This window comes from Lathyrus oleraceus, chromosome 1 (genome assembly GCF_024323335.1).
Source record: "Lathyrus oleraceus cultivar Zhongwan6 chromosome 1, CAAS_Psat_ZW6_1.0, whole genome shotgun sequence".
NCBI lineage: Eukaryota > Viridiplantae > Streptophyta > Magnoliopsida > Fabales > Fabaceae > Lathyrus > Lathyrus oleraceus.
This window is the reverse complement of record NC_066579.1, coordinates 246,835,763-246,979,941: the sequence shown is the minus strand read 5'-3', so window position 1 is coordinate 246,979,941 and position 144,179 is coordinate 246,835,763.

The following is a 144,179-nucleotide window of genomic DNA, read 5'->3' as shown; positions in this document are numbered from 1 at the left end:
ATTTTCAAAACAGTTTATTAATGAAATCATCATTTTGCATTCAAATTGTGTTCCTTGTTTTCCACTTATAAAAAATAAAAGCATGAATCATGAATCATGTAGATTTGCCTCGGTTTCCATTGATAATAATAATACTATGGTCCCCTATGACTTTGACAATCCCATCTATCATGCCAACAAAGACTATGAAGAAGATTGTGAACTCCCCGAGGAGTTAGCTAGATTATTATGGTAGGAATTGAAAGTCATCCAACCATACTAGGAATCAGTAGAAGTTATCAACCTTGGGATAGAGGAGGACGCAAAAGAAGTCAGAATAGGCACTGCCCTAGAAGTCAGAATATCCTCTAGTGCAGCAAAAGCTGAGAAGGACTCGACCAGACATGGCGATGAAAATCAAGGAGGAGGTTAAAAAGCAGCTTGATGTGGGCTTTTTTACAGTAGCATACTACCCCCAATGGATTGTAAACATTGTGCCGGTACCCAAGAAGTATAGAAAGGTGTGAATGTGCCTCGATTATAGATATTTGAATAGAGCGAACCCAAAGGACGATTTCCCACTATCTCACATTGACGTGTTAGTGGATAATACGACTCAGTTCTCTGTATTCTCTTTCATGGACGGATTCTTCGGCTACAACTAGATCAAAATGGCTCCAGGAGGCATGGAAAAGACTACCTTTATCATGTTGTGGCAAACCTTTTGCTACAAGGTGATGCCTTTTGAGTTAAAGAATGCTGGTGCAACGTATCAACGTGCAATGGTAATGCTCTTTCATGGTTTGATCTATAAAGAGATTGAAGTATTTGTTGATGATATGATTGCAAAATCCCAAATCAAAGAGGAACATCTAATTAATCTGCAAAAACATTTTGTACGGATAACGAATTTCAGATTAAGTTTAAACCCCAGCAAATGCACTTTTGGGGTAAGATCCAGCATTGCTAGGATTTATTGTCAACCAGCGAGGAATTAAAGTCGATCCTGAGAAGGTCAAAGCCATACAAGCTATGTTAGCACTAAAAATTGAAAAGGAGGTATGTGGATTCCTAGGGAGGTTAAACTACATTTCTAGATTCATATCACACCTTACATCCACATGCGGTCCAATATTCAAGCTTATCTGCAAATATCAGGCGATCGTGTGAAATGAAAATTTCAAAAAGGCATTTGAAAAGATCAAAGAATATTTTCAAGAACCACTGATCCTGATGCTTCTTGTTCCAGGCAGACCTCTTATTATGTACCTAACAGTTCTTGAAGGATCAACGGGATATGTTCTCGGATAGCATGATGAAATAGTTAAAAAAAGAGCATGAGATCTATTACCTAATCAAGAAGTTCGTCGACTGTGAACAAAGGTATTCAATGCTCGAGAAGACATGTTGCGCACTTGCTTGGGCTGCTAAATTCTTAAGGCTGTATATGTTGACACATATAACTCTTTTGAACTCCAGGATGGATCCTGTCAAATATATCTTTGAGAAGCCTACTCTCATAGGAAGAGTTTCCCATTGGTAGAGGGCCCTGACTAAATATGACATCCAACATGTCATACAAAAGGTTATCAAAGGAAGTGTATTGTCCGATTATCTTGCCAATCAACCTTTAGAAGATTATCAATCGATGCGCTTTGACTTCATCGACGAGGATATTATGTTTATCAGGGATTGAAACATTCTTGACCCTGAGGAAGGATCTGAACCAGGATCGCGGTAGACGCTTGTGTTTGATGGTGCTTCCAATGCTCAAGGTAATGTAATTGGAACATATATCACCTCTGCAACTGGTTTTCATCTACCATTCACTGTAAGGTTATGTTTCACCTCCACTAACAACATGGCGGAGTATGAAGCATGCATATTAAGCATTGAAGCAGCCATCGATCTGAGGATCAAGATCCTTGAAGTCTATGGAGACTCAACTCTAGTAATCAATCAGGTTAAAGGAGATTAGGAGGCTCGTGATCACAAGTTGATCCCATATAAAGAGCATGTCTTGAAGTTAGTCCCATATTTTGATGAGATCATATTCCACCATATTCCTCAAACGGAAAATCAATTAGAAGATTCTTTGTCTACCTTATCCTCCATGTTCAAAGTCAAGTGGGCCAATGAAGCGCCATTTATCTGTATTAACTACTTGGGTGAACCAACATACTATTTGGCAGCTGAAGAAGAATCTGATGGCCATCCATGGTTTTATGATATCAAGATGTACCTGGAGAAACAAGAATATCCAGAGAATGCATCCGTCACGGACAAGAAGTACATTCAAAATCTCTCAGTCAAGTTCTTCTTGAGTGGAGGTGTATTATATAAGAGAAGTTATGACTCAGTCTTGCTCAGGTGCATAGATAGACACGAAGTGAACCAGATTACAACAGAACTCCATGAAGACTCCTTTGGGACGCATGCTAGTGGGAACACAATGGTCAAAAAGATATTGAGGGATGGTTACTACTGAATGACAATGGAAATTAACTGTTATCGCCATGTGCAACCACAAATGCCAGATCTATGCAGATAAAATACATGTGCCACTAGTTCCTTTGATTGTCTTGACATCACCTTGGACATTCGCCATGTAGGACATAAATGTGATTGGACGCATTAAGCCTACTACTTCCAACAGAAACCGTTTTATCTTGGCAGCCATTGACTATTTCACCAAATGGATAGAGCTCGTCTCCTATGCAAATGTCTCCAAGCAATGGTTGCTCGTTTTCTGAAGAAAGAAATCATTTGTCATTAAGGGAGCCCTAACAATATCATTACTGATAATTGTTCGAATCTCAATAACAAAATGATGAAAGAACTATGCAAAAACTTCAAGGTTGAGCACCACAATTGATCTTCGTATCGTCAGAAGATGAATGACGTTGTTGAGGTAGTAAATAAGAATATCAAGAAGATCGTCCCAAACACGGTGGAAACATACAAAGATTGGCATGAGATGTTACCATTTTCTTTGCATGGCTATTATACTTCAGTACGTACTTCCATTTGGGCAACCCCGTTCTCTCTTGTATATGGCATGGATGCAATTCTGCTTGTTGAAGTAGAGATTTCCTCCTTGAGGATATTGACCGATGTTAAGCTTGACGAAGCTGAATGGGTACAAGCAAGGGTTGATCAACTTAATCTCATTGATTAGAAGCGCTTGGCAGCCATATGACAAGAAGGTTCATGCTCAGAATCTCAAGGCAGGAGACCTGGTGTTAAAAAATATTATGCCAATTCATACCGATCCAAGGGGAAAATGGACGCCTAACTACAAAGGCTCATACATTGTGAGAAAGGTTTTATCTGGAGGAGCCTTGGTACTCTCAAATATGGATGGTGAAGATCTTCCATCCCCCGTGAACGCAAACACATTCAAAAAATACTACGCTTAAGAATAAAAAAGAAAACCCGATAAGTTGAAAACCCCAAGGGACGTCTTAGGCAAAAAAGGTATCCTAGTAGGCTGAAAACCCGAAAGGGCGGTCTAGGAAAAAATTATGGATTTATAAAGCGAGAGGATGCAGTCTGTAAATAATCTTTGAATCCATCGTAAAAATTCCGAATGGAGAATCAATCCAATCACTTTCTTCAGAAGTAGGATTCAAAGACCTTCAAAAACATAGGGATTATAATAGAAATTGGAACTCAGTTGAAATCTGAGTTTTTCTTATTGCCATTATTGTTTTTCCATTTTCCTTTTGCAATCACCTCTTTTAGGAATTACTTCCTCGTGTAATTTTCCCATTTACGAGTTTATCTTTTATCAATGATATATTTTTCATCAAATGTGCTCAATCGTTTTATTTTTTTTTCTTTGTTTGTGAAATTTGAATTTACTTTAATAAATATTGCATGGGAAATTTTGGGGATAATAATAAAAAGTTTCGGAGAAAAAACAAAAGGTTACTCTCCTTTTAAAGTGTCTAAAGGATAACCATGGCCCAACAAGCTTGGTATACAAAGACACCGCAAGGCCACAAAGTCCCTTAGACTTGACCAGATCAAGGAATCCTCCTCAGGATGGTCAGCAACCAGCTATAGATAGACCAAATGTGGTTTGAGCGTCCTAGAAGATCTAGATTATAATGCGGGAAGTCAGTATGCTCTCCCAAAACAAACCTAAAGCCCAACCTTATTTTGCATTCCTCCAAAGCCCAATCGTTATTGGCACCTCAAACAATAAATCTTTATCTCACTAACCATAAGGCCCAACCATACTTTGGACAATCATCAAACCTCGCATTTTCATATCCCGAGCATATATCGGCATCTTGCATACATAACATTGTGTAGCAACCTGAAAAATACAGTGCGCGAAAAAACAACCTGGTGAAAGAAAATGACAGAAGAGTCGCCATCGTGCGTTATTCATCCCAAATGAGGGAAAGGAAACGCTCGAAGTAAACCTGAAAAAGGAAAGGACAAGACGGGGTCTCGCAACCAAATCTTGGGTTCGGGAGTCGGTTATGCGAAGGGAAGGTATTAGCACCCCTACGCATCCGTAGTACTCTACGGAATCCACTATTGTAGTTCTTGTCTAAAGGGTGTGAGTTTATCTTGTGTTGTTTACCAAAAAAAAAAGGGTTAAATGAAAATGACTCGCGCGGATGTCACATCCACTGCATATGTATCTCATCTGAATATGAGAATCAGAGTCTTCGTAGCTCGGCTGACCTATGGGTTAGGGGGATGTGTGCTCGCTAAGACATCGCGTCTTATGCCTACGTATCTCATCTGGCCTGAGAATCAGAGCAAAACGTAGTTCGGCTAACTACGGGGTTATGGATTGGGTTTTGGACGAACGACGTCACTACGCAATCTACCGGATGCTCGACCTTTGGAGACTTACTCGCCTGTAGTAGAAGGAGTTAACGTGTTGCTTTGGGTTTTAGGGTTTGGGATGCTCAAGGGCAAAAAGGCAGTGCTTGACGAAGGAACCGCGCTACCTGCAGGGATACGAACACATACAAAACAAACATGTATAAAGTAAATGTGCCAACAAGGGGCTCAGAAGTAAATAAACAAAAGAAAACAAATGCCTCCTATCGAGGTCTTTCAGCTAAGAAAGCGATAAAATGCGGAAAAGAGGTAAAAGTACCACACGGATGAAGATCCGAAGTAACAGCAATTAAAGGAGTAAGAAACCCAGGGATCTCCCAAGCTAATGCCATCAAAGAAAGGTGAGTCAGTACAGGTAATCGGAATGAACCTCCAGGGGGTACCCCACAAATAAAGTGGGAAAACCACGCAAAACATCTCTGCAAGAGTCTGTGAGCCCCCATAAAAAAACTCAACAAAAGGGTTAGTGAAACACGATAAGCATTTTTTTCATGGATAACAGCATGGTTTCAGAAACCTTAAACCCTGTGGCATACATTTCAGAAATCATGTGATTAAACATTCAAGGCATAGGTTTCACTCATTCATGCATAATTAAACCTGTGGGCAAAAACATAATGAAATTCATCCATCATACCTCATACATTCAGATGATCCAAATTAAGAGCATAAAATCATGGGAATGAGGCAAACCTGATGGGAGAGACCGGTTGAAATCAAATGGCACGGCTGGGTTTGCAAAGCAATGTTAGGGTTTGCGTGAGATGAAAGTGTGTGAGTCAGATTGAATTTTTTCAGAGCTGCCTGGGGGTTGCTCTGAGTTCTCTGTCAGGTTTCTCTCCAGGTTTTGTCAAGGGTTTTGTTTCAAGGAAACCTCAGAGTATTTTGCTTCCCTTCCTTTTTCTGTCTGATCTCCCTCTTTTATAACCTGATTTTCATGGCTTTGTGGGCTCAAATGAGAGAGGTCCAAGTCCAACTTTTTTCTATTATATTTTATTTATTTTTTTATTATTATTTTTATTTATTTATTTATTTATTTATTTATATATTTATTTTCGTTTTTTTTTTCGTTTTATTTTTTATTATTTTTTTTTCTTTGATCTAATTCTGATTGACATGAATGAAATGCAATATGAAATGCTAAATGAATGCATGAATCTGAATCAGTCTTCTGGCTTAATCTGGAGTTTCGATCCTCTGGCTGAACCTATACTCAATTTAGTCCTCTGGTTGGATATTAATTTTGATCCTCGGGCTGGATACGATTTTGATCTTTTGGCTAGATCTTCTTCGATCTTCTGGATAGATCTCCTTCTGGCTGAATCTATTTCCTTTGATTCTCTGGCTGAATCTACTTCGATCTTCTGGCTATATCTGAATTGTTGCGATTTTCGATCTTCTGGCTAGATCTTCTTTGTTTCGATTCTCTGGCTGAATCTACTTCGATCTTCTGGCTAGATCTAGATTGTTTTGATGATAAATTCCCATCATTAGGATCCCGCATCTAAGGCATGCGCTGGTTGACCCTCTTTTGACATCTACACCCAACCTTCATATTAGATATGCAGCTTCGAGAATATTCCACTTTTGGGCTTCGTACATATTCTTCGGGCTAGAACATGTTGTAACGACTCGTCAATTAGACTTGGGCTTGCTGGGGAAATAAAGCTTGTAGGCGACTTCACTGGGGAATCTTCAAATTGAGCCTTAGGCTGGCTTACTGGAACACGATTCTCAGGCTGAATCTTCGAAATGACCCTCAGGCTGGATCACTGGAACACGATTCTCAAGCTGAATCTTCGAAATGACCCTCAGGATGGATCACTAGAACACGATTCTCAGGTTGAATCTTCAAAATGAACCTCAGGTCGGATCACTGGAAAACGATTCTCAGGCTGAATCTTCGAAATGACCCTCAGGCTGGATCACTGGAAAACGATTCTCAGGCTGAATCTTCAAAACGAACCTCAGGCTGGATCACTCACGCTTGATCCTCTGGCTGGATCTTATGACCTTGGTTGTAAAGTAATTCTTCAGTCTGCTTGGAAGAACCTGTTTATCAGCTTATGTGTATGCTTGATATGATATGCATGCAAATGCAAATGTTATGCATGGAGTAAAAAGAAATCTGCTTGGGGAAGCAAACTCCGGTAGGGAACAGATCGCTGTATCAATCCTTGAATGCTCTGTGGGGAATGATCCGTCTGCCGGGACCAATGAGCCACCAAAAATAAATTGGCTGCTTGAAAAGTTGACCTTGCGGGGGGAGTATCAACTATGGAAACTTTGTTCGGCGAGGCTCTGTGAGGAGAGTCTGTGGGGAAAACACTTCCTGGGGAAATGTCGTAGGAAACGACCTTTGCTGGGGATATGAACTTGCTAATCGCCCTCAAGCTGGGGATTAACAAATCTGTTAAAAATAATCTGCTGGGGAATAAGATGAACACTGGGAACACCACCCTCTCATCTGTTGGTTATGCAACCACTCCGCTGTTGCTAGGAAAATACAGTCTGACACTGTCAACTCCGCTGGGGATATATAGTCTGGATACTGTCAACTCTGCTGGGGAACATGCTCTACTGAGGAGAGACTTTGTCAACCGCTTGGGGATGAGGATTCATGACTTGGCATCCGGTTCCTGTGACCTGCAACCAAAAATACACGTATGCCTCGGGGGAATTACTCGGTTTGAATTCACCGTCCGGGATTAAGCACATTCAAAGCAATTTTAAATGTTTTCCTATGCAAATCATCTGCAAAAGCCACCATTATGTTCATATGCAATATGTTTTATCAAAAATTCAGACATTTTTGCAAACAAACTGATAAATGAAAAATAAAGAGGCTCTTTAACTGAATTATTCGACTCTTACTGGGGAGAAAATTAGTGCCAGGAATAGGCGAGGGTATCAGGAAGCTGATCCATGAAAAGAAATAATCACTATAAAAAGAGAACTATCCTAATGGCAATGGGGATACGGGGTCCCACCGAGTTTCGACTCTGCTATGGCTCGTATGTCCTCAAGACGCTCTGCTCATCTTGCTTTCTGAAGTGGATGATTAGTCGATCTTTAACCTTCAAAGATTGTCGGATTGAATGAAACGGTGATATAACACTGATGAACTCAGATCACAGTCATTCGCTTATTCCCTAACTTTTTCCTGGATCACCCCCTTTTCGGGTTTTCAATCCACCGGGATACCCATTTTTGCCTGAGCCGCCCTTTTGGGTTTTCGACTCACCGGGTGTACTCCTTTTTTATATCCCTAATTTTTGCCCGAACCTCTTTATTCTTTTTTTTTGTTCGTCGGGATGCCCTTTTTTTGCCTGGACTATTCTTTTTAACTGCGTCTGAGTTAATAGGGGACGGGAATCCTTCGCCATCCATGGTTGTTAGCATCAAAGCTCCGCCATAGAAAATCCTTTTAACCACGTACGGACCCTCATAGTTCGGCGTCCATTTGCCCCTGTGATCTGTGTTGGGAGGAAGAAATCTTTTCAGTACCAATTCACCGACTTGATACCTCCGAGGGCGCACTTTCTGACCAAATGCTTTCTTCATTCGTCTTTGACCGAGATACGTCAATTCCGGGTACGTAGTTCCAGCATAGCACCTTAATCATCGAAGACAAGGTAAACAAAGCATCAACAAATTGGTTTTCTTCAAAAGAAAATCAACAATCTTCTTGTGTAGTCTCTGTAAGGAGCCAGATGAGGCTGAGGTGTATACCATTTCCCGTTGGTTTGATTGATGACCAAAGCTGAATCCCCGTATACATCCAGGGTTTTAATCTGTATATTGACGGCTTCCTCAAGTCTTAGGATACAAGCTTCGTATTCGGCTTAATTGTTGGTGCAGGGAAAAGTTATTCTGGCACCGAATGGCATATGAACCCCCTTCCGGTGTAATCAACACTACACCAACTCCGCGACCATTGACGTGGACCGCCCCATCAAACATCATAACCCATTTGGATTCAGGGTCAGGCCCCTCCTCTGGGAGTGGTTCCTCTCAATCTTTCGATTTGAGAAACATGATGTCCTCATCAGGAAAGTCAAACCTCATAGGTTGATAATCATCAATCGGTTGCTCTGCAAGATAGTCTGACAAGACACTTCCTTTGATGGCTTTTTATGAAGGGTATTGGATGTCATACTTTGTCAGCATCATTTGCCACCTAGCAACCCTTCCGGTAAACGCTGGCTTTTCAAAAATATACTTGACTTGATCCATCTTTGATATCAATAGAGTCGTGTGAGTCAACATATACTGTCTTAGTCGGCGAGTAGCCCATGCCAAAGCGCGGCAAGTTTTCTCGAGCAATGAGAATCTTTGTTCACAGTCGGTAAACTTTTGCTAAGGTAGTATATTGCATGCTCTTTTCGACCTGACTCGTCATGCGGACCGAGCACACAACCCATTGACCTTTCTAACACAGTCAAGTACATGATCAACGGTCTTTCCTCTCGGCCTGTAGACTTGCTCCGATCTTGATCTCTTTCTTGTCGTCTGCGGTACCGATGTTGACGGTCTCAATCACCTCTTGATAAGGTGTAATAGCTCGGTCCTCCTGTTTCAACAATCTGGCTAACCCTTCAGGAAATTCACAATCTTCCTCAACCCCTTCTTCGGCTTAATAGATAGGATTGTCGAAGTCATACTTTTCCATAGCAGTGTCGTTAGTAGTGAGATCCGGGTGGTCCGCTCTGCATGATGGAGGATCATGCTTTACCTTAGAATGAGAGATTTTTTTTTTGGAAAGAAAGAAAAAACGAAAAAAGAAACATTGCCATTTTTTTTTGTAAAAGTAAAAAAAACTGAAAGAAAGAGAACACAAAATTGTTTGCAAAAGCCGTCCTTTATTGATGATAAAAATAATTGCGAAATGTAACTAAATGGATGGCCCTACAAATGAGCCGTTACACCTTGGGCAAAGTGTAAGACTTTATTATGCATGTAATAAAGGAAAACAATAAAAATCACTCTTTCAGTAGAGTAACCCGGACGGTTTTTTCAGACGACCAATTGTCGAGCTTTTCTCCTGGGACACACAGGTGAATCCAGCTACCTAAGTCACAGTCGCTGTCAGCCTTGTCTTCATCTGCAACATTGACGATGTGGGGAGAAACCAAACCCCCGCTGGAGAGAGTATCGGTTTCATTCTTCTGAGATCCCGGAGCATACCCCGATCCAAACTTGTCTTCTTTGATGACTGGCTCCACAAATTTTCCCCAGCCTTGGGCATTACCACCTTTAACCACTTCGACAGCTTGCTTGTATGAAGAGATAGAAGTCCCGACCTTCTCAAACTCAGGTGAAAAGACATCTTCGGGCGCGACCTCATTGATGTTTATGGCTTCGAAGCCCTGACACAGCATCTCGTGCATCTCGCCGTCCATCTCTACATACTTAAATGTAGACAGGTGGCTAACAAAAATATCCTCTTCACCACAGACAGTGACGACCTGACCTTCTAGTTCATATTTGAGCTTCTGGTGGAGGGTAGAAGTAACAGCACCGACAACATGAATCCAAGGCCGACCTAGCAGACAGCTGTAGGCAGGCTGGATATCCATCACATAAAAGGTGCTCTCGAACACCTGCGGTCCAATCTTAACTGGCAACTCAACTTCGCCAAAGACAGCTCTCTTAGAGTCATCAAAAGCCCTCACAACTAAGTTACTTGGCCTCAGGATGGTGTCATCGCAATCCAACTTCATTAAGGCTTTCTTTGGAAGAACATTTAGAGAAGAGCCTGTATCAACCAAAACATGGGAAAGCATCACCCTTTTGCACTCCATTGTGATATGCAAGGCTTTGTTGTGATTCCTGCCCTCAGATGTCAGGTCATTATCGGTGAAACCTAGCCCCCGGCTAGCGTTTACATTGGAAACTACCGACTCCATCTGGTTAACAATTATCTCCGGGGGAACATAAGCCATATTCAGTACTTTCAACAAGGCTGCTCTGTGCGCCTTAGAGCACAGCAATAGTGAGAGAATGGAGATCTTTGAGGGTGTCTGATTTAGCTGGTCGACTACCTTGTAGTTACTTTTCTTGATAATCCTCATAAACTCATCCACTTCCTTCTCGAATGCGGTCTTAGGAGGATCTTCCTCAGTAGTAACCTATTCGGCGGCCATCTGTTTCCCTTTAGCCTTGGCAGCTGCCTCGGCTTCAGTATTCGCGCGTAATGTTGATGGTGCAAATAGGCGTCCACTGCGAGTGAAGCCACCATCCCCTCCGACATTGTCTACAACAGAGCTACCAATGTCAATGTCTTCTTCGTTAACTCTCTGCCCCTGGCAGTAGATATCAGCCCCATAGTGCCATGGGATAGCACTGTCTTTCTCATACGGAACGGGTCCTGGTATTGTGATGGTGATCGGACCAACCAAAGTCGGTTGAGGGCTATCAGAGTAAATTGCAACTGGTGCTGAACTTTCGATGTTCACCGCTGCTGGTTCTGTACTTTCTGGGAAATATATTGTTGTCGGAGCGAGTCTCTCGGGAACATATATTTCTTCAGGAGTGAAATAAAACGTCACCGTCGATACATCATTCTTCACTGGACGGGCCTGATCGAACTGAAGACAACCTTCATCTATCAGTTGCTGAATACCCCTTCTCAAACTGTCACATCCGTTTTCGGCAGCTTGACAATTTCTGCATTCTTCCCCACAACCCAGGAAAATCTGTCCTTTCAGAAGTCGGTCTTTAACCACCGATAGCGAAGTCTTCACCTTAGTCACATTAGAAACCAAATTCAAAGTTTCCCCACTATCAACAACATTAATCCTCTGCCCGCCGTGAGCCGGCATCAGGTTCTGGATAACATTAGGCACCAGATCAAAATTGATAGCCTGGGCATCTCTCAAACCTTGTACCTTTAACTGGAGATCCTTGCAATTATCTTTAGTATGGCCAGGTGCGTTGGAGTGAAAAGCACATCTGGCGTTGACATCATAACCTCTAGGAAAATTATTGGGATCGATTGGTGGGGCCAGAGTTCTCAACGTAACCAGATTCATGTCAATCAGCTTGGGAAGTAATACTGAATAAGGCATTGGGATTAGCTCGATGACCCGGTCCGTCTGCCTTGGACGTTGTTGATAGTGTCTCTGCTGACCCGGATTACCTCCTTGTTGTTGATTGTTGTACCTAGGTTGTTGTTGTGGATGATATTGCGGTTGAGGAACAGGTGTTGGAATAGTGACTGCGGCCACTTGATCTTGATAATAATTAGGGCGTCCTTTACCCCTGCCTCTGCCGGCATACACAACGCTTGCCTCGCCTTCTTTTCTTTGCTGACCGTTACCAGCAAACGGTCTCTTGGGACCTGATGAGTTTGAAGCACTATTGTCTTGAATTCGGCCCATCTTCAACAGACTCTCGATTCTTTCTCCAGCAATTACTATCTCTGCAAAGATGATTGACGGGCAAGCAACCAATCTTTCAATATAATTTCCTTGAAGAGTGTTCATGAACATGTCCGCCATCTCCCTTTCAGACATAGGGGGTTGGACGGACGCAACAATCTGCCTCCAACGCTGAGCATACTCTCTAAAGGTTTCCTTGGCAGTCTGAGACATACCTTGCAACAAGGTCCGATTTGGAGCCATGTCCAAGTTGTATTGATACTGCTTGACAAAAGCCTCTGCCAAGTCTTTCCAACTTTTGATGGTAGTACGAGACAAATGAGAATACCATTCACGAGAAGCTCCAGTTAGACTGTCTTCAAAATAGTACATCCATAGCTTTTCATCTTCCGTGTAAGCTCTCAACCTTCCCAGATAAGATTGGAGATGAGTGCGTGGCCAAGAAGCCCCGTTGTATTTCTCAAAAGTATGGGGTTTGAACTTGTGAGGAATCCTTACTCCTTGAACTAGACCAAGATTTGTGACATCAAAGCCTAAGGAATATTGAGACTCCAAAGATTTGAGCTTCTCAGCAAGCTCATCCATACGGCGAGTGGTCTCGAGGGCCTCGTCGTGCAAAGAAAATTGATCATACTGATAATCTTCAGTAACGGGGTGCCTGTTAATCCGAATTCCTTGATTCACATTGTACCTTCCGCCAATACCATTTCCAACATTCCCTGTGTTGCCAACATTACCCGGGTTTCCATTAGCATTTGCGTTACCCGCGTTACCAGTGTTCACAGGGTTATCAGCGTTCCCAGGGTTACCAGGGTTTCCCTCAGCATTTGGTATCTCCACCTCCGGATCGGGCCTCGGTTGCTCAACCAATTCCCTCAGCTTTTCCTGGCCTTCTGCCATACCAGTCATCAATGTCATGAACTGATCCATCCTTTCACGCATATCAGCCAACTCTTTCTGTACTTGGTCCATCGCTAGTTGTGGACGATTTTCCTTTGTCGGGTACCTGTGGACTCGCTTGGGACCAATAACTGCCTGATACAGGGAACAAACATTAGACACTGCGGTGACACCTGCAAAACAGACAAGGGTTAATATGCATGGTATGCGATGCACTGCTTGTTCAGTTTTAAGGCACCCCCGTTTTGAAAGGGAATACCCTGCAAATGAATAAGCATGAGATGTTGGATGCAAATATGCAGATGATGTTATGCAATGCAAAGGCATGTCAATCAGAATTGATGGATCCGCTTGAACATCTGTCAGGTTGCACTGCCTGGAGAGAAATTCACTGAGGAATATAATATAATACAAGACCAAAACTCTGCTCCAGAAAACCGGGTTGGTTGGAGGTTAAGGTTTCCTGAATTTAGCCCGCCCCTCACTGGTAGGTTCTAAGAACAGAAGTTCGTCAGCTTCAGCCCTTCAGTCGCGAATAATACGTTTACCACTGAAGGTTTGGTATTATTACGGGACAAAAGACCTCCATTGACTCCCCTCAACAGGACATCCTAATAGCAAGTTCCCAGTCTCGGGATCCTCGGATTGAGCAGCGAGAATGCGCCCACCAGAGCTAACATAATCACGTCTCGGAGGAGAGGCCTCGACTGAGTTCTCGAGAAATGGTCACCAGAGTCGACGATTTCTAGAGGAACATCCTGCCGTTACGGAACACCCGTAAGACATAATATATCCAAAAGAAACCTCGTCTGGGTGTGGTTCTTCACGAACGACTTAACGTAGCAACACGCCACGCAAGCCTCATGATTATCCACTCTAAAACCTGTGTGTACACTCAAGCCTGGGTAATGGGCTTATCTCTCATAGAACACCCCATCCCAACAAACAAACAAACAGATCCAACAGATACAACAAATGCATGCAAGCAGGTAAGCAAATAAAGGTACAAAAGCATGAACACCCAATAAACAAGAAATCACACAAGCTAGGAGGGACTCGCTTAGGGAAGATGGACCAGCAAGAGGTCAACTTCTTTCAGTCCCCAGCAGAGTCGCCAGCTGTAGCAACCTGAAAAATACAGTGCGCGAAAAAACAATCGGCGAAAGAAAATGACAGAAGAGTCGCCACCGTGCGTTATTCATCCCAAAGGAGGGAAAGGAAACGCTCGAAGTAAACCTGAAAAAGGAAAGGACAAGACGGGGTCTCGCAACCAAATCTTGGGTTCGAGAGTCGGTTATGCGAAGGGAAGGTATTAGCACCCCTACGCATCCGTAGTACTCTACGGGATCCACTTTTGTAGTTCTTGTCTAAAGGGTGTGAGTTTATCTTGTGCTGTTTACCAAAAAAAAAAAGGGTTAAATGAAAATGACTTGTGCGGATGTCGCATCCACTGCATACGTATCTCATCTGAATATGAGAATCAGAGTCTTCGTAGCTCGGCTGACCTATGGGTTGGGAGGATGTGTGCTCGCTAAGACATCACGTCTTATGCCTACGTATCTCATCTGGCCTGAGAATTAGAGTAAAACGTAGTTCGGCTAACTACGGGGTTATGGATTGGGTTTTGGACGAACGACGTCACTACGCAATCTACCGGATGCTCGACCTTTGGAGACTTACTCTCCTGTAGTAGAAGGAGTTAACGTGTTGCTTTGGGTTTTAGGGTTTGGGATGCTCAAGGGCAAAAAGGCAGTCCTTGACGAAGGAACCGCGCTACCTGCAGGGATACGAACACATACAAAACAAACATGTATAAAGTAAATGTGCCAACAAGGGGCTCAGAAGTAAATAAACAAAAGGAAACAAATGCCTCCTATTGAGGTCTTCCAGCTAAGAAAGCGATAAAATGCGGAAAAGAGGTAAAAGTACCACACGGATGAAGATCCGAAGTAACAGCAATTAAAGGAGTAAGAAACCCAGGGATCTCCCAAGCTAATGCCATCAAAGAAAGGTGAGTCAGTACAGGTAATCGGAATGAACCTCCAGGGGGTACCCCACAAATAAAGTGGGAAAACCACGCAAAACATCTCTGCAAGAGTCTGTGAGCCCCCATAAAAAAACTCAACAAAAGGGTTAGTGAAACACGATAAACATTTTTTTCATGGATAACAGCATGGTTTCAGAAACCTTAAACCCTGTGGCATACATTTCAGAAATCATGTGATTAAACATTCAAGGCATAGGTTTCACTCATTCATGCATAATTAAACCTGTGGGCAAAAACATAATGAAATTCATCCATCATACCTCATACATTCAGATGATCCAAATTAAGAGCATAAAATCATGGGAATGAGGCAAACCTGATGGGAGAGACCGGTTGAAATCAAATGGCACGGCTGGGTTTGCAAAGCAATGTTAGGGTTTGCGTGAGATGAAAGTGTGTGAGTCAGATTGAATTTTTTCAGAGCTGCCTGGGGGTTGCTCTGAGTTCTCTATCAGGTTTCTCTCCAGGTTTTGTCAAGGGTTTTGTTTCAAGGAAACCTCAGAGTATTTTGCTTCCCTTCCTGTTTCTGTCTGATCTCCCTCTTTTATAACCTGATTTTCATTGTTTTGTGGGCTCAAATGAGAGAGGTCCAAGTCCAACTTTTTTCTATTATATTTTATTTATTTTTTTATTATTATTTTTAATTTTTAATTTTTATTTTATTTTATTTTATTTTTTATTTTTTATTTTTTATTTTTTTTTCGTTTTTATTTTTCGTTTTTTTATTTATTTTTTATTTTTTATTTTTTTGGATCTAATTCTGATTGACATGATGAAATGCAATATGAAATGCTAAATGAATGCATGAATGAGGAGGGAAAATTTTGGGGTGTTACACATTGCATCATAGTATACTCATCAGGATGATCAACAACCAGTTGTAGATAGACCAAACGTAGTTTGAGCGTCCTAGAAGATCCAGATTATAATATCGGGAAGTCAGTATGCTCTTCCAAAACAAACCTAAAGCCCAACCTTATTTTTCATTCCTCCAAAGCCCAATCGTTATTGGCACCTCAAACAACAAATCATTATCTCACTAACCATAAGGCCCAACCATACTTTGCACAATCATCGAACCTCATATTTTCATATCCCTAGTATCCCGAGCATACATCGACATTTTGTATATATAACATTGCATCATAGTATACTCTTTAAAATTGGGCATGCACGCTTAGCATAAACCGCATTCATGTCTTTCTCAAAAGCACAAAGTTTCTTATGAATGTCCTCAACAATTCACCTGGTAGGATTCCCTTAGAGTAAATCTTCCCAGCCATTGCTAGGGATTCTCATTACCTTTGGTATTAAGAAATGTCCATCTTTCTTCTTAACCTTTTGTTAAGAAGTTTGTCATTTCCTTTTTCTTGAGAAATTCAAATCTTCCTAACGGTTACTAGATTCTCGTTACCTTTTGTATTGAGAAAATCATTTGTTTGCTTTCTTAACCTTTTAAGAAGTTTCTCATCGCCTTTTGCATGAGAAATTCAAATCTTCCTATCTGTTGCTAGGAATTCTCATTACTTTTTATTGATAGATTGCTCTCTTGTCTTCTTAACCTTTTGTTAACGAGTTCTCATGGCCTTTTGCATGAGAAATTGAAACATTTTCAAACATTGCTAGGGAATCTCATCACCTTTTATATTGAGAGATCGTCCACTTTTCTCCTTGACATTTTGTTAAGGAGTTATCACAATCTTTTACATGAGAAATTTAAGTTTTACCAACCATTGCTAGGGAATCTCATTACCTTTTGTATTGAGAAAATCATTCGTCTGCTTTTTTGACCTTTTGTTAAGAAGTTTCTCACTCCCTTTTGCATGACAAATTCAAACCTTCCCAGTCGTTGCTAGGGATTCTCGTTACCCTTTTTATGGGAAGTTTTCATCTATTGACCTTTTATTAAGGAGTTCTCATTACCTTTTGTATAAGAAGCTTACCCCTAGAGAAGTCGTTATCCCCCCATCACATTTTCTCCTTAACCTTTTGTTATTGAGTTTTCTTGTTGCCTTTTACATGAGAAAATGTTATATCATCCCTTGCCTTTTGCAAGACTCCTCTACCATTTATAATAGGAAATCCCTTCAATCACCATGCAGTTCTCTTTTCTTTGTGCGTGGAGGACCTTGATCCCCGACCAAGTCATTTCGCCTTTTGCAAGATATCTTTCTGCCTTTTGTAGAAGAATTCAAGTTACCACTACACCCTTGTTGATCGCCTTTTGGAAATTCATAAAACTCTGGGATTCTGCAAGGATGTGTAGAGTACCAGTACTGGAAAGGCCCATCATTTGAAGAGATACTCATTGCATATCCTTTCATACTCATTTCATATCATTGTATATCTTTTCATACTCATTGCATATTATTGCCTATCTTTAATAACTGCCCTATTTCATACGACAGAATACCATATTCAATCCTCATCGAATGACTTCATATCAAAGCCCGTTTTCCATCCCAGTAGGGATTTTTTTTATACTTTATATTTAATCCTCTCCTACCTCGAATGTGTGAAAGTCATTGTTATCCATACATTCAGGTTTGAGAAGATTAAATATGGGCAGCTGTCATACCCCAAATTTACCCTACCTTCTATGCAACTTTCATGGCATCAATTCATAGGCATTCATTCCTAATTTGATCACCTTATTTGCATTTGCATTCATAACAAGAAGGCATGCTACATGGACTCAAGGTATGTTGTTCATATCTGAGGATCACTAAGGTCTCTTGATCATGTTGGGATGTGGCTAACCAACCCTAAACCCTATATCTCAGCTTGAAGCACTCATTGATCTTGTAAGACTGCACAAGGCTCCCCATTTACCTTTAAAACCCTAATTAGATGATGGATCTTAATTGGAAGATTTGTTTGTGCATCTGGTCATCCATGGGCCATAAACCTGATTTTGTGATCCTTTGTGGTTTGCTCAAGTCATTAGTTGACTTTGTCCTTTGATCTTGGCTTTGAAGGAAACCCTAATCCCTAACCTTAGGTATGCATTAATCTTATGGATCTACATCATGATACCTCATGCACACATAAACCCTAGTTTGTCTGACTTTAGTCCTTGATTGACCTTTTGACCCAAGAAACTCTAGTTGTGGGTGTTCATCATTAGTGGCTCATCTGATCTTTGCTTAAGGCTTCAAACCCCAGCTTAGAAGGTCCTGCCTTGGGGAATTGCTTGTTGCTTATTGCTTGTGCACCAAACCCTAGTTATTCCCTTGCATTTCGATGCTTTGACCTGTTGATAGAAACCATACTTCATGGAGATTGCACTTGGTCTTTTCATCATGAATCTGCCATCAATCCTCTGCCTAAGGTCCATTGCATATTAGTTTAATCTTGGTCTATACAAGTTTGCTTGTGATCCATAGCTTATGATGCATTTCATTGGTCATTTCATTTTGCTTTGCTTCCTAATCCATTGGTCTATGTGCATTCATCTAAGTTGACTTTGGTCAACCGTTGACTTTTTGGTCAACTTTGACCAAAGTCAACACCCCTTTCTAAAAAGAGCTAAACTTCATTTCATGCACACTTCATACAAATATGACTAAACAAAGTAAAAAATGACTTGAATCTTTAATCATTTGAATTAAAATCTTTTCTTGCATTACAAGCATAAGGATAAGTTCATGAGCATACATGTTTTACATCATAAGTTTTACACCATAAGCCCTAGCCTAAAACCACCTGGAATTACATTGTGCATTTGGATCAAAGTGAGACAAAAACCAAAGTTTCTCACGGCATCCCCATTTTTGCATCCACATTCATCTTTTCATGTCCACACTCAACCATCTACGCAAGCATAAACAACGTCATGCATACAACCTGCATTCAACAAGCATCAATCCATGGTTGTACAACAAACTCACATCCATATCCTTACACCAATCCATAGCTACATCAAATTCAATTCCACTCCAAACCTACACATAACCTGCCACAATTCATCAAACATCAACATCATGAGCAACATCAGTCAACAACAAACACTTCAAACTGCAACCTGCAACTGAGTGCAACCTTGCAATGCATCCATGCCATGACCAATTGCAATCCACCCATTGCATCACATTGCATCAATCCAACAACAGTTATGCAATCATGACCCTAAAACCAGATTTTGCCCTACATCACTTGTAATACACTAAATTATGCATCATTACATTCCAATCCCTACATCCTACCTTCTCACCCTGCAGCAGCTACAATCACTCACCTTAACATCATACACACAACCATGTCAAAATAGTCCTTCACAACAACCTTGGAATTCCTTGCAACACTCCAAACTTCCTGCAGCAGCTGCAACATAACAATCTTGCAACAACCCTGCAATAGTCAATAAAACCAGCCCTGCAATGCCTTGCAGTCAACAAACACATCAAATGAATTGATTCAACATACATAATACCTACAAATTTAGCCTACCAAATTATCATCATGCACCAAGCCTCGCACATGGCCTCACCACTGCATATAAACAATAAACTTTCAGCAGCAACCTTCGTAACAAGCAAGCCTTAACTGTGTCATATCAAACATCAGTCAACAAAAAATAAATGCTAAATCAATTAATAAAAATGACCATAGCAGTTCACCAAATGCCAAAAAAATACATTTCACCTAGTTTTTCTTTTACTCTGGTTAAAAATAAAATAAAATGCATCTATCCAAAATAAAAAGCAAAAGGTGTAATGCTTTTTTAGAGCCAACACACATTGGAGCAAACATTGTTCTGCAATTCCAATTCCACTACCCTCTCTTACTCCTATTGATCAAAAAACAAATAAACCTTAACGCTTCCACTATATAAAGAATTCATTCAGAATAAAAAAAAGGTTGAACAATATCAAAGGTTGAAAACTCTACATACATAAAACTCAGAGGAATAAGAATAGAAAAACCAGAAAAGGAAAGAAGAGAACTAACTTGAACATGCGTTATCGTTGCCCCTCCTCTGGTTGTCTTATCCGGCAAGGTAGAAACCCAAATTCCTCTTGATTTGTGTTCTGCTTGATGAGATAAATAGGTTGAGTTGTTTGTTTCCTGTTTTGAGCTCCCCCACTGTTGGCGAAAAGCTCTGGTGCAGCGGAGCGATTTGAATTTGTATTTGTTTTGAACTTTTGAGCGAGAAGGAAGAAGGTTCTGAGCATTTTTTTGACTCGATTTGGGCTTCTTTTTCATGGGGCCAAGTCTGTTTTCCTTTACACTACTCACTTTTCTCTTTCACATCCCCTGTTACATTGTTGAAAGACATTGGGTTCCATCCTTGGGCCCTGGCGCTTTTTGCTTGGGTGCAGGCCCTGTTTGCTGTCTACACCCCCTCCTTTTGTTTATTTTATTTATTCTTTTTCTTTGCTTATTTCTTTCACTATTTTTATTTTAACCAATTTTTAATCAACTTTTGATTTTATATTCTTTAACTATTTTTTTACTTAATGTAATTATTTTATCATTATTATTTATTTGTTAATATTTGTGACCTTTTCCCCTTTATTTTATTTTATTTTATTGTTTTATGACAATCTTTTGAATAATTGATTATAGATCCTAAGGTTGATTAAACCTTTAATACTTTAAACATGTTGGTGAATGATCAATTGGTTATTCTTGACACTTTGAGGTGTTGATAGGTTGCCCTTGGGTTATCATATTGTTGAATCTCTTGATGATAGATGAGACCTTTTGTTGCTTCAGCTTGCCTTTCCATTTTTGTTGTGTTGCATTGTTTCAAGAGGTTAACTTTGTGTCAGTACTCTAACATGCCTAGCGCATACATTGTTACTGACCGACCTCAGATAAGTGTGGCTTCTACATAAGCCCACTTATGATTGCTTAACGTAGCGTTAAAGTGTCTGACTCGATTAAATCTTTCCTTTATTCATTAACCACTAATATTTTGAATTTGATGTTAAACATTTATCTCATTTGATTTAATTTGTGATTTCTTGGGAAATGAAATCTTCCACGCTTCAAACCATTGATAGATGGACGTTTCAGTCTGTTCAATCTTTTTTGATTCAAACATGTTGATAAATGATCATTGGATCATTTTTTACATTTTGAATCAATGATATGTTATCCCTTAATGCGCCATATTTTGAGTCCTTTAACTTGTGGATAGAGGATCCCTAGGTGATTACCTTTTTTAACTTAACCTTTAACCACTAACTTATATCATTAATCATTGACTTGTTGACCTAATCTTATATTGTCATTTATTTCTTAACAATTTATCTTCTTGTTATTTACTTTCAAGCACTTTATTCCCATTCCTATCATCATTATATCTATTCCATGCATCCTTATCCTATTGTCATTTATTTCTTGTCATTTTTCTTCTTGCATTGCATAATTAAAAAGAATAAAAACATGATAAAATCAAAACACCAAAAAGATACATTCATTTGTGACCCACTGTTGGACTTAGAGGACTCACTAGGACCCTTGCACTTCGACCTTGGATCGTGATTCTTGACCTGTGGCTTTGACTTGGAATTTCATCAGTGACTTGCAATCTTTTATTGTAAGAATGGAATTCATGGCTCTACCGTTGGGAGACATGTTTTTAAGTCCATTATTCCTTTGTTAACTTAGGTCACTTTGCACACACAAGACTTTCTCTTGGGCTACCTTACAATGAGATCCATTTATTTCTCGCATTATTCTCTTGTAAATATCCTTATACATCATCATTTATAAATTAATAAGCAATAAAACCTTGACCCAACATCAAGCGACATTTTCTTAATCAAATTCAATATATAATAAAAATGCGATTAGAATTGTGTGACACGAGTCTTAAGTGGTGGAGAAGGAGTGAGAATGGAGTTTTCCTACCCTCACTCTGAATATTTTGGACACAAGGCGCTTGGCTTGTTTGTCTGAAATATTCATCTCTGCCCATAGTCTTTAGTGCAATTCTAATCAAGAATAATCTTTTTTTAAAAACCCTAAAAACAACATTAACTCCTCAAAACTTATTTTTGCGCCTTAGGGCATCACTCAAAAAATCCTTTTTCAAGGTAAAAAACAACCAACAAATAATCATTTTTCTATTCTGAACTATGGAGCTCTGATTCTTCATTTCACGATGAATGATACATAGACACAAGGACTCAATCCTTTGCGAGCACAATAATAAAAAACCAATCATTTTGCCCTTCTTTTTACGATAACAAATAAGCATTAAGATGATATAAACACCCATTTCACATAGACAACTTAGATGGTTCCCATCGAGTACGATGGATGTGAGGGGTGCTAATACCTTCCCCTTGCATAATTGACTTTTGAACCCTAGTTTTGGTCTCGAGACCAATTTTATTTTTCTTTACATGGTTTTATCAATTATTTTCCCTTTCCTCTTTTTTTAAAATAACTAAAATCCGGTGGCGACTCTGCGTCTATAGTCAATTTTTTTGCATAGTAACAACAGCGAACAAAAATAAAGCTTCTCAACAACAACAATAACAAGATTAATAATAATGGAGAATAATAAGAACAATAGTAATGAACCAAAGCAACAACAAAAACAACAACAACAATAATAACATACCGGAGAATAATGGTGAGAGAGTTTTTTTCGTTTGCTAGGGCTCCTTGGAGAATAAGTGTTCTTTCATTGGCTAGAGAATAAGTGTTTTTCGCTAGGACTCGAGAAGTGAATGAGGTGGACACTGAGGGAATAAAAAATATAAAGATTATTTATCACGGTTATAGTGAAAACCGACGTAACATATCTGACACAAACTCTATAAAAAATAAAGGCGCCTATTTTGTTCCAAATAGAATAAAACATTAGAGAGTATTCATCTTGATTTTAATGAAAACCGAGGTAACATATCCGACATAAAATCTATAAAAATTAAAGGAGAATTTTTGGTTTGATATAAAACACAAAACTGCAAGAGCTGAGAATCGAATCTCAAATCCTGAGCATATATTTATTTTGGCTTTTCATAAAACCGAGGTAACAGGTTGATTTTTTTTTAAAATAAAACAAGGTGGTCCCGTTACATACACCCTTGGTTTTATATTGTTTGTGTGAGAAAATTCTTTACTTTGAATTAATTTTGAATGATAGCAAATTGTGTGATCATCATCCAAATGTTGGCTGTGCATTACATTACATGATACATTTGTGTTTTTATTGTGTTTTTATCCCATTCTATTGTTGCATGACTGTACATAAAGACCTACATTGATACATATCTCAAAATAACTCATAAAATCCATTTTGTGTTAGTATGCATCAACACATAAGCCTATGCATCGATCCATACAGCATGTTGTAAATCACAAAACTTTTTTTGTTCAGTATGCATCGATGCATACGAGTCATGTATCGACACATGAACAGGCAAAATGCTCTATGGATCGATCCATACGAGCCTTGCATCGATCCATGTTTAGTTGAAACACCCTATGTATCAATGCATACGTATCATGCATCGATGCATGTTAGTGGAAATGTCATATGCATCAACACATACGAATTATGCATCGATCCATGCTTAATTCAATTCACCAAAAACTCATTTATCTTACAGTATGCATCGATGCATACCCTCATGTATCAATGCATAAGTCTGTTTTATGTTCTAACAGTTTCTGTTTTTAGCATATATAAGAGATGTTGTGACAGAAGTGCAAGGTACGAATTCTGAGAGGGAAAAACAATTGAACACTAGATCAAAGCAGTGTGTAGCAGCAATTGTTGTTGAGCAGATAGAAACCTGAAAGAGACTTCATCTTCTTCATCTTCTCAATCACTTTTCTTCAAGAACATCAAAACATAATCATTCTTGTTCTTTGGATTAAAGGATCAACGAGATAACGTTCAGTGGTACGATCAAGGATCTAGCTGAGGTTTTTCAGTGGAACGATCGAGGATCTAGCTGAGTTGAAGATTGAAGGGGGTTTCGAGGAAAAACCTACTGGTTTGTCCTTCAAGAACTGGAGTGTTCTTGCGGGTTTGTTAGTCACGTTTGCAGAACAGATTCAGCCGCAGCGTTGCGTTTGGAGATCGGGGGATTTCGCAAGCAGGTCGTGGAACTGGTGAATTGTTTGCAATTTCGTGCAGGAAATTCTTGATCGTGCTCAGATCAAGTGGAGGTTTCATACAAGAAGAAGTTCTTGGAATTTAGAATTCTGTCTTTGTATCATAACCTTGTATCAACGAATTCGGCACAATTGATAATCAAAGTTCTCAATTTCATTTGAAATTGAGAGGGAGACATACCCACACGCGAGGACGACGTGGGGAACTTCCTTACCAAATCTCTGCGTATTGTATTCTTCCCTTACTCCTCTTTACGTTTCCAACAGTTTTGCAAATTCAGTTAGTGTGTTGTGATTGTACCTTTTGCAAGACAGCAGTGGCAAGAAAACCTCTTTAACTAAACTCCACTGTTGTTCATCATTGATTACATACACACCAACTGTTTGACAAAATTGTTAGCTAGGTTTTATTCATTGGAAATAGACTTTAATGATAAGTGCATTCAATTGGCTAAAATTCTGGTGTTAATAGCTTTGTCATTCTTATCCAAATCCAGCATTAAACTCGCGTGTCCGGTTTTCTAGTAGCGGTTCAGAATAGACAGAAGTCGATTCGGGACTGAAATTTTCCGCCAACTTTAAAAACTCTGATAAAACTTTAAATCCGTTTAATTTCAAAGAGGTGATCTATTCACCCCCCCCCCCTCTTGATCACTAGCCACACCGTCTAACAAGTGGTATCAGAGCGCCGGTTCGCTGGTGCTCTGTGGCTGCCTGTAACAGTATGGATTCTGAACCAAAGGGGGCGTATAATAGAGCGCCTATTTTCAACGGTGAAAATTATGGCTACTGGAAAGACTGCATGCTAGTTCATATAAATTCTGTTGATAGGCTAGTATGGGCTGCCATTGAAAATGGTCCTTTTCAAATCACAATGACAAATGCGGCTGGCGCCATAGTTCCTAAACCAGAAGATGATTGGAATGAGAAAGATGAGAAAAAGTGGTCGTGTGATTGGAGAGCTCGAAACATGCTAATTTTAGCACTTGGTGTTGATGAGTATTATCGGGTATCCCATTGCACGACAGCTAAAGAAATGTGGGATGCTTTAGAAGTTGCCCATGAGGGTACTACTGAAGTAAAACAGTCCCGCATTAACACACTCAATCAAGAGTTTGAGCTCTTTCGCATGAAACAAGGAGAATCTATCTCCGACATGCAAAAGAGATTCACTCATCTCACTAATAGGTTGAATGCTCTTGGAAAACCTGTTTCCAATGAAATTGCTACTAATAAAATTCTCAGGTGTCTTAGCAGGGAATGGCAACCTAAAGTAACAGCAATTAAGGAAGCCAACGATCTAACGAGACTTACGATTACAACTCTGTTTGGAAAGCTGGAAGAACATCAGCAAGCATTGGAAAGTCTTGAAAAATACGAGAACAAAAGTAAGAAGGAAAAGGAGAAGAAAAGAGACAAAGAGGGAGAGAAGAAGCCAATAGCTCTTGTGGCCTCTAGCTCTAAGTCCTCACAAAAAGAGCAAAGCGACAATGATTCAAGTAGTGACAAAGATTCGGATGATGAGGAAATGGGACTGTTTGTAAGGAGATATAATAGATTCATTCGAAAGAATGGAGTCAAGCATTCCGACAAAAATCTCATGAAGTTTCGAAGACAATTTACAGATTCGAAACAAGAAGAGAACAAGAAGAGTAGAGGAAGAGGATCTTGTTTTAATTGTGGTAAATCTGGACATTATAAAACGGACTGCCCTATGAAGTATAAGGATCAAATAAAAGCTTCACCAAAAGGGTACAGCAAACAAAGAAGAGGTACATTGCATGGGAAAGTGATAGTGATTCATCAAGCACACAAAGCTCAAGTGATGGTGATGAAGCCGCAAATCTGTGCCTTATGGCTCACACAAAAAATCTGTCCTACCACAAGAAGAAAAACAATGACAAAAAGGTAAAACAAGCCTATTACAATAGTTTCTCTTCTATGTCTTTTTCCGAACTAAAAATAGCTTTTGAAAAACTGCATAACGAAGCTGTAGATGCTTTTAAAAGACTATCTTCCGACAAACAAATTTTTTCATTTTTGGAAGGTAAAGTATACAAAGCTGAAAATGATTTAGAAGCGTTGAAAGCTAGTATTGCAGAAAATTCAAAAGATATTGACATTGATGGATGTAGTAGTGTTAGGTATTGTGACGCTTGTCATATTTGGCAAAAAGAGGTAAACACTCTTAAGGTCAAATTAGAAAAAGCGTTGCAACCTAAGGTCACTTATGTCATTGACTCTAGGTTGTTTAAGAAGTCGTTAAATCCACCATATGCAAAATACTCTTTCATTCCAAAGGATTTAATGAACAAGAATAAACAACCACATCATCATGGTTTATGTCATTATTGTTGTCATGCTGGCCATACCATTGAGAAATGCAAGTTTAGGAGATTTCTTGTTCCTAAAGGTATTTATCAATGGAAGCCAAAAGGCAACCATGTTAGCACTTACCCACTTGGACCCAATGAAAATTGGGTACCAACTTCTCTCTTTTGATATTGTAGGATGAGTGCCTTGCTTTCGCAGATAGAAGGTGGTTTCTTGACAGCGGCTGCTCAAGGCACATGACCGGTGACATATCGCTTTTTATAGACTTCAAGGCAAAGAAGAAGGGATATTTTACTTATGGAGACAATAACAAAGGAGCTATACTCGGCAAAGGTAGTGTAGGTAATCCCTCCACCACTACTATTTCTAATGTCCATCTAGTAGAGGGACTTAAACACAATTTGTTAAGCATAAGTCAATTATGTGACATGGGCTATAAAGTTTCTTTTACAAAAACTTGCTGCATAACTGAACATGCTGAACAGAACGTTGTGTTTAAGGGTGTAAGAGTAAACAACATCTATATGCTTGACCTTTTCGATGTATCTTTAACTAGTACTAAATGTCTAGTTACCTTGAATGATGATTCTTGGCTTTGGCATAGACGTTTAGCACATGTTAATTTCGATTTGCTTAATAAGGTTGTATCTAAGAATCTAGTAGTCGGTCTTCCAAAAATAAAATTTTCAAAAGACCACCTATGTGACGCTTGCCAAATGGGAAAGCAAACGAGAGTCTCTTTTAAATCAAAAAATATAATTTCAACTTCACGACCTCTTAAGCTTCTTCATATGGATCTCTTTGGACCTTCTAGGACAAAGAGCTTAGGTGGAAATTACTATGGTTTTGTAATTGTTGACGACTATTCTAGATTTACTTGGACTATATTCCTTCATAGCAAAGATGAAACTTTTTCTGCTTTTAAGAATTTTACAAATCTGTCCCAAAACAAAATGAACTCCAAAATAGTTACAATCCGTAGCGATCATGGTGGTGAATTTCAAAATTATCACTTTGATAAGTATTGTGACAAGTATGGTATTGAGCATAACTTTTCAGCTCCTCGAACTCCACAACAAAATGGCGTTGTGGAGCGTAAAAATCGTGTTTTAGAGGAGTTGGCAAGAACAATGCTAAATGAGGGTGGATTACCAAAATACTTTTGGGCTGATGCTGTTAGCACAACTTGTTATGTTTTAAACAGGATCTTAATTCGTCCAATTTTAAATAAAACCCCTTATGAGCTTTTAAAAGGAAGAAAGCCAAACTTGTCACATCTTCACGTGTTCGGTTGTAAATGTTTTGTTTTGAATAATGGTAAGGAAAATATTGGGAAGTTTGATGCAAAAGCAGATGAAGGTATCTTTCTTGGATACTCACTATCAAGTAAAGCATATAGAGTGTATAATAAGTGTTTACTTACCATTGAAGAATCTGTCCATGTTTCTTTTGATGAGTCTTATCCGAAAAATGTCGGAAAAGGTATTTCTTTTGATGACGCAGGTGTATCTACAGAAGACATACTCAAAGAAGCTGTTAAGGAAACTGATCAATCCAAAACAGCTACCCATGAGAAGGAGAAAGATACTAGTCATGAAGAAGATGAGGAAGAAAAGACAGCTGAAGTGAATGATCTTCCAACAGCTTGGAAGTCCTCAAAAGACCATCCGATAGACAACATCTTGGGAGACATTTCAAAGGGAGTAATGACCCGTTCTAAGATAAGTAATTTTTGTTCTCACTTCACTTTTGTTTCACAAGTAGAACCTAAAAATGCCAAAGAGGCCTTGATTGATGAATTTTGGCTAATGGCCATGCAAGAAGAGCTTAATCAATTTAAAAGAAATGACGTTTGGGAACTTGTCCCTCGTCCGCGAGATCATCATATCATAGGTACTAAGTGGGTTTTTAGAAATAAGCTTGATGAAAACGGAGTGATTACTAGGAACAAGGCACGTTTAGTAGCACAAGGGTATAACCAAGAGGAGGGCATAGACTATGAGGAAACTTATGCTCCAGTTGCTCACCTTGAAGCTATACGTCTTTTGCTTGCCTATGCGTGTTCTAATGATTTTAAGCTTTACCAAATGGACGTAAAGAGTGCGTTTCTAAATGGTGTCATAAATGAAGAGGTGTATGTCTCACAACCTCCCGGTTTTGAGAATGCTGAAAATCCAGATTATGTTTACAAATTAAAACGAGCTTTGTATGGTCTTAAACAAGCCCCTCGGGTTTGGTATGAAAGGCTTAGCAAATTTCTAATTGATCATGGATATTCAAGAGGTAAAGTGGATAATACTCTCTTTATTAAACACAAAGGGAAGCACATTCTTTTAGTTCAAGTTTATGTAGACGATATAATTTTTGGTTCAACTAACATACACTTGGTCGAAGAATTTTCTAAGGTTATGCAGGGTGAATTTGAGATGAGTCTAATGGGGGAGCTGAATTACTTCCTAGGACTGCAAATAAAGCAACTTGATGAGGGTACATCAGTATGTCAAACAAAATACTGCAGAGAACTACTCGAGCGCTTTGGAATGATGACTCAAAATCAATTGACACCCCAATGCCTACTGTAAGACCCCAATTTTTGCCCTAAGATCCCTCATGGCATCATATCATATCATATCATTGCCTCAAGGATCATTGTGCACCTTGCCTCCCTCCTAGTGGGTGGGTTACCTTGTGAGTGTGGTTCTTGATCACCAAGCATGTATTGCATTTGTATATCATTGCTTTTCATTTGTTTACTAACCAAAAGTACAAAAATATTGTCATCTAACCTTGTTACTTGCAGCTGAAGCAATCAACAGTCAATCAGTCAAGCAAGTCATTGAGCAATAGATGGTGGCCATTCTTGAAGAATTTGGGCACCATGATCATTCATTAAGGGATTCACAAGAGTTGTGGTATCATTTGGTATCAAGATCTCAAGAGAAAGAGGCTTGGAATTCATTAGAACATGGTTCAGTCAACCAAAACCCTAGCAAAGTCAACTGTGGTGAACTGTGCATATAATCAGTGATTTGAAGTTGGGAAATGGTTTGAGAGGTCTCATTCATGTCCATGCAAGCCTCATATAACATGTAAAACATCATCATTGAGGAATTGGAGGTCAGACAAAAAGTTTCCCAAAATAGCAAGTGACCTGTAATTTCCAACTGCCAAAAATGGAAAGTCCTTCTCCTCAACTTTACATCATCAAGCAAGCTTCAAATCAAATTTTGTCCAACATGAAAGTTGAAGATCTTGCTCTCAACTTTCCAAAAAGTCCAAGAACACTCATTTCTCATGTGTGGTTAGCAAGTTATGATCATATCATTTTCAGAAAAAGTTGAACTTCAAGGAGGCATAACTCTTGAACCATTTGGCCAAATTGGGTGATTCTTTTTTGAGCAAATCCCATTTGACATGAACTATCATGATCCATCATTACATTGTATCAAAAATCCTCACATTAAAAGGTCATTTTTCAAGTGAACCAATTAAGTTTTGGTGGGAAAAATAATGAATTTGAAAAGTACATGCAATTTTCATGCCAAATCAATTCAAATGGCTTTCAAACAGAAAATTGGGTTTGCTTAAACATGAAATGCACTGTTCCATTGGTTCAAATTGAAAAAGGGGCATTTTGGCCAAATGACATAACATGAGCATCTCACTAATCTATTTCCAATTTGCTTAATCATGTTTAACAGTGGGATTAGCAGGTACTATAAGAGCCTAATCATAACAGAAATTCGGGATCCACAATCAGAATTTCAGATCCAAATCAAAAATCTCCAAAATTCTCTCAACTTTTCTCACACTTTTTTCACTTTGATTCATCAAATTTCACTGTGCTTCGTGCTTGTTCTTGTAGTGTTTATCATTGGCAGGTATAATTGGACAACTGTTGAAGGAGAATTGCGGAAGAACTTGGCTAAATCGCGATTGTTGGAACCTTGCTCATCCATGGCATTTTGAAGTTTCTTCATCATCAAGCATTGCTGAGCTAAAATTCCACTTGCATTCATCCTCTACAACATCATAGGCCATCTGTTTTTGCAATTGGAGGCTTGATTCGCACGAAAACAAGAGCTGCATCTCCAAGAGGTAGGAATTCAAACCTTCCAAATCTTGAAATTAGCATGTGGTTTAGGTAGATCTTGCAACATAGAACACACTGCAGCTTGAATCGTGCGTTTTCATTAAGTACTGATGAAGAAATCTTGATTTTAAGTTTGGACACCAGAACTTCTTTTGATCGAATCTCTTGCCATGCATAGAATTAGGATAAATCAAGGTTATATTGTTGATCTATGTTGAAAGACGAATCGATCCATGTATGATTTGCCAATTTCTGTGTGAATGTGTTCTTGATGATGATGAATGCTGAAGAACACGATGAGTTCTTCAAAAAAAAATTCCAGATTGTGTTTCGATCCATTTCGCCTTGCCTTGCATGTTGTTCCGCTGTTTTTCCGCCATGCCACCAATAGCCGCGTGACACCTCACTTAATGAAACGCAGCGTTTCATTAAGTGAGCGCTGTAATTACAACAATGCCATCCGTCCACTTATTTCATTTAATTTTCTTAAATGTTTATTTCATTTCATGATGCAATTTCAAAAACTCATAAATAATTCATGGAGCATCCAAATTGGTTGGGAATTTTTGCATTCATCTCCATTTTTCATCTAGTTTTTTATAGGCATGATAACACAAGTTGTGCACGGTTGATTTTTTATTTTGTCTAATGTCTTTGATCATGTATGCTTTTTGCATAGGTTTTGCCATTTCATTCATGAAATCTTGATGCTTGCTCCAAAATGCTTGAAATTTTATATGCCTGATCTAGACTCATTCCTGGTGATTTTGGTATATGGTTTGCTAATTTTGCGTTTCTGGATTGTGAGATATGATGTAATCTTTGAAGGTGTGACCATGTATGTTAAACCATGTCTTGTTCATGTTCCTGATTTTATTTTCCATGCTTATGCTATGCCAATTGCTCCGGATTTTTGCATTCTTATACTTAGGGATGTCTAGTTTGCTTGTGATTTTTCCTGGAATTTTCGAATGCATTTTTCTATTTGTTTGAGAATTTTCCCTCTGTTTGGTCATTTGTGAATGTTTCTTGAGTGTTCAATTTATATGATTTGGGAAATCCTTGTGGTTTATTGGATGACTTTGAAATTTGGCATGTGTATTGTAACATCTTGAGGTTTGCCATGGCTTTGATCTCATTCATTTCTAATGTTTGATCACTGTTTTATGATTGCTTGAATTTGATACATGATTTGTGGTCTTGTATGAGCTTGTATGAATATGCTTTGACTTAGGGATTTTAATTGACTGGCTTCCTTTTATCCAAATGTCATGAAATTTGGTGTGCTGCTAATTGAATGTGTTCTGGTTAAGCATGATTTTTCCTGGAATTTATTGAGCCTTTTTGGTATTGATATGCTTGTGTTCAATCTGTTTACATCAATGAGTCTCTAACTTGCCTAGGTTGACATGATTTGCCTATGAAATGCAATTGATGAATAGTCTTGACATGGGACCAGCTGGAATTTATTCTTATTTGATAAATATTGATTTTGATCAAGTTTCATGTTCTGTTTTAAATATTTTCTCCTCCTTTGACCCTAGGCTTTGGCCTAAGGGTTCACTTCTCACATTTGAGTTTGATTTTCAGGTTAAAGAAGCAATTGCTTTAAGGAGTTTAATTCAAGTTGATATAGTTTGGTTTAGTTGATTGTGATGAACTAACTTGGTTTGTTTTGTAGGATGCTAACTCATTTGCTTTGAGTTTGTGCTTTGCACATGTGATTGATTGTGTTGACTGATTTGACTTTGTGACTTGAATACTGATTATATTTGATTGATTTCAGGTACCATAGTTGCTTTAGTTCCTTGGAGAACTTGCTATTGCTTTGCTTTGCTTAAGCATTGAGGTAGAATCTCTTGTCTCCATGTAGTCTGGAAGACCTGGCTTGTTACTTAGCCAGGCAACTGTCTGAAGTCCTCCTTAAGAGGCAATGTTTGTGATTGTCTAACTTTGTCCCCAAGCAGGAAAAGACCTCATATGAAGCAATTGGTCGACAAAAGAGATATGTAGCCCATCTCCTACTATTTTGTGAGTCACTCACCTTGCTCACACCACATGTGTTGATGCATAGTGAGTAAAAACCCAAGATCTATCGAGTCTTTAACTTGTGGAGAGAGTTCCATCTTTCTGAACTCCCACACCTTCTGATATTCAATGCTCTCCCTGACCAGGGATAAGAGTGATGAGGCACACCACTCATATCCTTTCATCTGCTTCACCTTGGCTCTCAATGTCAAGGTTAAGAGCACCATTTACCCTATTCCAGTTGACTTTTAAGTCTAACCCTTTGATTGAGCCTAATTGTTTGGTTATAGTGTGTGTTAAATGAATTTGTTTGATTTCTTGTTGCATTTGTACATGTTTGCTTGATTGCCTTTGTGAATTTATCATCATTGATTGTTCATTATTGCATGATCATCATTGCATATCTTTGTGATCCATGTTTAGTTTACCCATTGAGGACAACTATAAGTCCATTCATTGGCAGTTGTTCCTATGATTTGGAAGGGATAGAGTGTAAGACCATCTCACTTGGCCACTCATGTCCATTGCTTAAATGCTTGTTTGTTTGTTGTATGCGAGGATGCAAGTGTAAGACCATGTTGTTGGCGTTTGTTATTCCTATGATCATCTGTTGGAGGTTAGAGTAAGCCCAGATAGATTGGCATCTGACATCCACTTTCTTGTTTGTGATTGCTTTGTGAGGATGCAAGTGTAAGACCATGTTGTTGGCGTTTGTTATTCCTATGATCATCTGTTGGAGGTTAGGGTAAGCCCAGATAGATTGGCATCTGACATCCACTTTCTTGTTTGTGATTGCTTTGTGAGGATGCAATTGTAAGACCATGTTGTTGGCATTTGTACTCCTATGATCATCCTTTGGAGGTTGGTATAAGTCCAGATAGATTGGCGTCTGACATCCAAGTTTTGTTTTACCTTAGGAGATTGGTGTAAATCCATTTATTGGTATCCGGTATCCGCTTTTGTTTGTGAGATTGGTATAAGTCCATTGATGGCATCCGGTATCATTGTTTTGTTTTAGGAGATTGGTGTAAATCCATTTATTGGTATCCGGTATCCGCTTTTGTTTGTGAGATTGGTATAAGTCCATTGATGGCATTCGGTATCACCTTGCTTTTATTTGCTTACTTGCTTTGTTGCCTCATTCCTAAGGACACACTTGAATCATCTTCTATATGATTTCAAGAGGTGAACTTCTAGGAAGTTTTACACTCCTTCATCCACACCCTTTTTGTTTCAAAACCCCTTTTCACTTGTTGACTTTTAGAAACTTGTAAATGCATGTTGTGCAAACATTCTCATCCTCTTTTCAAATTAGAAACTTGGACCCTAAGTCCTTGACTTTTCAAACTCCATTTCATAACACTTCTTTGAATCAATCTTAATCATACCTTGACCATATTTTGTGAATAATCATAATCAATTAACTTCACCCATTCAATTGTTTTGGCTTTGTCCATTGTTAATATGTTTTCATACATTAGCCGTAGGTTTCAATTACCATAGTGGTTGATGTAAATCTTACCTTATCCTTAGTGAGTCGATTGTAAGTCTTCCATACTTATTATAGGGTTAACCCCTCACTAGTATGTCGAAGCCGTCCTCGCATGGTGGATTGTTGATTCGGGTTGAGTTTTCTCCCGTTGGTAATGAAAAGCCTTAATGCTTGTGTTTTAAAATGAACTCACTAATTTTTGGAAATCTTTTAGCCGAACTGCGGCGTTTTGATCCTTACCTTTGATGGAAGGTACGTAGGCAACGGGTTCATCCGTTCAAACACAAAAATAACTAACTTGTACATTCTTTTCTCATCATCCCATTCATGTTTGCACAATATGTCAAAAACAAATAAACATTTTTTATACAACAAGTGTGAAAAGGGCTCCCTAGGAGTACCTACGACGTGGTGGGTGCCTAACACCTTCCCATTGCGTAATTTACCCCTTACCTAGATTCTCTGATCTTTTTTTGGTTTTCTACGTGTAAAACTTCTTAGGTTTTTGTTCGCTTTTTAACCATTCCTTAGGATAAATAAAAGTGCAGTGGCGACTCGAATTCTCTGTATACTTTGCTTATGGTTTAATCAATAAATCATATAGCGACGAATACACCGCTACAGAAAAGTGGCGACTCTGCTGGGGACAACATTAGACCTTCCCTGGTGGTATTGCCTACTTTTCACCCTTGTTGTATGATATTTGTTTATGTGTTATTTGACATATTTTTGTACAATTTGGGATAACTGTATTGATTGTAATGTTTGAATTGCTTGATATACAATTGTTGTTTGCTTGGGTGATCTCTGTGAGATGAGTTCTATACCCAAACTCGAGTGCACTCTAGGATAGGAGAATGGCGTAGTCTTGTTGACTGGTGTGGAGTATTCCTTAGCCAGTTGACTTGCGAGTCCATTCACTTGGTGGAGGTCATGTTGGATTAATAATGTCACACAAGTTATTTGTGGTTAGGCATTATTCGTTCAATCATGTGCCTTAGAAGCCAAGGACCTTAGTTTACCAAACCCATCTTGGCCTATTTTTAGGACGTAGTGCGGAGGTCGTTCAGATGTAAGATCTGATGCCATTGTTACGCGATACTACACTCATAAGAGTCTCTCTTGAGAATATTTTTGGAATACGAGTATTCGTTTCTCCGATAATATCCGAGAGATGGGACGATGATTATGGGAACCTCTGGTAGAACATGTCTGGCAGGTTTAAACCCTAGTACACTCCCTTTGGGTGGTTCTTAACCGAGACTCCATGCTCGTGACTCTCAGCAAACCCGTGATTCGTGGTTGAGTCGTTCAAACATCTTTAATATCAATGGAACTTGGGCGTTGATAAGGTGTAAACCATAATCCGCCAAAATGGATGATTGATATTAAGGATGTTAGAGCCGGTTCATGTACCGTTAATATCAATGGAACTTGGGTGTCGATAAGGTGAAAACCTAAATCCACCAAAATGGATGATTGATATTAGGGATACAATGAGCTTTCCCACGACCTTTGTTTGATGTGCCTTGCTTGATCCTTGAGTGTGATTGTTGCATTCATGCATTCATGCATTCATCTGCATTCATGTCATCAAGAAAATTCAGAAAATTTTCAAGGAACTAAAAAGGGTTTATTTGCAAAATTTTCAAACATGGAAAAAACCGGAAAATTTTTTCACCTGATATATCTGATGAGATATTCTCATACATGATCAAAATGTTAATATTTCAAAGTTTGCAAATAAAACCTTCGAGTTCCTTTGAAATAAAAACCAAGCATATGCACAAACACTTCATGCATCATTTGCATAAGCGGGTGTTTTGTTCCGGTCTCCCGTCCTGTGGTCTGACCCTGCGATCTTCATTTATTTTGGAGACGCACTTCGCCGGTACTACACCAGAACCATCTCTGCCAGATTGATGGATCATCTAGAGCAAGAGAACTGTGAGCTCAAGGAGGAATTTGTCAGACAGAGTGCTTTTGATGGATTTATTCCGTGTTAGCCACTTGTCTTCTCTCTCGTATATTGATGCCGAGGATGAAGTTGGAACTCCGTTTCAAGCTTTATCTATTGATGAACCATTTGAGAAGAAGTCTCCTTCATTTTCTTCCTACCGAGATGCGAAACTGGCCATTGAATGTGGTGCAGTCGCTGGTTTAGGAAAAGTGATCGAGCTTGAAGACAATAGATTCCGGGCTGGCATTGGCTATTCGTCTGGGGCATTCAATGAGCAAGGTTTGTTCAAGAGTGGGGGATTCATCCATGACGATCAACCTGAGGAAGAAGCTGCTGTTATCTTGGAAGAGGATGTAGAGGATTTGAACAATTTCGTCATTCCTGGTGGTGTCTGCCACAATTGGGTCGCTGTAGATGTTCCTACAGTCATCCATAGATCAAAGTAATTATTCACTTTGTTTAAAACCCTTCTCCCATGCCAAAAGGAGAAGTGATGACATTGATTGGCAACATTTAATACAATGATGTTTTCATTCAATTAATGCATTGTCAAACATTTGTTTTTCCATTTGTTTTCACTTTTTGCCTTTTTGCATGAAATCAATGATCACAAAAAACCCTGAAAAACAAGAAAACAACTTTTTCATCTGCATAAATGATTTGCTTGTTTAAATACAAAAGCTTTTCATTATCCAGAATCATTATGCAGGGATTTCTAAACCCATTGAACATAATGATCCAACGCCATCTCCCAATTTTGAATTCCTTGTATTCGAGGCAGAGGAAGATGATGTTGAAGGGGATTCCTGACGAGATTACCCGCCTTCTTGAGCACCAAAAGAGGCTCATTCAGCTGTATCATGAGAATCAGCAAAACAATCAAACTGGGGCATTACAAATGTAATGTAAAAAGAAAAAAAAAAAAGAGGGGGAAAAAGATGAAAAAATCAAAAATCAGGAAAAAAAATTCAATATTTTTTCAAAAGAAAAAAGGAAAAAGTATACCCTGAAATCCCAAGTTGACTGATGCTGAATGGATTCAGAGTCGTTACGACCAAGTGAATCTGATCGAAAAGAAGAGATTAACTGCCATGTGTCATGGTCAGTTATATCAGCAGAGAATGAAGAAAGCATTCGATAAGAAGGTCAAGCCTCGTGTGTTCCGAGAAGGTGACCTCGTGCTCAAGAAAGTCTTGTCTTTCGTACCCGATTCCAGGGGCAAGTGGACTCCAAACTACGAGGGTCCATATGTTGTTAAGAGAGCCTTTTCAGGCGGTGCTTTGATGCTTACAACAATGGATGGGGAGGATTTCACTCGTCCTGTGAATTCAGATGCAGTCAAGAAATACTTTGCCTAAAAAAAAAGTATATGCAAATGAAAAATAGAATGGCTCGCTAAGTTGAAAACCCGAAAGGGCGGCTTAGGCAAAAATGAGCGTCTCGGTGGAGAACACGCAAGGGTAATCCAGGCAAAAATTAGAGACTTGAAAAAAGAGTATATTTGTATCCCGCTAGATTAAGTACCCCACCCTGGGGCAATCTAGGCAAAAATTAGGGATTTGGCAAGTAACTGCATCCTGACAAGACTTTCTGCTTCCCAGCCGTCTTTTCGTCAGAGATTCTCGATTCGTTGTCGACTGAAGCTTCGAATACATCGAGATTCAAGTTGGTAGAGATAGGATCATTATGTTCAATGTAGCCCTCTTCCAATATATATCACTGATTTCAAATTTGTACAGATCTATGGAGTCTTGCCATTTGCAGGCTACCATTCCATCAAATCAATTTGAGCTTTTTATCCAATTATTTGCACTCTTATTTGTTTCAATTCGACAAATGTTTTGCATGTTTCAATTGATAAAATGTCATTGTTTTAAACAAAAGAATTTTTCAAATTATTGTTTTAAGTAAAGTGAATATTCATAATGATAAAAGGATACTCAAGAATGTCTCAGTGCTCTCCCGAGGGTGGTATGATTCCCAACAGGTAAGATAGTTGTTCATATTCCTGGCATTTGGTTGTATCCTCTTTCTCCCGCTTTGCTGTTGTGATTGTTCCATAAGCAGCGTTGTTGTTGGGGTTGTTCCCCAAGCAGAGGTGGTTGTTGAAGACTCAGTTTCTTCTCCAGCAGTTATCTCCCCAGCATGGGTGTTCTCCTTGTGGTAGATTCAGTGGTTGGTGGATTGATATCCCGGTACTTTACCGCTTTCCCCAGCATTGTCGCAAGTAGAGCTGTTGGTGGGGTTGTTCCCCAGTATAGTCGCAAGCAGAGATGTTGTTTAAGACTTCGCGTTCTTCTCCAGCAGTAGTCTCTCCCCAGTGCAGTCGCCAGCGGAGTTGTTGTGTCTCTCCTCAGCATGGTTGCTTTCCATTTTTCCCAGCTTAGTCTGCAGAATGGTTGTTGTGGCAGTTTCTGCCTGTTGAAAGCTCTCTCAATCCCCAGTAAGAGTCGGCTGGTGGCTCTAGCATCCCAAAGATTGGAGTGATTTCCTGATTACTTTTGATCCTCGGTAGAGTGACTTATTGCAGAATCTACTTAGGTGATCCGTCGGATGTATGTTCTCCCCGAGTAGTGTGGCTTGTTGCAGAATCTACTTGTGTGGTGCTTTCTCCCGCATTGGTTTGTTCTCCGAAAGGATAGCTGACAACTTTCCCCAGTAGAGTTGCTTGTGCAGTTAGATTCTACTCGGATGATTCTCCTGCAGTGGGTTGGTCCCCGGAGTTGTTTGGAGTTGCTTTTGCAGCAGTTCTTGGTTGAGCCATGAACTCTTGTTTCTCAGTTGATGCTGGGATCCCCTGCAGATATCCTCAGGATTTTCCTGATCCCCTGCAGTACCCGCAGATCTTTGCTTTACAGCATGTGGATCTCTAGCAGATTGGCTTTCCATTTGGTTCCCCTGGAAGTATAGTACCGGGCGTTTGATTCCTGGGCCTGTTTGTGTTAGATATGTCTGTTTTGTCAGCATTCATCAAACACAAATCACGCATATTCACGCATAATCATAAAACATTCAGATATTCATGTTGCATTTTTTGCCTTATATCTCATGCTATGGGTTTAGTAGATCTCTTTATAGATCTTCCCAAGCAGATGTCGGGTGGTTAATCTCTCCATATAGAGTCAGCCCATAAGCAGAAAGTGTCTGTCTTTCCTTCTGCAGTTCCCCACTGAGATATGTCCTCGTGGATGATGGCTTCTTTCGTTTCCTCCCAACACATATATTGGGATGGATTTTTCTATTGAGTTATATCCTCATAGGACGTGTTTTGATTCAGTCTGTCTTTTCGGATCAATCCCGAATCGGCGTTGTGTCAGCTGTTTCTTGTGCTTCCCTGTGGAAGAAATGAATGGTTTGCCCAGTAACCGGCATCAATTCATTTATCCCCAGCGGTGTTCTGTTGGGCCTCTACCCAGTAACCGGTAGTTGTAAGTCCTATGTTCTTGCTTCTTGGTGGAATTTGTGGTTATATACCTTTTATTCCTCAAGCAAGAGTTGTTGGTCTTCTACCTAGTAGTCGGTAGTCGTAAATCCTATTTGCCTGCTCTCCAGCAGTTTGTGGTTTGTTATAAACCCTATTTTGTTTCCCGTGCGGATTTGTGATTCGTTCCATCCCCACGCGGAGTTGTTGGTTTTCTACCCAGTATTCGGTAGATGTAAACCCTAATTTGTGGATATTCCCACCAGATTATGGCTACTATCCCGTATTCGGTAGTCGTAAGTCCTATCTCTTTTCCCCTAGCAGAGGTAACCAATGTGGTTCGTTCTGGTTGTTGGTGGATGTTCTGTTGTTGTGGTTTGATCCCTAATGGAAGTTTGTGTTTCCCTGTGGAAAGAGTTGAATAAGTGCTCAGTATTTGGCCTTCATTCACCCCGTCCCAGTGGAGTCTGCGGTCTTCTACCCCGTATTCGGTAGTTCTAAATCCCATGTTGTGTTTGTTCTCCCCAGCGGAGTTTGTGCCTTATGGTACGAGTGGATAATTGCCGGTTGCTAGCAATTTTATCCCAGCTGAGTTGTTGGTTTCTACCCAGTAGTCGGTAGTGTTAACCTCTTGTTTCCTCAGCCAGATTTTTGGTATTCTACCCCGTATTCGGTAGTTGTAAACCCCAATTTCTCCTTTTGCAGAGTTAACCTTGTTGTTCATCCTAACCGATGACGGTTACTCTTTGTGGTTATCTTCATTCGCTGTTCGATGTTGATATTCCTCTTTGCTTGTGGATAATTGCCGGATGCTAGCAATTTATCCTCAGCAAGTCTTCTGGATCATTGCCATATGCTCGCAATGTTATCCCTTTTGAAGTCGCCAGTGGGTCTTTTCACCGTTTGCTAGTGATTTGTTCCCCGGATCATTGATTGTTTGTCAATGTATCCCCAACCAGTCCCTGTGGATAATTGCCGTATGCTTGCAATTCATTCCCAGCGGATCGCCTTTCATATACCCGTTTGCTCGGTAATGATTGTTGCTCCCTCTGATTGGTCATCATTATATACCTAGTTTGGTACCCCGATGCCTTTCTTTTCGGTCGATTTATCCTTTATTAACCCAGTAACCGGTTGTGGATAATCTTCCATGCGAGTATGTTATCCACGTTCTGACGGTAATGGATAATATATCTCATGCACTCTTCAGTCGAAGCCTTTTGTGTTTCCCTAGTCGAGTAAGATTCGTTATTCCCTTTGCGGAGTCGAATATTTGTTGTTTCGGATGATTGCCGGATGCTTGCAATTTATCCCTTTGAGTTGTCTTTCGTTTACCCGGATGCTTGGTATCGATTGTCTCTCTTTCTGGTTAGTCACCTATTATATACTTCGGTATCTCTGGTGTCTTTTCCTTTTGAGTATATTATTCACGGTCTGCCGGTAATGAATAATATATCTCTTTCACTCTTTGGTTGGAATCCTTTGTTGATCTTCCCCAGTCGAGTAAGATTCGTATTCTTTGTAGAATCGAATATCCATCCTTTAACCAGTTTGTGTTTTGGGTGATGAGTGTTTTGGCATATATACCAATTCACTTTTTCGGTAGATCACCTATTATATACCCAGTAACCGGTATCCTTGGTGTTTCTTACCATGCGAGTGTATTATCTACGGTCCGCCGGTAATAGATGATATATCTCATGCGAGTATTCTATCCACGTTCTGACGGTAATGGATATTGTATCTCATGCACTCTTTGGGTTTGTGTCCCCAGTTGAGTAAGATTCATTTTCCTGTTGTGGATTCGAATGTCCATCCTATAAGTCGATTTGCTTTTTCAAGCCCTCCTTTCGGATGATGAGTGTTTTGGCATATATACCAATTCACGTCTTTGGTAGGTCACCTATTATATACTCCGGTATCTCTGGTGTCTCTTCCTTTTCGAGTATATTATTCACGGTCTGCCGGTAATGAATAATATGTCTCATGCACTCTTGGATCAATCTTTTGATTGTTTTCTCCGCATAGTAAGATTCATATTCCTTATGGAATCGAATATCCATCCTATAAACAAGTCTGCTTTTCTAGCTTCCTTTCGGATGATGAGTGTTTTGGCATATATACCAATTCACGCTTTGGTCGGTCGCCTATTATATACCTCGGTATCCCTGGTGTTCCTCCCTTTCTGCTCCCTATTATGACCTTGGTCCCCTGTGGAGTCAGATTTTCCTGAGTTTATGTACCTTTTTCAGGTCTTTCTCAGATGTTTGGTTGATTGATATCTCTCACCCTCATACAGGTCTTAGATATTCATTCTTCCTGAGTTTGTTACTCACAAACCGGTAACATCTCATCCTTTGGTTACCCCTGGAAAGTCTTTTCTAGATTTCCCCAGCGGAGTTGTGTTCCTATTCGTGGTGCTGTATTGGTGTTATCCCCAGTACTTGCATTTTGTGAGTCAGCTTGAGTCTTTTCAATGGAAATGTTTTCCTTTGGAATTTCTTTCTCTCCCCAGTTCGAGTCCTTTACTTCCCCAGTAAAGTCTCCAGTCCGATGTTTCGTTATCCCCTAACTCAGAGTCGTGACCTGCTCACGCTTTCTTTTTCTTTTTCTTTTCCCCAATAAGAATCCCCATGAGAGTCTTGTTAGAGTCTCTGTGCCTGGTGAGTGTATTACTCCGATGGATCGTCTTTTCTTCTGTGTGAACTATATCCCCACAGAGTTTGTGTCTTTTGCATGCATACATTTGCATCATGAGGTCTCTTAGGGACCAAAAATTTGTCTCATTACTGTTATTTAAGCCCATTCTACCGCGTCGATATGAAGATTCCTAAACTTCACTTCTCCAGGTAGAATGACCTTAAATAGGGGCATCTGTAAGACCCCAATTTTTGCCCTAAGATCCCTCATGGCATCATATCATATCATATCATTGCCTCAAGGATCATTGTGCACCTTGCCTCCTTCCTAGTGGGTGGGTTACCTTGTGAGTGTGGTTCTTGGTCACCAAGCATGTATTGCATTTGTATATCATTGCTTTTCATTTGTTTACTAACCAAAAGTACAAAAATATTGTCATCTAACCTTGTTACTTGCAGCTGAAGCAATCAACAGTCAATCAGTCAAGCAAGTCATTGAGCAATAGATGGTGGCCATTCTTGAAGAATTTGGGCACCATGATCATTCATTAAGAGATTCACAAGAGTTGTGGTATCATTTGGTATCAAGATCTCAAGAGAAAGAGGCTTGGAATTCATCAGAACATGGTTCAGTCAACCAAAACCCTAGCAAAGTCAACTGTGGTGAACTGTGCATATAATCAGTGATTTGAAGTTGGGAAATGGTTTGAGAGGTCTCATTCATGTCCATACAAGCCTCATATAACATGTCAAACATCATCGTTGAGGAATTGGAGGTCAGACAAAAAGTTTCCCAAAATAGCAAGTGACCTGTAATTTCCAACTACCAACAATGGAAAGTCCTTCTCCTCAACTTTACATCATCAAGAAAGCTTCAAATCAAATTTTGTCCAACATGAAAGTTGAAGATCTTGCTCGCACCTTTCTAAAAAGTCCAAGAACACTCATTTCTCATGTGTGGTTGGCAAGTTATGATCAAATCATTTTCAGAAAAAGTTGAACTCCAAGGAGGCATAACTCTTGAACCATTTGGCCAAATTGGGTGATTCTTTTTTGAGCAAATCCCATTTGACATGAACTATCATGATCCATCATTACATTGCATCAAAAATCATCACATAAAAAGGTCATTTTTCAAGTGAACCAATTAAGTTTTGGTGGGAAAAATAATGAATTTGAAAAGTACATGCAATTTTCATGCCAAATCAATTCAAATGGCTTTCAAACAGAAAATTGGGTTTGCTTAAACATGAAATGCACTGTTCCATTGGTTCAAATTGAAAAAGGGGTATTTTGGCCAAATGACATAACATGAGCATCTCACTAATCCATTTCCAATTTGCTTAATCATGTTTAACAGTTGGATTAGCAGGTACTATAAGAGCCTAATCATAGCAGAAATTCGGGATCCACAATCAGAATTTCAGATCCAAATCAAAAATCTCCAAAATTCTCTCAACTTTTCTCACACGTTTTTCACTTTGATTCATCAAATTTCACTGTGCTTCGTGCTTGTTCTTGTAGTGTTTATCATTGGCAGGTATAATTGGACAACTGTTGAAGGAGAATTGCGGAAGAACTTGGCTAAATCGTGACTGTTGGAACCTTGCTCATCCATGGCATTTTGAAGTTTCTTCATCATCAAGCATTGCTGAGCTAAAATTCCACTTGCATTCATCCTCTACAACATCATAGGCCATCTGTTTTTGCAATTGGAGGCTTGATTCGCACGAAAACAAGAGCTGCATCTCCAAGAGGTAGGAATTCAAACCTTCCAAATCTTGAAATTAGCATGTGGTTTAGGTAGATCTTGCAACATAGAACACACTGCAGCTTGAATCGTGCGTTTTCATTAAGTACTGATGAAGAAATCTTGATTTTAAGTTTGGACACCAAAACTTCTTTTGATCGAATCTCTTGCCATGCATAGAATTAGGATAAATCAAGGTTATATTGTTGATCTATGTTGAAAGACGAATCGATCCATGTATGATTTGCCAATTTCTGTGTGAATGTGTTCTTGATGATGATGAATGCTGAAGAACACGATGAGTTCTTCAAAAAAAATTCCAGATTGTGTTTCGATCCATTTCGCCTTGCCTTGCATGTTGTTCCGCTGTTTTTCCGCCATGCCACCAATAGCCGCGTGACACCTCACTTAATGAAACGCAACGTTTCATTAAGTGAGCGCTGTAATTACAACAATGCCATTCGTCCACTTATTTCATTTAATTTTCTTAAATGTTTATTTCATTTCATGATGCAACTTCAAAAAATCATAAATAATTCATGGAGCATCCAAATTGGTTGGGAATTTTTGCATTCATCTCCATTTTTCATCTAGTTTTTTATAGGCATGATAACACAAGTTGTGCACGGTTGATTTTTTATTTTGTCTAATGTCTTTGATCATGTATGCTTTTTATAGGTTTTGCCATTTCATTCATGAAATCTTGATGCTTGCTCCAAAATGCTTGAAATTTTATATGCCTGATCTAGACTCAATCCTGGTGATTTTGGTATATGGTTTGCTAATTTTGCATTTCTGGATTGTGAGATATGATGTAATCTTTGAAGGTGTGACCATGTATGTTAAACCATGTCTTGTTCATGTTCCCGATTTTATTTTCCATGCTTATGCTATGCCAATTGCTCTGGATTTTTGCATGCTAATACTTAGGGATGTCTAGTTTGCTTGTGATTTTTCCTGGAATTTTGGAATGGATTTTTCTATTTGTTTGAGAATTTTCCCTCTGTTTGGTCATTTGTGAACTTTTCTTGAGTGTTCAATTTATATGATTTGGGAAATCCTTGTGGTTTATTGGATGACTTTCAAATTTGGCATGTGTATTGTAGACATCTTGAGGTTTGCCATGGCTTTGATCTCATTCATTTCTCATGTTTGATCACTGTTTTATGATTGCTTGAATTTGATACATGATTTGTGGTCTTGTATGAGCTTGTATGGATATGCTTTGACTTAGGGATTTTAATTGACTGGCTTCCTTTTATCCAAATGTCATGAAATTTGGTGTGCTGCTCATTGAATGTGTTCTGGTTAAGCATGATTTTTCCTGCAATTTATTGAGCCTTTTTGGTATTGATATGCTTGTGTTCATTCTGTTTACATCAATGAGTCTCTAACTTGCCTAGGTTGACATGATTTGCCTATGAAATGCAATTGATGAATGGTCTTGACATGGGACCAGCTGGAATTTATTCTTATTTGATAAATCTTGATTTTGATCAAGTTTCATGTTCTGTTTTAAATATTTTCTCCTCCTTTGACCCTAGGCTTTGGCCTAAGGGTTCACTTCTCACATTTGAGTTTGATTTTCAGGTTAAAGAAGCAATTGCTTTAAGGAGATTAATTCAAGTTGATTGAGTTTGGTTTAATTGATTGTGATGAACTAACTTGGTTTGTTTTGTAGGATGCTAACTCATTTTCTTTGAGTTTGTGCTTTGCACATGTGATTGATTGTGTTGACTGATTTGACTTTGTGACTTGAATACTGATTATATTTGATTGATTTCAAGTACCATAGTTGCTTTAGTTCCTTGGAGAACTTGCTATTGCTTTGCTTTGCTTAAGCATTGAGGTAGAATCTCTTGTCTCCATGTAGTCTGGAAGACCTGGCTTGTTACTTAGCCAGGCAACTGTCTGAAGTCCTCCTTAAGAGGCAATGTTTGTGATTGTTTAACTTTGTCCCCAAGCAGGAAAAAACCTCATATGAGGCAATTGGTAGACAAAAGAGATATGTAGCCTATCTCCTACTATTCTGTGAGTCACTCACCTTGCTCACACCACATGTGTTGATGCATAGTGAGTAAAAACCCAAGATCTATCGAGTCTTTAACTTGTGGAGAGAGTTCCATCTTTCTGAACTCCCACACCTTCTGATATTCAATGCTCTCCCTGACCAGGGATAAGAGTGATGAGGCACACCCCTCATATCCTTTCATCTGCTTCACCTTGGCTCTCAATGTCAAGGTTAAGAGCACCATTTACCCTATTCCAATTGACTTTTAAGTCTAACCCTTTGATTGAGCCTAATTGTTTGGTTATAGTGTGTGTTAAATGACTTTGTTTGATTGCATGTTGCATTTGTACATGTTTGCTTGCTTGCCTTTGTGCACTTATCATCATTGATTGTTCATTATTGCATGATCATCATTGCATATCTTTGTGATCCATGTTTGGTTTACCCATTGAGGACAACTATAAGTCCATTCATTGGCCATTGTTCCTATGATTTGGAAGGGATAGAGTGTAAGACCATCTCACTTGGCCACTCATGTCCATTGCTTAAATGCTTGTTTATTTGTTGTATGTGAGGATGCAAGTGTAAGACCATGTTGTTGGCGTTTGTTATTCCTATGATCATCTGTTGGAGGTTAGAGTAAGCCCAGATAGATTGGCATCTGACATCCACTTTCTTGTTTATGATTGCTTTGTGAGGATGCAAGTGTAAGACCATGTTGTTGGCGTTTGTTATTCCTATGATCATCTGTTGGAGGTTAGGGTAAGCCCAGATAGATTGGCATCTGACATCCACTTTCTTGTTTGTGATTGCTTTGTGAGGATGCAATTGTAAGACCATGTTGTTGGACTTTGTACTCCTATGATCATCCTTTGGAGGTTGGTATAAGTCCAGATAGATTGGTGTCTGACATCCAAGTTTTGTTTTACCTTAGGAGATTGGTGTAAATCCATTTATTGGTATCCGATATCCGCTTTTGTTTGTGAGATTGGTATAAGTCCATTGATGGCATCCAGTATCATTGTTTTGTTTTAGGAGATTGATGTAAATCCATTTCTTGGTATCCGGTATCCGCTTTTGTTTGTGAGATTGGTATAAGTCCATTGATGGCATCCGATATCACCTTGCTTTTATTTGCTTACTTGCTTTGTTGCCTCATTCCTAAGGACACACTTGAATCATCTTCTATATGATTTCAAGAGGTGAACTTCTAGGAAGTTTTACACTCCTTCATCCACACCCTTTTTGTTTCAAAACCCCTTTTCACTTGTTGACTTTTAAAAACTTGTAAATGCATGTTGTGAAAACATTGTCATCCTCTTTTCAAATTAGAAACTTGGACCCTAAGTCCTTGACTTTTCAAACTCCATTTCATAACACTTCTTTGAATCTATCTTAATCATACCTTGACCATATTTTGTGAATAATCATAATCAATTAACTTCACCCATTCAATTGTTTTGGCTTTGTCCATTGTTAATATGTTTTCATACATTAGCCGTAGGTTTCAATTACCATAGTGGTTGATGTAAATCTTACCTTATCCTTAGTGAGTCGATTGTAAGTCTTCCATACTTATTATAGGGTTAACCCCTCACTAGTATGTCAAAGCCGTCCTCGCATGGTGGATTGTTGATTCGGGTTGAGTTTTCTCCCGTTGGTAATGAAAAGCCTTAATGCTTGTGTTTTAAAATGAACTCACTAATTTTTGGAAATCTTTTAGCCGAACTACGGCGTTTTGATCCTTACCTTTGATGGAAGGTACGTAGGCAACGGGTTCATCCGTTCAAACACAAAAATAACTAACTTGTACATTCTTTTCTCATCATCCCATTCATGTTTGCACAATATGTCAAAAACAAATAAACATTTTTTATACAACAAGTGTGAAAAGGGCTCCCTCGGAGTATCTAGGACGTGATGGGTGCCTAACACCTTCCCATTGCGTAATTTACCCATTACCCAGATTCTCTGATCTTTTATTGGTTTTCTACGTGTAAAACTTCTTAGGTTTTTGTTCGCTTTTTAACCATTCCTTAGGATAAATAAAAGTGCGGTGGCGACTCGAATTCTTTGTATACTTTGCTTATGGTTTAATCAATAAATCATATAGCGACGAATAAACCGCTACAGAAAAGTGGCGACTCTGTTGGGGACAACATTAGACCTTCCCTGGTGGTATTGCCTACTTTTCACCCTTGTTGTATGATATTTGTTTATGTGTTGTTTGACATATTTTTGTACAATTTGGGATAACTGTATTGATTATAATGTTTGAATTGCTTGATATACAATTGCTGTTTGCTTTGGTGATCTCTGTGATATGAGTTCTATACCTGAACTCGAGTGCACTCTAGGATAGGAGAATGGCGTAGTCTTGTTGACTGGTGTGGAGTATTCCTTAGCCAGTTGACTTGCGAGTCCATTCACTTGGTGGAGGTCATGTTGGATTAATAATGTCACACAAGTTATTTGTGGTTAGGCATTATTCGTTCAATCATGTGCCTTAGAAGCCAAGGACCTTAGTTTATCAAACCCATCTTGGCCTATTTTTAGGACGTAGTGCGGAGGTCGTTCAGATGTAAGATCTGATGCGATTGTTACGCGATACTACACTCATAAGAGTCTCTCTTGAGAATATTTTTGGAATACGAGTATTCGTTTCTCCGATAATATCCGAGAGATGGGACGATGATTATGGGAACCTCTGGTAGAACATGTCTGGCAGGTTTAAACCCTAGTACACTCCCTTTGGGTGGTTCTTAACCGAGACTCCATGCTCGTGACTCTCAGCAAACCCGTGATTCGTGGTTGAGTCGTTCAAACATCGTTAATATCAATGGAACTTGGGCGTTGATAAGGTGTAAACCATAATCCGCCAAAATGGATGATTGATATTAAGGATGTTAGAGCCGGTTCATGTACCGTTAATATCAATGGAACTTGGGTGTCGATAAGGTGAAAACCTAAATCCACCAAAATGGATGATTGATATTAGGGATACAATGAGCTTTCCCACGACCTTTGTTTGGTGTGCCTTGCTTGATCCTTGAGTGTGATTGTTGCATTCACGCATTCATGCATTCATCTGCATTCATGTCATCAGAAAAATCAGAAAATTTTCAAGGAACTAAAAAGGGTTTATTTGCAAAATTTTCAAAGGAAGTTAGAAGCCAAGGACCTTAGTTTACCAAACCCATCTTGGCCTAAATATGGGCTTTGGTATTCCAAAGGAAGTGATTGTAGTTTAGTAGGGTACTCCGATTCTGATTTTGCTGGCTGCAAATCAGATAGGAAAAGCACAAGTGGTACATGTCACCTGTTTTCAAATTCCTTGGTAAGTTGGCATAGCAAAAAGCAGGTTTCTGTGGCTTTGTCAACTGCAGAGGCAGAATACGTTGCAGCCGGTAGTTGTTGCGCTCAGATTTTATGGCTAAAGCAGCAACTACAAGACTTTAACATTCAACTCAAACGTATTCCTATAAAATGTGACAACACCAGTGCCATAAACCTTACAAAAAACCCTGTTTTACACTCACGCACTAAACACATAGAGATTAGACATCACTTTCTTCGCGACCATGTTGAAAAAGAAGACGTTGTATTTGAGCATGTTGACTCCAAAAATCAGCTTGCTGATATATTCACTAAACCTTTGGCAACGGAACCTTTCTTCAACATTCGTCGTGAATTAGGGATCTTAGATCTTTCTCATTTGATGTCTTAAGCATGTTGGTTCTTAATTATATTATGCCTCACCTTGGTTGATAAGATTCGTTTTAGATGTCATTTATCCATCACAAGATTACACCAACAGAGGTAATATCACTCCTTTCTACAATTCTCGTACTACTAAGTGGTTGTGTATGTTAGAACAAATGTTCTTACTCTCGTTGATATAAATTTGGTTGGATATATTGTTTGCCTATATTGTTTGCACATTAAAAATCTGACTTATGAATCTTTCTTACTCTAAAACCCTAAATCTCTCATCACCATGCCTCCACGCACAATTCCAGCCACAATCCCCATTAACCCATCATCATTTCATTTCACTGCATTTCATCTCATATTGCTCAAGTTTTCTTTGAATTGTTGCACAATATATGGCTTAGCTTATGTAATTCTTAAACTCGCTCTATTACTTAAATGCTTTTTACTTTCTGTTTATCTCTACAGTTATTGCCCGTGTTTGTCATTCTTTGTGAGTGGTTCTTTACTTTGAAGCTTCCTTCTTTGTGACTGCTAGCTTTTTATCAATCCTTTTGCCATATTCTGTTACAACATGTTGCCTTGATAAACCTGGTTCTTCCTCTTTTTGATGTTGACAAAGGGGGAGAAATGAAGATATGCACAAACTCAGGGGGAGTATCACACATCTTGCCAAGAATTTGCCATCATCAAAAAGGGGGAGTTTGTGAGAAAATTCTTTACTTTGAATTAATTCTGAATGATAGCAAATTGTGTGATCATCATCCAAATGTTGGCTGTGCATTACATTACATGATACATTTGTGTTTTTATTGTGTTTTTATCCCATTCTATTGTTGCATGACTGTACATAAAGACCTACATTGATACATATCTCAAAATAACTCATAAAATCCATTTTGTGTCAGTATGCATCAACACATAAGCCTATGCATCGATCCATACAGCATGTTGTAAATCACAAAACTTTTTTTTATTCAGTATGCATCGATGCATACGAGTCATGTATCGACACATGAACAAGCAAAATGCTCTATGGATCGATCCATACGAGCCTTGCATCGGTCCATGTTTAATTGAAACACCCTATGTATCAATGCATACGTATCATGCATCGATGCATGTTAGTGGAAATGTCATATGCATCAAAACATACGAATTATGCATCGATCCATGCTTAATTCAATTCACCAAAAACTCATTTATCTTACAGTATGCATCGATGCATACCCTCATGTATCAATGCATAAGTCTGTTTTATGTTCTAACGGTTTCTGTTTTTAGCATATATAAGAGATGTTGTGACAGAAGTGCAAGGTACGAATTCTGAGAGGGAAAAACAATTGAACACTAGATCAAAGCAGTGTGTAGCAGCAATTGTTGTTGAGCAGATAGAAACCTGAAAGAGACTTCATCTTCTTCATCTTCTCAATCACTTTTCTTGAAGAACATCAAAACATAATCATTCTTGTTCTTTGGATTAAAGGATCAACGAGATAACGTTCAGTGGTACGATCAAGGATCTAGCTGAGGTTTTTCAGTGGAACGATCGAGGATCTAGCTGAGTTGAAGATTGAAGGGGGTTTCGAGGAAAAACCTACTGGTTTGTCCTTCAAGAACTGGAGTGTTCTTGCGGGTTTGTTAGTCACGTTTGCAGAACAGATTCAGCCGCAGCGTTGCGTTTGGAGATCGGGGGATTTCGCAAGCAGGTCGTGGAACCGGTGAATTGTTTGCAATTTCGTGCAGGAAATTCTTGATCGTGCTCAGATCAAGTGGAGGTTTCATACAAGAAGAAGTTCTTGGAATTTAGAATTCTGTCTTTGTATCATAACCTTGTATCAACGAATTCGGCACAATTGATAATCAAAGTTCTCAATTTCATTTGAAATTGAGAGGGAGACGTACCCACACGCGAGGACGACGTGGGGAACTTCCTTACCAAATCTCTGCGTATTGTATTCTTCCCTTACTCCTCTTTACGTTTCCAACAGTTTTGAAAATTCAGTTAGTGTGTTGTGATTGTACCTTTTGCAAGACAGCAGTGGCAAGAAAACCTCTTTAACTAAACTCCACTTTGTTCATCATTGATTACATACACACCAACTGTTTGACAAAATTGTTAGCTAGGTTTTATTCATTGGAAATAGACTTTAATGATAAGTGCATTCAATTGGCTAAAATTCTGGTGTTAATAACTTTGTCATTCTTACCTAAATCCAGCATTAAACTCGCGTGTCCGGTTTTCTAGTAGCGGTTCAGAATAGACGGAAGTCGATTCGGGACTGAAATTTTCCGCCAACTTTAAAAACTCTGATAAAACTTTAAATCCGTTTAATTTCAAAGAGGTGATCTATTCACCCCCCCTCTCGATCACTAGTCACACCGTCTAACAGTTTGTGGTGAAAGCTTCTTCATAAAAAGCGTTATTTGTTGTAGTGCTACTTGTCATTGATTGAGTTCACCTACAACAACAATTTTCATTCTATTATTGGAACGGCACTGTATGAGGAATTATATGGGAGAAGGTGTAGAACTCTTTTGTGTTGTTATGAGTCAGGTGAAAGCGTCATGCTTGGAGCAGAGATTGTTCTACAAACTACTGAGAAGATTAACATGATTCAGAAGAAGATGAAAGATTGGTAGACTCAATAAAAGAGTTATATGTTAGAATAACATTTGGTTCTGCCTATATACCTTGAATTTTGATAATAATAGTGTTGTATTTGTGTGAACAATTTTGTTACCCTAATGGTTTGTTATTCTGTAGTTTTAACAAACAATTTTGATTCTGAGTATATGTCGTGCAACGTCATCAGTTTCTGAACGATGAGTTTCAATTCTAACTTTGCGCCATTCATAAGATGTTCTGAAAGATGTTCAAAGTTGTGCTGCAATGATCTTTCTGGTTCTGTGTTGATTCACTCCTGAGGAGACGCTATGTTGTTGCTGCAACATTCTCTCAGTTCGTGCTTCTGGATGTGACTCTGATCATCAAACTTCTGAATAATGGAAAGTTTCTGAATTTATGTTACTTAGCTGAAAATTTTGAAGATCTTAAGCCAGACGTTGAGGTTATCAAGGTTTCGATTGTAGATTCTGAAGATTATGAAGATCTTGAGCCAAACTACTAACATTGTCAAGGTTCTCACTGAAGATTCTGAATTTTCTAAATCCAGCTTTATGTTTCTTCATTTCACGCTTCATCAAATTTCATCAGAAGCCAATGAACTTAAGGATAAGATCAAATGGGTATGTGATCAAATAATACATAATACATATCAAATATCCTTTCCACTACCTGATTTTGTAGGCAAGGATAGTACTATACATCATACCTATCACTGAATTTATGGGTGAAGGATAGTACGCAATATCACTCCTTTCACCATCCAACAATGGATAGTCGCTCTATGAGATTTCCCCATTTTGTCCTTCAATGGTCTTATTCTTATTCTATATAAGTGAGACTTGGAGACTTGAAGAAAATTTCGATGCTACAACAACTTCACAAGTCTGTTTCTTTGTGAAAAGCTATCAACTTTTGTACATAGTTTTCTTTAAGTATTTGTTTATTATTTGTGTAAAATCTGCTTGTATAAAAGCAACTTGTAACACACAAAATATTATTCAAACTGTTTGTTTGATTCCTTAAGAAGACTAGGGTATAGTCAGATCCTTGAGAAGATAAAGAAGGTTATTCTTTGTGATTATTGTAATCAGTTGATTACAGTGGATTAAGTCCTTGTGTATAAGCAGAAATCACCTTGGCGGGTGGACTGGAGTATCTTTTAGTTTCAAACGAACCAACATAAAAATACCTGTTTTTATCTCCTTGTTATTTGTTTTAAGTGGTGTTGGTTCTAAGTGTTGGCAACAATTTTGGTAAAACAAAGAGAGTTCACAAGAAATTATGTGTGATGTCTTAACATAAGATATCCTGTGTACCTGTTGGAGTTCAAGAACATAATCATGCAGGATTGTTTCAGAATGCCATATGCAATGCCATGGCTTCTGATATTGTGTTCCTGCTGGAGTTGAAATGAAAAACATAATTATGCAGGACTGTATCAGGATGTCATACACGATGTCATGACACCTGATGTCTTCATGTACCTGCTGGAAGCTATAAAAGGAATTATGAAATTATGCAGGATTTTTCCAGGATGTCAGACCCGATGTCATGACATCCTGTACACAGAACATTCAGTGTGAATGTCTGGTGTTTTGTGATTGCACAATTAATGGTAATCTATGGATGATTGAAGATCTGATTAGCTGGCGCATTCAATCATGGATTACAACCTGATTTACTTATTTTCCAAGAAGATCTAACCAGTTGTTATGAAAAGATTTAATTGGAAAATAAGATTTAGGGTTTTCAAGATGTCCAAGCCCAGCTGAAAGCTTCTATAAAAAGGGACTTAGAAAACCTATTTGACAACACAACCAATACTGAGCGAAATATAGAGACAGAGCTAGGGTTTGTGTCTGTTTAGTCGTGAGACTTGTAAGCCATTCAAGTCATCTTTTGATGATTGAATTAGACTGATTTGTGGTTGTAATTTGTCACTCTAAAGCTGTTAAGCAAGAGTGTGTGTCTACTTGATCAAAGCTGTGAAGCAAGACCAAGTGTGTGTCTTCTTGATCAAAGTTATTAAGCAAGATCAAGAGTGTGTCTTCTTGATTGAAACTATGAAGTAAAATCAAGAGTGTGTTATTGAAAAGTATTTTCTTTCTCAAGGGATTGTTGTTTAAGATCACAGGTGTGATTGTAGGGAAGTGAGTGGGTTCTCATATCTAAGAGTGCTTAGGTAGAAATTGCACGGGTAGAGATTAGGTGAGAAAGACTGTAACTTGTTGAAGTGTACAGAGAGTCTTTGAACTAATTCTATTTTAGTGAATTTCCTTCCTGGCTTGGTAGCCCCCAGACGTAGGTGAGTTGCACCGAATTGGGTTAACAATTGCTTGTGTCATTTGCTTTACCGTTCTGTATCTTTATCCTATTTGTGTTAACAAATATTAGTGTCGTGACATTACCTTCGACATCTTATATCTGATACCAGAATTTCAATTGGTATTAGAGTGGGTATCCTACTCTGGTTCTGGGTGAGATCTAGGGACAATACTTTCTGGTACAATGGAGAGAGATGGAGGATTTGTCCACAGACCACCAACTTTGGATGGTTCTAACTATGACTATTGGAAACCTCGAATGGTAGCATTTCTAAAATCTCTTGATAACAAGGCTTGGAAAGTTATGTTAACAGGCTGGGTGCATCCTGTAATTACTAAAGAAGGAGAAGCCACTACTGAGAAGAAGCCTGAAGAACAATGGTCCAAGGAGGAGGATGATCTAGCCCTTGGAAATTCTAAAGAATTGAATGCCATATTTAATGGAGTAGAAAAAAATATTTTCAGGTTGGTAAACAACTGTGAAGTGGCCAAAGATGCTTGGGACATTCTCAAGATCACTCATGAAGGCACCTCTAGGGTTAAGATGTCTAGGCTTCAGCTGCTCACCTCCAAGTTTGAAAACTTAAGGATGAAAGAGGATGAAAACATTCATGAATTTCACATGAGTATCCTTGAAATTGCTAATGCCTCAGGAGCCCTGGGAGAGAAGATGACAGATGAAAAACTGGTAAGGAAAATACTCAGGTCACTCCCTAAGAGATTTGCAATGAAGGTGACTGCCATAGAAGAGTCTCAAGACATTTCCAACATGAGGGTAGATGAGCTAATTGGTTCCCTCCAAACCTTTGAGATGGGATTGAATGATGGTTTTGAAAAGAAAACAAAGAGCATGGCCTTTATGTCAAACACAGAAGAGGAAAAGAGTCAGGAGGTTGATGAAATTTTGGTTAATGAAGTAGCAATTCTTGGAAGACAGTTCAATAAACTGTTGAAAAAGATGGATGTAAGATCTAAGACAAATGTCAAGAACATCTCATCTGACATCAGTAAATCCAACAATGCAGGAAGAAGAGCAAGATCAGATGAGAAGCTCAAAGAAGGAAAAGAGGTACAGTGATATGAATGTGATGGGTATGGACACATCAGGACTGAATGTGGAACCTACCTCAAGAAACAGAAGATGAGTCTTGCTGCCACTTGGTCTGATGAGAGTGAAACAGAGGAGGCTGCAAATCTTGTGACTGCTTTGACAGGAAGATGGGGTTCTGATGAAGACTCAAGTGATGATGAAGTAACCTTTGAAGAATTAGCCTCTACCTACAAAAAGCTGTGTCACAAAAGTGTAGAGCTGTGCAAACAGGTTGAAAACCAGAAGAAGGAAATAACTCAACTTGAGAATGAGAAGGTAGAATACTTGGAAACCATCTCCAATTTACAAAAAGAAGCAGTGGTTATGAATGCCAAGCTAGTTGAAAATCCATAAGCTGAAAGTCAGAAGATAGCATAGATGGAAAGTGAGAAGGCAGACCATGTGAAAACCATCTCTAAGTTGAAAACTGAAGTCATGTTTCTAAATTCTAAACTAGAAGAGATGACCAAGTATGTAAGGATGTTAAGCAATGGATCTGACTTCTTAGACAAGATTCTCCAAACTGGAAAAATAACAGAAGACAAATCTGGCATTGGGTATAATGACTCAAAGCCTGAGAGCAGTTACACTGGTGCCAAATCTCAAGCCAAAACTAAGTGCATCCATAATAAAAGTAAACCTGTGATGTCACATCATATGTCACAACACCAGAGGAGAAAACAGCAGAAAGGGAAACACCAAAGATGGAGATGCCATTACTGTGGGAAATTTGGTCATCTGAAGTCGTTCTGCTATAAACTGTATGGTTATCCTAGGCCTGCTCATCATCAGAATCACTATGAATCCAGACCCAAACAACACAAGTCTATCATTAAGAAGCAATGGATTCCTAATACTAATGTTACAAGTCTGATAGCTCACATTCCCCTCAGAATCTCAGCCAAAGAAGAGTGGTACCTTGATAGTGGATGTTCCAGACACATGACTGGAAACCAAGACCTGCTAACTGATCTGCATCATCATACCATAAGCCATGTAACCTTTGGAGATGGAGCAAAAGGTGAAATCAAGGGAACAAGTAAGCTTGATTGTCTTGGAGTTCCTAAACTTGACAAGTTTCTACTAGTTAAGGTCTTGACTGCAAATCTAATAAGCATCAGTCAACTATGTGATCAAGGTCTGAATGTTAACTTCACCAAAACTGAATGTCTAATTTTTAACAAAGATAGTGAAGTGATTATGAAAGGAGTCAGGACCAAAGACAACTGCTACATGTGGAGCTCTCAAATGGATTATTCCTTAAAGTATTCCTATGTCAAAGAGGAAGTGATAAAGATGAGTATTGATGCTAGAAGAACCCTAAAGAGTGATGAAAAAAAAGTCTGTGAGAAATGTCAGATAAGGATGTCACACCAGAAGCTCAGACCTAACCTCACTTTCATAAGAGAAAAGGTTATGATGGCTCAAACAACTGAGAGGTTAGAACAAATAAGTGGACATGTGACCAGTCAAAGGCAGTTTGAAACTGAAGAGAGCATTGTTGGAACTAGCCACAAGGGACTATGTGTTTACCTCAAAGCAAAAATGCCAAGAACAATGTGGAGAAGATTGGGATGACACCTGCTCCTACACATGTGAAAGGTGAAAATGGTGTTCACAATGAAAGCAGTTGGTCTCAACTGGGTTGGATGAAACTATTGATGATTGTATACAATGTCAAACCCGATGTCATGACATTGTATTGTGGCAGCCTGAATACTGCAACTAGGTCCAAAAATCATATTCAGCACAAGTGGACCAAGTACAGTTTTTGTTATCATCACTCTATTAGAAAATTCGTGGAAGACAAATTCATGGGTCTAAAGTATGATATGGAAATAGCTGACAAGACTGCAAGAAATTTGGGTCATATTCAATTTGAATATGAAAGAGGGAAATTAGGGATTTGGACTCTTGTGAAATTATGGCAATTAAAGTGGAAAAGAAAAGGAAATAAAAATAGTGTCTGCCCACTTAAAAGAAAGAGCCACATTAATGAAAAATCATTCCCTAACATTGAAAATAGTATTTATGCCATTAGCACACGCTACCTAAACTCAACAATTTCCATCTCCATTCAACTTCTTAGAAAAACTCAGCTAGGGCAAAGAAACTTCTCTCAAAAGTTCTACAACATGTCTCAACATCCATCATCATCTGGTTCAAAATCCTCTCACCATGCAAAGACTCCCTCCATGGAGTTTCTAGATGAAGACGTGATGGACGTTACTCCACTTTGCGTGATACCAGGTGATACCCCAGGTCCCTCCTCTATGGCTGGAGATAAGAAACCCCTGGTAAATCTTCTCTTCCAAAAGACATGCATTATGCTGATCGTGCCATTAGGAACCTAGTTACTAGGATTCTTAGTGAAGGGCATGAAGTCAAAGGGGTTTCTACCCCTCTGTCCAGAAGGGACCCCTCACCTGAGGAGGAACCTCATGCTGATAAAGATGATGACTCATCTAGATCAGAAAAGGAAGTTGCTGCTGAAAGGCTATGCTCTTTAGGTAAAACCCTACCTAGCAAGAAACCAGCAAATGTGTCTCAGGAGATTGTTATTGACCTAGAGGAAGAAAGCTCTGAAGAAGAGGATGATTCTTTGGTCCATCTTGCAAAACCTACTGTAGCTGAGAAACTGAGAACTAGGAAAGGGAAAAGTGTGGCTAAAATGAGAACAGCAAGAGTGAAAAAGGCTGCTGGTGTAGGACCCTCAAAATTCTGGAGCAAAGATGAGGTTAGGAAAAGGAAAGAAAGAGAGAGTTCTGACTCTGATGAGGATGTCAAAGACGATGTCCCAGACATCTCCCCTGCAAAAAGGCAGGTTGTTAAGAAGTCTCCTGGCAAAGCTATTGTTGTGCACCTACACAATATCTCCTTTCATTTAGAAGATGGTGCTGCAAAATGGAAATTTGTCATTCAAAGGAGGGTAGCTGTTGAAACAGAGCTTGGAAAAGAGGTTGTTGAGGTAAAGGAAGTAATTGATTTGATCAAAAATGTTGGACTAATTAAGACTGTGGTTGCTCTACCCCAATGTTATGAGGGGTTAGTAAAAGAGTTTATTGTGAATATCCCTGAGGATATTTATGAAAAGAGCAGCAGGGAGTTCTGTAATGTGTTTGTAAGGGGAAAATGTGTGAAATTCTCACCAAGCATTATCAATAAATTCCTAGGAAGAGGAACTGATGGAGGAGTGCATTTTGAGACTACAGACAATGAGGTCTGTAGGATTATTACAGCTGGCCAAGTTAAGGAATGGCCTAGTAGGAATCACCTTTCAGTTGGCAAGCTCACTGTCAAATATGCCATCTTACACAAGATTGGTTCAGCCAACTGGGTGCCTACTAATCATATCTCTACCATCTCCATCGGTCTTGGAAGAATCATTCATGCAATTGGAACCAAGATAAACTATGACTTTGGAAATTTTATATTTGATCAAACCATCAGACATGCCTGTCACAACCTGAAAAAGGAGATGCGAAAAAACAACCGGCGAGAAAGAAATGACAGAAGAGTCGCCACCATGCGTTATTTATCCCAAAGGAGGGAAAGGAAACACTCGAAGTAAACCTGGAAAAGGGAAAGGAAAAGACAAGGTCTCGCAACCAAATCTTGGGTTCGGGAGTCGATTATGCGAAGGGAATGTATTAGCACCCCTATGCATCCGTAGTACTCTACGGGATCCACTCTTGTTGTTCTTGTCTAAAGGGTGTAGGTTTTTCTAATGTACTATTTACTAAAAAGGGGTTTAAAGAAAATGACTCGCACGTATGTCGCATCCACTGCATACGTATCTCATCTGAATATGAGAATCAGAGTCTTCGTAGCTCGGCTACATATGGGTTAAAGAGGAGTGTGCTAGGTAAGACATCTCATCTTATGCCTACGTATCTCATCTTGAATGAGAATCAGAGCAAGACGTAGTTCGGCTAACTACGGGGTAAGGGTTGTGTTTTATAGATGAACGACGTTACTACGCAATCTACCGGATGCTCGACCTTTGGAGACTTACTCGCCTGTAGTAGAAGGAGTTAACGTGTTCTTAGGAGAAGAAAAATCAATGAGTTGTTGGTGTTTTAGGGATGCTCGTGCAAAAAGGCAGTCCTAGACGAAGGAACCACGCTACCTTAATAGACATGCAAACGGGAGACTATCAAACCATACAAAACAAACATGCATAAAGTAAACACGCCAACAAAGGGGCTCAAACATACAGGGGTAGGGCTTTAGTCAAGAGGGGTCATATCAACCTCGACAAACAAGCCATGGAAAGGTAATCAAACGGGCTTTTAACCACTGACATTGACCGTCAGGGTGAGCAGATCAAAAGGGTAATGAGGATAAGACCTTATAGCTCTTAACCCTGGATAGGGTGAGCTCATGACAAGGTGTGGGGGTTCAGAAAGATGGAACCCTCTCCACTGACCGACCGGACAAAAGATCTGGGGTTTTTTGTTCTGAAACATCGACACGTAGTGTGATCTTAAATAACGACGCACTGAATAACGGGGGATTGACTACTAATCCCTTTTATCCGTCAATTGCCTCTTCATGGAGGTCTTCAACACTGGTGCCTCTTCTGGGAGGTCTTTAGGCACAAAAATAAACACACAAACACATTGCCTCCTATCGAGGTCTTCCAGCTAAGAAAACGGTAAAATACGGGAAAAATAAAGGGATTAAGAGATCTACCGCACGGATATAATCCAAAGTAAAAGCAACTAACGACACAAGAAACCCGGAGATCTCTCAAGCTAGCACCATCAAAGAAAGCGCGTCAGTACAGGTAATCGGAATAAACCTCCAGATGGTATCCCAAAAATAAAGTGGAACACCAAGCAAGCTATCCCTGCAAGAGTATGTGAGCCCTCACAAAAAATCAACAAACAGGTTAGAGTAACATGATGGAATCAGGAGAAAGCAATGCCACGACGAACAAAAAACAGATTAGAGCAAACAGGAAAAACAGTTGTTGTTGCGATCGCTGCTGCTTCGCCTAGCTAGGGCTTAGCGAAGCTTCGCTGCAGGCTCGCCTAGCGATGGTGCTAGCGAACGCCTGCGGGTTCTGGATTTCCCATTGATAACAGTACGATTTCAGGGACTCCAAACCCAATGGTATCCCTTCCAGAAATTAAGTGGTCAAACATTCAAGGCATTGTTTTACACATTCATGCATATCTAAACCTGTGGGCGAAAACCTCCCGATAATACCTCATACATTCAGAGTATTCAAATGGAAAGCATAGAGTAATGGGTATAAGGGCAAACCTGATTGGAGAGATCGAATGAAAATAAATTGCACCCTTGGGTTTGCGGAGCAATGTTAGGGTTTGCGTGAGATGGAGGTGAAAAAGTGTGTGAGTCAGAGTGAACTTTTTAGAGTTGTCTGGAGGTTGCTGCAGATTAGATCGTAGGTTTCTGTCTCTGCCTCTTTTTCCTGTATGTCTAGCCTGTCTCTCTTTTGTTCTACTGAAACTCTGGTATTTATAACCTGATTTTCGTGGCTCTGTGGGCTCAAATGAGGGCAACTTAAGCCCATGACTTTCTGTTATATTCTAAAAACGCGTGGGCTTCGCCTAGCGAAGGATCTGCTCGCCTAGCAAGCATGACAGTTCCTTTCGCTAAGCGAACCATTCTGCTCGCCTAGTGAGCATGACAGCTCGGGGACAGATTTTGCTTCTTCAAGATTAGCGCTTTGAGTGATGAATAGACCCCATTTGAACCTGTTGGAAGTAGCTCAAGCTTCTTGGATCTGATTCTGATTGACATGATGAAATGCAATATGGAATGTTAAAGGACCTAAAAATGAATGCATGAATGAGGAGGGCAAATTTTGGGGTGTTACAGCTGCCCCTATTCAATCATCAGTTAACCCGAGCAGGATGAAAGCGAACAACTTATCAGACAAACAGGGTGAGCTGTGATTGAATACCAAAGACAGACCGAAAATTTACGCTCCGAGAACACCACAAAAATGCTGAAATACACCGCGCTGTTTATTTTTCTTCCGATCCTCTGGCTGAATCTGAACCAGTCTTCTGACTTAATCTGGAGTTTCGATCCTCTGGCCGAATCTATACTCAATTTAGTCCTCTGGTTGGATATTAATTTTGATCCTCGGGCTGGATACGATTTTGATCCTCGGGCTGGATACGACTTTGTCTTCTGGTTAGACATGACTTCAATCTTCTGGCTAGATCTACTTCGATCTTCTGGCTAGATCTTCTTTGTTTCGATTCTCTGGCTGAATCTATTTTCGGTCGTTGGGCTAGACCTGACTTCGATCTTCTGGCTAGATCTACTTCGATCTTCTGGCTAGATCTTCTTATTTCGATTCTCTGGTTGAATCTGATTTCGATCTTCTGGCTAGATCTTCTTTCTTTGATTCTCTGGCTGAATCTATTCCGATCTTCTGGCTAGATCTTCTCTCTTTGACTCTCTGGCTGAATCTATTTTCGATCTTCTGGCTAGATCTTCTTTCTTTGATTCTCTGGCCGAATCTATTCTCTTTGATTCTCTGGCTGAATCTATTCTCGGTCTTCGGGCTAGACCTGACTTTGATCTTCTGGCTAGATCTGGATTGATTTGATGATAAATTCCCATTATCAGGATCTCGCATCTGAGGCATGCGCTGGTTGACCCTCTTTCGAAATCTACACCCAATCTTCATGTTAGATATGCGGCTTCGAGAATATTCCATATTTTGGACCTCATACATATTCTTCAGGCTAGAACATGTTGTAACGACTCTTAAATTAGACTTTCGTTTTCTAAATTGCGATCCGCGGGCTGGATCCTCTTGTAGGTTGACTTTCTGTTGAATTGTCAATCTACTCCTCTAGCTGGCTTGCTGGGGAAATAACGCTTGCAGGCGACTCTCTGGCTGAATCTTCAAGTTGAACCTCAGGCTGGCTCTTTGGAAAACAATTCTCAGGCTGAATCTTCGAAATGACCCTCATGCTGGATCACACACTTGATCCTCCGGCTGAATCTCATGACTTTGGTTGGAAAGTAGTTCTTCAGTCTGCTTTGAATAACCTGTTTATCAGCTTATGTGTATGCTTGATATGCATGCAAATGCAAATGTTATGCATGGTGCAAAAAGAAATCTGCTTGGGGAAGCAAACTCCGGTAGGGAACGGATCGTTGTATCAATCCTTGAATTCTCTGTGGGGAATGATCCATCTGCCGGGACCGGAGAGCCGCCGAAAATAAATCGGCTTCTTTCTGGAAAGTTGACCTTGCTAGGGGAGTATCAATTATGGGAACTTTGTTTGGCGAGGCTCTGTGAGGAGAGTCTATGGGGAAAGCACTTCCTGGGGGAAATGTCGTAGGAATCGACCTTTTCTGGGGATATGAACTTGCTAATTATCCTCAGGCTGAGGATCAAAACAAATCTGTTAAAAATAATTTGCTGGGGAATGAGATGAACCCCGGGAATACCACCCTCTTGTCTGTTGGGGATACAAGGTGCAACTCTACTGGGGGACATGCTCTGCTGAAGAGAGACTTTGTCAACCGCTTGGTGATGAGGATTCATGACTTGGCATCCGGTTCCTGTGACCTGCAATCACACACGTATGTCCCGGGGGAATTACTCGGTTTGAATTCACCCTCCGGGATTAAGCACATTCAAAGCAATTTTAAATGTTTTCCTGTGAAAATTATCTGCAAAAGCCACCACTATGTCCAGATGCAATATGTTTAATCAAGAATTTAGACATCTTTTGCAAACAAACTGATAAATGAAAAATAAAGAGGCTCTTTAACTGAATTATTCGACTTTTATTGGTTGAAAAAATTTGTGCTAGGAATAGGCGAGCACATCAAGAAGCTGAACCCTGAAAAGAGGCGATCGCTATAAATTGAACAAAAGAAACTGTCCTAATGGCAATGTGGATACGGGGTCCCACTGAGTTTCGACTCTGCTATGGCTCATATGACCTCAAGACGCTGTGCTCATCTTGCTTTCTGATGTTGATGCTAAGTCGATCTTTAACCTTCGAAGATTGCCGGATTGAATGAAACGGTGATATAACACGGATGAACTTATATCGCAGTCATTCGCTTATTCCCTCTTTTGCGTGGACCGCCCTTTCGGGTTTTCAATCCACCGGGATACCCTTTTTTGCCTGAGCCGCCCTTTCGGGTTTTCGACTCACCGGGTGTACTTTTTTTTTTATCCCTAATTTTTGCCCGAACCCTTTTTTTTTTTTTTGGTTCGTCGGGATGCCCTTTTTTTCCTGGACTCTCTTTTTTCTTTGTCCAGCGGTTCAATTATGCGATGTATTTTTTAACTGCGTCTGAGTTGACATGGGATGGGAAGTCTTCGCCATCCATGGTTGTTAGCATCAAAGCTCCGCCAGAGAAAACTCTCTTAACTACGTATGGACCCTCATAGTTCGGTGTCCACTTGCCCCTGTGATCTATGTTGGGAGGAAGAATTCTTTTGAGTACCAATTCACCGACTTGATACTCCCGAGGGCGCACTTTCTGATCAAATGCTCCCTTCATTCGTCACTGATATAGTTGGCCATGGCATATGGCTGCTAGTCTCTTTTCCTCAACTAGGCTCAACTGATTGTATCGAGAACGGACCCATTCTGCTTCGTCCAGCTTAACATCCATCAGGACTCGTAAAGAAGGAATTTCGACTTCAACCGGAAGAACTGCTTCCATGCCATATACAAGCTGATAAGGTGTTGCCCCGGTGGAGGTTCTAATTGAAGTTCGATACCCATGTAATGCGAATGGTAACATCTCATGCCAGTCCTTGTACGTTACCACCATCTTTTGCACAATCTTCTTAATATTCTTGTTAGTATCATTTTCCACCTAGCAACCCATCCGGTAAGCGCTGGCTTTTCAAAAATATACTTGACTGGATCCATCTTTGATATCAATAGAGTCGTGTGAGTCAACATATACTGTCTTAGTTGGCGAGCATCCCATGCCAAAGCGCAATAAGTTTTCTCGAGCAGCGAGATCTTTGTTCACAGTCGGTAAACTTTTTGCTAAGGTAGTATATTGCATGCTCTTTTCGACCTGACTCGTCATGCTGACCGAGCACATAACCCATTGACCTTTCTAACACAGTCAAGTACCTGATCAACGGTCTTCGATTTTCATTTCCATGTCGGGATGAGTTCGGCGTAACTTCTGCTTCACCGGCGGCATATCTTTATTCAACGGTAACCTGTGCACAACGATGTCTGTATCCAAACCTGGCATATCTTGATAGGACCAAGCAAAGATGTCGACGTACTCATGAAGCAAACTGATCAACTGTTCTTTCACCTCGGCCTGTAGACTGGCCCCGATCTTGATCTCTTTCTTGTCGTCTTCGGTACCAATGTTGACGGTCTCAATCACCTCCTGATAAGGTGTAATAGTCCGGTCCTCCTGTTTCAACAACCTGGCTAACTCTTCAGGCAATTCACAATCTTCCTCAACCCCTTCTTCGGCTTGATAGATAGGATTGTCGAAGTCATACTTGGCCATAGCAGTGTCGTTAGCAGTCAGATCCGGGTGATCATCTCTGCATGATGGAGGATCATGCTTTACCTTAGAACGAGAGATTTTTGGAAGGAAAAACGAAAGAGAAACATTGCCATTTTTTTGTAAAAGTAAAATAATTGAAAGAAAGAGAACACAAAATTGTTTGCAAAAAGTTGTCCTTTATTGATGATGAAAATAATTGTGAAATGCGACTAAATGGATGGCCCTAAAGATGAGTCACTACACCTTGGGCAAAGTGTAAGACTTTATTATGCATGTAATTAAAGGAAAACAATAAAAATTACTCTTTCAGTAGAGTAACCCGGACGACTTTTTCAGACGACCAATTGTTGAGCTTTTCTCCCGGGACACACGGGCAAATCCAGCTATCTAAGTCACAGTCGCTGTCAGCCTTGTCTTCATCCGCAGCATTGATGATGTGGGGAGAAACCAAACCTCCACTGGAGAAAGTACCAGCTTCATTCTTCTGAGACCCCGGAGTATACCCTAATCCAAACTTGTCTTCTTTGATGACTGGCTCCACAAATTTGCCCCAGCCTTGGGCATTACCAACTTGAACCACTTCAACAGCTTGCTTGTATGAAAAGATAGAAGTCTCGACCTTCTTGGAGTTAGGTGAAAATACAGCTTCGGGCGCGACCTCATTGATGTTTATGGCTTCAAAGCCCTGACACAGCATCTTATGCATCTCGCCATCCATCTCCACATACTTAAATGTAGACAGGTGGCTAACAAAAATATCCTCTTCACCACAGACAGTGACGACCTGACCTTCTAGTTCATATTTGAGTTTCTGGTGGAGAGTAGAAGTAACAGCACCGGCAACATTAATCCAGGGCCGACCTAGCAGACAACTATAGGCAGGCTGGATATCCATGACATAAAAGGTGCTCTCGAACACCCGTGGTCCAATCTTAACTGGCAACTCAACTTCGCCAAAGACAGATCTCTTAGAGCCATCAAAAGCCCTCACAACTAAATTACTTGGCTTTAGGATGATCCCATCGCAATCCAACTTCATTAAGGCTTTCTTTGGAAGAACATTCAGAGAAGAGCCTGTATCAACCAAAACGTGGGAAAGCACCGCCTCTTTGCATTCCATTGTGATATGCAAAGCTTTGTTGTGATTCCTGCCCTCAGATGTCAGGTCATAGTCGGTGAAACCAAGCCCATGGCTAGCGTTTACATTTGAAACTACCGACTCCAGCTGGTTAATGGTTATCTCTGGTGGAACATAGGCTATATTCAGTACTTTCAACAAGGCTGCTCTGTGCGCCTCAGAGCACATCAATAGTGAGAGAATGGAGATCTTTGAGGGTGTCTGATTTAGTTGGTCGACTACCTTGTAGTCACTTTTCTTGATAATCCTCATAAACTCATCCACTTTTTTCTCGAAAGCGGTCTTAGGAGGAGCTTCCTCAGTAGTAACCTCTTCGGTGGCTACCTGTTTTCCTTTAGCCCTGGCAGTTGCCTCAGCTTCAGTATTCGTGCGCAGTGTTGATGGTGCAAATAGGCGTCCACTATGAGTGAAGCCACCAACCCCTCCAACATTGTCTACAGCGGAGCTACCAATGTCACTGTCTTTTTCATTAACTTTCCGCCCCTAGAAGTAGATATCAGCCCCATAGTGCCACGGGATAACACTGTCTTTCTCATACGTAACAGGTCCTGGTACCGTGATGATGACCGGACTAACCAAAGTCGGTTGAGGGTTGTCAGAGTAAATTGTAACTGGTGTTGGACTTTCTGGGAAATATATTGTCGTTAGAGCGGGTCTCTTGAGAACATATATTTTCTCAGGAGTGAAATAAATCGTCAATGTCGACACATCATTCTTCACTAGACGGGTCTGATCGAACTGAAGACAACCTTCATCTATCAGTTGCTGAATACCCCTTCTCAAACTATCACATCCGTTCTCGGCAGCTTGACAATTTCTGCACTCTTCCCCATAGCCCGGGAAAATCTGTCCTTTCAAGAGTCGGGACAATTTCTGCACTCTTCCCCTTAGTCACATCAAAAACCAAATTCAAAGTTTCCCCACTATGAACAACATTAATCCTCTGCCCGCCAATGGCTGGCATCAGGTTTTGGATAACATTAGGCACCGAGGGAAAATTGATAGCTTGGGCATCTCTCAAATCTTGTACCTTTAGTTGGAGAGCCTTGCAATTATCTGTAGTATTGCCAGGTGCGTTGGAGTGAAAAACACATCTGGCATTGACATCATAACCTCTAGGCAAATTATTGGGATCGATTGGTGGGGCCAGAGTTCTTAACGTAACCAGGTTCAGGTCAATCAGCTTGGGAAGTAATACAGAATAAGGCATTGGGATTGGCTCAATGACTCGGTCCGTCTGCCTTGGACGTTGTTGATAGTGTCTCTGCTGACCCGGATTACCTCCTTATTGTTGATTTTTGTACCTGGGTTGCTGTTGCGGATGATATTGCGGTTGTTGTTGCTGTTGAGGAGTAGGTGTAGGAATAGTGATTGCGGCCACTTGATCTTGATAATAATTAGGGTGTCCTCTGCCCCTGCCTCCGCCGGCATACACAACGTTTGTCTCGCCTTCTCTTCTTCGCTGACCGTTACCAGCAAACGGTTTCTTGGGACCTGATGAGCTGGAAGCACCATTGTCTTGAATTCGGCCCATCTTCAACAGACCCTCGATTCTTTCTCCAGCAATTACTATCTCTGCAAAGCTGATTGACGGGCAAGCAGCCAACCTCTCAATATAATTGCCTTGAAGAGTGTTCATGAACATGTCCGCCATCTCCCTTTCAGACATAGGGGGTTGGACGGACGCAGCAATCTGTCTCCAACGCTGAGCATATTCTCTAAAGGTTTCCTTGGCAGTCTAAGACATTCCTTGCAACAAGGTCCGATTTGGAGCCATGTTCAAGTTGTATTGATATTGCTTGACAAAAGCCTCCGCCAAGTCTTTCCAGCTCTTGATGGTTGTACGAGACAAATGAGAATACCATTCACGAGAAGCTCCAGTTAGACTGTCTTCAAAATAGTACATCCACAGCTTTTCATCTTCCGTGTGAGCTCCCAACCTTCCCAAATAAGATTGGAGATGAGTGCGTGGGTGTCGCAACCTGAAAAATACAGTGGTGCGAAAAAACAACCGGCGAAGAAAATGATGACAGAAGAGTCGCCACCGTGCGTTATTTATCCCAAAGGAGGGAAAGGAAACGCTCGAAGTAAACCTGAAGAGAGGAAAGGAAAAGACAAGGTCTCGCAACCAAATCTTGGGTTCGGGAGTCGATTATGCGAAGGGAAGGTATTAGCACCCCTACGCATCCGTAGTACTCTACGAGATCCACTCTTGTTGTTCTTGTCTAAAGGGTGTGTGTTTATCTAATGTACTATTTACTAAAAGAAAGGGTCAAAGAAAATGACTCGCACGGATGTCGCATCCATTGCATACGTATCTCATCTGGAATGAGAATCAGAGTCTTCGTAGCTCGGCTACCTATGGGTGAAAGAGATGTGTGCTCGCTAAGACATCGCGTCTTATGCCTACATATCTCATCGGGAATGAGAATTATAGCATAATTTTGTTCGGCTAACTAACGGGAACAAAGGTCTCGATTGCAACTAGGGCAAGAGAAAGGGAAAGGTCTCGATCGCAACGAGGGCGAGAGAAAGGATCGCAACAAGGGAGAGAGCAAACAAGGATTAGTTGTTAGTCGTTAGTCAAACTCGGCAAGACATCGCATCTTGTGCCTACGTATCTCATCTGAACATGAGAATCAGAGTTGCCGTAGTTCGGCTACATAGGGCTTGCCATCTGAATATGGACTTACAAAGGAGGACACCAGTTGTGTCAAAGGAGAGTGGGCGATGTGTTCACGTCCTAGCAGTAGGTGTCGCAGCTCGCTGAATCGAGTCTTAGGCAGTTACCTCTTTGCAATAGAACGGACTACATGCCACAAGATCGGAGACGCTCGGAAAGGTCTAGAAGTGGGGAAGCTCTGCCCTAGAGTTGTCATGCAATATGTACTTAAGTGTTTAGGATTTACAAATGGGAATATCTACCTAACGTTATCATACAAAAGAAAATGGGAATCCTACCTATGTTATCATACAAAAGGATATGGGAATCTTACCTATGTTATCATACAAAAGGATATGGGAATCTTACCTATGTTATCATACAAAGTGTTCTATCTAATGTGTGCTACCTAATCGAAACAAGAGTTGACGAGTGGAGCAAGGAGAAGTGTTAGGGATAAGGGTAGATGGCGATGCATGAAGCAATCGACTTACAAGGTTGATGGCGATGCATAAAGCAATCGACTTACAAGGTTGATGGCGATGCATAAAGCAATCGACTTACAAGGTTGACGGCGATGCATAAAGCAATCGACTTACAAAAGGGTGGATGAATACGTGTTGGTTCTGTTAGGTTTTGAAAGATGATTACTCGACATTGGATCGAGGTTTTGATCTTGCTTTGAAATGGTTATCGAATGTTCATTTTAATTCTTGTATTAACAGATGAATAAAGAATGAAAGAATAAATATTATACATTTCATGGGAGAGGGATACATTTGTTATGAATGGGGGTTCAAAGTATTGGAATAATTAAATCGGGTCCAAACAATAAATAATGCAATGTATGAGTGTAAGTGCAAAGGAACCGGCTCATTGTAAGAAAGCCCAAGAGTAAGCTATGTGAGGTTGATGGCGATGCTTAAAAAGCAATCGACTTACCAGGGTGTGAAAATGGGCTCGATATTAAATCGAGAAAAATATGATTTTTATAAGTTTAAAAATGGTTTTGAATGAATGGTGAAATTAAGAGAAAACAAATTTGCATTATTAACAAATGAAACTATGAGCATAATAAAGGCATAAACATAAAAATAAATGAAAATGCTAAAAGAAAATAAAATAGCTAAAAGAAATAAAATGCCAAAAAAAATGCTATACATGAGTATTGAACCCACCCCACTCAAGACTATGATACTACCCTTCTCCACCAGACCACTCATGGTTAGTTATTATTTACGATGCTAATTTAGATATATAAACTAAGATAGAATAAACATTAGAATAAAAACTAAAATAAAAAAAGACTGTTGGACTACCAGTGGTTAAACCCAGCCGCCTGGCTGTTGGGGTTTTCAATGGGGAATAAGTTGAAAACATAAACACAATTATTAACTAAACCTAGGAATTCTAAGCAAAACCTTTAATGTTTTTTTAAAACTTATTCTGTATAAAAAAATAAATTAAAGAAAAAAAAATAAGGAAACCAAAACAGAAGACACTTCCGTCTCCGTCTCTCACAATCTCACGAATTCTCCATCAAACTCAAAACTCTCTCAGGAGAAACCTCTCTCTGCTCTCAGAATCGTTATCCCTCAACCTTACCCAATCGTCTCTCAAACGCGTCCAACCCTCTCTCTCTCAAACTCGCTCAAACAAAATCTCCCTCTGCTCTCAAAATCGCTCGCATCTATCTCTCAAACCTCTCTCTCGCGTACTTTCTACCTCAAAGTCGCTCATCAACGAACCCTCTCACGCTCTCAAACTCAAAGAATCACTCTCTCTCAACTCTCACGATATCTCCATTAACAAGCAAGTGAAAAGGATAAAAGGAAAAAGGAGAAGTTCCTACAAAGTGTCACGGCGGTGGTGAAAGGCGTGAAGAAGCTGGCCTCCCAATCCAGGTAATCGATTTTGGGATTTTAGGGTTTTTGTTTGAGATTTTCCGCCTCCAAGTTTTTCTGTTGTTAAATTCCGATTCTCTTCTCCTTTTATATTTCTGCAGCTAGGGTTTCAAATTGGTGCCCTTGTGTTCAAAAGCGTATCTCTGTAAAATCCTCTTTGATGTTCTCAGTTTGGATGGGCTTGTTTAATGCTAAAACCGGAAACGGTATTCCGAACCCACTCTTTCTTCTTCATTTTTGTCTCTATGCCAAATTGGGATATTTCTGAAATTTGAATTTTACTGTTGGCTAATTAACTTGTGTTTTTTTTTTGTTTTACCGCAGTGAAAAAAAATGGAGCATTCTTGGACATAGGAAATTGGCTGTTCAGCAATGCTGGCTGCTTCAACACATGCATCTTGGACATTCTAGGCCAGTTGCAGTAGACTTGTGGTATGCTGTCATCTAAAACTTGGAATGCATTTGTCTGTTTGTGCGCCATAGCTGAACCAAGGTAGAGTTTCTATTGCTCAAGGTTGATGTTGGCTTGAAACAGGGCAATGGTATTTAGTAGGTTTTGGGTAAAACTATTGTGGCTTCCATTCATGTTTCCTGTCTGCTGCAAGGCCAATGGTGGGTTTGTCATGGTCTTTTGTTGGTTCAAGCATAGAGCCTTAGCCTTGTAGTGTGGTGCACTGTGAGCAAGGAATGAGCATACTCTTGTGGTGGTGCTGCAGTTGATGTTAGGTTAGTTGATTGGGAGTTGGTTTCATATTGTAGTGACACCTTGTGTTTTGTCATGGCTTTTGATGTAGCAGCAGGAACTTTGTGGACTTGCTTGAGCTTGTATTGTTGTGGATATTGATGACCATTGTTGTTATGCATTACAGCAGGTTTGGATTGGTTGCAAAGTTGTAGTCTCAATTGACTGTGGTGCTTCTGTTATTGGCCTGACGTGCTTCAAGTTTGCAGATAGGTCCATATGCATGATGGTTCCAGCTGGCATGTTGAACTATTTGGTCCAGTTTCATTGTTCAATAGCAAATTGGATGGTTTGTGGCAAGGTTGGCTGGCAGGTTCATATGGCATTGGTTCAGTTTTGTGGACATGTCTTAATTTTGAGGTGCATTATGTAGCCATACTAACTTTGAACTTATGCATTGTTTTGGCATGGTTTCACAATCATCACTGGTTTAGGTTTGCGCATGAGAATACTGCAAGCACTTCCTTTTTGGACAAGTTGAGTCCAAGGAATAACTTTTGGATCTCCTCATGGTTAAAGACAAGATCTTTTTTTAGATTTTTGAACTTCATTTGTTTGAGCAAGTTGGTGGGAAACTGGTACAGTCTGGCGTTGAAGACATTCATCTTGAGATTGTTTGTGTGATAAAATAGGGTTATTTGCATCTTGAGAGGCAACCTTTTGCATCTGTTCCACGACAGGTCCTTCTTGCTTCAGCTCCATTTCAGATGAAGGTTGCTCTTGAGCGATTTTAGACTTCTAAATTTGACAGTCAGTCTGGTTGTCATGGCTAGAAGTTGGCCACGTTGGTAATGATTGACTGAATGAATTATTGCTTCAGAGCCAGTTGGATCTAGTTGAGATATAGAGCTTGTTGCGAGCAAGCTAGCAGATGTTGTAGGTATATGCTCATGGTGATCGTTTTATTATCCATTTTCTTTAAATTATCATGCACGCAGGATTTTAGAAGTTGAGTGATTCTGTTAAGGATTGTTGCAGGGCCTGCTATCACTACTGTTATGACGTTTTGGGCTTGACAAGGCATAGCTCCGGTTCAAGGATGTTAAGTTTTGCACCTGAGAATGGTATTCTTAAGCTTTACACAGGGTTCTGAATTGAGATCATGGATAAATGATTCAATGCCCAAATCTGCCATTTGAGGCGCTCACACTAGTATCCTTTGAAGTGCAATAGCCGGCACAGAATTGTTTAACCTTAGACTCTTGATGTTAGGTGATCTTGCCACAAGTCCCTCAAGTGTTTCCAAGTTAATCTCTCCTTTAAGGCAAGCAGAATTTAGAGCGACGAGTGAGAATAAAACAGGTATAAGAAATGCAGGTGCAACCCGATTTATCATCTTCACCCCTCCAAATATCATAAAGCATAACACAATAGTCACAAATATCCCATAAATTTCCAGGTCATGTGAGCTTGGACTCTGTACCGCAAGTGTGGTACCATTCCAGCAGAAGGAATTGTTTTCAAAATGTTTCTACAGGCTGTGAATAAGCATGTTTAGGTTGCTGCTGCTGATAGCTGTTATAGTAGCCTGATTATCCCGTACTGCTGCCATAGCCATATGGATTAGAAGAGTTTGCATATGATGTGTATGCATTGTAATCTTGTGGTGTATTAGTTGTTCCCAAATTTGATGTGTTACCAGCAGCTAAGAACCTATTCTTAGTGGTATCAAATTGCACAACACCTACAAATCTTTTCCCAAGACCATGGTATGTACGCTTCACAGCTCCTTCACTTTCATTCCATTCAACTAGAAATGACTCCCCTTCTTTATTTGAGCCACACGAAAACAATCTTGTTCCATCAGCGCTATATGACATTGTGGTAGATGAATGGCTTTACTTTATGGCTTGGATTTTATGTTGGTCATGACTTTGGTCTGTGCAGGTTAGGCGTCGCAGCAGGTTGGTATAGCAGGGCAAATGCAGCATGATGGAAGTTAATTGGCAAAGCAAGATTCCAAAGGTTTAAGGTGTGACCATGTTGACATTAAAGTGAAGAAGCCAAGCACAAGTAGTTAAACCAAAGATAACAGGGACATGGATAATGTCATGAGAGTTAGGACTAGTCATTTAGTGATTAGGGATGACCAATGGCATAGGGTTGACTTTGGTCAAAGTTGACCAAAAAGTCAACTGTTGACCAAAGTCAACAAATGGTTAAAATTCAATTTTATTTGCATTTTTCTTGTAAATGGACAAATGATTGATGATTGTGGTGAAAATCTAGAGTTTTTTTGGATTTTGGGTGACTTTGGTCAATGTTGACCCAAAAGTCAACTGTTGACCAAAGTCAACAATTGGTCAAAAATTGTCAAGACTTGTATTTTCTTGTGTAGAATCAAATGTAATGGTTTACAATGACATGAAATAGATTGAAATGGATTAACAAATGGTTTGAAGTTGGCTTCCAAATTGTTTTATCTTATGACTTGAATGTTTGACTTTTGAAAAATAACTTGACTGATAATGTACATGAAAAAAACCATGAAATGAGACCATAAGGTTAGGGTTTTGACATAGTATCCATGAACCAATAACATGACTAGCAAGTGGCTTGAAACACAAGAAGCTTGGTTGTTCAGATGACCCAGACCATAGATGTATCCACAATCACATGAACAACACCATGACTTTGGACCAAGACCAATCCTCATATAAGACCAAAGTAAGGTTAGGCCAAGCATGCTAAATAAAATAAAATAAAATAAAAATATTTAGGACCAAAATCGGGGTATGACAGTTGCCCCTATTTAAGCGTCTTCAACTAGAGAATATGAAGCAGGACGTTCTTCATATGATCATAGTGGGAGATGGTTCAATATTAAGAAGACCCGGATTTTGATCCTGAATCCCTATGAAATAATTAACAATGCCTGTCAGAATTGGCAAAGAAGCAATCTCAAAAGAAGAATCCGTCTGATACGGTGAAAATCGGCCTGAGTACCGAAACAGAAAGTTGACCTGGATACCAAAATAAATGGTAACACAGGAATACCCATGGCCTGAACGCTGCACATTAGTCTGAACATTAAGCATCGGAATATGAGAGTATCAATGTTGGTCTGATCACCGAAAATCTGGTCTGAACACCACTTCGATCTGGAACTCGAAAAACTGGCCTGAATGCCACAAGTTGCATCGACCTGAATGTCGGAAACTTCTTCGATCTGAAAATCGAAAAACTGGCCTGAATGCCACTTCGGTCTGGATACCGGAAACTGGCCTGAATGCCACAAGTTGCATCGACCTGAATGTCAGAAACTTCTTCGATCTGAAAATCGAAAAACTGGCCTGAATGCCACTTCGGTTTGGATACTGGAAACTGGCCTGAATGCCACAAGTTTCATCGACCTGAATGTCGGAAACTTCTTCGATCTGAAAATCGGAAACTGGCCTGAATGCCACAAGTACTTCGACCTGATCGTCGGGAACTTCTTCGATCTGGATATCGGAAAAACTGGCCTGAATGCCACTTCGGTCTGAATACCGGAAAATTGGCCTGAATGCCACTTCGGTCTGAATACCGGAAAAACTGGCCTGAATGCCACTTCGGTCTGGATACCGGAAAAACTTCATGCCTGTCAGCATCGGCAGAAATAGGGAACAAATAATAATTGAGGCGGCACGTGGGCCAACGACCCATGCTGGGGATAATAAGTCATGAACAACCTTTCAGTCTGAGCACTGGAAACAAACTTCTGGCTTATCACTTGGGATACCGAGAATGTTTTATGCTTACATGCGTATGTTTGAATTTTGCGATGGCGTAATGCTCCATGAAAATGGAAATGCTACGCGATTTGGGAGGATGCAATGCAATATGATTCTACATGCAGGGATGCGAAATGCTGGGGAAAATGCCAAGCCGAAGCAAGGAATCCTGTTGGGGAAATGACCGGCCGCGCGGTGTTCTGGCAATGGCGAGATACCGAGATTCTGACTGGGGAGAGAACGGCGCTGCAAACCTGTTGTTGTGGGAAGCGATTGTGGTTCTGGCAACCATAATCTACGAGAGGTGACTCAGCAGGGGGGGCAACCACCGATACGGTACCGAGGTTATACTTCCAGGAAAGAGATCATCGATCTGGGGTCGAAATCCTCGACCTGGCATCGAACTCTGAGGAGCAGCTGCTTCTGCTGGGAAGATACAGTCTGGTACTGTCAACTCCGTTGGGGAGTGTATAGTCTGACACACATGCTTAGGAAATGCCCCAAGGGTATCTGTTCTGAATAGATGATCCAAAGCACTTAAAAATCACAGCAATTTTAAATGTTTATCAAGCATGTACCTGTAAAGCCCTTATATGTCATGATGCAATGTTTTATCAAAAATTCGGACGTCATTTTTGCAAACAAAACAGTAAAATGAAAATGAAAACAGAGATATACTGAATAACATGATTTTATTGATTGAATGGCCTCTGAATAGGCATTTACATCAGGAAGCAATCCCTGGAAAGAGGTAATTGCACAAAAGATAAAATATAAATTAATCTAGTGGCAATGTGAAATGGATTTCTATTGGGTTCCAATTCTGCTATGACCCGCTCGTCTTCACGATCCTCCAGATGATCAGCTTTCTGAGAAAGGGTGATTGGACTGTTTCTAGTTATCGACATGAGATGAGATTCAGAACTACTCAGAACACAGTCATTCGCTTAATCCCTAACTTTTGCCTGGATCGCCCTTTCGGGGTTTCAATCCACCGGGATACCCATTCTTGCCTAAGTTGCCTTTTCAGGTTTTCAACTTACCGGGTGTATGATCTTTTCATTTTTAAATCCCTAATTTTTGCCCGAACCTTTTCATTTTCTTGGTTCGTCGGGATGCCCATTTTTGCCTGGACTGTTCTTTTTACCGTCCAGCGGGTCTATTTTATGCGAAGTATTTTTTAACTGCGTCTGAGTTTACCGGGGAAGTGAAGTTTTCACCATCCATCGTTGCAAGCATTAAGGCCCCACCATCGAAAACCTTGGTGACGATATACGGTCCATCATAGTTAGGAGTCCACTTGCCCCTGTGATCTGTCTGAGGAGGAAGGATCCTTTTCAACACCAAATCTCCGACTTGGAAACATCGAGGGCGCACTTTCTAGTCAAAGGCTCTCTTCATCCGACTCTGATACAACTTCCCATGACAAATGGCTGCCATTCGCTTCTCTTCGATAAGACTCAACTCATTGAACCTTGTCCGAATCCATTCAGCTTCATCTAGCTTGACATCCAACAGGACTCTTAGAGAAGGAATCTCCACTTCAACAGGTAGGACTGCTTCCATACCATACACAAGGGAGTAAGGGGTTGCCCCGGTTGATATACGTACTGAAGTACGGTACCCATGCAAGGCGAAGGGTAGCATCTCATGCCAATCTCTGTACGTAACGACCATCTTCTGCACAATCTTCTTTATGTTCTTATTTGCTGCCTCAACAGCACCGTTCATCTTAGGACGATAAGGGGAAGAATTGTGATGCTGAATGCTGAAGTTCTGACACAACTCCTTCATCATTTTGTTATTGAGATTGGAACCATTATCAGTAATGATTCTTTCGGGAATCCCATAGCGACAGATGATTTCCTTCTTAATGAAACGGGCAACCACATGTCTGGTGACATTCGCGAATGACGCTGCTTCGACCCACTTGGTGAAATAGTCGATGGCAACAAGGATGAAGCGATGCCCATTGGAAGCAGTCGGCTCAATCCTTCCAATCATGTCAATGCCCCACATAGCAAACGGCCACGGCGAAGACATCACATTCAGAGGATTCGGCGGTACATGCACCTTATCAGCATAAATCTGGCATTTATGACACTTCCGAGCATACTTGAAACAGTCTGATTCCATGGTCATCCAATAATAACCCGCCCTCAACAATTTCTTAGCCATTGCATGTCCGCCGGCATGAGTACCGAAGGAACCTTCATGAACTTCCTGCATTAACATGTCTGCCTCGTGTTTGTCCACGCATCTGAGCAAAACCATGTCGAAGTTCCTCTTATACAGCACATCGTCTTTGTTCAAGAAGAAACTGCCTGCCAATCTTCTCAAAGTATTTCTATCATTGTTGGATGCCCCTGCAGGGTACTCTTGATTCTTCAGAAAGCATTTAATATCGTGATACCAGGGCTTGTCATCAACCAATAGTTCAGCGGCAAACACATACGCGGCCCTATCAAGGCGCATAACATCGATCCTAGGAGCATGATTCCACCGAACCACCTTGATCATGGAGGATAGAGTAGCAAGAGCATCTGCCATCTGGTTCTCATCGCGAGGTATATGATACAACTTTACTGTTGTGAAGAAAGTCAACAGTCTTCTCGTGTAGTCTCTGTACGGGACCAGGGTAGGTTGGAGAGTGTTCCAATCACCATTTACTTGATTGATCACCAGAGCTGAATCTCCGAAGATGTCTAGAGTCTTGATTCTCAAATCAATGGCTTGCTCAATACCCAAGATACAAGCCTCGTACTCAGCTTCATTATTGGTGCACTCGAAGGTCAGACGAGCGGTGAAAGGCATGTGGGCACCTTTCGGAGTGGTAATGACAACACCAATTCCACTTCCTCTGGCATTGACGGCCCCATCAAACGTTAAAATCCACTTTTCATCTGGATCAGGTCCCTCCCCAACAACTGGCTCTTCACAGTCTTTCATCTTGAGGAACATGATGTCTTCATCTGGAAAATCAAACTTCATCGGCTCATAGTCTTCAATCGGTTATTGAGCAAGATAATCTGACAGAATACTCCCCTTGATGGCTTTCTGGGATGTATACTGGATATCATACTCTGTCAGTACCATTTGCCAACGAGCAACCCTTCCGGTGAGAGCTGGCTTCTCGAATATATACTTGACTGGATCCATCTTGGAGATCAGTAAGGTTGTGTGAGTCAGCATGTATTGTCTCAATCGCTTAGCAGCCCATGCAAGTGCACAACATGTCTTTTCAAGCATTGAGTATCTCGACTCGCAGTCTGTGAATTTTTTACTCAGGTAGTAGATGGCATGCTCTTTTCTACCTGTCTCGTCGTGTTGACCGAGAACACAACCCATGGAATTGTCGAGTACTGTCAAGTACATAATCAGCGGTCTCCCTGGGATTTGAGGCATGAGGATAGGGGGATTCTGCAAATACTCTTTTATCTTTTCAAAAGCCCTTTGACAACCGTCATTCCAACTGATAGCCTGATCTTTCCTCAACAATTTGAAAATTGGCTCACACGTGGCTGTTAGGTGAGAGATGAACCTTGCAATGTAGTTCAACCTCCCTAAGAAACCACGGACTTGCTTCTCCGTTCTTGGCTCAGGCATTTCCTGTATTGCTTTCACTTTGTCAGGATCCACCTCAATCCCTTTTCCGCTAACAATAAAACCCAGCAATTTTCCAGATCTCACCCCAAAAGTACACTTGTTCGGATTAAGCCTCAGCTTGAATTTCCTTAAACGCTCAAACAGCTTCTGCAGATTCACCAGATGTTCTTCTTCTGTCTGAGATTTGGCAATCATATCGTCCACATAAACCTCGATTTCATGATGAATCATATCATGGAATAGAGTCACCATAGCTCGTTGATATGTTGCCCCAGCGTTTTTCAGACCAAACGGCATCACCTTGTAGCAGAAGGTGCCCCATGGGGTTATGAAAGTTGTCTTCTCCATGTCTTCTGGTGCCATCTTGATTTGGTTATAGCCAGAAAAGCCATCCATGAAGGAGAATACCGAGAACTGAGCTGTGTTATCCACCAAAACGTCGATGTGAGGTAATGGGATATCATCTTTAGGGCTAGCTCTATTCAGATCCCGGTAGTCGACACACATCCGTACCTTTCCATCCTTCTTAGGTACTGGAACGATGTTTGCGACCCATGGCGGATAATTGGTAACCGCTAGAAACCCTGCATCCAACTGTTTTTGCACTTCTTCTTTTATCTTGACAGCCATCTCTGGTCTTGTTCTTCTGAGCTTCTGCTTGACCGGAGGACAACCCTCTTTGAGAGGTAAACGGTGTACCATAATGTCTATGTCAAGCCCTGGCATATCCTGATAAGACCAAGCGAAGACGTCAACATACTCTTGCAACAGTTCAATCAACCCCTTCTTCACATCGTCTTCCAAAGCAGCCCCTATCTTGATTTCTTTCTTGACGTCCTCGGTGCCAAGATTAATCACTTCAGTAGACTCTTGATGTGGTTGAATGACCCTTTCCTCTTGCTTTAACAGCCTGGCAAGTTCTTCAGGGAGTTCACAGTCTTCATCACCCTCTTCTTCAGCTTGGAAGATTGGGTTTTCGAAGTCGAAGCGAGCCATAGCAGAATCGTTATCAATAGGATTCGGTGATGTGCATCTGCATGATTGATGGTATGTGCTTATGAGTGTGAACAGTGAGTGAAAACTAAACAAAACATTGCCAAATATTTTCATTCTTTTGAAATTTTGAAAACTGTAAAAATAGAAAAACAGTGAACAAGATTTTGAATGCAAAAGACGTCCTTCATTTATGATAAACAATGCAGGTATTCACATAGATGAGCCCTACAATGAGTCATTACGCCCTGGGAGGAACGTAAGACTTGGACATGCATGAATAAACAAAGAAAAATTACTCCTCTAGAAGAGTGACTTGGACAATTTCCTCGGACGACCAATTGTTGATGACTTCACCAGGGATCCTCGGACGCACCCAGTTGTCGATGTCGCAATCACTATCTCCATTTCCATCGTTGATCGCAGAGATCTGGCCATATTGGATGACGCCAGCACTAGAGAAAGTAATCGGCCCCTGACGAGTCTGAAGTGCTGAAGTTGTAGAAGTCAGCGCTGGTTGGTACCCAATCCCGAACTTGTCGTCTTTCATTGGTAATTCCAACAGACGTCCCCAACCGGGAGCAACACCTGAATCCACCAAGGCTTGCGCCTGCTTGAAAGATGAGATAGGGGCTCCTGCTTTAATCCCTTCCACCGGAGCTGCATCCTTGATCTGAACTGACTCAAAGGCCTGACTGAGAGTCTCATGAATTTCACCTTCCACCTCTACATACTTGAATGTAGACAGGTTACTGACCAGGATGTCCTCCTCACCACAGACAGTGATAATTCTTCCATTGACCGGGAACTTAATCTTCTGGTGTAGAGTTGAAGAGACTGCCCCAGCATTGTGGATCCAAGGACGACCCAGAAGGCAACTGTACGAGGGACTGATATCCATCACATAGAATACGGTGTTGAAGGTTTGTGATCCAATCTGAATTGGCAATTCTACCTCTCCAAACACAGACCTCTTAGAACCATCGAAGGCTCTCACCATGAGATCGGAAGGTTTCAAGATCAAACCTTCTACTTCTAACCTTGACAGGGCTCTCTTGGGTAGCACATTGAGAGAGGAACTTGTATCCACCAGAACATGAGATAACACGGTGTCTTTGCATTCCATTGAGATATGCAAAGCTTTGTTATGGTTGCGTCCAGCTGGTGTTAAGTCAGAATCCGTAAAACCCAACCCGTTGCTTGCATGAACATTTGCAATGATCCCTTCTAGCTGGTTTACTGAGATCTCCTGAGGCACATATGCAGCATTAAGGATCTTCAGAAGTGCCTCCCTGTGTGCCTCTGAACACAACAGGAGTGAGAGAATGGATATCTTAGACGGCGTCTGAATCAACTGATCGACTACTTTGTAGTCGCTTTTCTTTATAATTCTTAAGAGCTCGTCCACATCCTTCGAGAAAGTAGGCTCTGAGCCAGTCTAGGGTGCAGAAGTGCCCTCATTTACAACTTGTTTGCCTTTGGCCTTAGCCGCGGCATCAACACTATTATTTTGAGTAACGGGTGGCGAGAATAGTCTGCCACTCCTGGTGAATCGGGTAAAAGATGGTGATAGTAGCGACATCATAGTCATACTCGGGAATTTCATTCATTGAAACAAAAACATCCGGAGCACCGGAATCAAGTTCAGTTACATCAAAATCAGACACATTGTTTGGTATATCAGCAACAACATTTGAAAAATTAAATACATCAATGGGAAATACACAATCAGCAGGAACAACATCTGTGAATTCTTCAACAACATCTTCAAACACCCCTTCAACTACCTCTTCAGCAAACTCTTTGACAGACAGGTCTTCAACTTGGAGGGTACCATTGTCAAGCAAGACCTGGATACCCTGCTGCAGCTTCAAGCAATCCTTACCCTGTGTAGCGCAGTCCAAACAACCTTTCCCACAACCGGGGAAAGCATCAGCCTTCAGCAAGCATTCCTTAATTTCCAACAAAGGAGTCTTCAACTTCAACACATCCTTAACAGACTTGGCTTCTCCCTCCAGCATATTAACGTTTGCACCACCATGCTGTGGCATGGGATTGTTGACGACATTAGGAACCGGTGCAAGGCTGATAGCCTTTGAATCTATGAGGTCCTGAACTACGTGCTTAAAAGCTTTGCAGTTCTCAATATTGTGGCCAGGTGCCCCAGAGTGGAAACTACACCTAGCATTGGCATCGTAACCCGCCAGAAGTCTACCAACAGGAGGAGCCAGAGTGCGTAACTGCACAAGTTGTAGTTGTTGAAGGCTAGAAAGCAACTGAGCGTACGACATTGGAAGAGTGTCGAAACGCCGGTCCATCATTCTTTGCCTCTGTTGATAGGCGGGTCTGTTTCCCGGTTGTTGTTGTTGGTATTGATTCTGTAGACGCTGTGGTTGTTGTTGTTGGTATTGATTCTGTTGATGTTGTGGTTGTTGTTGTTGTTGTAGTGGTGCTGCAGCCGGAATGGTCACAGCCGCGACATACGGTTGTTGATGGTAAGTCTGAAAATTATTCCTCCGAACACCTCTGCTCTGATATGAAGTCAAAGAATTCACTCCCCCCTCTCTCTGCTTATGCCCTCCAATGAACGGCTTCTTTACCCCAGATGAAGATCCACCTCCATTTTGGATCTTGCAGGTCTTCAGGTAATTCTCCACCCTCTCTCCGGTAGAGACCACATCAGCAAAGTTGGAGGCATTGCACCCCACCAGACGCTCCAGGTAAGGTCCATGAAGCGTATTCATGAACATGTTGGCCATTTCCTTTTCCAACATAGGAGGCTGAACACGGGAAGCTGTCTCCCTCCAGCGTTGAGCGTATTCCCTGAAGCACTCATTGCTTTTAAGAGACAGATTCTGAAGTTGAGTTCTGTCTGGAGCCATGTCTGCATTATACTGGTACTGCTTCACGAAAGCCTCCGCCAAATCCCTCCAGCAACGGATGTGGGCTCTATCCAGCCTCATGTACCATTCCAAGGATGCCCCAGCTAGGCTGTCCTGGAAGAAGTACATAAGTAGCTTCTTGTCATCGGAGTATGCAACCATTTTTCGGAAGTAAGCTTGCACATGGGTCTTCGGGCAAGAGCTACCATTGTACTTGTCGAAGATTGGGACTTTGAACTTTGGTGGGACCCTCACGCCTGGGACCAATCCCAAGTCAGAAACATCTACCCCCAGAGGGTTTTGTCCTTCCACCGCCTTCAGCCTCTCCTCTAATCTCCTGAACATGGGATCCATGCCATGGCCCAAACCAAAGTCTTCTGGCAGCAAGAACTGATCATCTTGATCATCGTGAATGGGTTGTTGATCGTGGTTGTTATGTGGGATCGGGACAGGCCCCGGTCCATTAACCTCTGCAATTGGAGGATCAGTCACAACCTCTGGTTGAGTAGTTGCGGGATTCCTTTGTATCATTTGTCTAATCTCTTGTTGTCCTTGCGCTACTCCCTGAACCACGTCCATGAACTGGTTCATGCGGACCCTCATCTCAGCAAGTTCTGCTTGTAGACTTTCCATTGCTTTCTGCTGGTTTCTGCGGGTACCGTACCGGTGGATTCCTGAATCAGCTATCCTGCTAGTGGAACACCAAATAATATGAGAACACCGCAGCGACACCTGTTATGCAAGAATATGCAAATGAATATGTTAATGCAATGACATTATTATCACTTCCAAAAAGGTATTCTACCCCCTTGATTCCGGTCTCACGAGAAGATCGAGCCATAGATAAACTTCGGAGATCAAGATGCAATAGAGAGAAGGTCTTCATACAAATGAGTTCAAGGAAAGGGGCCTTAGCCGAAAATACATCAAAAGAGGATCTCCACAACAAGCCTGTGGATCATCACTACACAACAACAAAGCAATAAGTAAAGGGAGGAGAAAAAATCAGGACTCAGCCTCCTGTGTATAAACCATAAGGACTGCTCCTCACTTCAGCCAGTAATGCTATCGTGTCGGGATGATCTGGAGATTCTGTCAAACGCCGGATAAGCAGATTCCTTTGGTGAATAACTCCATCCAGCTCGTTGATGTGCTCTCTGTAGTAATTCCCGTCATCTTCTCTGAATACCTCTTCAAGTCTGGATTTCTTCAAACCTGCCAACACCTTAAGTTCTTCAATCTGTCCCCGAGCCTCATTGAGTTGATCGGTGATGTAACCATTGGTAGAACGGGCGCACAAAAGCTCATTGTTCTTCTCCTTTAGCGAAGTCTTCAACTTCTCCATCTGACCAGTCAGTTCGATCACCATCTCCTCCTCCTTTTCCTTCCGTGAAGTTGAAAATGCATCCCGTCGCTCTTGCCACCCTGCCAATTTACCATGAGCATCCATTAATTATTGCTTGACTCGCTTCAACTCAGAACTGGATGATCCTAAGGCCTTGTCTGTCTTCCTGAAGAAGTCCATCTCCACAGCTAATTTCCTTTCTGCTTCCCCTTGCAATCCGACGGCCTCCCTCTTCTGATATTCTGCCTCATGGAATTGATGCATATAGTCTTGCAACTTCACACTTAACTCTGAGTTTTCAATTTGAAGCTCCTCCATGGCTCTCTTCAATTTGTCATACTCCTCTCGGCTCACCATTGTTGACTGCGCAGGAGTAGGTGGATACAAAGGTTCTTCTATAGGAAACGGCAGACCCAACTCTTCGACTCTTCCTTGAAGCCACTCTCCATACTGATGGTAAGTTCTACAATCTCCTTTTCCAAGCACATTTCTTCCTCTCTTGATCACCTTGAGCCAGGCCTCAGCTGCCTTACGGGATACAGTCAAATCAAGCGAAGAATGGAAAAATAGAGATTCTTCCACATCCTTTTCCAGAGGCGGAGTTCTTAAAGCATATCCAAACTGTCTGACTTTTAGAGAAGGATTATAGTTGATTCCTCCTCTTCTTCCTACCAACGGTATATTTGGGAAGTTCCCACAACTGTGAATAATATTCGCCCAAAGCAAGCTCCGGTCAGACCACCAAGAAATATCTTCAGCTCTCAACCCCATCAACCTCTTCGACCAACTCAACGAGTCCTCGACATCAACGAACGCTCCTGATTTGGGTAGGTGAGAACCGAACCACTTATAAAACAAAGGCGCACAACAATTCACCAATCCTCCTCTTCTATTCTCATTCCTGTGGTGCACCGAATGAAAGAAATCTCCTAGCAAGGTAGGCACTGGATTTCCCAACACGAAGAGGCGTATTGCGTCCATGTCCACAAATTTGGCAACATTAGGGAACAGGACAATCCCATACACACAAAGAGCCAACACAGCACTGAAATGAAAACCAGTAAGAAACTCAAATGAAAACCACTGACTCCTCCCTTCTGACACATGTTAGCCTTCAAGACTGATTTCCCCAAATATGTGGCCGAAGCAACCATGCTGAGATCGGGCAGAAACCCAGAACTATAGAACAACAACTGTGACTTGATAGGAACTCTGAGAAAACTGGCATTCTCCTCCAAAGTAGGGACCAAAATATAATCCGGGAATGTGAAACACCTCAATGGAGGGTCATAGAACTGCAGCAGTGTAAATAGAGCATCATGTTGATCCTTAGAAAGAACCGTGACGAAACTTAGAATCAAACCGTACTCCTTCCGGAATCCTTCTAGAGAATCAGGATCCATTAACTTCATCAACTGTTGAATAGGCTCCAGACAGACCACCGGAAACTTGTAGGCGACATGTCTCTTTCTGCCAATATCCATCTCTAGAGAACCAGAAAAACTCGACCAGAATCAAGAAGAAGATGTAAACCCCTGGGAATAGATAAACATGTATGAAGTGATATGAATGCAAAATGATGTGATGCAATGCAGTGACATGGAAATCAGGACTGCTGTATCTGCTTGAACATATGTCGGGTTGCACTGTTTGAAGAGAAAACCCACTGAAGAATATAATATAAGATCAAAACTCTGCTCCAGAAAACCGGGTTGGTTGGAGGTTAAGGTTTCCTGAATTTAGCCCGCCCCTCACTGGTAGGTTCTAAGAACAGAAGTTTGTCAGCTTCAGCCCTTCAGTCGAGAATAATACGTTTACCACTGAAGGTTTGGCATTATTACGGGATAAAAGACCTCTGCTGACTCCCCTCAACAGGACATCCTAAAGCAAGTTCCCAGTCTCGGGGTCCTCGGATTGAGCAGCGCGAATGCGCCCACCAGAGCTAACATAATCACGTCTCGGAGGAGAGGCCTCGACTGAGTTCTCGGGAAATGGTCACCAGAGTCAACGATTTCTAAAGGAATATCTGTCGTTATGGAACACCCATAGGACAAAATATATCCAATAGAAACCTCGTCTGGAATGTGGGTCTCATGAACGACTTAACGTAGCAACATACCACGCAAGCCTCATGACTATCCACTCTAACACCTATGTGTACACTCAAGCCTGGGTAGTGGGCTTATCTCTCATAGAACAATCCCAACCCAACAAACAAACAACCCACAGAACCCACAGATACAACAAACATATGTACATGAATGCAATAAAATAGAGCAGGTAAATGCGGAAAGTAAACGACTGTACGAAAGCATAAACACCCAACAACCAAGAAATCTACAAAAGCTAGGAGGGACTCGCTTAGGGAAACCATTGTCCCCAGCAGAGTCGCCAGCTGTCGCAACCTGAAAAATACAGTGGTGCGAAAAAACAACCGGCGAAGAAAATGATGACAGAAGAGTCGCCACCGTGCGTTATTTATCCCAAAGGAGGGAAAGGAAACGCTCGAAGTAAACCTGAAGAGAGGAAAGGAAAAGACAAGGTCTCGCAACCAAATCTTGGGTTCGGAAGTCGATTATGCGAAGGGAAGGTATTAGCACCCCTACGCATCCGTAGTACTCTACGGGATCCACTCTTGTTGTTCTTGTCTAAAGGGTGTGTGTTTATCTAATGTACTATTTACTAAAAGAAAGGGTCAAAGAAAATGACTCGCACGGATGTCGCATCCATTGCATACGTATCTCATCTGGAATGAGAATCAGAGTCGTCGTAGCTCGGCTACCTATGGGTGAAAGAGATGTGTGCTCGCTAAGACATCGCGTCTTATGCCTACATATCTCATCGGGAATGAGAATCAGAGCATAATGTAGTTCGGCTAACTAACGGGAACAAAGGTCTCGATTGCAACTAGGGCAAGAGAAAGGGAAAGGTCTCGATCGCAACGAGGGCGAGAGAAAGGATCACACTAAGGGCGAGAGCAAACAAGGATTAGTTGTTAGTCGTTAGTCAAACTCGGCAAGACATCGTATCTTATGCCTACGTATCTCATCTGAACATGAGAATCATATTTGCCGTAGTTCGGCTACATAGGGCTTGCCATCTGAATATGGACTTACAAAGGAGGACACCAGTTGTGTCAAAGGAGAGTGGGCGATGTGTTCACGTCCTAGCAGTAGGTGTCGCAGCTCGCTGAATCGAGTCTTAGGCAGTTACCTCTTTGCAATAGAACGGACTACATTCCACAAGATCGGAGACGCTCGGAAAGGTCTAGAAGTGGGGAAGCTCTGCCCTAGAGTTGTCATGCAATATGTACTTAAGTGTTTAGGATTTACAAATGGGAATATCTACCTAACGTTATCATACAAAAGAAAATGGGAATCCTACCTATGTTATCATACAAAAGGATATGGGAATCTTACCTATGTTATCATACAAAAGGATATGGGAATCTTACCTATGTTATCATACAAAGTGTTCTATCTAATGGGTGCTACCTAATCGGAACAAGAGTTGACGAGTGGAGCAAGGAGAAGTGTTAGGGATAAGGGTAGATGGCGATGCATGAAGCAATCGACTTACAAGGTTGATGGCGATGCATAAAGCAATCGACTTACAAGGTTGACGGCGATGCATAAAGCAATCGACTTACAAGGTTGACGGCGATGCATAAAGCAATCGACTTACAAAAGGGTGGATGAATACGTGCTGGTTCTGTTAGGTTTTGAAAGATGATTACTCGACATTGGATCGAGGTTTTGATCTTGCTTTGAAATGGTTATCGAATGTTCATTTTAATTCTTGTATTAACAGATGAATAAAGAATGAAAGAATAAATATTATACATTTCATGGGAGAGGGATACATTTGTTATGAATGGGGGTTCAAAGTATTGGAATAATTAAATCGGGTCCAAACAATAAATAATGCAATGTATGAGTGTAAGTGCAAAGGAACCGGCTCATTGTAAGAAAGCCCAAGAGTAAGCTATGTGAGGTTGATGGCGATGCTTAAAAAGCAATCGACTTACAAGGGTGTGAAAATGGGCTCGATATTAAATCGAGAAAAATATGATTTTTATAAGTTTAAAAATGGTTTTGAATGAATGGTGAAATTAAGAGAAAACAAATTTGCATTATTAACAAATGAAACTATGAGCATAATAAAGGCATAAACATAAAAAGAAATGAAAATGCTAAAAGAAAATAAAATAGCTAAAAGAAATAAAATGCCAAAAAAAATGCTATACATGAGTATTGAACCCACCCCACTCAAGACTATGATACTACCCTTCTCCACCAGACCACTCATGGTTAGTTATTATTTACGATTCTAATTTAGATATATAAACTAAGATAGAATAATCATTAGAATAAAAACTAAAATAAAAAAAGACTGTTGGACTACCAGAGGTTAAACCCAGCCGCCTGGCTGTTGGGTTTTTCAATGGGGAATAAGTTGAAAACATAAACACAATTATTAACTAAACCTAGGAATTCTAAGCAAAACCTTTAATGTTTTTTTAAAACTTATTCTGTATAAAAAAATAAATTAAAGAAAAAAAAATAAGGAAACCAAAACAGAAGACACTTCCGTCTCCGTCTCTCACAATCTCACGAATTCTCCATCAAACTCAAAACTCTCTCAGGCGAAACCTCTCTCTGCTCTCAGAATCGCTATCCCTCAACCTTACCCAATCGTCTCTCAAACGCGTCCAACCCTCTCTCTCTCAAACTCGCTCAAACGAAATCTCCCTTTGCTCTCAAAATCGCTCGCATCTATCTCTCAAACCTCTCTCTCGCGTACTTTCTACCTCAAAGTCGCTCATCAACGAACCCTCTCACGCTCTCAAACTCAAAGAATCACTCTCTCTCAACTCTCACGATATCTCCATTAACAAGCAAGTGAAAAGGATAAAAGGAAAAAGGAGAAGTTCTTACAAAGTGTCACGGCGGTGGTGAAAGGCGTGAAGAAGCTGGCCTCCCAATCCAGGTAATCGATTTTGGGATTTTAGGATTTTTGTTTGAGATTTTCCGCCTCCAAGTTTTTCTGTTGTTAAATTCCGATTCTCTTCTCCTTTTATATTTCTGCAGCTAGGGTTTCAAATTGGTGCCCTTGTGTTCAAAAGCGTATCTCTGTAAAATCCTCTTTGATGTTCTCAGTTTGGATGGGCTTGTTTAATGCTAAAACCGGAAACGGTATTCCGAACCCACTCTTTCTTCTTCATTTTTGTCTCTATGCCAAATTGGGATATTTCTGAAATTTGAATTTTACTGTTGGCTAACTAACTTGTGTTTTTTTTTTGTTTTACCGCAGTGAAAAAATGGAGCATTCTTGGACATAGGAAATTGGTTGTTCAACAATGATGGCTGCTTCAACACATGCATCTTGGACATTCTAGGCCAGTTGCAGTAGACTTGTGGTATGCTGTCATCTAAAACTTGGAATGCATTTGTCTGTTTGTGCGCCATAGCTGAACCAAGGTAGAGTTTCTATTGCTCAAGGTTGATGTTGGCTTTAAACAGGGCAATGGTATCTAGTAGGTTTTGGGTAAAACTATTGTGGCTTCCATTCATGTTTCCTGTCTGCTGCAGGGCCAATGGTGGGTTTGTCATGGTCTTTTGTTGGTTCAAGCATAGAGCCTTAGCCTTGTAGTGTGGTGCACTGTGAGCAAGGAATGAGCATACTCTTGTGGTGGTGCTGCAGTTGATGTTAGGTTAGTTGATTGGGAGTTGGTTTCATATTGTAGTGACACCTTGTGTTTTGTCATGGCTTTTGATGTAGCAGCAGGCACTTTGTGGACTTGCTTGAGCTTGTATTGCCGTGGATATTGATGACCATTGTTGTTATGCATTACAGCAGGTTTGGATTGGTTGCAAAGTTGTAGTCTCAATTGATTGTGGTGCTTCTGTTATTGGCCTGGCGTGCTTCAAGTTTGCAGATAGGTCCATATGCATGATGGTTCCAGCCGGCATGTTGAACTATTTGGTCCAGTTTCATTGTTCAATAGCAAATTGGATGGTTTGTGGCAAGGTTGGCTGGCAGGTTCATATGGCATTGGTTCAGTTTTGTGGACATGTCTTAATTTTGAGGTGCATTATGTAGCCATACTAACTTTGAACTTATGCATTGTTTTGGCATGGTTTCACAGGTTCATCACTGGTTTAGGTTTACGCATGAGAATACTGCAAACACTTCATTTTGGGACAAGTTGAGTCCAAGGAATAGCTTTTGGATCTCCTCATGGTTAAAGACATGATCTTTTTTTAGATTTTTGAACTTCATTTGTTTGAGCAAGTTGGTGGGAAACTGGTATAGTCTGGCGTTGGAGACATTCATCTTGAGATTGTTTGTGTGATAAAACAGGGTTATTTTCATCTTAAGAGGCAACCTTTTGCATCTGTTCCACGATAGGTTCTTCTTGCTTCAGCTCCATTTCAGATGAAGGTTGCTCTTGAGCGATTTTAGACTTCTAAATTTGACAGTCAGTCTGGTTGTCATGGCTAGAAGTTGGCCACGTTGGTAATGATTGACTGAATGAATTATTGCTTCAGAGCAAGTTGGATCTAGTTGAGATACAGAGCTTGTTGCGAGCAAGCTAGCAGATGTTGTAGGTATATGCTCATGGTGATCGTTTTATTATCCATTTTCTTTAAATTATCATGCACGCAGGATTTTAGAAGTTGAGTGATTCTGTTAAGGATTGTTGCAGGGCCTGCTATCACTACTGTTAGGACGTTTTGGGCTTGACAAGGCATAGCTCCGGTTCAAGGATGTTATGTTCTGCACCTGAGAATGGTATTCTTAAGCTTTACACAGGGTTCTGAATTGAGATCATGGATAAATGATTCAATGCCCAAATCTGCCATTTGAGGCGCTCACACTAGTATCCTTTGAAGTGCAATAGCCGGCACGGAATTGTTTAACCTTAGACTCTTGATGTTAGGTGATCTTGCCACAAGTCCCTCAAGTGTTTCCAAGTTAATCTCTCCTTTAAGGCAAGCAGAATTTAGAGCGACGAGTGAGAATAAAACAGGTATAAGAAATGCAGGTGCAACCCGATTTATCATCTTCACCCCTCCAAATATCATAAAGCATAACACAATAGTCACAAATATCCCATAAATTTGCAGGTCATGTGAGCTTGGACTCTGTACCGTAAGTGTGGTACCATTCGAGTAGAAGGAATTGTTTTCAAAATGTTTCTACAGGTTGTGAATAAGCATGTTTAGGTTGCTGCTGCTGATAGTTGTTATAGTAGCCTGAGTATCCCGTACTGCTGCCATAACCATATGGATTAGAAGAGTTTGCATATGATGTGTATGCATTGTAATCTTGTGGTGTATTAGCTGTTCCCAAATTTGATGTGTTACCAGTAGCTAAGAACCTATTCTTAGTGGTATCAAATTGCACAACACCTACAAATCTTTTCCCAAGACCATGGTATGTACGCTTCACAGCTCCTTCACTTTCATTCCATTCAACTAGAAATGACTCCCCTTCTTTATTTGAGCCACACGAAAACAATCTTGTTCCATCAGCGCTATATGACATTGTGGTAGATGAATGGCTTTACTTTATGGCTTGGATTTTATGTTGGTCATGACTTTGGTCTGTGCAGGTTAGGCGTTGCAGCAGGTTGGTATAGCAGGGCAAATGCAGCATGATGGAAGTTAATTGGCAAAGCAAGATTCCAAAGGTTCAAGGTGTGACCATGTTGACATTAAAGTGAAGAAGCCAAGCACAAGTAGTTAAACCAAAGATAACAGGGACATGGATAATGTCATGAGAGTTAGGACTAGTCATTTAGTGATTAGGGATGACCAATGGCATAGGGTTGACTTTGGTCAAAGTTGACCAAAAAGTCAACTGTTGACCAAAGTCAACAAATGGTTAAAATTCAATTTTATTTGCATTTTTCTTGTAAATGGACAAATGATTGATGATTGTGGTGAAAATTTAGAGTTTTTTTGGATTTTGGGTGACTTTGGTCAATGTTGACCAAAAAGTCAACTGTTGACCAAAGTCAACAATTGGTCAAAAATTGTCAAGACTTGTATTTTCTTGTGTAGAATCAAATGTAATGGTTTACAATGACATGAAATAGATTGAAATGGATTAACAAATGGTTTGAAGTTGGCTTCCAAATTGTTTTGTCTTATGACTTGAATGTTTGACTTTTGAAAAATAACTTGCTGATAATGTACATGAACAAAACGATGAAATGAGACCATAAGGTTAGGGTTTTGACATAGTATCCATGAACCAATAACATGAGTAGCAAGTGGCTTGAAACACAAGAAGCTTGGTTGTTCAGATGACCCAGACCATAGATGTATCCACAATCACATGAACAACACCATGACTTTGGACCAAGACCAATCCTTATATAAGACCAAAGTAAGGTTAGGCCAAGCATGCTAAATAAAAAAAAAATAAAAAAATTCAGGACCAAAATCGGGGTATGAGAGTGGGCAAGAAGCCCCGTTGTATTTCTCAAAAGCAGGGGGTTTGAACTTGTGAGGAATCCTCACTCCCTGAACCAGACCAAGATTTGTGACATCAAAACCTAAGGAATTTTGAGATTCCAAAGATTTGAGCTTCTCAGCAAGCTCATCCATACGGCGAGTGGTCTCATGAGCTTCATCGTGCAAAGAGAATTGATCATATTGATAATCTTCAGTAACGGGGCGCCCGTTAATCCGAATTCCTTAATTCACATTGTACCTTCCGCCAATACCATTTCCAACATTCCTCGTGTTGCCAACATTACCCGGGTTTCCATCAGCATTTGTGTTACCCGCGTTACCAGTGTTCACAGGGTTATCAGTGTTCTCAGGGTTACCAGGGTTTCCCTCAGCATTTGGTATCTCTACCTCTGGATCGGGCCTCGGTTGTTCAACCAATTCCCTCAGCTTTTCCTGGCCTTCTGCCATACCAGTCATCAATGTCATGAACTGATCCATCCTTTCACGCATATCAGACAGCTCTTTCTGTACTTGGTCCATCGCTACTTGCGGATGATTTTCCTTGGTCGGGTACCTGTGGACTCGCTTGGGACCAATAATGCCTGAGACAGGGAACAAACATTAGACACTGCGGTGACACCTGAAAAATAAACAAGGGTTAGTATGCATGGTATGCGATGCACTGCTTATTCAATTACAAAGCACCCCCCTTAAAAAGGGAATACCCTGCAAATGAATAAGCATGAGATGTTGGATGCAAATATGCAGATGATGTTATGCAATGCAAAGGCATGTCAATCAGGATTGCTGGATCCGCTTGAACATATATCAGGTTGCACTGCCTGGAGAGAAACCCACTGAGGAATATAATACGAGATCAAAGCTCTGCTCCAGAAAACCGGGTTGGTTGAAGGTTAAGGTCTCCTGAATTTAGCCCGCCCCTCACTGGTAGGTTCTAAGGACAGAAGTTTGTCAATTTCAGTCCTTCAGTCGAGAATAATACGTTTACCACTGAAGGTTTGGCATTATTACGGGATAAAAGACCTCCACTGACTCCCCTCAACAGGACACCCTAATAGCAAGTTCCAGTTTTGGGGTCCTCGGATTGATCGGCGAGAATGTGCCCACCAGAGCTAACATAATCACGTCTCGGAGGAGAGGCCTCGACTGAGTTCTCGGGAAATGGTCACCAGAGTCGACGATTTCTAGAGGAACATCATGTCGTTATGGAACACCCATAGGACAGAATATATCCAAAAGAAACCTCGTCAGGGTGTGGCTCTTCATGAACGACTTAACGTAGCAACACGCCACGCAAGCCTCATGATTATCCACTCTACAACCTGTGTGTACGCTCAAGCCTGGGTAATGGGCTTATCTCTCATAGAACATCCCACCCCAAAAAACAAACAAACCACAGAGCCAACAGACACGGCAATGATATGTACACAAGTGCTGAAAAATAAATAAATCTACAAAAGAATAAACACCCAACAAAAAAGAAACCTACAAAAAGCTAGGAGGGACTCGCTTAGGGAAACAGGGTCCCCAGCAGAGTCGCCAGTTGTCGCAACCTGAAAAAGGAGATGCGAAAAAACAACCAGCGAGAAAGAAATGACAGAAGAGTCGCCACCGTGCGTTATTTATCCCAAAGGAGGGAAAGGAAATGCTCGAAGTAAACCTGGAAAAGGGAAAGGAAAAGACAAGGTCTCGCAACCAAATCTTGGGTTCGGGAGTCGATTATGCGAAGGGAAGGTATTAGCAGCCCTACGCATCCGTTGTACTCTACGGGATCCACTCTTGTTGTTCTTGTCTAAAGGGTGTAGGTTTATCTAATGTACTATTTACTAAAAAGGGGTTTAAAGAAAATGACTCGCAAAGATGTCGCATCCACTGCATACGTATCTCATCTGAATATGAGAATCAGAGCAAGACGTAGTTCGGCTAACTACGGGGTAAGGGTTGTGTTTTTTAGATGAATGACGTTACTACGTAATCTACCGGATGCTCGACCTTTGGAGACTTAATCGCCTGTAGTAGAAGGAGTTAACGTGTTCTTAGGAGAAGAAAAATCAATGAGTTGTTGGTGTTTTAGGGATGCTCGTGCAAAAAGGCAGTCCTAGACGAAGGAACCGCGCTACCTTAATAGACATGCAAACGGGAGACTATCAAACCATACAAAAAAAACATGCATAAAGAAAACACGCCAACAAAGGGGCTCAAACATACAGGGGTAGGGCTTTAGTCAAGAGGGGTCATATCAACCTCGACAAACAAGCCATGGAAAGGTAATCAAACGGGCTCTTAACCACTGACATTGACCGTCAAGGTGAGCAGATCAAAAGGGTAATGAGGATAAGACCTCATAGCTCTTAACCCTGGACAGGGTGAGCTCATGACAAGGCGTGGGGGTTCAGAAAGATGGAACCCTCTCCACTGACCGACCGGACAAAAGATCTGGGGTTTTTTGTTATGAAACATCGACACATAGTGTGATCTTAGAGAACGACACACTGAATAACGGGGGATTGACTACTAATCCCTTTTATCCGTCAATTGCCTCTTCATGGAGGTCTTCAACACTGGTGCCTCTTCTGGGAGGTCTTTAGGCACAAAAATAAACACACAAACACATTGCCTCCTATCGAGGTCTTCCAGCTAAGAAAACGGTAAAATACGGGAAAAATAAAGGGATTAAGAGATCTACCGCACGGATATAATCCGAAGTAAAAGCAACTAATGACACAAGAAACCCGGAGATCTCTCAAGCTAGCACCATTAAAGAAAGCGCGTCAGTACAGGTAATCGGAATAAACCTCCAGATGGTATCCCACAAATAAAGTGGAACACAAAGCAAGCTATCCTTGCAAGAGTATGTGAGCCCTCACAAAAACTCAACAAACAGGTTAGAGTAACAGGATAGAATCAGGAGAAAGCAATGCCACGACGAACACAAAACAGATTAGAGCAAACAGGAAAAATAGTTGTTGTTGCGATCGCTGCTGCTTCGCCTAGCGAGGGCTTAGCGAAGCTTCGCTGCAGGCTCGCCTAGCGATGGTACTAGCGAACGCCTACGGGTTCTGGATTTCCCATTGATAACAGTATGATTTCAGGGACTCCAAACCCTATGGTATCCCTTCCAGAAATTAAGTGGTCAAACATTCAAGGCATTGTTTTACACATTCATGCATATCTAAACCCGTGGGCGAAAACCTCACGATAATACCTCATACATTCAGAGTATTCAAATGGAAAGCATAGAGTAACGGGTATAAGGGAAAACCTGATTGGAGAGATCGAATGAAAATAAATTGCACCCTTGGGTTTGCGGAGCAATGTTAGGGTTTGCGTGAGATGGAGGTGAAAAAGTGTGTGAGTCAGAGTGAACTTTTCAGAGCTGTCTGGAGGTTGCTGCAGATTAGTTCGTAGGTTTCTGTCTCTGCCTCTTTTTCCTGTCTGTCTAGCCTGTCTCTCTTTTGTTCTACTGAAACTCTGGTATTTATAACCTGATTTTCGTGGCTCTGTGGGCTCAAATGAGGGCAACTCAAGCCCATGACTTTCTGTTATATTCTGAAAACGCGTGGGCTTCGCCTAGCGAAGGATCTGCTCGCCTAGCGAGCATGACAGTTCCTTTCGCTAAGCGAACCATTCTGCTCGCCTAGCGAGCATGACAGCTCGGGGACAGATTTTGCTTCTTCAAGATTAGCGCTTTGAGTGATGAATAGACCCCATTTGAACCTGTTGGAAGTAGCTCAAGTCTTTCCCTTGTGTTGACTGATTACCCGGATAGGACCCACAAAGTGTCTTGGATGATGCTCAAGCTTCTTCGATCTGATTCTGATTGACATGATGAAATGCAATATGGAATGTTAAAGGACCTAAAAATGAATGCATGAATGAGGAGGGCAAATTTTGGGGTGTTACAATGCCTCCACAAATACTGTGAAGCTTCCTATTCCTTCCCATCCATTATTTGTGGCATTATCCTGAGCCAACAACCAGGCATCCTGAGTAGAAGTGGCATTCCAAGCAGGAGAAAGTCCCATCTATCAATTCACTATAAGCTTTTTGAGGGAAGTCATGTCAATGATGTTGTCATGACATCTGCCAGAAGGGAGCCTGCATCTCAAGGGAGCTTGATTGATCAATTAAAAGAAACCTGCAAGGAATTGGATAATGGTATAAGGGTGGCCAAGGCAAGAAAAGAAGCTTTGGAGGTTCTTATTTGTAGCCTGGAAAAGGAAGAAATAGAGAAGGCTGGTAAGGATTCAAATGCAAGGTTAAAAGCCCAATCCAGTGGCAGCTCTGAAAGCTCTGAAGGCTCTGAAGGTGAAGGTGATACTTCTTCCTCTGATTGATGGTTCCTCTCTTTGTGTTGAAGACTGAAGTTGAAGACTGTGTGAGGTTTGTTGTGTTCTTGGTGTGGCTGTTATGACTTGGAAGTTGTTCTGCTGTTGATGTTTGGATGCTGAAGTTTTTTGTTTTTTTTTGAAAAATGTGTAATGTGTGGCAGTCCTCATTGATGCCTGTTTTGTAATATTTTGGGCTCTTGATGAGTTCCTTGGATTTGTTCATTATCCCAACTATCACAACTGTGTATAATGATGGTTTGTACTTCCTAACTATTATGTTTTAACACTCTTAATGTTATAACATCTGATCTAACATTCTCTGCTAGGCTAATAGACATTTATTTTGTCTAATTGGTCACCTTTGGTCAATTTTGACTAAAAAGAGGGAGAAGTGCTGATGTGGAAGTTGATGTGGAAGCTGTTGTGGAGTTGTGAGATGTATATAGCTGAAGGACAACTATTATGGAAGGAAGTGCACAGGTGTTAAAACAGAATGTTATTATGTTTACAGATGTCAAAGGGGATGTCTGATATGGTGCACAGGCGTTGATGTTGAAGCAGATGTCAGAATGACATTCTGGCTGGTACAGGTGCTGTGATTACAGGTGCTGTTATTTTCATGGAAGATGTTTGTTGTGTGCACAGATTTAGGGAGAAAAGGAGTACACTTGTGCATTTGTGTGTCTTACTAATTGCATCCATAACTAGTAATTCTGTTTTTGTTGCACAAATTTAGGGGGAGGAGAAGTACCCTTGTGCATGTGTGTATTACTAGTAGCTATATCTAGTAATTGTGTTGCTTCTGCTGCTGTTTAAACTGTTGTTTAACTGCTGATAGTTTTCTTGTGAACAAAAAGGAAAGATATATGTTTTAGCCAAAATTTGCCAAAGGGGGAGTTTCTTGGTTCTAAGTGTTGGCAGCAATTTTGGTAAAATAAAGAGAGTTCACAAGATGTTATGTGTGATGTCTTAACATAAGATATCCTATGTACCTGCTGGAGTTCAAGAACATAATCATGCAGGATTGTTTCAGAATGCCATATGCAATGCCATGGCTTCTGATATTGTGTCTGTAAGACCCCAATTTTGGGCCCTAAGATCCCTCATGGCCCATATCATTCATTTCATAACCTCAAGGATCATTGCATGCCTTTGTCCCCTTCTAGTGGATAGTTTGCCTTGTGGGTTTTGTTTCTTGATCACCAAGCATACTTTGCATTTGTATATCTCTGCTTTCATATGTTTATCATTCAAAAAGTACAAAAGTATTGTCAGTCTAACCCTGTTGCTTGCAGTGGAAGCAATCATCAGCAATTAGGTCAAAGTCAGTCATTGATCAGTCAAAGCAATGGATGGTGGCCATTCTTGCAGAATTTGGGCACCATGATCAATAATCAAAGGTTCAAACAACTTGAGACATCATATGAAGTCAAGTTCTCAAGGAATTAGGGTTTTGAAATCATCAGAAGAAGTTCAATCAGTCCAAAACCCTAGAAAAGTCAAACTTGGTCAACTGTTGATTTAATCAATAATTTGGTGGATAGAATTGATCTGAAGGAGTTCATTCATGCTTGTATAAGTCTCATATATCATGTCAAGCCTCATCATGGGAGAAATTCAAGTCAATCAGAAAATTTTCCAGAAATAGAAAGTGGACCTGTAATTTCAACTGCCAAAAATGGAAACTTCTTGATCTTAAACTTACATCATGATACAAGCTTCAAATGAATTTTTGCCCAACATGAAAGTTGAAGATCTTGTCTTCCCATTTTCAAAAAGTCCAAGAACATCAAAATCCCATGTGTGGTTGTCAAGATATGATCAAATCATTTTCACCAATTTTTGAACTTCAACAAGCCATATCTCTCAAACCATAAGGCCAAATTTGGTGGGGTTTTTTTCTACAAACCACATTTTTCATCCTCTTTCCAAAAATATAAATTTCATGACCTAAAACCTTACCAATCAAAATGGCATTTTTTGACCTTTTTCTTTAAAAATCAAAGTTTGACTCAAAGTTGACTTTTTGATTTATGGACTTTTTCATCATTTTGCCAATTGGGAAGTGTTCCATACAATATTTGTGATTTGTTCCAAGCCATAAACCATCATCATACCACCATTTTCCCATCATTTTGAATCAAAATGCAAAATGAACAAAATTGGCAATTGGCTTCATTTGAACAAATCAAGTACAGCAGGTCTGCAGCACATAAAAAACAGCCTTAGCAAATGTCATGAACAACCATTTCACAAGCCCACTCGACCATGAACACACCCTCCATTCCACTTTGGTACAAATTAGCAAAATTGCAAATCATATCATTTAGCATAAACCAGCTTAACACATCATTAAAGGACCAAAAGCAGACCATATTTAAACTTCATTTCTGCATTTCCAACCCTAGTAGCAGCTGCAGACCTGAGAAAAATCTCTTTGTCTCCTCTCTTGCATTTTTGGCCATATTACTCTTCTTGCCCACAAGCTCTAAAAACTGGAGTACCCTTTCTCGTTTTCATCATACAGTCAACATGGTGAGCTCAATTCCAGCATGAAATACCAACTGTAATGGCCCATCTGGTTCTGTCTTCCCAAAGCTCCTTCCATGGTATATCTCGAGTGGAGCCCTCCTAGAGACTGTTAAGCTAAAACTCAGTGATCATTCATCAAAGCAAACTCCCTTGAACATCTGTTGCAGCCTTTCGAGACCAAACAACACTGGTAGCATCACTGTCTTGCAAGTTGAGTAAGTTTTCGATTTATACTATTCTCTAAACCATGCCATGCTTTAGCTAGTTTGTGATTTGCTGATCCCGAAACACTTTAAACCACTGCAAATGATCAACTAGGTTAAGAGAAATTTGTTTCTGAAGTTCAATATCCAAATTTGTTTTTGTTGATTCTGCTTTTGTGTGCTCAAATTAGTGGTCATGGATGCCATATCATGCTTGTGTTCAATTTGATGAATTGATTAGCCTGCTTATTGTTGATTTCTGGGGATATTTTTTCTGTTGTGATTTTTGAAATTTGATGGAAGTCATACCCTGTTGCACATGCCTTTTACCTGCCCAGAATTTGCTCGAATGACTGTTGGTTTGGTTGTTGCTAGAATGCTGTTTTGAACTTGTATGAAATGCCTTTGCCATGCTGTTGTTCATTTGATTTGGTTGATAAATAATGATGAATGTGTGATTAGTGATGAACCATGTTGCTGTTGTTGCCATTGCCATGTTAGTCGTTGGTTTGTTCGAATTTTAATTGATATTGAGCTTGGGGATGATGTTTGAGCTGCCATGCTATTAAACCCCAAACTGTCCAATAATTTTTTCATGCTGTGGCCTGGTATTGTTGTTTATGCTGTTGGTCATTGCTGTTGTGATAAGGAGAATGACTATCATGCTGTGTATGTTGGTCGAAGTTTTGTTTGGATGTTTGAAAATACCATGAGCCATACAGTAGAACCATGCTGCTACAACCAACTATGCTCATAACTTTTCCTGCTTGTGTATGCCTTGTTGTTCATGTCATGATTCACTTGGTTACCACCTTAATGCTGCATGAACATTGGCTGTTGTTTGTTTTGTTGGATAACATGATAATGATGAATGCTGTTATGCTATGCTACATTGCTGTTGTTTTGTTTGGTATGATGATGAGCACATGATAATGATGGTTGTTGCTGTTGTTTTAAAACCAATACCCTGCTGTTGTTTCCAAGCCAGGCTGCTAGAACCATGTTGCTGTCTCGAACCTGCTTGCTAAAATTCATGCTACCAATGTGCTTTTGCTTGGTTTGCTGTTGAATGATAATGATGTTTGTATGCTGTTGAAATTGTTGGTCGAGTTTGTATGCTGCTTTTGTGCTATGCCTTTGCCATGATAAAACTTTGCTGCAGTTTAAAACCATATGATCATGTTGTTTTGCTGTTAGTGTTTTTGGCCATATGCTGAATTTGTTTTTGTTCATGTCCATGAATGATGTTGTTTGAAAATGAATGCATGATGTTGCTGTTATGATGAGATGTCCAAAAATCCGTTGGTTTGTGTTTGTTACGTGTGGTTTGTGACTACTTAATTGTTGCATATTTGTTCTGTTGTATGCTGCTGTCCATTTGGTTTTGTTTGATCGATTTGCTTGAAGCATAACATGATACCATTGCTGAATGCTGTTGCTTTTTGATGAACATTGTTGTATGATGGATGTCCTGCTGTTGAAATTGTTGGTCGAGGGTTATGTGGATACTTGAGAATGCCTTTGCACATGCTGTTAGAAACCCCTAGGGTTTTAGAAAATTCAAAATTCAAGTTGGTTGGCCATGTTACTGTTTTATTGGCTGAGAGCCAATCAAAACATTTCGTTTTGTAGGGCCAAAACGCAGCACTTCAATAAGTGACTGCAGAATTACAGCATTGCCACCCGTTGACTTGTGTTTGACCATTTGCCATGCTTATTGTTTCATGTTTCATCCAATTATTTCATCCAACTTCACAAATTAATTTCTCATTCATTTTTATTCCAAAAATCTTGAAATTTTTTCCTCATATTCATGAATGTGTCCTTCATTTTGTGGTGAATTTTAATCATTTTTCCATTGGCTGGAATTTTAATGATAATTGATTGTTCAACATGTATGCCAAAATAATACCTTGTGCCATTCTCTTTGTGAAATTCTCATATTGCATCCATTGCCTTTGAAACTTTTTGTGGTAAAATTAGACACATTGATCTTCATTTCCATATAAAGTTTGTGCATTTATCATTTGTGGATTGAGAGTTATGATTTTCTGAAGTTGTGTGTTACATTTGGTGCTATACCATGATCATGCATTTTCACAATTTTTGTTCACACACTTCCCTACATCCAAATGACTCCAAATTTTGCATGAATGATCCTTTACATGTCTAGTTGATGTATGAATTTTCTTGGAATTAATCTTGCTGTTTTCCATTTGATTGAGAATTTTCTTCCATATGTGGTCATTTGTTGACTTTTTGTGCTATGCCTTGCCAAATCCTTTATGAAATTCTCAAATCTTATTGTATGATCATGAAATTTCATATGTGATAACTAGACTTCTCAAGCTTTGCATTGGTGTTAATCTCATTCATTTCTCTTCTGTTTTCAAATTGATATGATTTTTTGAAGTTGACCTATGCTTGTTGACTTTCACCATGCTTACTTGAATTTGGTTTGACTTCAGGATTTTTGTTGACTGCCTTCCTCTCATCCAAATGCCATGAAATTTTACATGTATACCATGTTAGATGTTAGGATTGAGTGTGATTTATTTCATAATTTTTGAAAATGCTTGAGTTGACTTTTGAATGAAGTCTTTGCTGTTGACTTTTGTATGCCTCTCTTGCCATTGCTTTGCATTCATTTGTGTATGAAATGACCATGATGCATGATTTGATTATGAATCCAATTGAAAATGCTTCTTGAATGTTTAGACTTGGTTTGGGTTGACTTTTCATTGCTGCCTTGCCTTTTCTTTCATCTTTGACCCTAGGCTAGTCCTAGTGGTCTTCTAAGCTTATGTTGAGTTCATCTGTTTCAGGTTGAGCACCAATGCCCCAAAGACCTTTCAATTTTGATTGAGTTGGTTTGTTTATGATGTGCTAATCTTTGTTTTGTAGGTGACTCATATGCTTGAGTCTTTGTGCCTTGCACAATTGGTCCCTCTGTGTGACCATTGGTTCATTTCCTTTTGATTTTGACTGTTGACTTGTTTACTAATGAGTTTGACTTTTGCAGGTGCTTTAGTTGCTTAAGTTCTTTGAACTTGCTTGCTTGCTTTGCTTTTTAGCATTTGCTTTGAGGTATAAATACTTCTTCTTCATGTAGTCTGGAGACCCGGTCTGTTATTTGACCGGGCAAACTGTCTGAAGTCCTCCTTAAGAGGCAATGCCTGTGTTTGTTTATATTTGTCCTAAGCAGGAAAAGTCCTTCAAGTAAGGCAATTGGTGGAAGGTAGGGATAAGCAATCTATCCCCCACTATTCAGTGTGTCCTCTCTTTGCTCCCAGTACCTGGTTGAAGCGATGAGATAAATACCCAAGATCTAATCGAGTCAATAATGTGGAGAGAGTTCCTACTTTCTGAACTCCCACACTTTCTTTGATGCTCTCTCTTATCTGAGATAGAAGCAATGAGGCATACTCCTCATCTCCTTTTCATCTGCTTCACCTGAGCCCCTCAATGGCCAGGTTAAGAGCGACCTTTACCTATTACAGTGGACTTTCAAAGTCAAACCCTCTTGTGTGAGCCCCCATTGTTTGGCTATAGAGTGTGCTGTTTGATATTCATTGATTGATTGATTGCTTCATATGCACTTGCTTGCTTGTATGCTATGCATTTATCATCATCATCAATTGCCATTAATGCATGATCATCTCATCTGTTTTGTGATGTTATCATTGTTGTTTGCCCATTGAGGACAATTGTAAGTCCATTGCTTTGGCATTTGCTCCTGTGATATGGAAGGATAGAGTGTAAGACCTCATTGGTCACTCATATCTTCTGTTTATCTGTTTGTATGTGAGGATACAGTTATAAGTCCCTGTAAGTTGGCATCTGTTATCCCGTGATCATAATTTGATCTGTTTAATTTGTATGTGAGGTTGCAGTTATAAGTCCCTGTAAGTTGGCATCTGCTTTCCTGTGATCATAGTTTGTTTCATCTGTTTGTATGAGAGGTTGCAATCATAAGTCCCTGTAAGTTGGCATTTGCATTCCTGTGATCATATTGTTGCTTTTGTTCTTGTATGTGAGGATCCATTGTAAGTCCCTGTGATGTGGCATTGGATTTCCTGTGAGCATACTGTGGAGTTAACCTAAGTCCAGATAGATTGGCAATTAACTTCCACTTTTCATCTTCGTGTTCTTCTGAGGAGATTGGTGTAAGTCCATTGAGTGGCATCTGATATCCGTTTTGTTTTAGGAGACTGGTGTAAATCCATCTATTGGTATCCGGTATCCGCTTTTATTTCTCTGCCTGTGGAGATTAGTGTAAGACCATTGAGTGGCATCTGATATCCCATTTTGTTTTAGGAGATTGGTATAAGACCAGTGATTGGCATCCGACATCCGCTTTTGCTTGCTTTGCTTGTTTATTATTGCCATTGCTATTCCAAAGGACACACTTGAATCATCTGCTATATGATTTCAAGAGGTGAACCTTCTAAGAAGTTTTACAATCCATCCTCATCCATTCATCATTCATTATGTCCTAAACCTTTTCACACTTTATCTTTTAAATTTGACATAAGTGTTGTGCAAACATCTTCATGTTTTCTAACTAAAAACCTGGACTCAAGTCCTTGACTTTTTTCAAAACTTCATTTTCATAATACTTATTTGAATTGATCTTAATCATACTTTGACTTCATTTTCATAATCATAATCAGTAACTCCACTCATTCACTTGTTTTGGCTTTGTCCATTAATCTTTTCATACATGAGCTATAGGTTTGATTTATCTTAGTGGTTGATGTTAATCTCACCTTTTGTCTTTAGTGATTGAATTGTAAGCCTTCCTTGCCTATTATAGGGTTAACCCCTCTCTGGCAAGTTGAAGCTTTTCTCACATGGTGGACGTTGTTGTTTGTATAAGGTTGAGTTTTCTCCCGTGGATAACGTAAGACCTAGGGTTTGTGTTTAAAATTGAACCTAACCCACTTTTGGAAATCTTTTAGCCGAACTACGGCGTTCTGATCCTTACCTTTGATGGAAGGTACGTAGGCAACGGGTTCATCCGTTCGAACCCAATACCCAATAATAATAAAAATGTATATTCTTTTCTCACCATCCCAATCATGTTTGCACAATATTTTTGTCATAACAAATAATAATATTTTACAACAAGTGTGAAAAGGGCTCCCTAGGAGTACCTAGGACGTAGTGGGTGCCTAACACCTTCCCATTGCGTAATTTACCCCTTACCCAGAATCTCTGATCTTTTTATTAGTTTTCTACGTGTAAAACTTCTTAGGCTTTTGTTCGCTTTTTAGCCAATCCTTTGGATAAATAAAAGTGCGGTGGCGACTCGAAATTTCAATGTATCTCTTAGCTTATGATTTAATCGATAGATCATATAGCGACGAATACACCGCTACAGAAAAGTGGCGACTCCACTGGGGAGATCTCACCATCATCCCTGGTTGTAGTGCCTACTTTTCACCCTTGTTGTGCTATATTGTTATTCTTTATCTGACATATTTTTGTACAATTTGGGATGAATGTATTGATTGTAATGTGTGAATTGCTTGATATACATTGCTTGTTTGCTTTGGTGATCTGTGAGATGAGTTCTATACCCGAACTCGAGTGCTCTCTAGGATAGGAGAATGGCATAGTCTTGTCGACTGGTGTGGAGTAGTCCTTAGCCAGTTGACTTGCGAGACCATTCACTTGGTGGAGGTCATGTTGAACTAATAATGTCACACAAGTTATTTGTGGTTAGGCATTATTCTTTCAATCATGTGCCGCAGAAGCCAAGGACCTTAGTTTACCAAACCCATCTTGGCCTATTTTTAGGACCGTAGTGCGGAGGTCGTTCAGATGTCAGTTCTGATACGATTGTTACGCGATACTACACTCATAAGAGTTTCTCTTGAGAATATTCTTGGAATACGAGTATTCGTTCCTCCGAAAATATTCGAAAGATGGAACGATGATTATGGGAACCTCTGATAGAACATGTCTGGCAGGTTTAAACCCTAGTACACTCCCTTTGGGTGGTTCTTAACCGAGACTCCATGCTCGTGACTCTCAACAAACCCGTGATTCGTGGTTGAGTCGTTCAAACATTGTTAATATCAATGGATCCCGGATCAGGTGTCAAACCTAAAATCCATCAAAGCGGCTGGTTGATATTAGGAATGTTTGAACCGGTTCATGTACCGTTAATATCAATGGAACTTGGGTGTTGATAAGGTGAAAACCTAAATCCACCAAAATGGATGATTGATATTAGGGATACATAGAGCTTTCCCACGACCTTTGTTTGGTGTGCTTTGATTGATCCTTGAGTGTGTTTGTTGCATTCATGCATTCACGCATTCATCCGCATTCATGTCATCAAAAAGAGAAAATTTTCAAGGAACTTAAAGGGTTATTTGCAAAATTTTCAGACATGGAAAGACCTAAAAGGCACACAAAGAAGTACAGCTTCAAGCAGCCCGATGTAAAAGAGTTAAGGAATCTGACATCGTATGTATTAGATCCCTTGGGTTTCAAAGCTCGCTATGGGAAGCTTCTACCGTTGCTGACTACTCAAGTGGATGAGGGATTGATGAGCACTCTTGCTCAGTTCTATGATCCGCTCTATCATTGCTTCTTATTTCCGGACTTCCAGTTGCTGCCGACTTTGGAAGAATACTCTCACCTTATTGGGATTCCTATTCTGGATCAAGTGCCGTTCAGTGGCTTAGAGAGTATTCTATCTGCTCGAGAGATTTCCAGTCTGTTGCACATAGATGAAGATCTGATTAGAGCTAATCTGACTATCAAAGGCGGAATTCAGGGTTTTCCTTCCGAGTTCCTCATTGCCCAAGCTACCTTTTATGGGAAGGCCATGAGTGAGGATGCCTTTGAGGCTCTATTCGTACTGCTCATCTATGGATTGGTGCTGTTTCCCAACTTCGACAAGTTCGTCGACATGAACGCCATTAGGATCTTTGCAGTCCTTAATCCAGTTCCGACCTTGTTGGGTGATGCATATGTCTCCATGCATTTGAGGAATATGAAGAATGGAGGAGTCATTGTCTGCTGTTTACCCCTGCTGTACAAGTGGTTTATTTCGCACTTGCCGCAGACAGTTGCTTTCAAGGAGAACAAGGGATGTCTACGGTGGTCTCAGAGACTCATGTCTCTCACCAATGATGATATCACCTGGTATGATCGCGTGTATGATACCGTTCAGATCATTAATTCTTGTGGTGAATTCCCCAATGTGCCCCTTCTCGGTACATGTGGTGGGATTACCTACAACCCTACGCTTGCACGTCGTCAGCTTGGGTTCCCCCTAAAGGATAAACCCCATAACATTCTGTTAGAAGGTGTATTCTTTCAGGAGGGTAAAGATCCCCAAGGCCTGAAAGCCAGATTTGTCCGCGCTTGGCGCAATATTCGCATAAAGAGTAGGAATGAATTGGGTCCAAAGAACTGCATTGCTTTGGAGCCATATACCTCTTGGGTCAGACAGAGGGCTGCTACCTACCTGATGCCATATGATCATCCAAGACCTACACTGTTGGATGTGGCTGGGCCTTCAACCCTCCCTACCCAACGTGTAGAGGAGTTGAGAGAAGAAGACCTTTCGCGTGCCTGGATCCGCGAGAGAGAGGAATTGCTGCAGCAGCTCAAGGAGAAGGATGCTATGATTGAATTTCTCGAGCACCGAGTGATCGACGATCCGAACGACACTTGGACTTCTCTGCTTCCTCAGTCTTCCAAATTCTGGAAAAGGAAGTATGATCAACTTGCAAAAGAGAAAGCTGATATGGAGGCTGCCTATGAGAGAGAGATCAAGAAGTTGTACACTTCTCGTCTTCCAGCATCCCGAGCTAATAGGGATCCATAGGATGTTATTTACCTTTTCTCTTTGTAATATTTAAAAGAATGCTGTACTTCTTTGTCTTAGTATTTTGAATGAAATATTTTCCATGGACAATTAAAATGGTTTAAGTATTCAAAATATTGCAAACAATACCCTAAGGGTTCCTTGAAAATCAAAGCATTTGCACGAGCATTTCATGCATCATTCTTGCATAAACAGGTACCCATGTTTCTGGTCTTCTGGTTCTAACCCTTTGTTCTTCATTTATTTTGAAGACAAGCTGACTCACCGGTATTATACAAGAGTCAACTCTGCAAGGATTATGGAGCAGTTGGAACAAGAGAACCAGAGTTTGAGAGATGAAGTCGCCAGACTTGGCGCTCTGATGGAGCAACTCCTTGCTGCCCAGAATCAGCCTGCTCCTCAACAGCCAGCAACTCCGGTTCAGCGGACTGTTATATCTGAAGTAGCTACTTCGTCGGTGCCTGTTAGTGCCCATCAGCCAAATGCCATGCCTCCCGGTTTTCCTTGGGGGATGCCTCCTGGCTTCATGCCTGATCTGCCAGCTCCTACATTTGCTCAAATGCCGGCATCTAGCCCGGTCCCTATACCTGTTCCTCCTGTCGTGCATACCATGCCAAGGGTAGACGACACCATTTATCACTCTGAAGCTTCTGAAGGCTCAGATGTTCACGAGAAAATGGATGCAATGAACGATCAATTCCTGGAGCTGAGAAAGGAATTGAGAACTCTTAGAGGCAAAGATCTCTTCGGCAAGTCAGCAGCCGAACTTTGTCTAGTTCCCGGTGTGAAGATACCTGTTAAATTCAAGGTCCCAGACTTTGAGAAGTATAAAGGGAACACTTGTCCTTTGGCACACTTGGTTATGTATGCCAGAAAGATGTCCACGCAGACAGACAACGATCAACTCTTGATCCACTACTTTCAAGACAGTTTGTCTGGTGCTGCTCTCCGTTGGTACATGAGCCTGGACAGCGTTAACATCCGCTCTTTCAATGATCTTGGCGAAGCTTTCGTCAAGCAATATAAATACAACGTTGACATGGCGCCTGACAGAGATCAACTCAGGTCTATGTCACAAAAGGACAAAGAGACGTTCAAGGAGTACGCCCAGAGATGGCGTGAGCTGGCAGCTCAAATCACTCCACCATTAGAAGAGAAAGAGATGACCAAGATCTTTCTGAAGACTCTTGGGTCATTTTATTATGAGAGAATGGTGGCCAGCGCTCCCTCTGATTTCACCGAGATGGTGAATATGGGGATGCGTCTTGAAGAAGGCGTCCGCGAAGGACGATTGGCAAAAGATGATGGTTCTTCCTCTAAACGATATGGAGCGTTTAAGAGGAAAGAAGGAGAAGCGCATGCTGTGCAGTCTCAGCCCAAGCATCGAAGACCCTCTGTTCAGAGGAAGCCTGCACATCATTCCAAACATCAGCATCAGGTGGCTAGTGTGGCACCTGTATTCAAGGATAATGCTCAGCAGTATCAGCATCAGCAGCAATATCCACAACCGCAATATCAACAGCAACAGCAACGTCCACAGCAACAGGCTTACCAGCCTCGTGGAAGTACAACCAATCAAGCCAATGTGAGCTATGATAGGAAGAAGGTCAGCTTCGACCCTATTCCGATGACATATACAGAGCTTTATCCCTCCTTGTTGGAGAGGAAGTTGGTTTCTCCCAGGGATCCTCCTGCTATTCCTGCCAATCCGCAATGGTGGTACAAACCAGACCAGCATTGTGTCTACCATTCCGGTGCTCCAGGCCATAACGTTGAGAACTGTTTCCCGCTGAAGAATAAGGTTCAAGATCTTATGAGAAGCGGAATTCTGAGTTTTGAAGACTCAAACCCGAATGTCACCAGGAACCCATTGCCCTCGCATGGGAAATCCGTGAATATGATCCAGGAAGACCTTGGGAAGTACAAGGTGAAGTATGTCAGTCATATCCGGCAATCGTTGGTTGATTTACATAAGATGCTGTGCCAGCACAGTTATTTGAAGCATAACCATGACCAGTGCCGCGTCTGTGCTGTTAACCGCTTGGGTTGTGATCAGGTTCGCCGAGAGCTTCAAATGCTGTTGAATGAAGGTACCATTGAGATTCTCCAGAATCGCAATGTTGATGTTGTTGAGCCCGAAGTGAGTGTCATCTCCCCGGTGTTCAAGTTGCCAGAGCCCGTTGTTATTCGTTATAATAGCAACAAGCCTAAGGCTTCCCCTACTTTGATTATTAAACCAGCCGGCCCTGTGCCGTATTCATCTGATAAAGCCGTACCGTTCCGGTACAATCCTGTTGCTGTCCAGGATGGGGTCGAGGTTCCTTTGCCTTCCACTTCCGTGACCACTATTGCTGATGTTAGTGGATTGACCCGCAGTGGTCGTGTCTTTTCTGCGCCTGCTAAAGCTGTTTCTTCTGAATCTGTTGAGCGTCCTGTGGGGACTGCTGTGAATGTTCAGAATCCGGCACTTGCTGTTGCCCAGCCTTCCTCCTCTGTACAAAAAACTCCCATTTCTTCAGGTGGCCCGAGTGGCATGGTTGATGAAGAATCTGATGAGATGCTGAGGCTCATCAGAAAGAGTGAGTACAACATTGTAGACCAGCTTCTACACACGCCCTCCAAGATTTCCATTCTTTCTCTATTGCTGAATTCAGAGCCTCATAGGGAGTCTCTGCAGAAAGTCTTGGACCTGGCATATGTCGATCACGATGTCACCTTGGAACAATTTGATAGCATTGTTGCAAACATTACCGCTTGCAACACTTTGAGCTTCTGTGACGCTGATCTCCCTGAGGAGGGAAGAGACCACAACATGGCCTTACATATCTCTATGAATTGCAAATCTGATGCAATGTCCAATGTACTGGTGGACACTGGATCGTCCCTTAATGTATTGCCAAAATCCACACTCTCTCGTCTGTCATATCAAGGTCCTCCTATGAGGCAGAGTGGGGTTGTTGTTAAAGCTTTTGATGGGTCGCGCAAGACCGTGATTGGGGAAGTTGACCTCCCAATCAAGATTGGACCAAGTGATTTCCAGATCACTTTTCAAGTAATGGATATTCACCCATCATACAGCTGTCTCTTGGGCAGACCATGGATTCACGAGGCTGGCGCCGTGACATCCACCCTACACCAAAAGCTGAAGTTTGTGAAAAACAAGAAATTGGTTGTAGTAGGGGGAGAAAAGGCTCTCCTGGTCAGTAATCTATCTTCTTTCTCGTACATTGATGCAGAGGATGAAGTTGGAACTCAGTTTCAAGCTTTATCTATTGATAAACCAATCGAGAAGAAGTCTCCTTCATTCACTTCCTACCGTGATGCGAAGCTGGCCATTGAATGTGGTGCAGTCGCTGGATTAGGGAAAGTGCTTGAACTTGAAGATAACCGATCCCGGGCTGGCATTGGCTTTGGTTCTGGGGCATGCAATGAGCAAGGTCTGTTCACCAGTGGAGGATTCATCCATGCTGATCAACCTGCAGAAGAGGAAGCTGCTGCTATCATTGAAGAAGAAGATGCAGAAGACTTGAACAATTTTGTTATTCCTGGTGGTGTCTGCCACAATTGGGTCGCTGTGGATGTTCCTACAGTTATCCATAGATCAGAGTAATTGTTCATTTTGTTTAAAACCCTTCTCCCATGCCAAAAGGAGAAGTGATGACATTGTTGGCAAAGCATATATACAATGATATTTTCATTCAATTTTTGCATTGTCAAAACATTTGTTTTTCCTTTGTTTTCACTTTTTGCTTTTCTTTATGAAATCAGTGATCACAAAAAACCATAAAAACAAAAATAAAAGCTGTAAAAGCAACATTTTTCATCTGCATAATGATTTGCTTGCTTAAAATTCTGAAGTTTTTCTTAACCAAAATCATTATGCAGGTTGATCCTAAAACCCATTGAACATAATGATCCAACGCCATCTCCCAATTTTGAATTCCCTGTATTTGAGGCAGAAGAAGATGACGTTGAAGAGATCCCTGATGAGATCACCCGTCTCCTTGAGCACGAAGAGAAGATCATTCAGCCGCATCTCGAAGACTTGGAAACAGTCAACTTGGGATCTGAAGATTGTGAGCGCCTGGTGAAGATTGGGGCACTTCTTGAAGGGTCTGTTAAGGAAGATTTGATCAGCTTGCTACGAGAATATTCAGATATCTTTGCTTGGTCCTATGAAGACATGCCGGGTTTAGATACAGATATTGTGCAACATTTCCTGCCTTTGAAGCCTGAGTGCGTGCCTGTGAAGCAGAAGCTCAGAAGAACTCATCCAGATATGGCAGTGAAGATCAAAGAGGAAGTTCAGAAGCAAATTGATGCGGGGTTTCTGGTGACTTCGACATATCCTCTATGGGTGGCCAATATTGTGCCTGTTCCTAAGAAGGACGGAAAAGTCCGTATGTGCGTTGATTACAGAGATTTGAATAAAGCTAGCCCAAAAGATGATTTTCCTCTACCACACATTGACATGTTGGTAGACAATACAGCTAAATTCAAAGTCTTTTCCTTTATGGACGGATTTTCCGGATATAATCAAATCAAGATGGCACCAGAGGATATGGAGAAGACAACATTCATCACACCTTGGGGAACATTCTGTTATCGAGTGATGCCCTTCGGTTTGAAGAACGCCGGAGCCACGTATCAACGAGCTATGACTACCTTGTTTCATGATATGATGCACAAGGAGATAGAAGTCTATGTTGATGATATGATTGCTAAGTCCCGAACGGAAGTTGAGCATATTGAGCATTTGTTGAAGCTTTTTCAGCGTTTGAGGAAGTTCCAGCTTCGTCTGAATCCGAACAAATGTACTTTTGGAGTCCGTTCCGGCAAGTTGTTGGGTTTTGTGGTAAGTGAAAGAGGTATTGAGGTTGATCCTGCCAAGGTCAAAGCAATACAAGAGATGCCCGCACCCAAAACTGAGAAGCAAGTCCGAGGTTTTCTTGGCCGCTTGAACTACATTTCCAGATTTATATCCCACATGACTGCCACATGTGCGCCGATATTCAAGCTCCTCCGGAAAGATCAGTCTCATGATTGGACCGAGGATTGCCAGAAAGCTTTCGACAGTATCAAGGATTATCTGTCTGAACCTCCGATTTTGTCTCCGCCAGTGGAAGGAAGACCTCTGATTATGTACTTAACAGTTCTTGAAGACTCGATGGGTTGTGTACTCGGTCAACAAGATGAATCAGGGAAGAAGGAGTTTGCTATCTACTACCTCAGTAAGAAGTTTACTGATTGTGAGTCTCGGTACTCTATGCTTGAGAAGACGTGCTGTGCTTTAGCTTGGGCAGCTAAGCGTTTGCGCCAGTACATGATTAATCATACAACTTGGTTGATATCCAGAATGGATCCAATTAAGTATATATTCGAGAAGCCTGCTTTAACTGGGAGGATTGCCCGTTGGCAGATGCTGTTGTCTGAGTATGATATTGAGTATCGAGCTCAGAAAGCTATCAAAGGTAGTATCTTGGCTGACCATCTAGCGCACCAGCCAATTGAAGATCATCAGTCTGTTCAGTATGACTTCCCTGACGAGGAAATTCTGTATTTGAAGATGAAAGATTGCGATGAGCCTACACTTGATGAAGGTCCAGAACCTGGTTCCAGATGGACGATGGTGTTTGATGGCGCTGTTAATCAATATGGAAATGGAATTGGGGCAGTAATTGTTAATCCCCAGGGATCGCACATTCCATTTACAGCAAGGCTAACCTTCAAATGCACGAATAATATGGCGGAGTACGAAGCCTGTATTATGGGACTTGAAGAATGCATTGATTTGAGAATCAAGTATCTTGATGTCTATGGTGATTCAGCTTTGGTTGTCAATCAGATCAAAGGTGAATGGGAGACAAATCAACCAAGTCTCATCCCATACAGAGATTATGCAAGGAGAATTTCAACTTTCTTCACAGAAGTTGAATTTTATCATATTCCTCGAGAGGATAATCGGATGGCAGATGCCCTTGCTACGCTTGCTTCCATGATTGTTGTCAGATGGTGGAATGATGTCCCCAACATTACTGTGATGCGCTTGGACAGACCCGCTCACATATTTGCAATCGAAGAAGTGAAAGATGACAAGCCTTGGTATTTTGATATCAAGAATTTCCTCCAGAACCAGGTCTACCCGCCTGGGGCATCAAACAAGGATAGGAAAACTTTGAGAAGGTTGTCAGGCAGTTTCTACCTCAGTGGTGAAGTGCTGTATAAGAGAAATTTTGATATGGTTTTGCTCAGATGCGTGGATAGACACGAAGCAAACCTACTGATGACTGAGGTCCATGAAGGTTCATTTGGTACTCATTCCAATGGACATGCCATGGCTAAGAAGATGTTGAGAGCAGGCTACTATTGGCTGACAATGGAGTCTGACTGTTGCAAGTATGTGAAGAAATGTCACAAGTGTCAAATTTATGCGGATAAGATTCATATTCCTCCGACACTCCTGAATGTGATTTCATCACCATGGCCTTTCTCTATGTGGGGAATCGACATGATCGGCATGATTGAGCCGAAAGCGTCCAACGGACATCGGTTTATTCTCGTAGCAATTGATTACTTCACCAAATGGGTTGAAGCCGCTTCGTACGCGAATGTAACCAGACAGGTGGTTGTGAAGTTTATCAAGAACCAGCTGATTTGCCGTTATGGTGTGCCAGAGAGGATCATTACTGATAATGGATCCAATCTGAATAACAAGATGATGGATGAGTTGTGCGCTGAATTCAAGATTGCACACCATAATTCCTCTCCTTACAGACCTAAGATGAATGGGGCTGTTGAAGCTGCTAACAAGAATATCAAGAGGATTATCCAGAAGATGACTGTCACGTACAAAGATTGGCATGAGATGCTGCCATTTGCTTTGCATGGATATCGTACGTCTGTACGCACTTCAACAGGGGCAACCCCTTTCTCTCTTGTTTATGGCATGGAAGCCGTTCTCCCAGTAGAGGTGGAGATCCCATCAATGCGAGTCTTGATGGAAGCCAAGTTGACTGATGCTGAATGGATTCAGAGTCGTTATGACCAGTTGAATTTGATTGAAGAAAAGCGATTGACTGCCATGTGCCATGGTCAGTTGTATCAGCAGAGAATGAAGAAAGCATTCGACAAGAAGGTCAAGCCTCGTGTGTTCCGAGAAGGTGACCTTGTGCTCAAGAAAGTTTTGTCTTTCGCGCCCGATGCCAGGGGCAAGTGGACTCCAAACTACGAGGGTCCATATGTTGTTAAGAGAGCCTTTTCAGGCGGTGCTTTGATGCTTACAACAATGGATGGGGAGGATTTCACTCGTCCTGTGAATTCAGATGCAGTCAAGAGATACTTTGCCTAAAAAAAAGAAAAGTATATGCAAATGAAAAAAGAATGAAAAAACAGAATTGCTCGCTAAGTTGAAAACCCGAAAGGGCGGCTTAGGCAAAAATGAGCGTCTCGGTGGAGAACCCGCAAGGGTAATTCAGGCAAAAATTAGAGACTTGGAAAAAGAGATATATTTGCATCCCGCTAGATTGAGTACCTCACCCTGGGGCAATCTAGGCAAAAATTAGGGATTTGGCAAGTAACTGCATCCTGACAAGACTTTCTGGTTCATCAGTCGTCATTTTGTCAGAAAATTCTCGATTCGTCGTCAACTGAAGCGTTGGATACATCGAGATTCAAATTGGTAGAGAAAGGATCATTATGTTCAATGTAGCCCTCTTCCAATATATATCACTGATTTCAAATTTGTACAGATCTATGGAGTCTTGCCATTTGCAGACTACCATTCTATCAAATCAATTTGAGCTTTTTATCCAATTATTTGCACTCGTATTTGTTCCAAATCAACAAATGTTTTGCAAATGTTTTAAATTGATAAAATATCATTGTTTTAAACAAATCAATTTTTTTTCAAATTTTTTGTTTTATACAAAGTGAACATTCACAAGATTGAAAGGATACTCAAGAACATCTCAGTGCTCTCCCGAGGGTGGCATGATTTCCAACAGGTAAGACATTGCTCATATTCCTGGTTTGGTGGTATTTTCTTTCTCCAGATCTTTGTTGAGGTTGTTCCTCAAACAAAGTTGTTGTTGGGGTTGTTCCCCAGTACAATCGCAAACAGAGTGTTGTTGAAGACTTCGTACTCTCCAGCAGCAGTTTTTCCCCTAGCATGGGTGTTTTCTTGAGAAGTTTCGGTGGTTGATGGTTTTTCACCTTGGTGCCCCGTCACTTTCTCCAGTGGGTTGTATCCCCAGACTTTATTTGTCTCCTCAGCACAGTCATGAGCATAGCCATTGATTGATACTCCCCTCGGAGTCGCGAGTAGAGTTGTTATTGACATCCCCACCAGGGTTGCAAGTGGAGTTGTTACTGCTTTTCCCCCCATGCAGTGCGCCAGCAGGATTTGTCTGTTTCCTCAGCACGTTTGCTTTCTTTTGAAGACTCAGTAAGTCAGTGGTTTGATACCCAGTACTTTACCCTTTCCTCGGCGAAGTCGTCTGTGGAATTATTGCTATCTCTCCATCAGAGTTTTTCTCTTCAGCAGAGCAGGATTTATTTTCCTACTCCGTGGTTGTTTGGGTTGACATCCCAGTATTTTAACCATCTTTTCCTCAGCGTAGTCTGCAGAGTGGTTGTTGTGGCAGTTTCGCCTGTTGAATACTCTTTCAATCCCCAGTATGGTTGGATGATGGCTTTGGCCCCCAGTGAACGGATTTGATTTCCTGACTGTTTGTGATCCCCAGTAGAGTGGCTTATATTGCAGAATCTACGTGTTGTGATCAGTTTGCTATGTATTTTCTCCCCAAGTGGGATGGTTTGTCACCAGAATATACTTGTTTGATCTGTCCTCCCTCAGTGGTTTGTTCCCAAGAGAGTAGCCGACAGTTTTCCCCAGTAGAATTGCTTATGCAGTTAGATTCTATCTGGATGTTATCATTCTCCCTCAGTGGGTTGTCCCCCAGCGGAGTTGTGTGGAGTTGCTTCTACAGCAGTTCGTGTTCATGCACTTTTTTGTTTCTCAGTTAACACTGGGATCCCCTGCAGATACTTTGGGACTTCTCTTGTTCCCCTACAGATTCGTCTTGGAGGCTGTCTTGCCCGTTGTGACTTTCTGTACCCTGATTGGGTTGTTTCCTGATATTTTCTGATTCTCTGCTTCTTCAGCAGTTACTTGCAGATCTTTGCTTTACAGCACGTAGATCTCCGCAGATTGGCTCTCCAGCTGGTTTTTCCCCTGGAAGTATAATACCGGACGTTTTGTTCCTGAACCTGTTTGTGTTAGAATTGTCTGTTTTGTCAGCATTCATCAAACATAAATCACGCATATTCATGCATATTCATAAACATTCAGATATTCATGTTGCATTTCTTGCCATATATCTTTTGTTTGTCGTGTCTCCTGCTATGGTGATATAGATCTCTTTACAGATCTCCCCAAGCAGATGTCGGGTGTTTATAAATCTCTCCATATAGAGTCAACCCCGTAAGCAGAAAATGTTGTCTTTTCTTCTGCAGTTCCCCACTGAGATATACCCTCGTGGATGACGGTTTCTTCCGTTTCCTCCCAACACATATATTGGGATGGATTTTCCTATTTGAGTTATATTCTCATTAGGACGTGTCTTTATTCAGTCTGTCTTTTCGGATTATTACCGAATTGACTATTTGTCAGATATATTGCGTTTCCCAGCGGGTTGTTCCCCAGCGGAATGTTTTTGGGCCTCTACCCAGTAACCGGTAGTTGTAAGTCCTACTTTTCCTGGCTTTCTTAACAGAATTTGTGGTTATACACCTTTTATTCTCCAGCCAGAGTTTTTGGTTTTCTACCTACTACCCGGTAGTTGTAAAATCCTATTTTTTCTGCTCTTCAGCAGTCTGTGGTTTTATAAACCCTATTTTTTGGTTTCCCGTGCGGATTTGTGATTTGTTTTATCCCCACGCGGAGTTGTTGGTCTTCTACCCCGTATTCGGTAGATGTAAACCCTAATTTTGTGGTCATCTTCATTCAATATTTGATGATGATTTTTCCTTTGCTTGTATAAGTTGCTCAGATCAGCACTTATATCCATTAGCAAGTCTTTTGTGGATAATTGCCGTATGCTAGCAATTTTATCCCCAGTGGGTCTTTTCACCGTATGCTAGTGATTTGTTCCCCGGATCATTGGTTGTTTACCAATGCATCCCCAGCTAGTCTTCTGTCGATAATTGCCGGATGCTTGCAATTTATCCTCAGCAGTTCGCCTTTCATTTGCCCTTTTGTTGGTAATGTCTGTTGCTCTTTTTGATTGGTCATCATTATATACCTAATTTGGTATCCCGATGCCTTTCTTTTCGGTTGATTTATCCTTTGTTAACCCAGTAACCGGTTATGGATAATCTTCCATGCGAGTATATTATTCACGGTCTGCCGGTAATGAATAATATATCTCATGCACTCTTCAGTCGAAGCCTTTTGTGTTTCCCCAGTCGAGTAAAATTCGTTATTTCCCTTTGTGGAGTCGAATATTTCTTTGTTGTCGGATAATTGCCGGATGCTTGCAATTTATCCTTTGAGGTGTCTTTCGTTTACCCGTATGCTTGGTATCGATTGTCTCTCTTTTTGGTTAGTCACCTATTATATACCCAGTAACCGGTATCTCTGGTGTCTTTTCCTTTCGAGTGTATTATTCACGGTCTGCCGGTAATGAATAATATATCTCATGCGCTCTTTAGTTGGAATCCTTTGTTGATTTTCCCCAACTGAGCAAGATTCGTATTCTTTGTAGAATCGAATAGCCATCCTTTAACCAGTTTGTGTTTTGGATGATGAGTGTTTTGGAAGTGAAATCCAATTCACGTTTTCGGTAGATCACCTATTATATACCCAGTAACCGGTATCTCTGGTGTTTCTTCTCATGCGAGTATCTTATCTACGTTCTGACGGTAATAGATAATATATCTCATGCGAGTTTCTTATCCACGGTCTGCCGGTAATGGATATTATATCTCATGCACTCTTTGGGTTTGTGTCCCCATTTGAGTAAGATTCGTTTTCCCGTTGTGGATTCGAATGTCCATCCTGTAAGTCGATTTGCTTTTTCAAGCCCTCCTTTCGGATGATGAGTGTTTTGGAAGTGAAAACCAATTCACGTTTTCGGATTTTATCCTATAAACAACCCAGTAACCGGTTCAGGATAATTTTCCTTTCGAGTATATTATTCACGGTCTGCCGGTAATGAATAATATGTCTCATCTGAGTATTCTATCCACGTTCTGACGGTAATGGATATTATATCTCGTTCGCTCTTGAGTCAATCTTTTGATTGTTTTCCCCTCAGAGTAAGATTCATTTTCCTTGTGGAATTGAGTGTCCATCCTATAAACAAGTCTGCTGTTATAGCTCCCTCCAGGATGATGAGTGTTTTGGAAGTGAAATCCAATTCACGCTTTGGTCGGTCACCTATTATATACCCAGTAACCGGTATCCTTGGTGTTCCTTCCTTTTCTGCTCCCTATTATGACCTCAGTCCCCCTGTGGAGTCAGATTTTCCTGAGTTTGTTACCCGTATGCCTGGTAACATCTCATTTCTTTGTTACTTCCCTCAGTGGAATTTTTTGTTGCTTCTCCTCAGGAGTCAGCTTGTGTCTCTCCCAATGGATTTATTTTCCTTTGGAATTCTTTTCCCCGTGTGAGTCCTTCATTCCCCAGTGAGTTCTCCTGTCTGTTTTCTGTTTTTCTAATCAGAGTCGTGTTTTGTTCACGTTATGTCAGTTTTGTTCTTCCCCAGTTTAGAGTCGTGTCTTGTTCACACATATCTTTTTCTTTTACTATCCCCATAGAGTCTTGTTAGAGTCTCTGTTCCTGGTGAGTGTACTACTCCGATGGATCGTCCTTTCTTCTGTGTGAATCATATTCCCCACAGAATTTGTGTCTTTTGCATGCATACATCTGCATCATGAGGTCTCTTAGGGACCAAAATTTGTCTCATTACTGTTATTTAAGTCCATTCTACCGCGTCGAGATGAAGATTTCTAAACTTCACTTCTCCGGCTAGAATGACCTTAAATAGGGGCATCTGTAAGACCCCAATTTTGGGCCCTAAGATCCCTCATGGCCCATATCATTCATTTCATAACCTCAAGGATCATTGCATGCCTTTGTCCCCTTCTAGTGGATAGTTTGCCTTGTGGGTTTTGTTTCTTGATCACCAAGCATACTTTGCATTTGTATATCTCTGCTTTCATATGTTTATCATTCAAAAAGTACAAAAGTATTGTCAGTCTAACCCTGTTGCTTGCAGTGGAAGCAATCATCAGCAATTAGGTCAAAGTCAGTCATTGATCAGTCAAAGCAATGGATGGTGGCCATTCTTGCAGAATTTGGGCACCATGATCAATAATCAAAGGTTCAAACAACTTGAGACATCATATGAAGTCAAGTTCTCAAGGAATTAGGGTTTTGAAATCATCAGAAGAAGTTCAATCAGTCCAAAACCCTAGAAAAGTCAAACTTGGTCAACTGTTGATTTAATCAATAATTTGGTGGATAGAATTGATCTGAAGGAGTTCATTCATGCTTGTATAAGTCTCATATATCATGTCAAGCCTCATCATGGGAGAAATTCAAGTCAATCAGAAAATTTTCCAGAAATAGAAAGTGGACCTGTAATTTCAACTGCCAAAAATGGAAACTTCTTGATCTTAAACTTACATCATGATACAAGCTTCAAATGAATTTTTGCCCAACATGAAAGTTGAAGATCTTGTCTTCCCATTTTCAAAAAGTCCAAGAACATCAAAATCCCATGTGTGGTTGTCAAGATATGATCAAATCATTTTCACCAATTTTTGAACTTCAACAAGCCATATCTCTCAAACCATAAGGCCAAATTTGGTGGGGTTTTTTTCTACAAACCACATTTTTCATCCTCTTTCCAAAAATATAAATTTCATGACCTAAAACCTTACCAATCAAAATGGCATTTTTTGACCTTTTTCTTTAAAAATCAAAGTTTGACTCAAAGTTGACTTTTTGATTTATGGACTTTTTCATCATTTTGCCAATTGGGAAGTGTTCCATACAATATTTGTGATTTGTTCCAAGCCATAAACCATCATCATACCACCATTTTCCCATCATTTTGAATCAAAATGCAAAATGAACAAAATTGGCAATTGGCTTCATTTGAACAAATCAAGTACAGCAGGTCTGCAGCACATAAAAAACAGCCTTAGCAAATGTCATGAACAACCATTTCACAAGCCCACTCGACCATGAACACACCCTCCATTCCACTTTGGTACAAATTAGCAAAATTGCAAATCATATCATTTAGCATAAACCAGCTTAACACATCATTAAAGGACCAAAAGCAGACCATATTTAAACTTCATTTCTGCATTTCCAACCCTAGTAGCAGCTGCAGACCTGAGAAAAATCTCTTTGTCTCCTCTCTTGCATTTTTGGCCATATTACTCTTCTTGCCCACAAGCTCTAAAAACTGGAGTACCCTTTCTCGTTTTCATCATACAGTCAACATGGTGAGCTCAATTCCAGCATGAAATACCAACTGTAATGGCCCATCTGGTTCTGTCTTCCCAAAGCTCCTTCCATGGTATATCTCGAGTGGAGCCCTCCTAGAGACTGTTAAGCTAAAACTCAGTGATCATTCATCAAAGCAAACTCCCTTGAACATCTGTTGCAGCCTTTCGAGACCAAACAACACTGGTAGCATCACTGTCTTGCAAGTTGAGTAAGTTTTCGATTTATACTATTCTCTAAACCATGCCATGCTTTAGCTAGTTTGTGATTTGCTGATCCCGAAACACTTTAAACCACTGCAAATGATCAACTAGGTTAAGAGAAATTTGTTTCTGAAGTTCAATATCCAAATTTGTTTTTGTTGATTCTGCTTTTGTGTGCTCAAATTAGTGGTCATGGATGCCATATCATGCTTGTGTTCAATTTGATGAATTGATTAGCCTGCTTATTGTTGATTTCTGGGGATATTTTTTCTGTTGTGATTTTTGAAATTTGATGGAAGTCATACCCTGTTGCACATGCCTTTTACCTGCCCAGAATTTGCTCGAATGACTGTTGGTTTGGTTGTTGCTAGAATGCTGTTTTGAACTTGTATGAAATGCCTTTGCCATGCTGTTGTTCATTTGATTTGGTTGATAAATAATGATGAATGTGTGATTAGTGATGAACCATGTTGCTGTTGTTGCCATTGCCATGTTAGTCGTTGGTTTGTTCGAATTTTAATTGATATTGAGCTTGGGGATGATGTTTGAGCTGCCATGCTATTAAACCCCAAACTGTCCAATAATTTTTTCATGCTGTGGCCTGGTATTGTTGTTTATGCTGTTGGTCATTGCTGTTGTGATAAGGAGAATGACTATCATGCTGTGTATGTTGGTCGAAGTTTTGTTTGGATGTTTGAAAATACCATGAGCCATACAGTAGAACCATGCTGCTACAACCAACTATGCTCATAACTTTTCCTGCTTGTGTATGCCTTGTTGTTCATGTCATGATTCACTTGGTTACCACCTTAATGCTGCATGAACATTGGCTGTTGTTTGTTTTGTTGGATAACATGATAATGATGAATGCTGTTATGCTATGCTACATTGCTGTTGTTTTGTTTGGTATGATGATGAGCACATGATAATGATGGTTGTTGCTGTTGTTTTAAAACCAATACCCTGCTGTTGTTTCCAAGCCAGGCTGCTAGAACCATGTTGCTGTCTCGAACCTGCTTGCTAAAATTCATGCTACCAATGTGCTTTTGCTTGGTTTGCTGTTGAATGATAATGATGTTTGTATGCTGTTGAAATTGTTGGTCGAGTTTGTATGCTGCTTTTGTGCTATGCCTTTGCCATGATAAAACTTTGCTGCAGTTTAAAACCATATGATCATGTTGTTTTGCTGTTAGTGTTTTTGGCCATATGCTGAATTTGTTTTTGTTCATGTCCATGAATGATGTTGTTTGAAAATGAATGCATGATGTTGCTGTTATGATGAGATGTCCAGAAATCCGTTGGTTTGTGTTTGTTACGTGTGGTTTGTGACTACTTAATTGTTGCATATTTGTTCTGTTGTATGCTGCTGTCCATTTGGTTTTGTTTGATCGATTTGCTTGAAGCATAACATGATACCATTGCTGAATGCTGTTGCTTTTTGATGAACATTGTTGTATGATGGATGTCCTGCTGTTGAAATTGTTGGTCGAGGGTTATGTGGATACTTGAGAATGCCTTTGCACATGCTGTTAGAAACCCCTAGGGTTTTAGAAAATTCAAAATTCAAGTTGGTTGGCCATGTTACTGTTTTATTGGCTGAGAGCCAATCAAAACATTTCGTTTTGTAGGGCCAAAACGCAGCACTTCAATAAGTGACTGCAGAATTACAGCATTGCCACCCGTTGACTTGTGTTTGACCATTTGCCATGCTTATTGTTTCATGTTTCATCCAATTATTTCATCCAACTTCACAAATTAATTTCTCATTCATTTTTATTCCAAAAATCTTGAAATTTTTTCCTCATATTCATGAATGTGTCCTTCATTTTGTGGTGAATTTTAATCATTTTTCCATTGGCTGGAATTTTAATGATAATTGATTGTTCAACATGTATGCCAAAATAATACCTTGTGCCATTCTCTTTGTGAAATTCTCATATTGCATCCATTGCCTTTGAAACTTTTTGTGGTAAAATTAGACACATTGATCTTCATTTCCATATAAAGTTTGTGCATTTATCATTTGTGGATTGAGAGTTATGATTTTCTGAAGTTGTGTGTTACATTTGGTGCTATACCATGATCATGCATTTTCACAATTTTTGTTCACACACTTCCCTACATCCAAATGACTCCAAATTTTGCATGAATGATCCTTTACATGTCTAGTTGATGTATGAATTTTCTTGGAATTAATCTTGCTGTTTTCCATTTGATTGAGAATTTTCTTCCATATGTGGTCATTTGTTGACTTTTTGTGCTATGCCTTGCCAAATCCTTTATGAAATTCTCAAATCTTATTGTATGATCATGAAATTTCATATGTGATAACTAGACTTCTCAAGCTTTGCATTGGTGTTAATCTCATTCATTTCTCTTCTGTTTTCAAATTGATATGATTTTTTGAAGTTGACCTATGCTTGTTGACTTTCACCATGCTTACTTGAATTTGGTTTGACTTCATGATTTTTGTTGACTGCCTTCCTCTCATCCAAATGCCATGATATTTTACATGTATACCATGTTAGATGTTAGGATTGAGTGTGATTTATTTCATAATTTTTGAAAATGCTTGAGTTGACTTTTGAATGAAGTCTTTGCTGTTGACTTTTGTATGCCTCTCTTGCCATTGCTTTGCATTCATTTGTGTATGAAATGACCATGATGCATGATTTGATTATGAATCCAATTGAAAATGCTTCTTGAATGTTTAGACTTGGTTTGGGTTGACTTTTCATTGCTGCCTTGCCTTTTCTTTCATCTTTGACCCTAGGCTAGTCCTAGTGGTCTTCTAAGCTTATGTTGAGTTCATCTGTTTCAGGTTGAGCACCAATGCCCCAAAGACCTTTCAATTTTGATTGAGTTGGTTTGTTTATGATGTGCTAATCTTTGTTTTGTAGGTGACTCATATGCTTGAGTCTTTGTGCCTTGCACAATTGGTCCCTCTGTGTGACCATTGGTTCATTTCCTTTTGATTTTGACTGTTGACTTGTTTACTAATGAGTTTGACTTTTGCAGGTGCTTTAGTTGCTTAAGTTCTTTGAACTTGCTTGCTTGCTTTGCTTTTTAGCATTTGCTTTGAGGTATAAATACTTCTTCTTCATGTAGTCTGGAGACCCGGTCTGTTATTTGACCGGGCAAACTGTCTGAAGTCCTCCTTAAGAGGCAATGCCTGTGTTTGTTTATATTTGTCCTAAGCAGGAAAAGTCCTTCAAGTAAGGCAATTGGTGGAAGGTAGGGATAAGCAATCTATCCCCCACTATTCAGTGTGTCCTCTCTTTGCTCCCAGTACCTGGTTGAAGCGATGAGATAAATACCCAAGATCTAATCGAGTCAATAATGTGGAGAGAGTTCCTACTTTCTGAACTCCCACACTTTCTTTGATGCTCTCTCTTATCTGAGATAGAAGCAATGAGGCATACTCCTCATCTCCTTTTCATCTGCTTCACCTGAGCCCCTCAATGGCCAGGTTAAGAGCGACCTTTACCTATTACAGTGGACTTTCAAAGTCAAACCCTCTTGTGTGAGCCCCCATTGTTTGGCTATAGAGTGTGCTGTTTGATATTCATTGATTGATTGATTGCTTCATATGCACTTGCTTGCTTGTATGCTATGCATTTATCATCATCATCAATTGCCATTAATGCATGATCATCTCATCTGTTTTGTGATGCTATCATTGTTGTTTGCCCATTGAGGACAATTGTAAGTCCATTGCTTTGGCATTTGCTCCTGTGATATGGAAGGATAGAGTGTAAGACCTCATTGGTCACTCATATCTTCTGTTTATCTGTTTGTATGTGAGGATACAGTTATAAGTCCCTGTAAGTTGGCATCTGTTATCCCGTGATCATAATTTGATCTGTTTAATTTGTATGTGAGGTTGCAGTTATAAGTCCCTGTAAGTTGGCATCTGCTTTCCTGTGATCATAGTTTGTTTCATCTGTTTGTATGAGAGGTTGCAATCATAAGTCCCTGTAAGTTGGCATTTGCATTCCTGTGATCATATTGTTGCTTTTGTTCTTGTATGTGAGGATCCATTGTAAGTCCCTGTGATGTGGCATTGGATTTCCTGTGAGCATACTGTGGAGTTAACCTAAGTCCAGATAGATTGGCAATTAACTTCCACTTTTCATCTTCGTGTTCTTCTGAGGAGATTGGTGTAAGTCCATTGAGTGGCATCTGATATCCGTTTTGTTTTAGGAGACTGGTGTAAATCCATCTATTGGTATCCGGTATCCGCTTTTATTTCTCTGCCTGTGGAGATTAGTGTAAGACCATTGAGTGGCATCTGATATCCCATTTTGTTTTAGGAGATTGGTATAAGACCAGTGATTGGCATCCGACATCCGCTTTTGCTTGCTTTGCTTGTTTATTATTGCCATTGCTATTCCAAAGGACACACTTGAATCATCTGCTATATGATTTCAAGAGGTGAACCTTCTAAGAAGTTTTACAATCCATCCTCATCCATTCATCATTCATTATGTCCTAAACCTTTTCACACTTTATCTTTTAAATTTGACATAAGTGTTGTGCAAACATCTTCATGTTTTCTAACTAAAAACCTGGACTCAAGTCCTTGACTTTTTTCAAAACTTCATTTTCATAATACTTATTTGAATTGATCTTAATCATACTTTGACTTCATTTTCATAATCATAATCAGTAACTCCACTCATTCACTTGTTTTGGCTTTGTCCATTAATCTTTTCATACATGAGCTATAGGTTTGATTTATCTTAGTGGTTGATGTTAATCTCACCTTTTGTCTTTAGTGATTGAATTGTAAGCCTTCCTTGCCTATTATAGGGTTAACCCCTCTCTGGCAAGTTGAAGCTTTTCTCACATGGTGGACGTTGTTGTTTGTATAAGGTTGAGTTTTCTCCCGTGGATAACGTAAGACCTAGGGTTTGTGTTTAAAATTGAACCTAACCCACTTTTGGAAATCTTTTAGCCGAACTACGGCGTTCTGATCCTTACCTTTGATGGAAGGTACGTAGGCAACGGGTTCATCCGTTCGAACCCAATACCCAATAATAATAAAAATGTATATTCTTTTCTCACCATCCCAATCATGTTTGCACAATATTTTTGTCATAACAAATAATAATATTTTACAACAAGTGTGAAAAGGGCTCCCTAGGAGTACCTAGGACGTAGTGGGTGCCTAACACCTTCCCATTGCGTAATTTACCCCTTACCCAGAATCTCTGATCTTTTTATTAGTTTTCTACGTGTAAAACTTCTTAGGCTTTTGTTCGCTTTTTAGCCAATCCTTTGGATAAATAAAAGTGCGGTGGCGACTCGAAATTTCAATGTATCTCTTAGCTTATGATTTAATCGATAGATCATATAGCGACGAATACACCGCTACAGTGTCCCTGCTGGAGTTGAAATGAAAAACATAATTATGCAGGACTGTATCAGGATGTCATACACGATGTCATGACACCTGCTGTCTTCATGTACCTGCTGGAAGCTATAAAAGGAATTATGGAATTATGCAGGATTTTTCCAGGATGTCAGACCCGATGTCATGACATCCTGTACATAGAACATTTAGTGTGAATGTCTGGTGTTTTGTGATTGCACAATTAATGGCAATCTATGGATGATTGAAGATCTGATTAGCTGGCGCATTCAATCATGGATTACAACCTGATTTACTTATTTTCCAAGAAGATCTAACCAACTGTTATGAAAAGATTTAATTGGAAAATAGATTTAGGGTTTTCAAGATGTCCAAGCCCAGCTGAAAGCTTATATAAAAAGGGACTTAGAAAACCTGTTTGACAACACAACCAATACTGAGCGAAATATAGAGAGAGAGAGCTAGGGTTTGTGTCTGTTTAGTCGTGAGACTTGTAAGCCATTCAAGTCATCTTTTGATGATTGAATTGGACTGATTTGTGGTTGTAATTTGTCACTCTAAAGCTATTAAGCAAGAGTGTGTGTCTACTTGATCAAAGCTGTGAAGCAAGATCAAGTGTGTGTCTTCTTGATCAAAGTTGTTAAGAAAGATCAAGAGTGTGTCTTCTTGATTGAAACTGTGAAGTAAAATCAAGAGTGTGTTATTGAAAAGTATTTTCTTTTCTCAAGGGATTGTTGTTTAAGATCACAGGTGTGATTGTAGGGAAGTGAGTGGGTTCTCATATATTAGAGTGCTTAGATAGAAATTGCACGGGTATAGATTAGGTGAGAAAGACTGTGACTTGTTGAAGTGTACGGAGAGTCTTTGAACTGATTCTATTTTAATGAATTTCCTTCCTGGCTTGGTAGCCCCCAGACGTAGGTGAGTTGCACCGAACTGGGTTAACAATTGCTTGTGTCATTTGCTTTACCATTCTGCATCTTTATCCTATTTGTGTTAACAGATATTAGTGTCGTGACATTACCTTCGACATCTTATATCTGATACCAAAATTTCAAGTGATGTTTTTGAGTTGGTAAAAAGATTTTGTTTTGTAAAACCCAATTCAAACCCCTATTTCTTGTGTTTTTCACACCTTCAATTGGCATCAAAGCTCCAATTCTGATTGTGATAAACGTTTTATCAACATTTCACAGTGTTTAGTACCAATCCAGTTTTGTGTGAAAACAATGGCTACTGCTAACATTGTTAACAATAATGAAAGAGATCACTATAGTGAAAAACCACCAATCTTTGACGGTGAGAAATTTTATTATTGGAAAGATAGAATAGAAAGTTTATTTCTTGTTTATGATGTTGATCTATGGAATCTTGTAGTTGATGGCTACATTCACCCAATTAATGCTGAAGGAAATAATATAACAACAAGTGCTATGACTGATCAACAGAAGAAAGATTTCATAAATCATCATGAGGCTAGAAATATATTGCTAAATGCTATCTCTTATACTGAGTATGAGAAGATAACAAACAAAGATTCTTCCAAATCCATATTTTACTCTCTGAGGATGACTCATGAGGGGGATGTTCAAGTAAAGGAGAAAAAGGTATTGGCCTTAATCTAGAAGTACGAGGCATTCATAATGGAAGATGATGAAACAATTGAGACTATATTCTCAAGGTTTCAGATGCTTGTTGCAGGACTGAAAATTCCGAACAAAGGATACTCTTCAGCTGACCACATCCAGAAGATTATCAAAACTTGTTAACAAAGGTTCTTAACAACATTAGTCTTGAAGAACTTGTTAGTTCTTTAAGAAGCCACGAGATTGAGCTCGAGGAAGATGAACCTCAGAAGCGAGGTAAATCTGTTGCTTTAAAGTTTAAGCTTGAGAAGACAAAAGCTTATAAAGATGAGGAAGAATCTGAAGGTTCTGATAAAGACTCAGAAGATGATGATAAGTTTTCTATGATTTCAAAGAGAGTCAACAGACTTTGGAAGCACAAGCATAATGGTCAAGGGAAGTTAAGAGGAGCCAGAAGGACTGCTGGTCGTTTTGATTCTTCTTCTATGTAAGACCCCAGTTTAGACCCTAAGATCCCTCATGAAATTTCATCATAAGCATTAGCATTAGGATCATACCCTGACATCCTCCTTACCCTTCCTTCATTGGGTTTGTTTTGGGAGAGATCACCAAGAACTTTGTGATTATATCATACTTGTATTTTATCATTTTACTAACCCAAAATACCAAAAATATGCCTTTGTATCTATCTGACTCTTTTGTAGGTAAGGGACATGATCTCCTTGATTCATTAATCACATCTAGGGTTTGAGACCCTCATGAACAAAGAGCACAACCAAGAATTGATTCAAGAATGGTTATGAACATCATATATGAGTCCCAATGTTCTCTACATGATATATTGATCAAGTTTTGTTCAAGAGTTTGAAGGTGATTTGCCTTGGAAACCCTAGTTTGATTGGGTATCTTGAGTAACTTCTCCAACAAGCTATCTCACCTATTGATCAAATTTCTAAAGGTACACTTCAAATTTCATCATATTATACATATATGATCTACCATGAGCCAAGAAAGTCGAGAGAATTGGAAGTTAGCAAGTTGGTTGATGGTGGTTGGCCAGATGAATTCATCTGATCAAAACTGGGTCTCCCTAGACCCTTTCTCATACACTTTTCACCATATGAAAATGATTCCAAGAGAAAACTTACTTTAAATGACATTATAAACAACTTTAATGTTGGGACCTAGAGCTAGTTTTGCTTGGAAAATTTCATTTTCTATGTTGAAACATTATAGGTCATTTTGTCTAAACCCTAATTTGAAAGTCAACTTCCCAAGGCCATAACTTGCTCAATTTTTATGAGATGAAAGATTTCCAAGTTGCACAATCAAATTCAATGTGTCTACTTCAACTTTGGTGTTTGGAGTGGGCTAATTCAACTTCTTTGAACATGTGATATGAGGCTACATTATAGGTCATTTTTGACCTATACCATTGATCAAGTGATTTTGCCAAACTTCAAAAATGCATAACTCTATTATTTAAAATCCAAATGACATGAAATTGGTGACCATTTTGAAGGTCTTTGATAGAGATACAACTTTTATGAAGACACGTTTCTCATTTGAACCTCCTATAAAAAGTTAAGCAAGGTGGAATATTGAGACATATGGCTTGACACTTAGAAAAAAATTAATATGTCAAATTTTTCCAAAGCTCCACCTCAAATATCTCCAAGTTCCATGATCCAAATGAAAAGGTGTTCAACATCAGACTTGTTCCTCTTGATCTCACCTTTCTAAAGAGCTAAAATTCATGCCTTTTGGATGAGAAATGCATAGGCTGCGCATGGCTTAAACAGGCTGGTATCATGTGGCATGGATCAAACTTCAAATTACAATGCTCAATTGCCTTGCAATCCAATCCATCTCCAAAGCATCTGAACTTCATTTTTGACTTTCAAACAATCATTTCATGGGCCTACGCACTCCCATGCATCATGCTTTCATCATTTTCCAATTTTGGAAAGTGAAAGTGAGTGTGCAAATATCATCCAATTTCTCTATAAATTGAAGCCCTTATGCTCAGAATTAACACACACACTGTGCCAACTTTGAATCCCCATTGCAAACCCTTCACATTAAGAGGATAAACCTGAAAATTCAGTTGAATTTGAGTTTGAATCTCCAATGTTTTGGAATTTAATTCTCCAGGAGTCCATTGATTCTAAGCCTTTCCATTCCTCTTCTCCAAGCAATTGGAGTGAAGCAAAGCACGATTTAGATCAAGATCTAGCAAGCTCAAACCTCTATTGAAGGTAATTTGCAGAAAATTTGACCTCTTCGATTCTCATTGTTTCTTTCTCAATTCCACTGATTCTTGTGTTGTCTGAAGTCCTACCAATGTAGGCAAGGTGTTTGAGTTACTTTGAGGTCAAATCGAAGCAACTCAGATCATGAACCTCATTTTTCAATTCCACATATCTCTCAATATAATTGGAATTGGAAGAAATGGAGGTGATATTCGTGCTCAGTGATGTTTTCTCTTTAAAATCATGTCTCTGTTTGAAATTTTGGTGATGGTTCATGATGACCAGTCCGACGAAGCTTGCCGTGTGATCCAACCTCCACGTTTTAATCTTAGCGATTCCTTTTGATTACTCATGTTACAGCGCGTTTGACTAAGGTGTTGGTGGAACGCCCATTATGGATCATCAGACCTGCCACCTCAATTAATGTGGGAGATCTGATGGTCCACGTATTTTAGCATTTTCTGAATTTCCATTTAATTCCATTTTCTTCAATAATTCATAATAAATTTAATATTGATCCAAAAAATATGGCACTTTCACCAAAAAATTTCAAATATTTTTCTCTTTCATATTCTGAATTAAAATTATTTTTTGGATCATTATTAATATTTTTCATGAATTAATTGATTTTTCATTTGTTTTTAATTGTTTAAAAAAAATTTAAGTGTCCAAAAATTATGAATTTTTTTATCCAAGGTCCTTTGACCTTATTTGACCTATGATAAATCACATGGCCATTTATTTGGTGTTTTGATGTGATTTTAGGATTTGGACAAAACATATTTGAATTTAATGCATTATTTTAATATTTTAATTGAATAAATTCCATTTTAATTATGTTGACCATTTGGATTGACTTATTTGAGTTTCTCATTTGTTGTTGGGCCTTGGTCAAGGTTGATTTGACTTTGTCAAGTTAATATTATTGAATTTAGAGGATTGATGGAATGTACATTCCATCTCCCAAAATGAATGAATAATGTTAATTTGGTAAAAGTCCTCCTTTGACCAATTTGTGATCTCATTCATCCCTTTCCCTCTTCGTCTAATTCCCCTTTGTTATTCATTCATTTTCAATTGGCCAATGACATCTCAAAGTCCTAATGCTAGTTGATTGAAAGATTAACATGAGTATGGATGAGATTAGGCCACATCTTTTGCATATTTTTGTGTGTGGTATATTTAATGAGCATAGTTCTTAATACTATGTCTCCAACATGCATTAACACTAAAAGTTTATTGCTCGGCCTCAAATAGTTGTGACTTCTACATAAGTCCAATTACGATTGCTTAACATACGTGCTAAATTTGTGACACAAAAGGCATAAGCATTCTAGTTAGTGAGATTGTAAGTCTCCCCTCTTCCATGGTATTGTGTGAAAACTTGGCCTTCTTTCCTTCCTTTGGAAGATGTTTTGGTTCAAGGATCCATGCTTGTGGAAATTGGGTTGAGTGTTCTCCAAAGAATGTCTTGAAATTAAAAAAAAGGAAAACAAAACTAACTATTAACTTACTAACCATTAACTTTTACTTTCAAGCTTTTACTTTTAATGCAATTTACTTTTATTGTTCTATTATCATTTGTCATTGTACATATCATTCTAATTGTTTATGTTTATGCAATTTTCACTTTGTCCACTTGGACCATATTGTGTGATATACTTTGTTGCTTTATTTGTTCGATTGGTCTTTAACCATTAATGCACATAATAATAACAAAAACCCTAAAAGACTTTGAGTGGACTGTTGATTTGATCTTGCCCAATTGGACTTAGAACTTAGGCAACATTCCTTTGCTAATGGACTTGGCCAATGCCAATTTGTTGAAGAACCAAGAGCTTGCAAGTTTGAATTCATCTGATACATCATTCAAGATCTCTCCAAATTCGTTTGCAACATTAATCATTGTTAAGCTGTTATGTGGAACCTGTGACTTATGGAATTCATCTGCTATATAGGCTATTTTGAAGAAGATCATGAAGTGGATAAGCTTGGATGAGGCCATCTTTATTTAATGTCTTTGCTCTTCAAGATTTATATAATTGTACATATGTGTGTTGCTTGATTCTAAAAAGTCCAAGGGAATTCTGGGTTTCTATTGACATACTTGTCTATTGGACTTTGCTCCCATTTGGTCAGATCTTTTCAACTTTAAACTTTTAAATTTTTGTGCATAGGGTAGTCTCTTCATCTTCTCCCCACTTCTTTAATTTCAAAATCTCTCCCTCCATTTTCAAAACCTTCTTTGTGTGAACTATTTTGTTCTAAACTTTGACCACTTTTGCAAAACTTATCTTCTTAAATCAAAACTTGTAAAGGACTTAACTATACTTGACCTAAACTTTCAAAAAGTCAAAAAGAACTAACTCATTCAAACCATTTTAGGCCTTTGTGCCTTTCAAGCTTAATTTTTGTTAAAACCAATATACTCGCTTTGAAATTTCTAACACGAACTACGAGGGCACAAGACCGAAGGTCTTGTCAAACACAAAAATATAATTAATGAATTCTTTTCTCATCCCCCCATTCTATTTGTTTGTAAACATCACTTTGTACAAAATACATATGCACACAAAAAGGGGTCCCTAGGAGTACCTAGGACACTTTGGGTGCTAACACCTTCCCTCTGTGTAACCAACCCCCTTACCTGTGATCTCTGATTTTTATTAGTTTTTATTTGAAAACTTCTTACTATTTGGGTTTTGTTCGTACTTTTTCCCTTTTCCCATGGAAACAATAAAAGCGCGGTGGCGACTCTTGTTAATTGATCTCTAGCTTGTTAATAGCTTAATGATCATGAATTTCCCACTATAGAAATTAAGTGGCAACTCTGATGGGGAGGAGTCTCCAGTGGGTTTAGCCTACTTTTTGTGTGAATATATTTGTATATATGTGATGTTTGTATATATGTATGTGTGATATAATCTGCTTGTTGTGCTTGGTGATCTCTGAGTGGTGAGATAAGTTCTAACCCGAACTTGAGTGAAATTAAGATAGGAGGATTGTATAGTCATGTTCGACTTGTGTGGAGTAGTCCTTAACAAGTTGGCTTGAGATCCATCTGCTCAGTGGAGACTCCTTTGGATTTGGAAATGTCACACAAGTATTTGTGGTTAGGCATTGTTATTTCTAATTGGGTCTGAGAAGCTGAGGACCTTAGAACACCTAACACATCTTAGCCTATTTAGGATGTAGTGCGGAAACTGTTCAAGTGTAGACTTGATAACAGTTGTTACGCGATACTACACTCAGACGAGTTTCTCTTGAGAATATTATGGGTCGATGAGCCAGTCATCTTAACCTGTAATATCCGGTAGATGGAATTAATACTCTGGGAACTTTTTAGAACATGATATACAGGTTTTTATCCTTAGTTCACTCCTTTGGGATGGTTCTTACCGAGACTCCATGCTCGTGACTTGCAACAAACCCTTGATTCTTGGTTGATCCAATCAAGTCTTGTCAATAATAATGGAACTTAGGTGTTGATAAGGTGTAAACCATAATCCACCAAAATGGATGATTGATCTTGACAATGACCTGATTCATCCCTTGACCTTTGTTTGCCTTGTGTATGATCCCTTACTTGTGATTGTTTTATCCATGCATTTCATGCGCATCATAACATCCATCACACAAAATTTCAAGGAACTGTGGTATCGTTTGCAAATACTTTCAGACCATGGATTATGGACGAAGGAACACTAAGAAGTATAGTTTCAGATGTCCGGACTTGAAATAGTTAAGGAAGCTAGCATCTTTTGTATTAGATCCCTGGGACTTCAAACAACGTCATGGGAAGCTTTTGTCCATCTTATCTGCTGATGTAGTGGAAGGATTGCTGAGTGTATTGGTGCAATTCTATGATCCTCTCTACCATTGTTTCACTTTCCTAGATTTTCAGCTTGTGCCTACATTGGAGGAGTATTCTCATCTTCTGGGAATACCTGTTTCTAGTAGAGTACCCTTTAGTGGATTGTTGGAGATTCCCCGATCTAGTATTATTGTTGAAGCTCTTCACTTGAAGAAGTCTGAGACCGAGGCTCACTGGGTAAAGAAAGGAGGGTTATTTGCGTTGCCATTTATTTTCCTCATCAAGGAAGCTACCACTTTTGCTCAAGCTGGTAGTGTGGATTCTTTTGAAGCTATCTTTATGTTGCTCATCTATGGATTAGCTTTGTTCCCTAACATTGACGGTTTTGTTGATGTTAACGCCATTAAAATTTTCTTGATTGGGAATCTTGTGCCTACTCTGTTGGGTGATATGTATTTCTCTTTGCATCTAAGGAATTCTAAGGGTGGTTGAACAATTGTCTGTTGCATTCCTCTTCTGTACAAGTGGTTTATTTTGCACTTGCCTCAGACCCCTGCTTTTATGAAGAACAAACAATGTCTAAGGTGGTCTCAGAGACTTATGTCTCTCACTAATGATGATATAGTTTGGTATGACCCATCTTTAAGCAGTTTGGAGATTATTGATAGTTGTGGTGAATTCTCTAATGTGCCTCTCATTGGTACACAAGGAGGAATTAACTACAACCCTGCTTTGGCTCATCGTCAACTTGGGTTCCCCTTGAGAGACAAGCCTAATAACACTCTGTTAGAAGGTTTTTTCTATCAAGAGGGTAAAGATCCCCAACATTTGAAGCAGAAGATTATGCACACTTGGCATAATGTGCATAGGAAAGGAAGATCCGAGCTTGGTCCGCATAATTGTGTAGCTTTGGAAGCTTACACTCTTTGGGTGAAGAAGAGAGCTATGGAGTTGAAGATGCCTTACCCTTGTGAAAGACCTATATCTATGGTTGTGGTTGACCAGTTTGTCCTCGAGAAGACTCATATGAAGGCTTCTTTTGAGACCGAGATTCGTCACATTCGAAGGAAGTACGCACCTTTAGCCAGATTTGCTAGCACTGTTGTTAGGGATCCTTAGGATGACTAGTCTCCTTTTCTCTTGTATCTTTTTATTTTGGTTTCTGAAATTGTACTCAGTGTAGTCCTTCCAATTTATATAAATGAAAAGAGTTTTTGGTCATATCAAAGTTATTGCAATTGCCATTTCAATTTTTATATATTTGCAAATGATATAGTAAGTTCCTTGGAAAATAAAAATAATCAAACATTGCATTTCATGCATCATTTGCATAAGCAAGTTTTTGCCAGGTGTCTGATTGGTGTTCTTCTGTGCTTTAGCCAAGCTGACTCACCAGTACAACACTCGAGCTAATCGTCCAAAGATCATGGAACACCTTGAGCAAGAGAACCGAGATTTGAAAGAGGAGATTTCCCGACTGAATGCCATGATGGAGTCAGTTCTTGCTGCCAAGAGTCAAGCTTCTCCAACACCTATAACTCCTCCCGCGAGGACTGTCATTTCTGAAGTGGTTACCTCTATTGTGCCTGCTGCCACCGCCCACTTCGCTCTGAATCTGCCTGTTGGATTCCCTTGGGGAATGCCACCCAATTTTGTGCCAAAGGGTTTCACTCCCACTTTTGCTTCCATGTTGCCATCTTGCCCGGTCATGTTTGGGCCACCTCCCGTTGTGCACACTTTTCCGCGTGTAGAAGACACCATCTATCACTCTGAGCCATCTGAGGGCCTGGATGTCTATGAGAAGATGGATGAGATAAAGGACCAATTCCTCGAGTTGCACAAGGAACTGAAAATGCTGAGAGGCAAAGATCTATTTGGGAAAAGTGCTGCTGAACTATGCTTAGTGCCCAACGTGAAATTCAAAGTGCCTGACTTTGAGAAGTATAAGGGAAATTCGTGTCCACTCAGTCATCTTGTGATGTATGCCCGCAAGATGTCGACCCAGACAGATAATGATCAACTGCTGATTCACTATTTCTAGGATAGCCTGACAGGTGTTGCACTCTGTTGGTATATGGGGATAGATAGCGCAAGCATCCGCACTTTAAATGATCTAGGTGAGGCTTTTGTGAAACAGTACAAATACAACATGGATATGGAGCCAGATAGGGACTAGCTGAGGTCCATGTCTTAGAAGGATAAGGAGACGTTCAAAGAGTATGCCCAGTGTTGGAGGGAGTTGGCTACCCAGATCACTCCTCCTTTGGAGGAAAAGGAGATGACGAAAATCTTCCTCAAAACCCTGAGTTCATTTTACTATGAACGCATGATCGCCAGTGCCCCCAGTGATTTTACCGAAATGGTAAATATGGGGATGAGACTTAAAGAGGGGGTCCGTGAAGGACGATTGTCGAAAGAGGAGGCGCCAACTAGCAAGAAATATGGGAGCAATTTCAGTAAGATGAAGGATAATGAAACAAATGCAATAAGCTTTGGGAGACAGAGGAGGCCTCAAACTAGAAGAAATTTACCACCTCGTCAACATCATCATCATCAAGTATCATCCTTCATTCCAATATTTTCAAACCAGCATACAACACCAATTCAACAACGACAATAACATCAGTATCAAAATCAACGTCAACAACAACAACTGCAACAAAGAACGAACACCTACAATAACAACAATTCCAACAACAATCATCACCAGCAACAGAACTTAGAGAGGAAGAAGGTCTCTTTCGACCCAATTCCTATGTCATATGTCGAACTGTACCCATATTTAGTCCTTAAGAATTTGATTCAACCGAGGAATCCACCGCATATACCAGAATAACTTCCTTGGTGGTATAAACCCGAACTTCGCTGTGCTTTTCACTAGGGTGCAGCTGGGCACGATATTCAGAACTGTTATCCACTGAAATATGAGGTACAAAAGCTTAAGAAGAGTGCCATGGTGTCTTTTGAAGACCGCGCGCCTAATGTGAAAGCTAATCCCTTGCCCGCTCATGGGAATTCTTCAGTGAACATGGTGGACGGCTGTCTAGGTGAGTTCAAAGTTTTTGATGTCCAGTTTATCCGAAGGTCTTTGGTGCAGATGCACAAAGATATCTCTTTGGTGAGTGACTGTGAACAGGATCACGAAGGTTGTGATATTTGTATTGTGAACCCAAGGGGTTGTGTTATTGTGAAAAGGGACATCCAACGCCTGATGGATGAAGGCATGACCCAGATTGTCCAATCTCGTCATTCAGATGATGATGTTAATGTCATTGTTCCCATTTTAAAGCAACCAGAGCGGTTGGTGATTCAGTATGATAGAAAAAATAGCCAGAACATCATCAATAGATCAGTTTCGGCGTTGGTTATATGGTTAGCGGGCCCAGTCCCGTATGCATCTGATAAAGTTGTACCGTACCAGTACAATGCTATGATGATGAAGAAAGGCCAAGAGGTCCTGTTGCCTACGACCAGTTCAGTAGTGAGCATTGCAGATGTTACGAAGGTGACCTGCAGTGGTCGAGTTTTTGGACCGGTGATCCCGGAGAATAAGGAAGAATGGATTGTTGGTAAGAAGGCGGAAGTGCCTAGTGTAGACCCTATTGGTTGTTCAAGAAATAAGTCTGGTGAATCCAGCAATTTGAAAACTAATAGTGATGATGATGAGGTACTCCGACTGATCAAGAGGAGTGAATTCGATGTGGTTGAGCAGTTTCTCCAGACCCCCTCTAAGATTTTCGTGTTGTCTCTGCTTTTGAATTTTGAAGCACACAGAGAAGCACTCTAGAGAGTTCTTGAACAGGCATGCGTGGAGCAAGATGTTACTGTGGCTCAATTTGATCATATTGTAGCCAACATCACTTCATGCAACAATTTGAGCTTTTGCGATGAAGAACTCCTTGAGGAGGGAAGAAATCATAATCTGGCTTTGCATATCTCGATGAATTGCAAGGAAGAGGCTTTGTCAAACATGCTAGTTGACACTGGGTCGTCACTCAATGTGCTTCCAAAGTCAACATTATCAAAGTTATCTTATCAAAGAGCTCCCATGAGGTATAGTGGAGTAATTGTTAAAGCCTTTGATGGCTCGCGCAAGACAGTTATTGGAGAAGTGGACCTTCTAGTCAAGATAGGTCCGAGTGATTTTCATATTACTTTCCAGGTAATGGATATTCACCCAGCCTACAGTTGTTTGTTGGGAAGGCCATGGATTCATGAGGAATGGGCTTTTACTTCCACTCTGCATCAGAAGCTCAAATTTGTCCAGAATGGCAAGTTGGTGATTATGGGAGGTGAGAAAGCATTGTTGGTCAGCCATCTATCATCTTTCTCCTATGTGGAAGCTGAGGATGAGGTTGGGACTTTGTTCCAAACCTTATCTGGTGTTGCTGAGAAGAGAGGTGGGGCACCTATGTCCTCTCTGAAAGATGCGTAGAAGATTGTGGAAGAAGGTCCTGTTGATCAGTGGGGCGTGTGGTAGAGGTCGCCGACAACAAAGGAAGAACTAGTTTGGGGTTCCAGAAGGGCTCGTCAACCGTTAAATCTGAAGAGATGCAACTCAGCTTCCGTAGTGGAGGGTTCATTCATGGGAATGAACAACATTTAGCTGTTGTGCTAGAGGACAATGAAGAGGAAGACTGCACCAACTTTGTGACGCATGGACAAACATGCAACAATTGGACTGCTGTTGATATTCTTGTTATTTTACATCGATCTAAGTAATTACCTTTTATATTTTAAAATCCTTCTCCTATGCCTAAGGGAGAAGTGAACATTGTTTGGGCATTTTAAATTGATCATCAATAAAATTAATTCTATTCATCCACATCTTTGATGTTCATTTTCACTTTTTTCTTTATTCTGAAAATGGTAATCACAAAAAACATAAATAAACGATATGATTCTCCATCTGCATAATATTTGGTCACAAATTCACTTCTCTAAAATCAAAATATCAAATCATTATGCAGGTTGGTTCCTAACCCCATTGAATATAATGATCCTTCTCCTTCTCCAAATTTTGAATTCCCTGTGTTTGAGGCCGAGGAGGAAAGTGATGTAGAAGTGAGTGATGAATTGTCTCGTCTTCTTAAGCAAGATGAAAAGATTATTCATCCGTTCATAGAGCAGATTGAGCTACTCAACTTGGGTTCCGAGGATGATGTGAAGGAAGTCAAGATTGGGTCTCGACTGTGTCCAGATGCTAAGAAGGGGTTGATTGATCTTCTTCGAGAATATTCAGATGTGTTTTCTTGCTCCTATCAAGACATGCCTGGATTGGATTCTGATATTATGGAGCATAGATTTCCATTAAAGCCATAATGCCCGCCAGTTAAGCAGAAGTTGAGAAGAACGCATCCTGATATTGGTGTGAAAATCAAAGAGGAAGTTCAAAAGCAGATTGATGTCGGTTTCCTTGTGACCGCTGAGTATCCGCAATGGGTGGCCAACATTGTGCCTGTATCGAAGAAAGATAGAAAAGTCCGCATGTGCGTTGATTATAGAGATTTGAATAAAGCCAGTCCGAAAGATGATTTCCCTCTGCCACACATTGATATGTTGGTAGACAATACTGCTAAATTCAAAGTCTTTTCATTTATGGATGGATTTTACGGATATAATCAGATTAAGATGGAACCCAAGGATATGGAGAAGACCACATTCATTACACCCTAGGGAACATTCTATTATAGAGTGATGCCTTTCGGTCTAAAGAATGCTGGTGCAACTTACCAGAGAGCAATGACTACTCTTTTTCATGATATGATGCATAAAGAGATTGAAGTATATGTCGATGACATGATTGCTAAATCGATTGATGAAGAGGAACATGTTGAGCATTATTTGAAGCTATTCCAGCGTCTGAGGAAGTATAAACTCCGCTTGAATCCCAATAAGTGTACTTTTGGTGTTTGTTCTGGTAAGTTGTTGGGCTTCATTGTCAGCGAGAAAGGTATTGAAGTTGATTATGCCAAGGTCAAAGCAATACAAGAGATGCCTGCGCCCAAAACTGAGAAGCAAGTCAGAGGTTTTCTCGGCCGCTTGAATTATATTTCCATATTCATTTCCCACATGACTGCGACATGTGCGCCTATATTCAAGCTTCTTCGGAAAGATCAGTCTTGTGATTGGACTGAATATTTTCCAGAAAGAATTTGATAGTATCAAGGAATATCTACTTGAGCCTCCGATTTTGTCTCCACCTGTTGAAGGAAGACCGTTGATCATGTATTTGACTGTACTCGAAGATAGTATAGGTTGTGTTCTTGGACAACAAGATGAGACTGGGAAGAAGGAATTCACAACCTACTACCTTAGTAAGAAATTCACCGATAGTGAGACTCGGTATTTTTAAGACCTTAATTTTGACCCTAAGATCCCTCATGGCATCATATCATTGCTCAATGCATTTGCCTCAAGGATCATAACATGTGTGGCTCCTTAACCCTAGGGGGTGGGACTTGTGTGAGTTGGTTTGAGACCACCAAGCATGCTTGTATTATATATTATTTCTTTTCTTATTTGTTTACTAACCAAAAGCACAAAAATATGTCACTAACTCTTTTTGTTTTGAAGCTTAAGTAATCATGTGATCCCCTACTCCTAGGAGGCTCCTATGCTCAATGAAGTGGCTAGATGAAGATGAGAACAAGCATGAAAATGGTTCACAAAGCTCCCAATCATAATATATGTCTCCCAAATATCTCAATTCTCCAATTTGATCAAGATAACCCAAAGGGCTTGGGGATTGCTTCTCAAGGAAACCCTAATTCAGCTGTGTATTGATTATGCCTTGCTCATGAAGCAACCTCAACCTATGATCAAATTTAATCAAGGGAATTTCTTCCACTCATTAGTTTATGCATATATGAGCCTATGTGAGTATCCTCAATCATTCATTCATCAATATTTGAAGTTTGGCCTTGAGAAGATGACCAGTCAAGTCATCTGACTAAACTGAGGATCACTAAGATATAACGTTTGATGTGTTTGTCAAATTAAGATGACCCTAAGAGAAAAACTGATCTTCAGAACCATATGAACAACTTTCATGTTCATCAAAAATCCATTTGAAACTTGGAAGGTCATCATTCATTTCAAAACATTATAGGTCATTTTGACTGAAACCCTAATTTTGGGTCAACTTCCCAAGGACCTAACTTCCTTATTTTTTATTCTTTTGAGGTGAGACCAATTGCATTGGAAATGTATAAATAAAATGTTATGTTGGATAAAATTTCATAATCCTGAAAGAAACACATGTTATAATACAAAACATTATAGGTCACTTTGGACCAAAACCATCGAATTTGAAAAATGTCCAACTTCAAGTGCCCATAACTTTCTCATTAAAAATCCAAATGATACAAAATTTAAATCAAAATTTATCATATTGAAAAGATCTACAACTTTTATGTTAGAGATTTTTCCATTTGTGGCTTGCATCATTGAAACAGAAGGGCTTGAAGTTGATCACTTTTGGTAAAAAAATTCAAAGGGAACCTAGACATGTTTTGTACCTCAAACTTCAAAGCCAGTTTTCATAATTTTACAAACTCCAAATGGATTTTTGCCCAACATAGATTTTGTTCCTTATGTCAAGAGCTTTCCAACCATTACTCACATGACCATGTTTGGATTTTCCATGTGTGATTTTCGAAGGGCTTAATGTTTATGATCAATTATGCAATTCACTTTGTAACTTGATGTGAAAACAAATACCAGGCCTTGTGCACGTCTAATTCACTCCAAAATGATCCCAGCATGCAGTTCCATTCAATTTTGGGCCTCACATGCACCTGTACAGACCCATGCATGGAGGATCCAAAATTCATGCACACGAGCATTACACCTCTTTGCATCAAGCTCGGCTATAAATACATGTGCTTCCTCATTCAAAATTCAACCTCAAGGTGATCTGAAACGCTGCTGAAGTGAAAACCCAACCTCACACAAAGGAATTTCAGTTTTCATTTTTCAAATTCAAGCTTGAATTTTAACATCATTAGTTGATCTTCAAGTCTTAATTCCTTAACCTTGCATCATCATCACATCTCCAAATCAAAATTGGATCAAGAACTTCAGAAAATCGTGTTGTTCAAAGCTGCATTTCAGAAGTATATCACTCAACTGTTTTGATCTGGATCTTGCCATACAATGTGAATTGCTTGAGTTTGAACTGTTTTCTGAAGTCCTCGAGCAAGAGGCAGGCTAGTGGTGGTCTTAATTTCATGAATCGTGCCATTTCAGTTTGTGCACCTTGATTTTCAAGCTCTGATTTCTCATTAAATAGAAACATTGAGGAAGATCCAAGGTTATAAGGGTGATGTACATCACCCCAGCTTCATTTTGGTACAATTGTTTTTCATTTTCATTAAGTTTGAACAACCTGCGCGTGGTGGCCGGAGTTTGTTCTCTGGCCGGAGAAGATGGTGGTTTCCACCACCATCCCCACGTGGATGCTTCAGATCCCTTGGATCTCTTTCAAATGTTATAATCCTGGTTGTGTGTTATGTTGACTTGTTTTAATTACACATGTTGTGCGCTTGACCAAGGACCATAGTGTATCCGCGCCTCTAAGCCTTTGGATATGGGCCACGTCATTTAATGAACTCATTCAAGCGCCCTGGATTTTTGATATTTTCTTATTTCTGTTTTAATTTCTTTTAATTCCTTTTAATTTCAAAAATTCATAAATATTTTATTTGAAGTCACAAAAATATGAGACCAACACCAAAAGTTTTCGGGAAAAATCTAGTTTCATATTCTGATTTTTAATTGTTTTTGTGACTTCATTTAATATTTTTTATGAATTATTTTGTTTTTAATAGTTTTTAATTCGTTTAAAATACTTTTTGATATCTGAAAAAATCCAAAAATATTTTCTTAACACATATGAATCATGATAAGTCAATGAAAAATAGTCTCATCAATTTCTTAATTGATTTGAGATTTATTTGAGATTTTAATTCATTTATGTTATTTTTCATTGTTTGTAATTGATTTAAAATAGTTTCTGATTTCAAAAATTGTTAAAAAAAAATTGTCAAACCTTGTTTGACCATGTTAGACCTATGAAAATTTAATTGGACTTGTTTAAGTTGATTTGAATTGAACTTGAGGTTTGACCATATTTTGTCCATTTTAATTTTGCATTTATTTTAATTTCAAAAATACCAAAAAATATGTTTGACTTTGTTGACTTCTAATCTTCATTTCTCTTCTGTTTACCATTGGTTGATGATGATTTGATTCACTTTTGACTAATTGTGTTTGCCATTTGAATTATCTTTCCATTCCATTTTCATCTTCATCTTCACTTCTTTTTATTGTGGCCAATGAGTTAATGTCTTATGGTTGGCCTTGACATATGAGAGGTTTAACCTTCTTTGATCCAAATCAAACTCAACTTGATCCATGATCAAGTGAGTTAGTTTGTGTCCAAGATAGGTTGCTTCTTGGTCAAGCAAAAAGCCTAAAGTCCATACAAGACCTTCCTCTTTTCTTTTGGCATGGCACGTTTTAGGAGCTTGGCTTACTAGTCATGATCTCTAACTTGTGTTTATTTTCCTATAGTTTTATTGACTGGCCTCAGATAGGTGTGACTACTACATTAGTCCACTTACGATTGCTTAACATAGCGCTAAATTGTCTTATGACACACTAACATAACCACTAATTACTAACTTTAATTTGAGCATTTAATTTCTTGCGATTTACTTTAATGCACTTTATTTCTTGCTTATTTATTCATATTGCCTTTTCACTTTGCTCACTTGAGCACATATTTTATGATTATGT